At 35.9% G+C, this 144,179-nt stretch overlaps 1 protein-coding gene and 1 pseudogene across 3 annotated transcripts; one reads left to right on the top strand and one right to left on the bottom strand.

The window, feature by feature from the left end:
- Nucleotides 1-15,209: 15,209 nt before the first annotated feature.
- LOC309861720 (transcription factor BTF3 pseudogene) lies at nt 15,210-16,188 on the bottom strand (annotated as a pseudogene). The gene has a single exon. The product of its transcript is annotated as a transcription factor BTF3 pseudogene (transcript).
- Nucleotides 16,189-46,413: 30,225 nt separating this feature from the next.
- GABRA1 (gamma-aminobutyric acid type A receptor subunit alpha1) lies at nt 46,414-104,682 on the top strand. 2 transcript variants are annotated; one of them, XM_082724870.1, is made up of 10 exons: nt 46,414-46,863; nt 49,151-49,239; nt 52,626-52,738; nt 66,491-66,558; nt 73,675-73,895; nt 76,142-76,224; nt 82,542-82,685; nt 91,376-91,528; nt 95,867-96,069; nt 101,423-104,682. In XM_082724870.1, exons 2-10 carry the CDS (start codon nt 49,166-49,168, stop codon nt 101,732-101,734), a joined length of 1,371 nt encoding a protein of 456 aa, XP_082580996.1. In that variant the 5' UTR covers nt 46,414-46,863; nt 49,151-49,165; the 3' UTR covers nt 101,735-104,682. The 2 variants fall into 2 exon arrangements, with proteins under 2 accessions (XP_082580996.1, XP_082580997.1); XM_082724871.1 differs by lacking the exon at nt 46,414-46,863 and adding an exon at nt 46,878-46,985.
- The last annotated feature ends 39,497 nt before the right edge of the window (nt 104,683-144,179 follow it).

The following is a 144,179-nucleotide window of genomic DNA, read 5'->3' as shown; positions in this document are numbered from 1 at the left end:
GGGGAGCAAAAGGTATATTGGAGAGAATTATTGGGGAGAATTTCCTTAATATGGCAAAGGGAACAAGCATCAAAATCCAGGAGATGCAGAGAACCCCCCTCAAAATCAACAAGAATAGGTCCACACCCCATCACCTAATAGTAGAATTTACAAGCCTTAGTAACAAAGAGAAAATCCTGAAAGCAGCCCAGGAAAAGAAGTTTGTAACATACAATGGTAAAAATATTAGATTGGCAGCAGACTTATCCACAGAGACCTGGCAGGCCAGAAAGAGCTGGCATGATATATTCAGAGCACTAAACGAGAAAAACATGCAGCCAAGAATACTATATCCAGGTAGGCTCTCATTGAAAATAGAAGGAGAGGTAAAAAGCTTCCAGGACAAACAAAACCGAAAGAATTTGAAAACACCAAACCAGCTCTACAGGAAATATTGAAAGGGGTCCTCTAAGCAAAGAGAGGGCTTAAAAGTAGTAGATCAGAAAGGACCAGAGACAATATACAGTAACAGTCACCTTACAGGCAATACAATGGCACTAAATTCATATCTCTCAATAGTTACCCTGAATGTTAATTGGCTAAATGCCACAATCAAAAGACACAGGGTATCAGAATGGATAAAAAAACAAAACCCATCTATATGTTGCCTCCAAGAAACTCATTTTAGACCTGAAGATACCTCCAGATTTAAAATGCTTTAATTTACCATGCTAATGGACATCAGAAGAAATAGGGGTGGCAATCCTTATATCAGATCAAACAGATTTTAAGCCAAAGACTATAATAAGAGATGAGGAAGGACACTATAGCAAACTCAAAGGGTCTGTCCAACAAGAAGATCTAACAATTATAAATATTTATGCCCCTAACATGGGAGCAGCCAACTATATAAACCAATTAATATCAAAATCAAAGAAACACATCAACAATAATACAATAATAGTAGGGGACTTTAACACTCCCCTCACTGAAATGGACAGATCATCCAAGCAAAAGATCAACAAGGAAATAAAGGACTTAAACGACTCACTGGACCAGATGGACATCACAGATATATTCAGAACATTTCATCCGAAATCAACAGAATACACATTCTTCTCTAGTGCACTCGGAATATTCTCCAGAATAGATCACACCCTCGGTCCTAAATCAGGTCTCAACCAGTATCAAAAGATTGGGATCAATCCCTGCATATTTTCAGACCACAATGCTCTGAAGCTAGGAATCAATCATGAGAGGAAATTTGGAAAGAATCCAAATACATGGAGACTAAACAGCATTCTTCTAAAGAATGAATGGGTCAACCAGGAAATTAAAGAAGAATTGAAAAAATTCATGGAAACAAATGATAATGAAAACGTAACAGTTCAAAATCTGTGGGACACAACAAAGGCAGTCCTGAGAGGAAAATATATGTGGTACAAGCTTTCTCAAGAAACAAGAAAGGTCTCAGGCACACAACCTTACCCTGCACTTAAAGGAGCTGGAGAAAGAACAAGAAAGAAACCCTAAACCCAGCAGGAGAAGAGAAATCATAAAGATCAGAGCAGAAATCAATGAAATAGAAACTAAAAAAAAAAAAAAAAAAAAAAAACAATAGAACAAATCAACAAAACTAGGAGCTGGTTCTTTGAAAGAATTAATAACACTGATAAACCCCTGGCCAGACTTATCAAAAAGAAAAGAGAAAAGACCCAAATAAATAAAATCATGAATGAAAGAGGAGAGATCACAACTAACAGCAAAGAAATACAAACAATTACAAGAACATACTATGAGCAACTCTATGCCAACGAATTTGCCAATCTGGAAGAAATGGATGCATTCCTAGAGACATATAAACTACCCAAACTGAACAGGAAGAAAGAGAAAACCTGAACATCCCATAACCAGTAAGGAGTTTGAAGCAGTCATCAAAAATCTCCAAATAAACAAAAGCCCAGGGCCAGACGGCTTTCCAGGGGAATTCTACCAAACATTTAAAGAAGAACTAATTCCTATTCTCCTGAAACTCTTCCAAAAAATAGGAATGGAAGGAAAACTTCCAAACTCATTTATGAGGCCAGCATCACCTTGATCCCAAAACCAGACAAGGATCCCATCAAAAAAGAGAACTACAGACCAATATCCTTGATGAACACAGGTGCAAAAATTCTCACCAAAATACTAGCCAATAAGATTCAACAGTACATTAAAAGGATTATTTACCACGATCAAGTAGGATTTATTCCAGGTTTGCAAGGTTGGTTCAACATCCGCAAATCAATCAAAGTGATACAACACATTAATAAAAAAAAGAACAAGAACCATATGATACTCTCAAAGATGCTGAAAAAGCACTTGACAAAGTACAGCATCCCTTCTTGATCAAAATTCTTTAAAGTGTAGAGATAGAGGATACATACCTCAATATCATCAAAGCCATCTATGAAAAACCCACTGCAAATATCATTCTCAATGGTGAAAAACAGAAAGCTTTTCCGCTAGGGTCAGGAACACGGCAGGGATGTCCATTATCACCACTGCTATTCAACATAGTACTAGAAGTCCTAGCCTCAGCAATCAGACAACAAAAGGAAATTAAAGGCATCCAAATCGGCAAAGAAGTCGTCAAATTATCACTCTTCGCAGATGATATGATACTATATGTGGAAAACCCAAAAGACTCCACTCCAAAACTGCTAGAACTTGTACTGGAATTCAGTCAAGTGTCAGGATATAAAATCAATGCACAGAAATCAGTTGCATTTCTCTATACCATCAACAAGACAGAAGAAAGAGAAATTAAGGAGTCAATCCCATTTACAATTGCACCCAAAACTATAAGATACCTAGGAATAAACCTAACCAAAGAGGCTAAGAATCTACACTCAGAAAACTACAAAGTACTCATGAAAGAAATTGAGGAAGACACAAAGAAATGGGAAAACGTTCCATGCTCCTGGATTGGAAGAACAAATATTGTGAAAATGTCTATGCTACCTAAAGCAATCTACAATTCCTATCAAAGTACCATCCACTTTTTTCAAAGAAATGGAACAAATAATCCTAAAATTTATATGGAACCAGAAAATACCTCGAATAGCCAAAGGAATATTGAAAAAGACAGCCAAAGTTGGTGGCACCACAATTCCGGACTTCAAGCTCTATTACAAAGCTGTCATAATCAAAACAGCATGGTACTGGCACAAAACCAGACACATAGATCAATGGAACAAAATAGAGAGCACAGAAATAGACCCTCAACTCTATGGTCAACTAATCTTCGACAAAGCAGGAAAGAATGTCCAATGTAAAAAAGACAGCCTCTTCAACAAACGGTGTTGGGAAAATTGGAGCGCCACATGCAGAAAAATGAAATTGGACCATTTCCTTACACCACACACAAAAATAGACTCAAAATGGATGAAGGACCTCAATGTGAGAAAGGAATCCATCAAAATCCTTGATGAGAACACAGGCAGCAACCTCTTTGACCTCAGCCGCAGCAACTTCTTCCTAGGAACATCGCCAAAGGCAAAGGAAGCAAGGGCAAAAATGAACTATTGGGACTTCATCAAGATCAAAAGCTTTTGCACAGCAAAGGAAACAGTTAACAAAACCAAAAGACAACTGACAGAATGGGAGAAGATATTTGCAAATGACATATCAGATAAAGGGCTAGTGTCCAAAATCTATAAAATACTTAGCAAACTCAACACCCAAAGACCAAATAATCCAATCAAGAAATGGGCAGAGGACATGAACAGACATTTCTGCAAAGAAGACATTCAGATGGCCAACAGACACATGAAAAAGTGCTCCACATCACTCGGCATCAGGGAAATACAAATCAAAACCGCAATGCAATATCACCTCACACCAGTCAGAATGGCTAAAATTAACAAGTCAGAAAACGACAGATGCTGGCAAGGATGCGGAGAAAGGGGAACCCTCCTACACTGTTGGTGGGAATGCAAGCTGGTGCAGCCACTCTGGAAAACAGCATGGAGGTTCCTCGCAATGTTGAAAATAGAACTACCCTATGACCCAGCAATCACACTACTGGGTATTTACCCTAAAGATACAAACATAGTGATCCAAAGGGGCACTTGTACCCGAATGTGTATAGCGGCAATGTCCACAATAGCCAAACTATGGAAAGAACCTAGATGTCCATCAACAGATGAATGGATCAAGAAGATGTGGTATATATACACAATGGAATACTATGCAGCCATCAAAAGAAATGAAATCTTGCCATTTGCGACAACATGGATGGAACTAGAGCGTATCATGTTAGTGAAATAAGTCAACCAGAGAAAGACAACTATCATATGATCTCCTTGATATGAGGAAGTGGAGATGCAACATGGGAGGCTTACGGGGGTAGAAGTTAGGATTGGGAGAGAGACAAACCATAAGTGACTCTTAATCTCACAGAACAAACTGAGGGTTGCTGGGGGGAGGGAGTTTGGGAAAGGGGGGTGGGGTTATGGACTTTGGGGAGGGTATGTGCTATGGTGAGTGCTATGAAATGTGTAAACCTGGCGATTCACCTGTACCCCTAGGGATAAAAATACATAATATGTTTATTCTAAAAAATAAATTAATTAATTTTTTTTTTTTTAAAAAAAGAGTGAACTGAATCTACAAGTCACTTTGGGTAATATGGAAATTTTGAAAAATATATTAATTCTTCCAATCCATGAACATAGGATATCCTCCTATTTATTTGTTGTTGTTATTTTTATTTCTCTCATCAATATTTTGTAGTTTTCCATGCTCGAGTCTTTCACCTCCTTGGTTAATTTATTCCTAAGTATTTTACTCTTTTTGATGCTTATCAATGTAAATGAATTGTTTCCTTAGTTTTCTTTTCACATTGGTTTTTGTTAGTATACAGAAATACAACTGATTTTTGTATGTTAACTTTGTATCCTACAATTTTATCAATTCACTTACTAGTTCCAACAGGTTTTTCTTACTTGTTTAAATGTTTGTATTTTGTGTGAATCTCTAAGGAAAGAAAGAAATAAAACTAGCTCTACAGATGAATTATATACCTTTGGGAAATACAGAATAATGTAAAAATATCCCCAAAATTTACCTGTAATTTTACTACTAATGATAATGTTTTATTTCTTTTATGCACATATATTTGCCTCTATATCAGTACATTCCTATATATGTATTTGTATGTAGATGCATGAGTACGTATATTTATAAAGACATACCACATTATAGCATGCTTGTTTCTTGGTTCTTATTCTTATATCTTGGAAATTTTCTCTTGTAAATCTAAGTTTTTCCAAAGTTCAGTTTTAAATATTTTTTACGCCATTGTATCATACTTTCAGCCCAAATATCTACCTACAGATAAATATCTTCCCTATATCTTTCTTGACAGATAGCTGGCATCCTCTGCTCCTTTGTTTATCTGACTCTGATACAAAGCATAAGAAAGAAAAGTGGGTTGGGCTAATACTTTTTGTTCCTTTTATCCAGGAACCTGGCTTGTTTTAGAGAATGCCCAGGTGACAGAAAATAACAGGTCAGGTGAGAAAGTCAGCCATCTAAAGCTCTTCTTCATTCTGAAAATTCAGAATGAATTTTTAGGGAATAGATTTAGATGGTTGAGAGAGCTGACCTGAAAGAGACTAAAGCAAAAGCGAGGGGGGTACAGTGTTCAGGTAACATGAAAGTGAGGTTCAGTGAGAGCCTCTGAGGGGGCTGCAACTTTGGTCTTACCAGAGCAGGGTGATCTGGTAATTTCTTTGGGTATGTTTGACTATCTGGATTCCACATAAATGATTTATTGTGTATAGGATCGTTACAACAAGAAGAGGCAGAGAGAAAAAAAAAGACCTAACATCGCTTTGTTGTGCAATGGGCAGAGAAACAGTGAAAGCAGTGACCTGCCTAAGTTATCTCAGCAACTCAGACTAATGGGATTTTTGCCTGCTTATATTGTACGGATAGCATCATAATGGTTTGCTTTATTTTTCAAGCAGGGACACAATCTTTGGAACAATGTCAGGAAAAAAAAATACAGAATCACACATATTTTCTGTGGCTGGGTTCTATATAGGTTAATACAGAGACACATTATTTTATGCCGTATGGATAGAGGGAGAAGAAAGTTGAAGCAAAAAACTTCCTGATCCTTGATCTCAGTTATAAACCTTTGTCTTGAACATATATTCTGTGAGTATAATTCCAGCTTTTGTTCTTCCTTAGTGGTTATGATTAGACAGTACCTGTTCTCTGTTCCTGCAGTATTCTGATATAAAATTTGGGAGTAGACACATGACTTACTGCTTTTGTATTTGTGCCATGTGTGAGAATTTTAAGAGAAAGATTTTTTTTTCTTTATTTGTCAATAATCCGTAAAATTATTTTTTTAAAGTTTCTCATTTTTCATAAGCCACCTTAGCATCTTTAACACATGGGGCATTGTGTGTTACACCTTTGCCCCTGCTGTTCCTTCTGTCTGTAACACTTCCTCAGACCATCACAGGACTTTCTCCCTCACTCACTTCAAGATGTTGCTCAGGTATCATCTGCTCAGTGAGGTCTTCTGTGGTCATTCCACTTAAATGTCACCTACCTATCTATCCTTCCTATATATATTTATACCCCCTTTTTGCCTTCCCCCCCCTTTAATACCTTTCTCTTAAAACCTTCTAACCAAGTATAGAATTTTTATATTGTTTATGTGATGTCTTCCCACTAGGATGAAAGTGCTTTGTGGAGAGAAAATTTGGGCTGCTGTTTTAGTAATAATAACCAGCACCTAGAACACTGTCTTACACATAATGGGAATATATACAAATATGTTGAATGAATGCTATTACCACAAGAAATTTTTAATGGATAAATATAACTACATAATTAGATTTATTTTGGTAAGCTACAAATCAACAGAAGTCTAATAAAAGCAACAACCAAGGATATCTGTCTAAATACTTATAATATTATAATTCCATATTTAGACAATTATTTAAAAATTAAGCAGTCTGCATCAATTTTAAACTGAATAATTTATCATTGATTTGGGCATCAGTTTCTGAAATCTTCTAAAATTTCAGTTTTGCAAGTTATATTTTAGCTTAGAGAATATTCTTGCTATCAAAATATTTTCCCAATAACAAGAGGACAAGAGGATTTTTTTAGTTACATTTTTAAAAGACCCAAAAGAAATTATAAGAGTTTTACCTAGTTTCAGTCATTAGCTCAAAACACCTGAAACAGAAAAGAGAAAGAGCAAAAAAAAAAAAAAAAAAAAAAAAAAAAAAAAAAAATTACATCCTGAAAAAAATAAATAAGCATTGTAGTTTCAGATTTCATGGCTTCCCCCACCCCATGGCTTTTTTTTTTTTTTTTTTTCCTCCTCTTCTCTCCCACCTGTGTTTATCTGCCTGTGTTCACTGGCAGAGGATCTAGTTTCCTAAAATCTGTTTTCTCTCTCTTTTTTTTAAGATTTTATTTATTTTTATTTGACAGATAGAGATCACAAGTAGGCAGAGAAGCAGGCAGAGAGAGAGGGAGGAGGAAGCAAGCTCCCTGCCGAGCAGAGAGCCCAATGTGGGGCTCGATCCCAGGATCCTGGGATCATCACCTGAGCCGAAGGCAGAGGCTTTAACCCACTGAGCCACTCAGGAGTCCCCTAAAATCTGTTTTCAGAGAGACATTCTATGAATTTGTTTTCCACATTAAGCCTAACTAGGAACTAATTGCTCAATAAAGGATAATACATTTAGTTTATCCTTCATTTATTCATTCAGTATGTACAAAACATTGAACTAGGCTTTGTATTATCACAGGAGGAGTAAAACGGGATCTCAGTCCTCATGCAACTTACAGTCTATGGGAAATAACAACTCGACAGTCCAGGCATGTGTGGTGATACCCTGACCTTGGGGAGCTGGGTGGTGCCTCACAGTATTGCTCTCTATATATGATGATTCTTGTATCTGTGAAGTCCACACGTGTCTTAAGCATTGATAAGTATTGGCTGGCATGTAAACAATTTGTCAAATAAGACAGGAGGCCATACGTGCTATTACAGAGGTGTAATCAATGTGCTGCTCAAGTAGTTATTTCTGACCCAAAGACTGCAAAATGGGAAAAGCGGGAGGGGGGGGACAGAAACTGTAGGTGGTGTTATGGGATTTCCCTCCAAAAGTCAGGTAGATTATTTGGTTTAAGTAGACTGTTAGAGTAATTAAGCATGAAAGATAGAAGAGATTTTATAGATCACTTCTATTTCTATCTTTGCTTTATTGATCAGGAAACAGATTCAGAGAAAGGAAGTGATGTGCCCAAACTTATAGAGGTAGTTAAATGTATTGCAGAATTCTAACCTCATTTATTAACTGTTACTTACTGTCAAACATTATTTTCAATCTAGAATTTTTCTTTACTTTTTTAATGAGACACCTCTCTATCACTCTCTTGATTATTATAGCGGTCTTGGAATTGCCGTGTGATATAATATGGAAAACTTTTAGATAAGATTGTATGTTAAGAATCTGCTTCAAGGAAGAAGACTGTTAAAAAAAAATCTTCATGCAGCTTTCCTTAACTAAATGAATTTAAACTAATGATTTTTTATTTTTAGTTTCTTCTTATGCTTTAAAAAAAAAAAAAAAAAGTAACCATAGCAGAAATAGCATGTCATAGCAATACTGATGGGGATTAATTTATTTAGAGATTATGAAAAACTATTTCCAAAAAAACTAGGAATTTCTTTAAATCCTCTAAGTCTACTCTGATAAAAGGAATTAGAGCTGGGGAAGTTTGCTCAGGAGAGCATAAGTCAGAAAGTATACCTCCTTGATTGGGTTCCATGTCTGATTTTATCCCCACCTTCCTCCCTGCACAGTAGCTTCATGAGGAAAAAGCCATGTCATTTAAATACTATTTACCTAAAATTAAACATAATTTTGCATAAATTTACATAGAATTAAACATCATTTAAATCACCCCTCAGGTGCCTGGGTAGCTCAGTCTGTTAAGCATCTGCCATCAGCTCAAGTCATGATCCCAGTGTCCTGGGATCTAAACCTGCATTGGCCCTCTACCCCTACCCCCTGTTTGTGATCTCTCTCTCTCAGGCGCTCTCTCGCTCTCTCAAATAAATAAAATCTTTAACAATAAATAAGTAAATCACCTTTTTAATTGAAAAGTCAACATTCTACAGCCTGCAGATAAAAAACCTTTGAATCTTGAATTTATACTTACTCATGTTACTAGGAGTTGAAAATGCTCATATTCCATAGGCACATGTATTTTAGAGTAAAACTTCATCAGCTCAATGTAAATAATTCCCATTGATAATGCCGGCTTTTCTTCCTAGTCATCAAGAAAATTTTAAACCTGACTCACTAGCTCATTCAACAAATGCTGTTGACCACCTACACTGAAGAGTAGGCACAGAGTGTGTGATGCAGTACATCTAGAGGGCTCTCCTTCCTTCATTTTCATCCATTTGTCTCTAAATCTAGCTTCAGCTTCCTCCTTAAGTAACCAGTCTCTATATTGTAGAACTACGTTTTCTGTCCCTCATTCTGACCCACAGGGGTACAGTATGAAATACAGTGCCACAGGACTGGAAACCAGGTGAACAATGGCTCTTCTTTAGAAAGTATCCCTGACTCTACACAAGACAATTCCCATTTCTGATCTCAGAAACATGTGTATACTGCTGCAGATGAAGGGAACAATGAGGTTCCTGTTTTACTTATTTATTTTCACCAAATCTCAGCAATCTCATATTATTTCACTGCTTTGTGGGTGTTTGTGTGTCTGTGTGTTTATTTTGCCTTATTCTCAGTATAATGAGCATACAAGAAAGGACAATGTTCTATACTTAATAATATGCATCTTCCTTAGCAAGTAATGAGGACTCATCTGTTAAGCTGAATTGAAAATGCCATTTGGAAAATATTAAATGAGAGGGTTTACTAATCAAATCAATATTGCATACTTGAAAAAAGTTATGAATCTGGAATTAAATGATAGTAACTGAATTTTTGAAAGATTCTAGTTCTGGTAAGGTATGCTTAAAAATCCAGAAGCAGGGACACGTGGGTGGCTTAGTGGGTTAAAGCCTCTGGAGCCCCACATCGGGCTCTCTGCTCAGTGGGGAGCCTGCTTCCTCCTCTCTCTCTCTGCCTGCCTCTCTGCCAACTTGTGATCTGTCTGTCAAATAAATAAATAAAAATCTTTTTTTTTTTAAATCCAGAAGCATTATAATAAGATTAATTATATAAAATTTTTGTTAAATTCCTGCCAACCTCAAATGTAAATCCATCCAGTTTAGGAGATATTGAACTAACTGTAGTGCCATATTGGCATACTGTTTAGTACCTTGAATATGCATTTCCAAAGTGTTCATTATTTTATGACATTTATGAAGAGGAAAAAAGATTAATTTCTATGTGTAGGTATTTCTCTATTAATAAGAAAAGTTGAAGAGAACGAGAAATAAAATATTAATGGCAGGCATACTTGAACAGTGAGATTATCATTATATTTTTTCCATGTTTCAGTTACTACACTTTTCACTATGTTAGGTTTAGTATGTATTGCATCTATTTGGAAAAAGAACCATAACTGAAAAATAGGCAAAACAACACTGAAACTTAAAATGATTTCTGAGTCACTTGGTAGATTTTTCCCGATATGTAATTTACTTTTTAATTTTATATTTTCAGTGTTCCAAGATTCATTGTTTATGCACCATACCCACTGCTCCATGGAATATGTGCCCTCCTTAATACCCACCACCAGAGTCACCTAACCCCTCACCTCCTCCAAAGCCCTCAGTTTGTTTCTCAGAGTCCACAGTCTCTCATGGTTTTTCTCCCCTTCTGATTTACCCCAGTTCACTTTTCTTTCCTTCTCCTAATATCCTCTGTGTTATTCCTTATGCTCCACAAGTAAGTGAAACCATATGATAGTTAATTTTCTCTGCTTGACTTATTTCACTCAGCATAATCTCCTCCAGTCCCATCGATGTTGATATAAAAGTTGGGTATTCATCCTGTCTGATGGCTGCATAATATTGTATATATGGACCACATATTCTTTATCCATTTGTCTGTTGAAGGGCATCTTGGCTCTTTCCACAGTTTGATGATTGTGGCCATTGCCGCTATGAACATTGCAGTACAGATGGCCCTTCTTTTCACTACATCTGTGTCTTTGGGGTAAATATCCAGTAGTGCAATTGCAGGGTCATAGGGTAGCTCTATTTGTAAATTTCTTAAGTGTTTTCCAAAGTGGCTGCACCTACTTGCATTCCCACCAACAGTGTAAAAGGGTTCCCCTTTTTCCACATCCTCTCCAATGCTTGTTGTTTACTGTCTTGTTAATTTTGGCCATTCTAACTAGTGTAAGTTGGTATCTCAATGTGGTTTTGATTTGAATCTCCCTGATGGCTAATGATGATGAACTTGAGGCTGAAATCTATCAGAATCCTAGATGAGAAAGTAGGCAGTAACCTCTTTGACATCAGTGACAGCAACTTATTTCGAGACATGTCTCCAAAGGCAAAGGAAACAAAAGCAAAAATGAACTTTGGGGACTTCATCAAGATCAAAAGCTTCTGCACAGCGAAGGAAACAGTCAACAAAACAAAGAGGCAACCCATGGAATGGGAGAGGATACTCGCAAATGACACTACAGGCAAAGGGCTGACATCCAAGATCTATAAAGAACTCCTCAAACTCGGGTGCCTGGGTGGCTCAGTGGGTTAAGCTGCTGCCTTCGGCTCAGGTCATGATCTCAGGGTCCTGGGATCAAGTCCCTCATCGGGCTCTCTGCTCAGCAGGGAGCCTGCTTCCTTCTCTCTCTCTCTCTGCCTGCCTCTCAGTGAGTGTACTTGTAATTTCTGTCAAATAAATAAATAAAATCTTAAAAAAAAAAAAAAAAGAACTCCTCAAACTCAACACTCAAAAAACATATAATCGTGTTAGAAAATGGGCAGAAGACATGAACAGACACTTCTCCAAAGAAGACATATAAATTTTGGCTTACAGACACATGAAAAAATGTTCATTCCTTTATGTAATTTAGAGCCAGAAAGACGTGTTTGAGGATGCCTCATAAAATACCACAAAATAATTAAAAACTTAAACTTTAAGGAAACATTTATTAAAGATGACAAATTTAGTGGTTTAATTGTACACTAAAAAGTGCCAGTGTCGGACACCTGGGTGACTTGGTTGGTTAAGCATTTTCCTTCAGCTCAGGTCATGAGTCCCACATCAAGCTCCCTGCTCCATGGAGAGCCTGCTTCTCCCTCTGCCTCTGCCTCTCTTTCTCTGTCTCTCATGAATAAATAAATAAAATCTTTAATACATAATTAAAATGAAAAAAAAATATCAGCTCTCCATCATGCTTTGAGGTTTATGGGACCCTTAGGTATCACATGATCTTATTCCAGGTTTTGATGTCTTCACATTTTAATCTGGGCAAGATAGGAGAGGTGAACAATAATGCAGCAGATGGCACTCCTGTCCTTAGGTCTAGACTAAAACAAAATCTCAAGTTTGTTTCACACTTCAGTGTAGAAACAGCACTTAGAAATCTATAAAATTTGTTTATCATAATACTAGCATGGATCAATGCAATCCCAATGAAAATATCAGTAAGTTATTCATAGGTATTGACAAGCCGATTCTAAGAGGCAAAGACCTAGAATAGCCAACACAATATTAGAAGAGAAAGTTGGAAAACAGACACTCCCTGACCTCAAGACTTAACTATAAATACACAGTAATCAAGACAGCAGGATATTGGCAAAAGAATACCCAGATCAATAAAACAGAATAAAGAACCCAGAAGCAGATCCACATAAATACAGTTAACTGACCTTTGACAAGGGAACAAACAATATAGGGGAGAAAATTTAGTCTTTTCAAAAAATGGTGTCATGAGAACTTGGAATCTACATGCAAAAAAAAAAAAAAAAAACCACAAAACTATAAAATTCCTAGAAGATAACATAGGAGAAAATCTAGATGGCCTTGGGTATGGCTATGAATTTTTAGGTATCACACCAAATGCATGATCTATGAAGAAATAGTAAGTTATACCTTATTAAAATAAAAATTTTTAGCTCTGCAAAAGACACTGTCAGGAGTGGAAACATAAAATGACAAAACCATTTGGAAGACCGTTTAATGGTATGTTACAAAACTAAACCTTCTCTTATCATATGATCCAGCAATCATGCTCTTTGGTACTCACCCAAAAGAGGTGAAAACGTTCATGTAAAATTCTGTACATGAACGTTTATAGCCGCTTCATTCATAGCTACCAAAACTTGGAAGCAACCAAGATGTCTTATAGCAAGTGAATGGAGGAGTAAACTTGGTGCATCCAGACAATGAAACATTATTCAGTGCTAAAGAGAAATGAGCTTTATCAAACCATGAAAAGACTTGGAGGAACTTTAAATAGGCATACTACTAAGTGAAAGAAAACTATCTGAAAATGCTGCATACGAACTTTGATTGCAAATGTACCACTTTGGTAGGGAATGTTGAAAATAGGGGGGATTGTGGGGTGCAGGGGATATATGGAAAATCTCTGTATTTACTTCCAAATCTATTGTGAATCTAAAAAGAAAAAAGTTCTTTTTAAAAAACTATTTATCGTGCTCGCTTCGGCAGCACATATACTAAAATTGGAACGATACAGAGATTAGCATGGCCCCTGCGCAAGGATGACACGCAAATTCGTGAAGCGTTCCATATTTTTAAAAATAAACTGAACTAAAGCTTGTTAAAAAAAAAGAATAATAAAAATAAAAAATAAAAAAAATAAAAAAAATAAAAAACTATTTATCATAATACTAGCATGGACACCAAGTATATTTAGGGAGAGAGGGATGGAATTGGATAAACAAGCTCATGTGATCCTTAGTAAGTAAATGGTATGGTTGAACTATAAATAACCTTGAGTGTACCAATGTTTCTTACCACTTTCAAGAACAGCCCTCCACTGACCTTTCTGCAAACACAGCAATTACCATTATTGCAGAAATTTACAGTCCACTGTGGTTTAAAACTTTTAAAAAGATGTTGACATATTCAGAGTGACAGTCTTCTTTCTTCTGAGATACGCGGCAAATACTGATTTAAAAGGGTCATGTGAAGACCTATTGGAAGGTGCAACATGGAGGGTAAACATTTTTTTCTTTTTAAATGTTTTTGTGTGGTGACACAGGATGAAATACCGACAATACTTCTTTTCAAGCTATCCGTCCTGATACTAACTCAATGTCTCACCAAGTAGATGGAAGGTATAGAAGACCCTAAGGGAGAAAATCAGAATTCAGACTGTTTCTAAAATACATATTTTGTCTTCTTATGGCACAGTGAGATATGTATATACATATCTATATCTTTGCTTTAGACTTCATAGATTGCATAACTTTTACATTATTTGGTCAGCATCATGCAAAATTTGAAGTTTTCCCACTTATGTTGTACCATGCTCATACACATCATTTGCCAATAGATTATGTTTTTTTTTTTTTGCCTTGATGCAGATGACACATTTATTTTAATTATCATTTGTAAATGTTTAAGTTTTTCCAACATTATGATTGCTAATACAAATTTTTTTTAAGTAGTCTTATAGATGGGATGATGGAACTGTTCAGTATCCTGATTGGGGCACAGCACAAATATTGTATGCTAAATTTCTTTCAAATGTATACATGTAAACTTTACTGTTATTTCAAAGATTTTTTTCTAGAGAAAAAATCCCTATTAAATTGTTACTACTTAAATTTAAGATGAGGTGACATTCCTAATACAAACACTAGTTTTTTCAGGGGTCTAACAGAATATCCTACAAGAAGTTGAAGTAATGAAATAATGAAGTTGAAATAGAAAGTTGAAATAATGAAAAAAATCATTTTCATTAAGAGATTACTTCCACTTTTTTAAGGTACCCTTGTGTTACAACTAGAAAGTGGAGCTACTAACCCCTACTTCGTAGATTGAGAATTAAATGAGAGAAAATTAAGTGCAGTAATATGTTAAAGGCACTTGGTATATACTTACAATATAGACAATATTAAGAGAAACTCTTTCTCACCCACTAAGCAATATTCTATCTCTTATAATTATACCCATTACTTACACCACTGTAGCTCTGAGGGCAGCTAGAGACAAGTTTTAAAATATGAGAACTTTATACCACTGTTGTTATATTATACGGCCATTTAAAATCTTTAATCAAATTTCACCAAAGATTACCAGCCATATTACATGCCATGATTAGCTTTCTATAAACAACTTTGCTTTCCATGTACAAATCAGTGTTAATGAAATAAAAAGTAGAACCGTATCCTAGGCAAAGAACTTTATTAATCTTGTTTCAAACTTTATTCCCAGGCTTCTTCAGCTTAATAAGCTGCAAAGAATGAATTGTGTATAAGCAAAAACTGAAAAGAGCTGCAGTGTCCAAGGGGCTTGGGCTTAAAAATATTAGAGATCTAGATTTTATCAGATCCATGAACAAAATTTTAAAAAGCAGTCATAATATAAAATAGCAGCTCCCAGTAACTTACTTTAAGTTTTATCTTCTTCAGAAGTTGACTCAATTCAGTTTGCTTCATTCTTGGAAGCTTCATCAAAATTCTCCACAAGATCTGGAACTTCATCATCATCATCCTCTCCGGTAGCAAGTGGTGCTTTTCCATCCACAGATTGTTTGGGCAGAGCTTCAGCCAGTCTTCTTAAACTAGTCAGACTGTTTGCACCAAGTTGGTTTAAGATACTGGGTAGCATTTCTGTCAGCTGCTTTGTCTCAGCATGGCCTGTAATGGTGAAAGTGTTCGCTGCCAGCGATGCCTGAACTTTGGGGTTGTTAAAGTGGATCACTGTTCCTTGGTTTGTGAACATATTCACTTCTTCAATACCAGAGATATTGTTTACCCCTAACTTCTTTAAGGAGAACTGAAGTTTTTTTATCATCTGCTGTAGCTGTTCTATGAACCACCTTCTTCTTTCTGCGAGCAGTTCCTTTCCCACCAATGCGCACTTGTGCTTGCAGTTTGGCGAGTTTCTCCTGGTTCATGATCATTTCTTTCATCTTGTTGGAGCGGAAATGGGACCGCGCGGGGGACTAGGGTTGGCGCTCAGGGAGTCTCAGGCGGACCAGCTGAGATTAGGTGCACACACGCGGGGACGCCGCCAATAGATTATGTTTTTAAAGCAATCCAATTGCTTTAAAATTGGATTTTTTATCCAATTTTAACTTGGATTAACTCCGAACTTTTTAAAATAAGAAAGTTAAAGAAAATAATTTCATTTTCTGTACCATAATGCCACAAATTGACAAATGCTAGTGAAATCTTTCAGGAACAAGAGTTAAGAGCTGTATTTTAATTATGATAAAACATCAAGTAGCCTCATTTAAACTTTTAGTCATCCAAATCTTTTGAGTATACAACATCTAATAGGAAGATATAATAAAGATTATTCTTGAGAATAAGAAAGATATATAACATCTTTCTTCTTCAAGGGAAGAATTAATTCTCTAACAGAAACCTACATAAGCTCATGGTAGTCCTTCAGAGACTTACTTATCTGAGATCCTTCTGTACTCAAGATAACCACATTTCCGACATTCAGAAATTTGCTACATGAATTCTGCAAGGAAGAAGCACAAGCTTTGTGGAGCATGTTATCAATACATAGAAGTTTTAATAGCTTGGTGATCAGGAACACATACTCAAGTACCCTAGTTTAACGGCCTGGTTCTGCAACATCATAGCTATGTGAACTTGAGCAAGTTAATTGCTCTGTGACTCAGTACCCTCAGCTCTAAGGGAAATATACTGCATAATACCATTGTCCATACATACTATATAGCTTTAAGTGGTACTTTTCTCCTTGTGTTGATATGAAAATTAAACAAGTTAGTTATAAAGTTCTTAGAACACTGCCTATATGTAATAATTGTTATATTGAGTATGTTAAATATGTTTGAGAAATGCTTATACAGTAGCTGTCTCTTTAGAGTCATAATGCATGAGTGTATTAAAACTCCAACAACACAACAGCTGTGTTGTGATAATGAACAACCACAAGTTCTCAATAGTTTATAATGACAGATATTAATTTTTCACTCATACCATATGTAGACTAGTTTCAAGTGTTTGTTCTTTTTTTTCAAATATTTGTTCTTAAACTCACATGGTGTGACATTGGGCAAGTGACCTATCTGTAAATCAGATTCCTCCTTTGTACATCAGATTCCTCATCTGTACAGTGGGAATAAGAATCATATGAATATATCGGAAGGTGGCTGTGAGTAATATATCTTAGCACACGTAACATGCTTTTGTGGAATGAGACATTATAGGCACACTAAATGTTAGCTTTATGATTGAAATTCTTTTATAGATAAGAAAATTAAGCAAAAAGATGAGGTGGTTTTTTTTATAATTAAATGATGTTTTTATTACTGAGTTCACACATTGATTTTTTTTATTTTAAATTTTTTTTATAAACATATAATGTATTATTAGCCCCAGGGGTACAGGTCTGTGAATCTCCAGGTTTACACACTTCACAGCACTCACCATAGCACATAGATGAGGTACTTTAAACAAAGTTTACATAACTAGCAAATGATGGATCATAGACTCAAAATAAAATTGGTTTGAATTAAATCCCCTTTTTTAACGTTATATTACTAGGAAGTTCTTATTGCTAGAAATGGTTATCAATATACTATTAGAAATATGATCAAGAATTTGGAAAAAAATAACTTTTTCCCTACTGTATAATATATTTCAGTGATTCATATAAGTTGGCACATTTAGGTACACACAAACAAAATATGAAAGTATGAGTTTGCAAGTAATAACAGTGCTGGCCCAATATCAGTGTGATTTTATCTTTTTCTCAGTCTCCATTAGTCCCATAAAACAAGGAAGGAAACTAACATTGAATACTGATCAGGTTTCATGTACAATGCTGTATATCTTACACTTAACTTAATTCCTAAAATAGGAACCTTGTAAAATGGTCTCAGTATCTATAAATTTTATTCCCAAAGCACTCCAGTATCTCCATTATTGTTTCTGGATTTGTGCTTGTTGACATTCTGTCACTAATTTCACTATATAACATTTTTCACTTAGCCAAAATGCTTTCTAAGGAAGACTTTCTTTGTCAAACTGTAGAAAAGAGGCTGTATCCAAGTCATATCACTCATCATTCTGAAATTATAATTATCTGTCTATCTCCCCTGTCATCAGTGAAAGCTTCAGAAATGCAGAGGTATTATCTGTCTTGGTCCCTGCTTAATCCTCACTGTCTATAACAGTGCTTGGGTGAACAAATGAATGAACCTGTGAATGCAAAATTGAATGAATGAAGCTAAGAGATTGTTAAGGAATTTATCCAGTCACAGTTCATAAGTTGCACAATTGCAATCTTTACTATAGATTTGGGCCCAATCCCTATGGGCATCCCATTGTGCCAACTGTTTCTATCTTTTTTCCAACATTTAATGTCACCATGGCCATGAAAAGCAACATTATGTAATATTAATTTGAACCATATGGATTTGCCTTTCAGAGCTGAGTGACATTTAATCTCTAACATAAAGTATATAAAGTAGCCACTCTGCTAGTAGGAAAGACATCTTATGCAAAAAAGTCAATAAGGTCAAAGGCCTTATTTTAGGGGAGAGCCTGGGTTATGCTACAGGATGACAAAATGGTCAGAAATTAGTGGGTGACAAGGAGAGTGTTTGAGAATTAGGCAAGGTCTAGATACTGCATGATGCTGTAGGTTATATAAGGGAATTCACATTTTATTCCAGGTGCAGTAGAAGCCACTGGAAGTTTTATGCTAGAAGAGTAAGATGATCTGATTTGAGTTTTTGAGGTTTTGAACTAGTCACTCTAGCTGTTGTGTGGAGAATGAACTAGGAATGGGCAAAATATACATGTGCACACATATACCTGCAGACCCCATGTGCTGCCTTTGGGTTTTTAGGATGGGGAAAAAGAGGATTTTGCATAGAACTTGGCACATGGTGACACAAGTTAATGATTGCATCCCATGTCTCTAAACACCAAATGATATGTCTCCTTTTTTCTTGGTCCAACTGCCTGACCTCTGCAGCATGAGCAGCCTCACGTGGACTAGGACCCTGCTGTACAGGTGGCAACTCTAATATGAATGAAACACTGAACCTAGATATAATTTCATACATAAAATATTCAGTGTGTAATGATGACTTACATATTTTCCATTGTTAGGATGTACTTTATTCCAGTGTACTACCCAGTTGCTAAATATGGTTTTCTTTAATTTTTTTTCCTAGGACCATGTGATCCTTCCATCTAATGTTCTTTATTAGCTCTTCATTTTCTTTTACTTTGTAGGATAAAATGCAGGCATTCAACGTTCTTCATGATCTGGCCCCTACATCTCTCTCCGTTCTCACATTTATAAGCAGTCCTCCCCATCCATCTCACATGCACCCATACTTTGTGTTGAGGCAGTAATGAATATATTCCTCATATGCTATTATTGTCTTATTCTTCTGTATCTTTGGGTACTCCTAGTTTTTGGTTTGATGAACTTCTACTCGATTTTAAAACCTTGGCTATTTTTCTCTTCCACAGAAAGCCATTCCTGGTACTTCCTTAATTAGAGAGTCACACTTTTCTCTAAATTTTCTCTACCCCTTATTTATGAATATATTAATAGATTTCTTTACTGGATTCTTATTCATTTATTACCAAAATGAGTTTCTGGTTAAAGTATTACTTTTCATTTATGTTTCTAGGAAGATGTTGCTGCGGCTGAGGTCGAAGAGGCTGCTGCCTGTGTTCTCCTCAAGGATTTTGATGGATTCCTTTCGCACATTGAGGTCCTTCATCCATTTTGAGTCTATTTTTGTGTGTGGTGTAAGGAAATGGTCCAATTTCATTTTTCTGCATGTGTCATTTATGTTTCATGTGTATAGTAGCATTGGGCCTGAGATAGTTCAGCCATTAGACAAATATGTTCTAGGTTGAAATCGATTTTTCATCTATGCATATATTCCAAATAACTACTATTCACAGAGAAATCAAGTAAATTCACAATATGCAGTAATAGGGAATCTAGGATAATTCTTATTAGTCATTTGTCACACTACAGTGGCAAAAAGTATTGCAACTTAACAAAACAAAGGGAAATAAAATATAGACCCTTTGTGAGATTGCAAATATTTTTAAGAATTTTAATATATTTTGCGGTTTTGGAAATCTATACTTATGAAAGATACAGAACAGAATAAGAAAAAATTAAAGTCAATAAAAGTTTTATTGTTTAAAAAATGGAGTTGGAAGAAATGTGTTAAAAATATTGTAGAAACCACCTTTTTTATTGTTTTGATTTAAACACTTTAAAAATAATGTTTCCACTAAGGGCCTTCACCACAATTTATAAAGGTTTTTAGTCTCTAGTCTTTTATTCAGAATGCTGCTGACCTTTGAAATTTAAGGAACTGGGAGCTGGAAGGAAAGAAATACAGTATTTATTATTTGAAGAGGCAGTGCACTACTAGACTGCTTTCAGCCCTGACAAACGAGATCATACTTACAAAGGTCTTTGAAAAACTTAAAAAAAAAAAAAAAAAGCAACCTCTTCATAATTCTGGTAGCAATAATGGAAATGACATACCTTCAAGATTCAAGATCCCAGAAATTAAGAAATAGAGTACATTTGTTATAAAGTACAGGCTTCAGTGGATGTATTTATTATTTGGTTGAATGTTATAACTTTCTGCTCATATTTCCTCACTACCTTCCATGGGGTCTTTGGAATGTCTAAAAATAGCATAAATGAAAATAATGTCATAATGAATTAATTACCTCAGAAAAGGAATCACAGACCTCCATGGTTATATGAATTCTACCAGAATCTAAATTATTTTTCTTGTTCCCTCTGTAAGTCGTGCACCCAAAATATGGGACAAACAATACAGAATCCCAATATTTGTTGGACTAACAAATGATATGTTGAGTACCCATCTTAAATTTAAATGGAAATAATTGCATTTTTTCTAATAGTTATGTGAGCTTCAATATTAGTGTATAAATATCAGATCTTCCAGTTTTTTAATTTTGCCACTTTTGTTCCGTCTCCCAATCTCTCTCTCTCTCTTTGTATATAAACAGCCATTATCTTTTATCTTTTTCTGAAGTTTCAAGAGTAAGGTGTGAACAAAATGTCCCCTTACTCCAAACAGTACATTATTTCTGTTCCCCAAACAAGTATATTTTCTTGAATAATAATCACATAACCCTCAAAATAAGGAATTTAAAATTGGCACAATATTACCACTCAATCCCAAGTTCCCATTCGAATTTTGTCAATTGTCCCAACGGTGACAACTTTCCCATTCTGGTTCTGTTTCCTATCCAAGATACCATGTGACATCTAATTGTTAGGTCTTTTCTGATTCTTCCATCCTGGTTCAGTCCCTCAGAGTTTTTCTGTAAACTTTTGTGTCTTTGACAAGTTCAAAGAGAGGAGGCCTCTCAACCTGAGTCCATGTGGTAATTCTTCCTGTCCTGACTCAGTTCATGCACTTTTGGCAGGAATTCTGCAGAAATGTTGTTACACACTTCTTGGGGCATCACCTCACGAGACACTTATGAAACAATCCTTTCTCTGGGGACTTTAATGGATACCCTCAACATTCATTGAGCATTACCTTAATTTAAGGCACAATATGATAGTCAAAGCTCATCTCCTACTTTCCCTGTCCTAGTTGTAGGAAAAGTTGGTACTTCAAGAAGCCCTGGTTCCTTTTAGTGAGGTCAGCAGTTAGAAAACCAGTGTCTTAGCACTCACTGTACTGACTGTTACAAGAGTATTATTGCCCTGTCAATATGCAGAGCTTGGATGTATATGTATATGAATACATATACATACATACAACTAAAACTATTATACACATAGCTGTATATATATATTACAAAATCATGAGTCTTTAATTTTAGTCTAGCACCTCATTTTTCTTTCCATCATTTTACCTTTCTTTGTTAAGATCTTCTCTTGTTTCGAGGGGCTTCATATTATTCTCAGTACATTTACTTATTTGCTCAATATAGCAAATAAGTAAATATGCTTATTTATGTAATACATACATGTAGCCAAACTCTAGCCATGCCAGCCATCTTTTCTGTCATCTCTAACTTTCTTCTCATTACTCCCATTGTTGGTGATCACATCTTCTAGTCTGCCTAACATACCTGACCATCATCCCTGCCATTCCATACCTCCATGCAGTTTTTCAACTCCTTCCTCCCTCTCTACCTCACATGCCACTTGTCATATTGTTCTCCTCTAGAAAGGAAAGCCAAAGGAAAGAAAAACTGGTAAAGAATTTTTTTTTTAAGATTTTATTGTTTATTTGACAGACAGAAATCACAAGTAGGCAAAGAGGCAGGCGGAGAAAGAGAGGGAGAAGCAGGCTCCCCGACGAGCAGAGAGCCCGATGTGGGGCTTGATCCCAGGACCCTGGGATCATAATCTGAGCTGAAGGCAGAGGCTTTAACCCATTGAGCCACCCAGGCATCCCAAGATAAAGAATTTTTAACACCATTTCTGTCCACTAACAGGTACTTCACAAAATATTCATTAAATAAAGTCTATGCTATACCAACAGGAAAAAAGAAAGGAAAAGAAGGGAAAATAAAAAAAGCTCTTTCTGGTTGCCCTTTGGAGCACATATTTAAATTTGAGTTATCTAAAGAAATGATTCTAGAGGCACCTGGGTGGCTCATTCAATTGAGCATCTGACTCTTGATTTCAGCTCAGGTCATGATCTTAGGGTTGTTGGATCGAGCCCCACATTGGACTCCATGCTCAGCATAAAGTCTGCTTGACATCCTCTCCCTCTGCCTCTCCCCCAAGTCACATGTGTGTCCTCTCTCTCTCTCTCTTTTTCTCTAAAATAAGTAAATCTTTAAAAAAGTTCTATACTTGTGCCTAAGATATTTCTTTGCAGTTCTATCCCCCAAATTATGTTAAATTAAAGGTGTTTATTGTAGAATTTAAGACATTTGCCATTTGTGAACCCTGGTGTTATAATAAAAAATGTTGTATTGAGATACTAATTCTGTATACAGTTCTAAGTTTATTTCTAGAGAATAATCATGTAAAATTGTATGATTTTTTAATTCAGTGAAAACAACTATCTTGCCTGCAAAGCCTGGCCTTTATATAAGAGCATATATAGGTAGAGCATATTTACTGTCACCATTTAATGAGAAAGAATACTTAGGCCAAAGGAGCAAATAGTTTTCTAAGATCTCAGAGGTATCCAGTTCTTCCAGTTCTTTCATATACTGCCTCTGACTTTATGATAGCATGAAACATATACCTACAAAATATGTTACTCTCCTCCAAAAATGTACAGTTTTCTGACAATATCTCAGTGGTTGATTTTAGCCATGAACCGTAGAATATCCCATTAAAAAGAAATTAATTATTGGGGATAGATATTACTTCACACAATAGGAAATTTAATGTGAATAACTGCAAATGTCATCTCAGAGCCTGAGATTTCACTTTCCTGAGCCAAAATAGCCTGTAACAGTTTTCATGAGTGCATGTGAACACCAGACTCTAGGTCAGAAACAAAGGCTTTATTACTCAACAACACTAACAACAGCCAGAGTATCAGTTTTTGCTGGTTCCATGCATCCCATTTCCACATGGAAATTAAAAGGTCCAGGTAATATGTGCCCAAAAAGTTGGTTGCATTAAAAGAGAAGACCTCTAAACTTAGGAAACCTGAATCGTTTTTGATAGTCTTGCCTATGCTTTGTTATGGAGGTAAACATTAATTTCATCATACTGAAAAGTAAACACACTGGCTCTGTTACAGAAGGAGACAGTACCTCTATCTTCCAAGCCTCTTCATTATACAAACGTCCTTGAAAATGTCGTCAGAAACACAGGTAGTCAGTACTGCTTTTTGCAAGAGGTACAGAAATAAAGAGACCCATGGAAAATTGTTTCTCAGTGCTCAGCCAATGGATGATTCCAGAATTGATTTTGCAAGTCAACGATCTCATGGACCCAGATGCTCAGTATGTTAGTCCTCTCTTATCTTCAGCGAGTTGGAAATATTTTTATTTATGGTTGCAAGATGTTTATAGCAGTTTTGTGTTATCATCTTGACATATGGCCATATCTAGTAAAAAAGATATTTTTACTCTTGCATCATTAAAAGATTTTATTTATTTATTTGACAGACAGAGATCACAAGTAGGCAGAGAGGCAGGCAGAGAGAGAGGAAGGGAAGCAGGCTTCCCGCTGAGCAGAGAGCCTGATGCAGGGCTCAATCCCAGGACGCTGGGATCATGACCTGAGCTGAAAGAGGCTTTAACCCACTGAGCCACCCAGGTCCCCAACTCTCACATCATTTTGTTTGTTTGTTTGTGAAGCTACATTGATTTTCCTGTCTAGCTCTTTAGTCAGGATTGGGTCACACATTCATAACTAATCAATCACAACCAAAGGGTTTGAGACCTAACATAATTATCCTCTTTTTTTTTTTTTTTTTTCCCCTGAACCATGTGAGAGTGAATATCCAAAAAAATGGAGGTTCTGTTGCAAAGAAATAGGCAGATGGGGCAACCAACTGAGACTGCCAGGCTTCTGGATTCCAGGAACATTTCTATTTCTCTGCGCTATAAATTTTAAGCATTTCTTTTGCAGCACAGAGGTAGGAAATGGTCTTCTCTTTCACATACAATAATGGAGTATGAGCAATTACAAAGTCTTTATATTTGGGGAAAACCATAACTGTGAAACTAAGTGGGGCACCTTGCTTCATCCTATTATCTGAGAGTTTGTCTTCTTACTCAACTTGTAAGTTGTAATTCAGAGGTTTCCTCCTTTTTACTCTGAGATTTAGAGATGATGCATTATCACCATTACTCTCCCTTTCAGGAACCCTTCTCAAGCTTCCATTCTAAAGTATTTCTTCTTATTTGTAACTTGAAAAAAATATAATTGGGACTACTCTTAAAAATCAGATTTCCTTACATTCCCTTGAGAGCTCATCATTATTTTCTTCATCAAGAAGTCATCTCTTGATTTACCAGAGAGCCAATTAGCATGATTTTGAGAGCATTTTGTATTTGAATGGTCTTTAAATTTGTATTTTATGGAAGGAAAAGGAATATATCTACTTGATTAATTTAATTACTAAAGGTAAAACTCCAAAAAAGAGAATACTTTCCTCCACTGGATTGGCTCTTCTTTTTCCCTGGTCTAAACTTTTTTATATTGAAGAGCTCTCAAACATGCATCCTGCTGTGATGTGATGGGATCTTATGAAACTGGGTTACTAAATATTTCAGAAACCTAAGGAAGTTTTTTTAGTCTTTTAACCGGTGGAGCCTCAACTGAATATAATAAAGGCCTTTTTAGTTGAAATAAGGTGTTCTCATGTCTCCCTTCCTTAAGGGAAGTAATTACATAAAGTGTTCTACCTAGTTTTGAAATCTGATTTGAATTACATCACATTAGTTTCTAAACAGGAGACCTTCCAGTCTTTGATCTCTGACACTGGTTCAGATGCTGTTACTTTAGGTGTTTTTGTTAGATTTTCAAAAATCAAGGTTCGACCTTCTAACAAAATTCAGGAAATCAGTGTGTTCTAAATCATACACACACCTACCTACTTTGTGGAAGGGAGAAAACCTGCATCCTAGCCCATGGCTTTTCCCCTAGAATAAATTGCCTGGGAGCACACCACACAGTAATAATTTTGAAATATAGCCCCCTCCAAATAGCCACTATTAAATGTGACATTGGAAAAGTCACTTTAGTGCTCTGGAATGTTTGTTTCCTTACTGTGATGTTCAAGCATTGGATTAAATGCTCTCTAAAAATGATCATTCCATAAACTGATCTCAGGATCTTTGAGATTTCATGATTCTTACTAATTTTATAAGACGGTAGTCAAGATGTTTTCTAGACATTAGGACATGCCTATAATTCTTGAAAAAAATTGCCATGTAAACCCTTCAAACGTTCACTACCCTGATTTTTATCTCAATGTTTTTTTTCTCCATTTGTGAAAAACAAAGACTGAGCCACATGATTGTTTCTCTGCCTGATTCTCAAATTATTACTGCCTTTTCATCTCATCGAGTATATTATTCTTACAGAAATAAAAAAAAGCTGAATTTAATTTCAGTAAAGGAGAAAGTACTATGTGTAATAATGTCCTTTCCTTTGAATTTGTACTCTAGGACATCAGCAAAACTTTCAGTAGAACAGTTAATAAAGCAGAGGGAGTGTATATACCACTAGCCACTCCTAATTTTCTTTGGGAACTAAATGAAGTCCAAATAAAAATAAACAAAAATATACTTTTATTCTTTTCTACAAGTCATATGCTCTAATCATTACTTTTTATAAAATATATATTAAGCTTACTGGGTATTCAGCACAGTCACACAACTCCCCTCCCCCCAATCTGTATTCTCAGCCTCTGCCATTATCTGATAAGATAGTGATGCATTTTGCCAAAAATCGTTTCGAGCAGAGTATCTTAGATACATTCTCTTCATGAGGTGATCTATTTCATGTGTTTGAAAGAAAAAGGTTTCCTAATGGAATAAAATCAGAGGCAGGAATCTTTGTAAAAGAATATTGATGGTAGGCAAAAGCAGCATGGAGAGAACTTGAGTTTTAATTCTTCACACACTGACTGAGTCCTCCCTGAAATCTAATCGGCAGGGTGGAGTGGATGAGAGTGACAGGTGGGATAGAAATGACAGCAAAACCACAATAAAAAAGATAACCAACCTCCAACCATCTCAAGAGGAAGATACTGATGAAAAGAGGAATCTAAGAATCTCATTCAGAAATATTTTACAGCTCTTCCACAAAGGTTGCAGAGGTAGGACTGTTTAAAAGCTCAGAATCTCTTCAGAATCTGGTGTGGTAGAAGGTTGTTACAAGAACTCATGAACCTGGGGCACCTGGGTGGCTCAGTGGGTTAAGCTGCTGCCTTCGGCTCAGGTCATGATCTCAGGGTCCTGGGATCGAGTCCTGCATCGGGCTCTCTGCTCAGCAGGGAGCCTGCTTCCTCCTCTCTCTCTGCCTGCCTCTCTACCTACTTGTGATCTCTCTCTGTCAAATAAATAAATAAAATCTTAAAAAAAAAAAAAAAACTCATGAAGCTGGTTACACGCTGTTGTAGTTGTTTTGATTTTAGGGATACTAAGGAATCCTAACGGTGTTATTTCCTCCCAAAGAAATCACTCTGAAATCAGGACTGTGAAGGTTTTTATTGATGTTGCAGTCATTGGCTCTTAGTATCCATGGTACTACCTCAGTGAAAATGATACTAGCTTCAGTCACAATACTGCAAGCAAGTGTAATGGTAAATACCATAGTAGACAGTTTCTCAGCTCTTCTCAATGTCAGGAATGTTGGCCCCCCGGGAAAATGGAAACCTCCTTGACTACAGATATGAAGACATGAGCAGACTCTGTTCTCTTATTTCAAAATAGTGAGATATCTTCAAAATGGCAAAGAAATCAAAACTGTCTTCAGCATGGAGCTATAGATCAAAGATGTATCTGTATTTTTGTGCTCTTTATAAATAAAAGCTGTTCTTGGGGCACCTGCGTGGCTAGGTGTCCAACTCCTGATTTTGGATCAGGTCATAATCTCAGGGTAGTGAACTCAAGCCCTGTGTTGGGCTCTACACTGGGTGGGGAGCCTGCTTAAAAGTCTGTCTCTCCCCATCCCCCCGTGCATACATGCATGTACACACATGTGTGCTCTCTCTCTCTCTTTCAATAGAATAAATAAATAAATAAATAAAGTTCTTTAACAAAAAAAAAATTGGAAAATGGGAAGTTTTTCAAAAATTTATTAATTCATGGAATTGGTTTCCTCAAACGCTTTCTATTGGTGTGGGAGCCAGGATTTCTTTATCTCCTATGACTGTTGATAGTTTTATGTAAGTGGTATTGTTTTATTAATAAATCCTAGTAACCTTTTGCTTGTCAGTCAGAGGTTACTACTGCAGTGGCTAATGGCCTCTTGAGTGGAATCCAGTTTGATGTTCTCTTATCTGGTTTTATGCCCTACCTTGCCCACTTTTCACAGTGAAACTCCCTTATCCAGGCTGCACCTTAATGCCAGAGAGGTAATTCAAGAACACAAAACTGATTTTGTTCCTCGTTGTCTAAAATTGCTTAATAGTGCCACATTGCCTAGAGTATAATACCTACGTGCAGTAGAATGACATAAAAAGCCTTGCATAGTTTGGCCTTTGTCTACCTCTTCAAAAGTGTAATTCTGTCACAGGACCATGTATCCAACTGACTTCTGTTCCTCAGCTGTTATCAAAGTTGCTGAAGTTCTTGGGACATACTACTGTCTCTTTGCATTTATCACATTTCCTACTTGTCTTGTATTTCTATTTCTTCTCTATTTAGAAAACTCCTTTTCTCCCCTCAAGACCTAACTGAGTTTCTTTTAAGAAGACTTCCATGGCATATTCAGGGTCAATCATTCTGTCTTTTAGTTTCCCACATCCTCAGCATTTTGCACAGTGTCACATAGTAATTTCTTAATAGTTGTTTTATTTATGAATGTATTATTTATGACATTAATTTCCAGTCTTCAGTGACTAAATGTGCCTGTAAACCTTTAAGTGAAATGTACAGTGCACAGATGTACAACACACAAAGTGTGTATCAAGAATTGCATGCAATTGCTGGTATGTAACAGAGATATAGTCACAATTGTTTAAACACATTAAGATTTATATTTTCACTCCCCTCCCCAAAAAGAGTTAAGATGTAGGTACACCAGGGTGGGTAAGGCAGTGTCACAGAGTAAATTTCATCTGTAGGTTTTTGTAGTGTAAGCCTTGACAGTTAGCTTTTCTTTTTGTGATGCAAGTGTCTGACTTAAGCTTTTGACTGCTGAGACATCCATTTCAAAGGGGCATCCACTTCAAAGACAAAGATTGTTTATCTCCAATAAACACACTGCCAGCCACAGGACCAGAGAAAGAGCCAGGACACCTCTCCCCACATTCCTTTGTTTTAGAGGAGCTTGGTTGCTTTCAATAACTCACCATCGTGCTTCTTGTTTTTCTCTTTCTTTGCCTTAAATTCCCATTCTTATGTTTGAAATTCACCAGTGGAGAACCTACCAAACCATTGGCCTCCATCTTCAACCCCACATAAAACTAAATAAGAGTTCTTTATTTTATAAGAAAGAAGAAATTTGGATAAATTTTGCTAGAGATTTTCCAAACAATGAAGTCTTAACTTCATAAAATGTTGGCATTTCCAGAAATATGCATTTGTTGCAACAGTTTTGGAGAACACTCATCTAGACAATCTGCTTCAGACATATCTCCCCAATATAACATGTTCTTAGTTACTAATTACCTAAGAAGTATATTCCAGATCCCCTTGGATATGATATTCTATTTTTCTGTTAGATCAAAACCTGCCTTTTTAGTTTTCAGATATTTTTTTCTGTCCTCTTACCTTTGACGTTGTACATTTATGAATCATTCTCTTTAGGATGACAATAATCCTTTCTCTTTAGAGATATTTTCCAAAAACGCATTATTTTTCTTCCAGAGGACCAAAGTCCAGAAGCACCTGGAAAAAAAGCATGGGTCAGCTATATTCTCATGCTAGATGATCGATTTAGGCATTTTTGTCCATCTTATTGTATAGACATTGTACATCTGTTGTCTGCTATGGCATCCACTGGAAAAAAAAAAAAAATGTTGTGTGCTGTATTTCAGCCTCTATTTAGAGCCAGACTTTACAAACAATGCAGATAAAAACAACCAATCATTTTGTTCCATGGCTAAACCTAACAATCTCTGGGATACTACAATTCTCTATCAACTGATGACAAAGCTGCCTGCTTTATAAGGAAAGAACATCTTCAGCATGGAGTTGCTGCATTAGAATATGGGCTGCCTATTCTGCAAAGTTTCTGGTTCTGGAGCAAGATAGTTCCAAGGTTCAAATCCTGGCTCAGATATAAGCTAGCTGGAAAATCTCAGGCAAAAACCTCTTCTCTCTGAGTCTGAATTCCAAATAATGAAAGGAGCATCAAAGCCTTTTGCAACATAATTTTGATGTTTAAAATAGTATATAAAGCACTAAGCATAATTCCTGGTAATGACTCTATAATTTGCTATTTTTCTTCTTGTCTTCTTCCTCATCCTTTCCCTTATCTTTATATTGTCATTTTTAGTAGTAATATAAGTATTAGTGTTTAATATTAATAGTGTTTTGTTGCAAATATACTTAGCTCTGTTCTCTAGAAGCTTCTAGGCAAAAACTTTTTTCATTTTTTTCTGTAAATCCAAACACCTGCCTTACACAGTGCAAATATATTCCTTATTTTGTGAATACTCAGAGCATCAGTAAACTTTGTGTCTTTTTAAAAATAATGAAGAAAGTGAGCCCATTTAACTTCCTAAAGGAAAAGAGACAGCATCTATTTCATCTGATTGCCTACTGTAGTCTGTAATTTACAATATGATCTGGCTTCTGCACAAATTGCTAAAATCATCCAGTATTACTTTTCCTCTCATTCATCACTCATGTTCCAGCAACACTGCTTTTATGTCTCTTGTTCACGTTTCCTTGTCTCTACTCATGTTGTCTCTGTTTCTCTCTTTTTTCCCTTTTTCTCTCCTCACTTTCTTTCTTTCCCTTCCTTTTCCCTAACCTCCTGGAATGTTCTTTCCCCCAAATTCTACATGACAGACCTTATACCAAATGTTATCACTTCAGAACGGCCTTCCCTTGGATCAGGGGATGGAGTAGTTGAACAATGAGCATTAAAGAGGCTACTTGATTTAATGAGCATTGGATGTTATATGCAACTGCTGAATCACTAAATTCTACCTCTGAATCTAAAGAATACACTATATGTTAATTAAATTGAATTTAAATAAAAGGGAAGGCTTTCCCTGATTACTCTAATTAAAGAAGTTGTCCCTAATTACATTATACTTTTTATTTGGCTTTATAACATTTATGACCATCTGAAATTGTAAAATATATTTGTTCACCTATTTATATTTGTCTCTGGTTATTAGTAGGTATGTAACAAGAGAGAAGAGACATTATCAGTCATAGTCAGTACTGTATTCCTGCCCATTGGAAAGTGCTCAGTATATGAATAAATGAATTAATGCTAAGTGAACCTTTATTAAACATGAAGGAAGGGAATTGCAGGCTAGTGTTTGCTCCTTTATCTTTCTAGAGTTCTTTTCTATGCTGCATCCCTTTATTTCTCTATATTCTGTCAAGAGCTATGAGGTGTCTAATACTTTACTTGCAAACTAATGTTTAATTCTTCTGCAGTTCTTTATTTTTTTTTAAAGACTTTATTTATTTATTTGACAGACAGAGATCACAAGTAGACAGAGAGGCAGGCAGAGAGAGAGAGGAGGAACAGGCTCCCTGCCAAGCAGAGAGCCCGATGCAGGGCTCAATCCCAGAACCCTGGGATCATGACCTGAGCCGAAGGCAAAGGCTTTAACCCACTGAGCCACCCAGGCACCCCTTCTGCAGTTCTTTAGATGGACACAGAAGACATAAGACACTTTGGTCAAAGACAAAGGGCTTTATTATTCAAAGCACAACCAGCAGCATAACATTTACATCCCTGCTCCATACCCCAGTTTCCACAGGGCAACAGGAAGAGGGCCAGATGGCACTTGCCTGTAGAGCACAGTGCATCATAGGATAGGAATCTGGAACTTAAGGAACCCACATGTCTTTTTATTAAGATTTTATTTTATTTTACTTATTCTTAGTTGACTCCATACCCTACATGGAGCTTAAATTCGTGACTATGAGATCAAGAGTTGCATGCTGTACCGATTGAGCCAGTCAGGCACCCTAGGATTCCCTATCTCTTATTTATGAGAAGCACCCTGCCCTATGCTCTAGGGCAAGACTATCTTTACCTTTCAGACGGTTTACTACAGAAACATCCTTGAAAAAATAATCTGGAGCAAAGCATCATTTTCTCTGCTTATAATATGTGCAGAAATGCTAGAAAACAATAGAGAATTGCCTCCTAATAAGTCACTTTAACTCTTACTCACAATTCACCCCAATGTCTATTTTTCTGTTTTAGATTCTACCTTTTCTATGACTTAACCAATTTACTTGTTTACTCTGAACATTTCTGGCTCTCAGGGAACCTACAATCTAATGTTAGTGAATAAGGAAATCCAGATTTTCCAGCTCCAAAACCAGCATTCCCTACGCCATCTCACTCCTGCAAGCACAGCCTCTAGTGGTTGCCACTGCTTCTTGGAGTATAATAGGCAGGAGGTAGTCAACTCATATTTTCTGATGAGAATGGAGGATTGGGTGTCTTCTGAAGCACTTAGAAATATTAAACCCAGCAGGAAAAGTTCATGCACAATTGCACTGAGAACTCCTTCATGTGAATGACTAATACTAGAATTATTTTTAAAGATTTTATTTATTTATTTGACACAGAGAGATCACAAGTAGTCAGAAAGGCAGGCAGAGGGGGAGGGGGAAGCAGACTCCCTGCTAAGCAGAGAGCCTGATCCGGGGCTTGATCCCAGGACCCTGGAATCATGACCTGAGTGGAAGGCAGAGGCTTAAACCACTGAGCCACCCAGGCACCCCAATATTAGAATTTTTAATAACCAGAATATCCCTAATTAGCATGGTTCTAAAACTTTGAGTTGGAATGGGCCTGTCATAGCTTGGGATACAATCTATATTTGTACTTTGTATTATATTATATGTATTATATGTATAATACATATAATATAATATATTATATACATACACATATATGTATTATATATATTATATATGTATTATATTATATATGTACTTTGTATTATATATGTATTTTGTATTATATATGTATTATATACATTAAAAAGTATTATATATTATATTTTAAATATATATTATATATTGTATTTTAGTCCAGTAGAATCCTAGAATCAACTGTCAAATGTTTGTAAATATTTAGTTAGGCCTTCACTTATGCATGAGGGAATATATGGGCTGATATACTGGGAAACAATTTTCTTGCTTAATTATTACAATAAGACACATGGAATTTCATATTCAAAAAGAAACAGGGAAGAGGAGGGAGCATACACAATTTGAATACTGCAACATCAACCTGTTTTTACCTATGCATAGATTCGTAGAGCCAAGGAGAAGTAATTGTGCATTCTGACTGATTTAACATCAATATTTCTAAACCTGAATCTTTTTAAACCTCAGTGACTCTAGAGTGCAGTATTTAAGATAAGATTATCTGAAGACTATAATGACTGTTCATGCTAATATGCCTTGGCATCACTTCTTCTAGGAATCTTGAATTCATCCATTAAATCCTAAATTGTACAGTGCATTCAGAGAGACATGTGTTCCCTGATGTATGCCATTTACATGGCTATTTTGTAAATTCTCAAATGATGGTGACATAGTGGTATTCCCTAAATAAAAACATTATAATGTCAGTGTTTCCAGTAATAGTAGCTATAGTAAAAGTTCCTTTGGATTATTGATTTCTAACCTCACTGTGAAGAAGAGATACTAATCTCAATCCATAAAAATTTAGAAACTCAGTATCAGAAAGGTTTTACTATAGTGATGATATAATATTAATGAGTAGAATTAATATCAGTAACATTAAAAAGTATTCATTGAACATTTCTCATGTACCATGAACTGTCCTAAGCACTTTATTTAAGTTACCTAATTTAGGCTTCTTAAGAAAAAATTGGCTCTTACTCTTAATTTTCAGATGAAAAATTGGAAATATAAAAAACTTAAGTAACTTGTCTCAGCTCAGTAATTAGCTGAGTTCAGACATGACCTGTGTTTCCCTGAAACTGCTTTGCTGTTCTCCTCTTGGACATTTATTTCATTGAGTTTTGAATAGAACCTCTCTGCCATCTTTATGCCCATCCAAGACTGGACACTTAGGCCCTACTGCCACCATCTACTCTCATTTGATCTCAAGAGAAAAGGGGAAATCCTCTTTTTCAACAACCAATATGGAGACTGATGCATGCCCACACTACACAACTGTCAAATTTATCTTTGTTTACCTACTCTTCTGAAATGCAAACCTATTTTAGCTAAGTGAAAAATAAGAAATGCTAATTTCATCTACCAAAGCTTAATAGTAAATGTAATAATTACTTTTAGAAGTGTTTCAATAACTGATCTTTCCATCCTTTAAATAGAAAGCTAGATTTTCAGGGGTGCCTAGGTGGCTCAGTTTGTTGAACGTTCAACTCTTGGTTTCAGCTCAGGTCATGATCTCGGGGTCCTGGGATTGGGTCCCACATTTGTCTTTGTGCTCAGTATAGAGTCTGCTTGAGGATTCTCTCCCATCTCTCTCTCTGTCTCAAATAAGTAAATAAATCTCTAAAAAAGAATAAAGATAGAGAAAAATAGGTTTTGAACCCATAGAGAAGAGATGCCCAAAGTTGTGTGCTATTCATATATGGAAGAATTGTTTTTCTTTCTTCATACAAAGATACAAAGCAGAACTATACTTCTTTCTTGACCATGAGGCTCTTTCTTGAATGTTTCCATAAACACTAACTTATAATAGTACAGTTATTGGAGTGAAATAAAGAAATTTGAATCATTTAAATTTACTCTTTATTTAAAACTTGCTTTTCTTGCTAAGGCCATGTGTGTCAGGGGGCAGGGGCAGGGCCTCGGGAGAGAACCTTTCAAATGAGAGAAAAGAGCATGCTTAATAGGGATTTGGAGATGTTTACTTACATAACTGTTGTGCAAAACCACACAGCCAAACTTACACATGGCTTCAACAGAAGGAATAGGAGGTGATTCATTTAACAATAGGACTGTGAGAATTATGCGACTAGTGAAGAGTTCCAAGTGCTATAGGCAGAGAGCCAGGTGAAGAACTTTGGTTCCCATCAATGTGATGTGACATACTTAAACATATGCTCCCTAGAGTATCCAGCAGGCACAAAATGAATTCTGCCTGAAACAAAACAAGCAAACAAAAAAAGTGGGTGTAGGTCTCTAGACTCGTAATATTGTAAAATGATCTGGGACTTATAACACGCACCAGAGAGTCTTTTATACTTGCCAATGTCTGTTTAGTTGATTGACAGCCTTTTTTTTTTTTTTTTATCATTTATTGTTGAGGTTACAGTAAACTTAGAAACATTTTATTTGGAGTAGTGCCTAAGATAGTGAACTAAGTATCTATCTTATTTCTGAAGAGAAGTTTTACTCCTGGATAACTATATAATTAGAAAGATGAAGAAAGTGAGTATGAATTTCTAGCACTGTGCTGCCGTTTCCTCTTCAACTTCCAAGACAAGTGAATGAAATGTCAGTAATTTTGAGAATCCAACTCTTCCTGGGTGATAATTACAATAACAACTGCAATAACAGAATTCTGGGGTTAGTGTCACTGTTTCATTTCTTCTGTATCCAGGAAGCTAAGTCATATCACTTTTCTTTTTTTTCTTTCTGTTATTGTTTTACAAAAAAATTTTTACAAAAGGTGTACATATACAAAAAAATACTATATGGAAAAGATAAAATTAAAAGGTGTGATCTTTGTTGATGGCTTTATGTATCTGAAATGTGTACCATTTCAGGCCTATATTTTATTTTGTTATTATATGTATTTTGCAAAACAGTAATCATACTATTTATGTTTGCTTTTTGATGTAGCAATACATGGCAAGTATCATGTGAATGGGTCAAAATTTACTTCATTTTTTAAAGTACTACATATAATTTCATGATATGAATGTACTAAAATTTATTCAATTTCTCCCCTATTTTTGGACATTTAAGATGCCTCTAATTTTAGGGGCATTTACAGATAATCCTACATTAAGCTTCCATCTGCATCTGGGCCAGAACTGTTTAGTTTATTTACTATAGTTTCTTCATGTACATTTTTATATCTGGTAGAACAATCTCTATCCTTAGAATTTTCTCTTAAAAATTTTTTTGATGATTTTGTTCCTATTTACTCCTCAGAAGAACTTTAAATGGATTTAAACAGGTCTAAAAATAATCTGATTAGATTATTCAGTACATTTGTAAAGATTCTGTATGAAATAAATTCAGGAAACTCAAATGCAGTAATACTTATAGACATGAATTTTGCAAACAGGTATGAAAAAGTGAAAATAGTAGGCCTGAGCAGGTGAGTCCTTTCATATAGTGTGCTGTTAAATGAGGAAATCTCAGATTTGGTTTTGGATTTGGAAACTAGATAAAAATAAAGATCTATGCAAAGGATGGTTACTGAGGCTTCTTTCAATAAAAATGGCATGAACAAATAATTACTTAATATTGTCCAGGAGTCTTTCTGTTAAGACTTTTATATAAAATTTTAGTTTTGCATGGTATTTGACATGCTGAGCTCTGAAGACTATATTTCTCTTCACATCTTAATGTGCTTCAAAAGAGAAGGGAGTGTAACAACTTCAGAGTTAGCATGATTTTTCAAAGGGAAAGAATGATAAAATTGGGGATTACAATCGCAAATATTGGCAACACTTTTTCTCCTGTTCCCATATATTAGAGTAGAGGAACTGCTATACAGTTTAAACAAATTTAGTCCTAAAATATTTGGGTTTTCTCTTACATTTTTCTGGTGACTCACAAGCTCTTCTCAAGGAAAGTGTTAGCTCTTCTTCCATTTGTTATTTTTTCCCCTTTTGTTTTTATTTATTGCTCACACAAAATCACACACTTATTTTAAAAATAGGCAAATTATTTCTTGTGGATTCAGCTAATTCTGAAATTGAAAAGTAACTTTTTTTTTTTAATTTATTTGACACAGAGAGAGAGAACACTAGTAGAGAGACAGGGGGAAGATAGCCAAATTTTGTAATGGATTTTTTTTTTTTTAATTTATGGGGCCTTCCATGAGTGTATAAATGGGAGATAGATGCTGTTTTGTCTGGGGATAGGGCTTGTATTTGCGTCCTCTTTAAGCCTTTGACAAAGGCTTCTGAACCTTGACTGACCTTCCCCAACCATGTTCTTCCAAAGCCACAAGGCAGTTCTCCTGAATTCGCTTTCTTGGGAGCCTGACAAAAATTTCTCCAGGCACTGAAATCATGATTTAAACATATGGCTGTCAGACTAACTTAGGACAGTTCAATCCCTAAAATAGCTAGTTTTCCTAGAGGTATCAAGTCTCTCAAGGTCACCCAAAGAGTAACTATAATATTTTAACATGGTTCACAGAACTAATAATGAAGGAAAAGAACAGAACAGCAATCTAGTGAAGTTGCTTTTCAAACACTTTTTTAAAAATTCTGCCTTTATTCCACTTTGGCAGTTTAGAAAAGCATACTTCTAACTGAAATTAACTTATAGAAAGAATTGTAAAACAAACAAAATGTGGTGCATGATTTTTAATTCAGGAGTAGTTGATATTTGTGTTTAATTTGAATTCTAAAATATTGATATGATTCAAATGGTCTGTTATGGAGTGAACCTCCCTGATAAAATAAAATATTCCCACACAAATAAATAAAATCAAAAGCATGGTATAAAAAAAATTAATCTCTACAAGCTAAATGAAAATGAAATGAAAATGAAATGAAAAAATGAATCTCTACAAGACTTTTCCCTGACCCATTCTTTGTCTAGTATAAGTTACTTTTCGGGGCACCTGGGTGGCTCAGTGGGTTGGGCCTCTGCCTTCAGCTCGGGTCATGGTTTCAGAGTCCTGGGATCAAGCCCCGCATCAGGCTCTCTGCTTGGCGGGGAGCCTGCTTCCCCCTCTCTCTCTGCCTGCCTCTCTGCCTACTTGTGTTCTCTCTCTCTCTGTGTCAAATAAATTTTTTTAAAAAGTTACTTTTCAATTTCAGGATTTGCTGAATCCACAAGAAATAATTTGCCTTTCGGTGTTCTCTTCTAGAATTTCTGAACTGCTTAGTCCTTCAGGGGTATCTATCTCCTCTGATTGTCAGAAAAAGAGTAAAACATAGAACGAGTAGAGCTTTTTTCTTAACTTCTAATTTGTTCATTGATTTTCATCCCATCTATTTTGTATTCCATTTTATCTGATTTTAATACTAAGCCATGCTATATTTTGACTAAACCCACATCATCTTATTGGCAAAATAGTTGAGCAGAAGTTGGACAGAGAGAATTTTTCACCTCCTGTTGTGGGGTTATGCTTGAGTCTTGCAGTTGCTTCCGCCTTGAGCGTTTTATGTCTTATGTTCTACCACCTGCTGAGTCGAATTTCTCTGAAATAATGAATTCACTTTCCTTCTAAAAGCCAGAGCTTTGTTTGCTTCAGGCAATAACTATATGATGAAAAAAAAAAATCAAATGGTCAATCTGATATTTGATAAATTTTGGCTGAGTGAGTTGGTCCAACTGCAAAGCCATAACTTAATTGGTTGCTGTGTATAAAAACTTAATTTCAATATTTGAAAAGCTAAGAAATGTTCTAGGGAAAGTTACACATTATCGCAATTGTTAAGGATTGTGTTAATAATAACCATAGTTACCAACTGCTGAAAATATTTTAATGTATTACCTACTTTGTAACTATTATCTTGTGAATATTCCATGTAAAATGAAATTATTAATCCTCTGCTATTAAAAAAGAAATACAAATTCAGAGAAATTAAGTGGCTGAACTGTAAGTAATTGACAGAGAAAGAAAATATCCAACTCCAAATTCCACTTTCTTAAATATATTATTCTGCTTCCCCATACTAAATATTTTTAAAAAATTTTATTCATATAATTACATTTCTTCACAAATTGCAAATCTGTGATCGGAAATATTTTCATGAGTCTCTCATGACAGTTTCATTCCCAGCCAACAAGGAAGAGAGACTTACCTTCATTTACTTTATAATCACGAGTTTTTGGAAGCCACAAAATCAGTATCTTCCTCGGGTTCAAATCTGGGCTCTAAATTATGAACCAGGTGTGTCTAGGAAAGTCCACTATTCTTTTGAACCTAGGTTCTCTGTAAACAACATTACTGCAAGAATGCAATGGCAAAGATTATGTGGGGGAGAAAAATATATATAGTTTCTGGTATACTTTAGCTACTAAATAGGAGATAATCTCTTTTATGGGGAGAGGGAGAGGCATTTAAGAGTTCATTCTCTCACGTCCTTAAATGAAATTTAAGAATGGTCCACTTTATGTCGAGATTCTAACACTAAATGTGAGTAGCGATGAACTGTAAGCCTGCTCTGTTGTTTTCAGAAGCACTTCACCTCTTTCAAAGGCAATTATGTCCTGTCATCTTTATAAGCAGATGATGTGTGGAACAAGTAAATCTGTCTTCACTTGTCTTCTTGATCCTTTATGTTAAGTTGATATTGGTCTGCAGGATTTCTGATGTTTTATCTCTTTACCCATCCAATGCAATGCTTTCTGGGCTAACTCTCTGGTTCTCATGCGCAACAGTCCACATTCCTGAGATTTGCATGGGCTGATTGTTTCATAAATGAAATTACTCAAGAGTAATTATCACTCATCTTTAAAACTCTTTTGTTACCCCCTACCCCTGCCCAAGGTCATATATGTAATGAAAATGGAAGTCGTAGAATTTTCTCCAAGAGAAAGCATGGTGAATGTTATTATAAGCAAAATTGGAAGTGAGTTAGGTTGAGATTGTTTAGCTGTAAATTATGGTGAAAAAAATTAATTGGTTCTGTGTTCTCCATTTAACACAGGGACATTAGATAATTTGGGATATATTTATGATCAACAATAATAAAAAATTCATCCATATCTACAAACTCATTTTCATTTCACTCCACAGAACACAATTATTGTAAACATCAAGAATTGGGAGCTACCGAACAGATGGGGCATTAGTGTCTTAATTCTTGATCTTTGTTCTAGTAAATCCTTCCATTTCATATCCTTTCCACAAATCCTATGGCCATTCAGGGCATGATGAATGATTTTTTAAATGCTGCTTTAATGTTTGTGTCACTTTCTGTGTTTTATGATGGCGAACAGATATGTAAATGAAGCTGCCCAGCAGGGTAATGAGACCACATTAAAATCCTCAAATATTCTAAACTAGGTGTATCCTTATCATTTCAGAAGATACTGAATAAACTACATGCAATTTCTTGGTACCAACATGCCTATTTTTTTAATTTTTTTTTAACTGTTTCTGATAAGTGATCTTTCTAAATTGATTCCGCAACTCAGATCTTTATTTTTCCTTTCTGTATGCTAGACACTTAACAATTGATATTGACTGAAATATCTATTTATTATGTTCTTCTTAACAGAGAAAAATAAGGGGAAATATGCATTCTAATAGGTTAGAGGAGTTTACCCAGAGATTATGTGCACATATATACACTTGAAGTTTACCGAAGAAAACATATCCTGAATGGCTGAAAGTTACCATAAAAATAGCAAATGCATGTTTCCTCAAGTTATAAAGGATATACCATTTTAAAATACCCAATCTAGAGTTGGGACAACATTCTGCTCATTTTCTTACCTCCCTCCTGACTTGCATTGCAGTCTTCACATTGCTAATGGAATCTACAGTCTAAAATCTTCTCAAAGTTTTGAAAATTATTGATACTTGTTATTTGAAAATAAGTAATTCTTACAACTATCAGCTTATTATCATTCCTCTGAACTCTGAATAAATCTGCGTTTTCCTGCCTGGGTTGATGTGTTTGACATCTGTGAAAAGAAAAGACTTTGAAAGAAAATGGGTGAATCTGGGTTACACGTGAGCTGCTGATAAACTGAAAACTGCCACAAAAGAAAACTGGATACTGTCCTACTTATGTAACTATTAAAAAGAGTCTGGCTCTCATATACATGTTTTATTCCTAAAGGGTATTTGTTGCATTTTTCTTAAATCTTATGGGAAAATGTTGTATAATGTCTCTTGGAGGAGGGGTGTGTAGCTGACTGTAGAAGCTGTGGTTGGAGCATGTGATATGGTTGCTTCTATCTTGGAACTGTCTTCAAAACTCCTGGTTGAGAATACATGTAAAATACTCAGTGCCGGGGCGCCTGGGTGGCTCAGTGGGCTGGGCCTCTGCCTTCTGCTCACGTCATGATCTCGGGGTCCTGGAATCGAGCCCTTTGCCACGTTCTCTGCTTGGCAGGGAGCCTGCTTCCCCCTCTCTCTCCTGCCTGTCTGCCTACTTGTGATCTCTCTCTGTCAAATAAATAAATAAAATCTTAAAAAAAAAAATACTCAGTGCCTAAGGCAGGTGTAGTGAGAACCATTCTTCTCAGAGCACCTTAGAGATGAGTATGGGTCTAGGATTAAGCCTGGCATGTAAGCCAGCTTGTCGTGGTATCTTGTCTAATAACTGGGGGTTTTATGTTTCAGTTAAATCTAATGTGTAATAGGGATAATAGAATTGTTGTGCTATATGAATATGCTGTTAAGAGTGTACTATAGTGCTTGAAAAAATAGTGAATTTGTATTGAGATAGAAGAGAGAGAAGGAACGTGGCTTTCATTGGGTGCCTACTAGGTGTATACAGGAAGACTATGTGATTTGCATTTGTGTTCCCATATAATGCCACAATCAGAAAATGAGGCAGCATTACTTCATTTTATTTATTTTTTTAAAATATTTATTTATTTATTTTAGAGAGTGAGACCATGAATGAGAGGAGCAGAAGGAGAGAATCTGAAGCAGACTCTGCGCTGAGTATTAAGCCCCATGTGGGGCTTGATTTCACGACCCTGAGATCACGACCTGAGCTGAAACCAAGGTCAGTCACTTAACCTTCTGTGCCACCCAGGTGCCCCTAACATTACCTCATCTCAAAACTTCATAAAATAAGGTTCAGAAAAGTTCAGCAACATATCAGTGGTCATGAAGCTGTTAGATACCAGTAACTTCAGATATCTATCCATGCACGACAGTCACTGTGCCATGCTAACCCGAGCTCTACTTCTACAAAGATCACAGGAAAAATTACATCATCTTTGATCTGCTAAATTGGTTGGGGCAGACAATCTTTAAATCCCTCTAGAGTGCCAAATATTTATGACACAAATATGAGAAAATTTTGATTTTATTTCTATTATACATACTCTGTTTCTCATATGCTGAGATGTCAAACTAGCCTTCTAGCATGGGAAAAAAGAATTTGTCTAAGTAACCCAGATGACAAAGGTGTCTAGGTGAAAGTACAAAAAGTGCTCTTTTACTGAAATCACAATTCTTTTTCCCACTGAGCTATTATTTCAGTACCAACTAGAATAGAAGGTATAGCCCTCTGGATGTGCTCATATAGTTCATTAGCGAGATGGTCTGTATGATAAATAGGAGTATTAGAAAAGGAGGACTAATTTAGTGAGTGTAAAAACTTCATTTTAATATCCAACTGTATATATAAATAAATGTAGGTGGCATTATGTTTAACTGCAACCTGTACATTATTGTTGCAGATTGATAACCAGGCTTCCCACATGTTAAAATGTACTTGCAGCACCCATATCTAAGCTATGCAAAGACATTTAAAAAGACCACTTTATTCTAGATTTCAGTTGATGCTTATTTGTTATTTCATTATTTTTGCTTCTTCTTCTCCCTCACGCCAAATTATTTTATAAATGATAAAAAGCCACACTGAATTAATAAGAATACTCTTGCTATTTTTTTTTTTTCTCATTTGGTTCACATTTAGTTGGGGAAAGTAAAAACATTTCTGTTGAAAAGAATCAGTACCACTTCTTCAATTAGGTCAGGGCTTCCTGCCATTTAAAATTGACAGAAAAAGCAAAATGTACCAGACTGCAACACTGGAAATAGAGCTGTTAGGCCTTCCCAGGATCTGTGGCCCTAGGTTTGACATCAAATCCCTTCTGCCTACAACCAGTGAGGGTTTGGAGGTTCTTTGAGAGAGTGGCCTTGTAAGAAGGAAAATAGCAGAAACCTCCAAAACACTGAAGTAAACCTGACCCTGTGTTGCAGTTTGAAGCACTAGACCAGCAAAAGAAGAATCTTGTCCTGAACAAATTTTTTTTTTAAAGATTTTATTTATTTGAGAGGAAGAGAGAGAGAGAGCATGAGAGGGGAGAAGGTCCCAGGGAGAAGCAGATTCCCCACAGAGCTGGGAAACTGATGTGGGACTCGATCCTGGAACTCCAGGATCATGACCTGAGCCAGAGGCAGTGGTTTAACCAACTTGAGCCATGCAGGCATCCCCTGAACAAATATTTTTTTAAAAATGTTCAGAGGTAGGTTTTATGTAACTGATACGAAGATGGTAAGTATAGATGTAAGATGAATAAAACAGATTTTAACGTGAATTTACAACTTATAGTAATTAAGGAAATAAAGTAATGTAGAAGGATGGTCAAAAAAATAAGCTTTGAAGTCAGAAAATCTGGGTGTGCATAGCACGAACATTCACTACCTATGTGACCTTTGGCAAATCTCACTCTCTCTAACCCACAATTTATTGGATGATTAGTAAAACAGGTGTATTAAGACTATCTCTCACAGACATGTTTTATGAATTAAATTGAATTGGTTTATGCAAGTTTGTTAGCACATTATTTGGCACCAAGTAAACACTTTAAGAATACTAAATAACATGTTACTACTATTATAAAAACTTACTTTATCAGATATAAGTTGCACACACAGTTTGAAGGAATTTATTCCCCTAGGTAGAGGAATAAACAAGAGTGTCACCAATGATCTTAAAGATTCAATATAACAAGACAATATAAAGTAATTATTTCCTTGTCATTAATTTTTTATATTTTTTCTTATATTTATTCGTTGTGCATATGTTAATGTGCATATGTTAATGATACCTTGATGGGGGGCACCTGGGTGGCTCAGTGGGTTAAAGCCTCTGCCTTCAGCTCAGGTCATGATCCCAGGGTTCTGGGATTGAGCCCCACGTCGGGCTCTCTGCTCAGCGGGGAGCCTGCTTTCTCCCCTCTCTCTGCTTGCCTCTCTGCCTGCCTCTCTGCCTACTTGTGATTTCTCTTTCTCTGTCAAATAAAATCTTTAAAAAAAAATGATACCTTGATGGGAAATAATAAACACACTGATAATTTAAAGTTGCAATTGCTATTTTTGGAGTAGTCAAATTATCAATGTTTTAAATGGCCACTATTTATTAAATTCATTTATTTAAAACATATGTCTAAACAAATCATACATAGATCATCTAGTAAAAACTGCCTTGTTTTACTTAGAAAATCATAGTATGGACCTTTCCATTTCTGTAGTTTTAACTGTAGTTTTAAGATAAATCCAATCTTATTTATAAATATTTGTCTTAAAATGTATGGAAATGCTGTGCAGTTGCATCCTATTGGATAGTCACATAGTATTTAATCTGAAGAAAGATGTGATTGGCATTGTTTTCAGAGATTATGGTACAAATGATAACATTTCAGTAACTGATTGAAAAAAACATAATCAGTAGAGTGATTTGATTGTATGGCATTAGATATAGGATATAAAGTTATTTCCATTTGCGGAGGAGAGTAGAAGGAGCTGTGACAGTTTTACCAGGAGGAAAAAAGAAGATGAAAAGATTACATTCCTAGGACTATCTAGAAATAGTCTTTGTTGAATAGTCTTTGTTGAATCAAAGGAAAACAATGGAATTACATTTTAAATAGATAAGAAAACAATATTTTTAAATTGTTAACTCAGGGTTTCAGAATATTGCTGAAGTGAGTTTTAATTCTCAGAACTGCTCAAGAAGTAAGTGATTAATGGATAAGTACATAAGTAAATAAAAATTGAGGACTCTCATATAGGGAAGATATGATGATCCTCAGTGGATATCTTTAAGAATGCATTGATTTTTGTCCTATCTGAACAGAGTAGGCAACATAAGATGGTCTTCAAATCTCTCTTCCTTGAAGATTTATTTCTAAAATAATTTTCCAGTAACATTTCCCTTTCAAAACTCATGATAACCAAGCCCAAATCTGAATGTGGTTATCATTTTTATTTTCCTTCATTTTTTTCAATAAGATACGTTTATTTTTAATTACCTGTCCTATGTTTTAACCACCTAAGCTGATTGCATTGCAGTACAACGTCAAGGAAGGCTTCCAGCATCAAAAACCAGTGAGTGGTATAGACTTGCCATTTAGGGTTTTTTTTCTTCTCCTTGCCAAGCTCCGCCCCTATTAAAAAAAAAAAAAAAGTCTCCTCTGCTAGAAGTCTTCGTGGTCAAAATGACTAGGGAGCTCAAAGTTCGGACCTTACTGACCAGAAGAAATACCTGAAGGCACCCTTATCTTTTCAGCGCCTCCTATCTAGTCTGGCGCAAGTACAGAAGGGACAGTTTCCAGAGCTTCGGGTCATTTCAGAAACACCCATTTCTTCTGTGCTACAAACACCCATTCACAAAATCCGAAGAGAAAATTTAGTTAGATTGATGTTGAAATACACCCTCCTTCCCTAAGTGTATAGTTTATTCGTGGGTGGAGAGCCACCAGGGAGGGTAACAGAAGAGGGCAGGGAGGAGTGTGGGGGGGGGGGAGTAGAAGACGGTTTTGTCTTGACTTCTAAAAATCTTTTTGTTAATCTTCTCTCCTCCCCCTCTCCCATTTTCCTAATCCGGAGGATGATGGAGTTCGAGGCGAGGGAATGATTCCGGAAATGGAGCTATGACTCTCAAGCCTAGAAATGATCTGGGTGCTTTCTTTAAAGTTAAATACTCCTCGTCCTGGGGACCCAGCACAATTCTTACTTAAAGGAGCCCGTGTTTTCTCCTTCATAACGTAAACAGAGAAACAGTGGCCTCCAGAGATTAAAAACGCGGTTCCGGAGCGCGTTTATTGCTGCCCTCTAAGCTCCAGACCAAGGTGGGGTGAAAAGCGCTCACAACCTGTGAAAGTGCGAAAGCCTCGAAACCCGGTGGCCAGTGCCCTCCCGGCCAGAACTCTTCCCCGCCAATCTCTCATTATTCGTGACTCCGCAAGACACAGGGACTCAGACATGTGTGTGGGAGTGCGTGTGAGGGAGACAGGCGAGAGGACAGTGGCTTTCCACACGTGCAACCCTGCAGCTCCCTGCATTCATTCATATGCATGCACGGGTTGAATCTTTGATCAAAGGATTAGTTACGCTGATGAGTGTTTTTTGTTTTTTTGTTTGTTTGTTTTTTGTTGTTGTTTTTTTTTTTTTAATGGGCACACCTTAAAATAGTGTTCATAAATTGAAAGTATGAAAAGGTTCTGAGTGGAGTCCCTGGGTCTCTAATCTCTAATCCTGTCTACCCTTTGCTCCCCCATTCCTACTCCCCAACCAAAAAAAAAAAAAAAAAAAGGAAAGGAAAGCTTGCAGCAGATTGTAGAAGGATTTGAGTCTGCAGCCAGAGAGAAGGGGATTAGGGCCAGAGCGGTGCAAGTTAAATTGTGCTGCATATAAAAAATGGGCGGATTGGTCTCCAGATCCAGAGGCTGGTACCACCTTCCTTTCTAAAATAAAATCTCTCTGGCATGAAGTCACCGCCTATTTCACATCCGGTTTGCCCTGGGACGTATTACTACTGTCTTGGTAAAGAGAAATCTTTTGTTGTATAGCTGCAGATCGGATACTGGGTAGCGAATTTGGGTGTGAAATCTTCAGCAAAGGAGCACACAGAGTCCATGATGGCTCAGACCGAGTGAGTGAGAGGCAGAGCGAGGACGCCCCTCCGCTCCCGGCGCGCCAGGACTCGCGGACTCGCGCTGGTTCCAGGCTCTCCGCGATTTTCTCTTGCACACTTTTCCCGGGTCTTGAGCGATCCTGTGCCCAGAGGGGGCCGGAGGTAAGTGCGGCTTCAGACCGCTACACACTGAGCTTTGAACGTTGCTTTTCCTAGCTGGAGAGACAGGAATGCTGGAGAAAAAAGAGAAAGAGGAACAGGACAAGAGCCCGATCCCATAGCAGGTAGAAACAACGAATGTTTTTCTTTCAGGGTGAAAACCGCAGCGATAGAGAAGCATTATTTTTGCCCCTCTGTATCTCTTCTTTTCTTTCTCCCTTTCTTAGGCAGATATGAATTTATTCCGTGGGGTGGGTGGTGACATGTTGTTTTGATTTTTTTTTTTTTTCAAGAGGGTGCTGGGTTGAGCTGGGGAGGGGCTTTGGGGGGCATCATCTAAAGTTAAGACGCTGGGACAGAAAACCTGTCTTAATGCTCTGTCCTATGGAAGGCACTCTCACATTCTGTCTGCAAAAATGCCTCTTTTCTCCTTTCCAGTGGACGCTGCTAAAATGCCCTCTGGTGTAGGGGTCTCTCTGGTTCTGAACATGAAAAACTCAACTTATCATTTGATATGAGTGGCATGGGATATGGGTGTTTGGAGGGTGTGCGTTTGGTGGGGGAAGGTGGAAAAGGGTAAGGAGGCAGCTTAGCATTTCTTTTAAACTATTATGTTTGTATTTGCAAGAAACTTTCTTACTCAACAACTCGAGTACCATGATAGGTTTGTTTTTCTCTTTAAAATGCCAGAGGAGGACAAAAAGCTATGGTACCTTGTCTTGGGATTTTGTTTCATTTACCCCTTCAGGAATACCCCCCCCCTTTTTTTTTAATAAAGACCAATAATTATTAATAGGGCAAGAGAAGTTGCTTTTCTTTCATATTATGTTGAAGATTAATGCAAGGGTGAATTATAAATGTGCAATTTAGATGCAGTATTTTAACAGAATGATATTTATCCAATATTTCTTCTCATCCGTGCCAAAACCAGTGACTAAATTAAGTAAAAACTATGAAGCTCACTGCTCTTATCTGTAGATCTAGACCATTTTACTCCAAACACATTAATTATGTTTCATTGCTTACATGCCTGTTTGTAATGGTTTTTACTGATATAAATGATCCCCAAGAGTGTGGAAAGCATTTGTGTAGATGTACTTAAAGGCATACCACATTCAATCATAGAGTGGTTAATGAAAAACATGCTTTAAAAGACATGCAATCCATTAATCACTGTCTATACTAAGGAGTATAGATTCAGGGAAGTGCTAAAAAATACCTTTAACATTCTCATGTTATAACTGCCTTTAATTGTAGCACATGAAATAAAGTGTTACCATATCTGCTCCTTAACCAGGTAGTGCACTAATTTTTAAAAATTGACTCCACAAATAGATCATAATTTTTTGAAATATTTAAGCTTTCCATACTCCTCCTTTCCTCCAGCATCCCACTATCAAGTCTAAAATTCAACAATCAGATAGTGATTGATTGCACTTTACCTAAGAGGGAAAAAAGACTCCCGTATTCATGTAAAGCAAAGCACTCCAGCTTCCATCTGTTTGAGATGAAACATTTTCTAGCAGCAACCTGGCAGAATTCAAGAGGGCTTAAAAGATATGTGTGGGCATGTTTGTATGCATTTATGTGAGTGTGGTTTGTGTTTATGAGCGAGATCAGCACATGGTTTGACTGTAAAGTATGTCCTTTAGCCTCACAGAAGCATTAGTGAGCATATTTAATAAGGCAATCACAGGCAGAGAACATAAGCACGACTTCGGCATTCAACAGTGTGTTTCCTTTTTTTTTTTTTTTTAAGATTAATACAGTTGCTTCTGAAATCAAGGTGCATCCAGAATTCAAAGATGAATTCAGTCATTGAAGCATATTAACCTACCCCATCTCAGCTCCAAAACATTTCTCCCCGTTACAGACACCAGCTTAAAAATTTCAATTCACAGTTCAGGCGTGGAAACTCCAATCACAAAGGTCAATATTTTCAGATCATAAACAACAAGAAGAGAGTAATTCACACTATATTGGAAATATAAAACCTAAAGGGGAAAAAAAACCAGTTTTTATGTTGGGCAGTATTGTCACTTGAAAGCATTTCAACTTGTATTCTTTTACAGGAGAAATTAAGACACTGATATAATTCTGAATGGAGAAATGGAAGGGATAGTGGAGAATGGATGGTTCAGGTTTCCATTGCTTCCAATGAGGTGTCATATCCCAGTGAGGTCATTTCCTGACTTCAAAGCATTCATCTGAACTGCCTCAGTCAGCCCTAGTGGTTATAACCTGATGTTTCTTGCGAGAGACATTGATCTCTACTTGTTCTACTTTTCAGCTGCACAAGCCCGCAATGAAGAAAAGTCCGGGTCTCTCTGAGTATCTTTGGGCCTGGACCCTCCTTCTGAGCACATTGACTGGAAGAAGGTGGGGGCACTTTATTTTAAATCTGCATGATAATTTCTGTAACTTTTCATTTATTCTTTCAGGGGGAAGAAAATTGTCCTTGGATGAATTCATGACTAAGGGAATTCAAAAAACTTAACGGCAATAAAATCCCAACTAAGAATAAAGAAGAGCAGTATGAAAAAATAGCCATCCTATTTGCATGATGGTTAGAATACACTTAACACGCTTTTGTTAAAGGAATGTATTAATTCAACATTTAAGTCTTAAATCGAACTTTTCACTGTTCAGTTGTAACTGAATGAAATATGTAGTTTCCAAATTCATAGAGAAAGTTACCCCAATTAATGTCTGCATACTCTATGAGTTGATTTTCCAACAAGAAAATTTCTAGCCAACTGTAAAGATCATAGAGTAACTTGTGACTGCATGAAAGTGGAAAGTTTAAAATAATATTCGTAATTTGAAAGTCCTAAGTCTCTATAAATGTGTGTGCATATTATGTTTTGAAACCATTCTTTGTATAATCAATAGAGGTAGAATATACTAAACAAATAATTAAGAACATTACATAAAATTGAATTTCTCTATTTAAGCATGACTACTGTGGGAAAAGTTATGAGAAAAATTTAAACATATGTTTAACCATATTTGAAAATTTGCTGATGATCCAATCAAGCATATAAACATATTGTAGTAGCAGTGATGTAAGTGACCAAAAATTTCAGATTGTTCTTTATCTGCTTTTATACTTCTTGCGTGGTCTATTCCTGTCGCCCTTAAGACAGTCTTAGACATAAAAACCCAAGGTTCTTCGAGATGTAATGGAAGGTAAACTCTTAAAAAGTTAAGGTGGAGAGAAGGAATAATCTGGAAAGATGCGAATTTGGGAATTTTTTTTTAAATTAAGAAGTTGTCTGTTTTTATTTTTTGCTATTGTGTGTGGTAAGTGATGACTATCAGATGAAGAGGAGATCCACTATTGCCAGATACTCTTAATCCGAGGAGTTAAATGTTTTCCATTTCTTTTGAAAAATTATATGAAGTGTTACTATTGTAATGACCTGTAGATGGAGTTAGTGCACAGTGTTTTATTACAGAGTGGTTCATTCGGAATCAAAATCAGGTACTGTAACTGACATTTCTCTTCAAATTATATATTCTGTTTAGGAAACCTTACATTGGCATAAGTGTTTAAGAGCAATAAACAATCTTGATCTCTATTCTGGGGTTATTCTTTGACAGTTATAACTGGACATGGTAAATTAGACGTGGAGATGAGAAATGCCCTCATTAGAAAATCACAGGAAATAAAGATTACTATTCCAGCTGGGATAGCAGAACTAGTTTTCTGGGAGGGATGGAAAAGTCTCCTTTGACATTTGCATTCTGTGCATACAATTGGTGGAAAAGGCACTTATAAGATAAAACCAGGGATGAAAGTTTTTCCTGAATTTGGTATAAGCTTCAACACGCAGAAAATGCAGGAAAAGGTAATAGACAACTGCATATTCTAGGAATTGTATCCAGAATTGAATTGTGCTCTGTCACTTACCCCATCTCACCTTACCCTTCTTATTTTGCTGCTTTCCTCCTTAGACTACTTGATCAGGCCCTCCTCACAATTTAAAGTGGACTAGCATTTCTTTTCCAGCTTTATCAAGATGACCTTCCAGTATCCTTGAAAGATGCATGCATGTGTGACAGTTCGTTTTGTGAAGACTTTTTATAAGTAATTACATTTAGACAACTATTTTTGCTTTACTGGTATCATCTGCTAATGAGACATCCTGGAAAGCTCAGTGAAAATTTGATTTAAAAAACTAGTAAGATGTTTAATTTTGCCAAGGGAGAATAAACTGTCAAGCTGTATGATATTACTGTTGAATTTAGGAGAATGGGAAATTGTTCCATACAGTTGAATTTCATGTATTTAGCATCATGAAGAGCCTTTAGTTATAATAGTTTCAATTATTAAATTAAAATTCTATCAGAAAAATGGCCATTGAATTTTGACAATATAAAACTAATTACCTTTTTAAAAATAGTGTTTGTTTTTGAAATGATACTTTCCTTATATTTCTTATTCCTGTCAAATAAGTGAATCCTGGTTTCGGATGTTACTATTTTTTTCATTGATCAGTAATATAAACACACAAGAGTGAAGCCAAAAGCATATTAAACAGAGTATGAAAGTGATATTTTTGTGGCGTTTCTTAGTTTACACTCTCCATTTTTTTTTTTTTTACTCAAGGTCAGAGCTGTCATTGGAATGTATCAGTGAGTGTGATCCACTGAGATAAAAAAAAATTCTCTCAAAGGATTTTGGAGGTGTCATCCTAATCATTACATAAAGTATGATTCAACAACCATAAATGATAATGTGATTGTTATAAGAAATGCGCAGTATTTGAACTATGGTCACTATGTGGTTGAAACTCAAAGACTAGTAATGATAAGGGGTAGAAATGATTCCTGAAGCTAGAAAGATTTAAATAGGAACAATTAATCCATTATAGAAGAATAGAACTAAAGTTTTAGACTAAAAGTTGAAGAAAACAGGGTTCTAGTTCAAGCTCTGCTCACAGATTGCTATGTTTTCTTAAAACACTAATCCCACACTACAGTTCAATAAACCATAAATTAAGAATATTGGATCATATCTTTTCCGAGGTATCTTTTACTTTAAGACAGAAATGACAAAAATTCATTTAATTAGAGATTTGAATATGCACATTGTAGAAATCAGTTCATAAAACTTGAGGGGAATGGAAATTACACACTGATTTCAAACGTAAATTATCCTAAGAAACAAGTTTTAACTTTTTTTCTCATCTAAATATCCTAAAAGAACATCAAAAGAATAAATACAGATATATGTAGATATTTCTACCTCTATATCTATATACTTATATAAAGTGGATGAAAGAAGTAAATGTTGGTAGATGAAATCTTAGGCTAATGCTATACGTTACGTTAAATGAAAGCAAAGCTACTAATCTGATAGCTCATAAATAGGTTTGTTGTTGTTGTTTTTTTTTTTTTGGAAGAAGTTTGCCAGATTTTATTTCTCCTTAGCATGCATTAACCTTCTTGTCCAGGGAAACATGCATCATAGCATTGTATACATGCTGAGATTTATACAGGCAAAGAGTACTCATTTCCTATAATTTTTCTTCCATAGTTAGAAATATTAGAATAAAGAGTTTATCATGGGTGATAACAAATATGAGAAAATGGTAAAAATTAAAATGACTTTTTTTTTTTTTAACTTTGCCGGAAGGAATTTTCAAATTAAGATTCAATAGGAAAGAAGATAGGAAAATCTAGGGAAGGCTTTATTTGGAAAAAAGGTTTTAATAGAATTACGTAATTTAGATTGTTACCTGCCTTTATGTCTTTTTCAGCTATGGACAACCCTCATTACAAGATGAACTTAAAGACAACACTACTGTCTTCACCAGAATTTTGGACCGACTCCTAGATGGTTATGACAATCGTCTGAGACCAGGATTGGGAGGTGGGTTGCATTATTGTGTTTTTATTTTAGAGAACAGTATCAAATCTTTACTAATGAAGCCTTGCTTTCCTTCTAAATGTAAAGTAGTAAGAATAGTAGCATGTACTTTAAGGACCAATCCTATTTTTAATAGATTGCTCAATGTTAGTTCAATTTACTATGGTATTTCTGTGCACATACCTATATGTAGAAAAAGACAGATACAAACATCTCATAATTACATTAAGAAATGTTACATTTACTTGGAAATCATAATGTTTTCTGTGTAATGATTTTATTATCCGGGGAAAATACGAAGTTAATATTCTCCCTGCTAGTCCAAAGAGTACATCTACTTCATTTGGCATTGCTATATTTACATTGAATTCAAATAGATTATCTCTGAGCCTAATGCTCTAAACATTTATTTTGAATTTTACGTATTGATCCACTGTTTTGCATTAGATTAGTACCAACTCTGGGATAAAAGGTGAATGAGATAGATGGTAATTTTTTTAACCATGAATTTGAACTTAAACCTTAATTTTCTATTGTAAAAATTTACCAATTAATATACTAATGGATTTCTACTTAGGAAGAAAAAAGCGCTAAATAATACAATATTTATTACAATAAGAATAAATAGTGCTAGATATTACTCACATATTTGAATAACGTTTGAATAAGATAATCCACCAAGCTTATTTAGTTAAGCAGAGACTAATGAAGCCAAAACAAAATATTGATCTCAGACTAAAACAAGGGAAGCAAGGAAATAAATTATTGTTTAAGTCACACAGGAAACCAAGGTGAGAATCTCTGATTCCCAACTATAGCTAATGCTGCACTTTCTCTGAAGCATGTGTTAAAAACTATTTGATAGCAATATTTAAATTCCAAGTAGATGGCAATATTAAGAAAGTCATCTCTCCTTCACTGAGGTAGCAAATATATACAAAAAATAAGAAGCTTAGGAATCCAAATTTTTATTTTAAAATGGAACGATAGCATGAATTTAGTCTTTATATATATATAGAGAGAGTAGTGTAATCTCATGGAATGTGGATCATAGGTCTGTTTTGAGGCTAACAAACACCATTCGTGTCTGAGAGGTTTAAGAGGAACTGCTTTGTCAAAGACACAATTCAAATATACATCAGAGGCCTTACCAGATGTTCTTTCTTGTCAATTTCAAACGTCCATTCTTTGACATGCTATACAAATTCTTTCAGGTTTGAATTCCACTTAGTGTTCCTTTACTACATTCTGAGAAAAAAAAGTCTCCAGGAACAATGTTTTGATCATTAAATGGAATGCATAATTGGGTATGCGATGTATTGCAATGATATTTGTGTATATCTAAATGTTTAAACTGGCTTCAAGAAAATTGTTCTTAATTCATAAAATTTGAAATAAGTTGCAAAGATTTCAGGTAGGGAAGGAATGTATAAAAGGAAGAAACAGGATAGTGATACAACTTTTAAAAAGTAAGGCTTTCCAAAGTACTAATGGGCATGCATCTGATTCCTTTACTTCCTGCTCCATGATACCAGTCCTTACTAATCAACAGAATTTTATAATGCATCTATGAAACACTGTTTCCAGTCTAGTTTAGGAAATCCCTTTTAATACTTTAACATGTGAATATGAGTAACCTCTATAAGCTTTATACATAATTTTCAGTTTGTTGAAGAATTCTAAACACACACACACACACACACACACACAGGTACCTTTAATGATCAGCTGTCTTGTTTGGAGTGTAAATAACAAACCCAGAACTGCTCCTTGACATTTAATTATATATAATAATTCTTAAATAAATGTGTATGTTAACTCTTTAAACAAATAGAGTGTAAACAGGAAGCATTTTACTTACTTTTCATCTGCATACCTGGACCTTAGAGAGCCACAGAACTTGGGGATGTATAATGTAGGCTAAGAATGAATTGAAAAGCTAATTTTCAAGAAATGAGATAATGCTAGATATGTCAACAGAAACAACTGCATTGATTGAGCCTGCAACATTACTGTTTTGGTAGAATCTACTTTTAATATCTATTTAGTCCCTCCAAGTAAGAAAAAATAGACATGTGTTTAAAGAACAGAAATAGTAGTTGGCCAAATATAGTCGAAGTATATTCTTTTAAATTGAAATGGATATAATGCTATAATAATAGATAATTCAAGGACTCAAGAAAATTTAAAGGAATGGTTGTGCTTTAATCTTTGCTCAAGATGGCTTATTTGATATCTGTGACTCCTAAAAACATTGATTTTGAGGATTTGGTAGACAAAACAAATTAAAAAGTAGCTCAAATATTTACCTCTGTTTCTATTTTATGTATCATCCTGGAATGTACTACAATTAAATCTGATAAATTTGACAGTTATGAGGAAGCTTTAATACTAACTTAATTTTCATTACGTTTTTTTGGAGTACATTTATTACCTTAAGGGATATACTAACATGTTTATTACATGTATCTCCAGAGTCATCAGAACTTTTATGTACATTTTGAGAATGTCTCTCTATCTTTAGAACACTATACCTTAAAATATTAAATACAGTTTTTAGATATTTTCTGAAGCATCATCAGCTATAGAATTAGAAAAATATTACCACAATGCTTTCTGAGTGCTATAAACTGAAATTACTGAATAAATATTTCTCTGTAGTTATTTAATTTCATTTCTTTACCATAGATTTCTCTTAAGTATGATATACATTCCAGTAGATCTCCATTGCAGAAATGTACCTTTCTTATTTTTGTTGTTACAAGATCCATTTTCTTTTTTATCTATCTATTTTCATAGATGAAAAGCCCATGTAGAGCAAATACTTGAAATATTATTATTAGTTTATAAGAGGGTAAAAGTTTCCTTTCAATTGCTTCATCATCACCACTGAGTTAATCTTCTCTTATGAGAGAAATGGACCCACTCTCTTCTCTATTATGACAAAAGTCTGTTTTTGTTTTTGTTTTTTTAAGAATAATGTTATGCAGAAGGCAGGGATACTTTGTTCTGAAGAAGGTATAGAAATGTTCTCAGAAGGTATAGAAATATGATAAGCTGAGACTCGAAACTAATGGAAGAAACTCTTTATGTGCAAATTCATCATGACCTGTTTTTCAGAAAAACATACTGCCACCCGAAGGCATAGCAATACTCTTTGGAGATATACATCCTGGGTCCAATAACTAAGAAACAAAATATATTAACTTGGTTCATCTAGTTGATAGAAACCAGTTTGCAGATTGTCTACCTTTTCAGAGCCCAGAGAGCAATCCTGAGAAGGTGAAAATGCAAGGGTAACATAAAGAGAGCTATCTGGGAAGGGACTTTTTTTTCTTTTTTTCTTTTTTTCTTTTTCCTTTTTCTTTTTCATTTTCTTTTTTCTTTTCTTTCTTCCTCTCTTTCTTTCTAGATAGGAGAGGTGAAAAGGAATACAATGTGTGGAATTCTAATGATGTAATGTCCTCTATTCAAGAACAAAAGAGAACAATAATTTGGCCATGTTCATATTTTAAATACAAAGTTAGTGAAGGAACCTTGAAATAGACTTGAATTTAAATAATCAGTAGCCAGAAAATACAAATCAAAATTGTCAGAAGTTGTGGAATTCATTCTCATTTAAAAGTCTCTTTTTTTGAAGGCAGGGTGTCAAGGGCTACTTCTCCCTTGCAACCAGGAACTAAAGAATGTTTTTGAAAGGCTTTTGCCTAAAGCCTGGTCAGTACAGAGGAATAAAATGGTAGGAGGAGGGGAAAAGGCAAAAGCCAGAAAGAGGCAAGATGGGAAAGAGCAGGTTAGTGAAGAACAGAGAAGGAAAGGGGGCATTGAAGATAAGGAGAGGGAAGTGAGAGGGATAGAGAATGTGAATGGAGAGCAACACAAAGAAACTGGTAAAGGAGAGGATCTGTGTTCTAAAGATGAGTAGACTCAGGTGTTCCTTGATTAATCAAGATTCCTCTTCTCATTTTAAATCAGGACCAAACCAAGCACATTCTGAAACAATTCATCTTCTGAAGGCTTCTCCTCATTAACTGAATTTTCTTGAACTTCCTAAAAAGTTAAATGATACAGCCCCTGCACTGCAACCACCTAACTTACATTTTGGCCACCATCACATTGGTTCCCCCTGCGCTCTAGGTGGGGGCAAAAACAGCCTATAAACACAGATCCCAAATTTAATTCTGAAGGGAGGTTTCAGGTTTTTAAGGATAAGTAATGCCTTTCCAGTGACATCTTACCCTTTCCTTTTGCCCAGCTTTATGTACACGCTACATTTAATCAATGATATGACACAATCCCAGGGTGAATCGGGTTGATACGTACAGTTTATTGTCTGGAACATACCACCAAGCTGAGGGGTTACTGTCCCTCCCGTTCCTAGGCTTCTTCTAAAACATCTTTCTTCTATAAACAATTTTATTTCATTCCTTGGAAAACTGATTAGGGTAAAACCATTTTTAAATAGAAATCAACCAGAGTAGTGTCAAAGGAATGAGATCTTGGTTGAGCCACATTTTCAAGGGACTACAGAACTTTTCACTTGCTCTCTCCCTGCTAATGATAGTTTCTGGAAATATTTTTCTAAATTTCTAAATATTGCCTTAGGTTTAATCTCAGTTATTAATATATAGGATGATGGATGCCTCTCAAAGATTGTATCATCAAACCATAAAGATGAAGATGGTAAAGTTAAGAGAGTGAATGCATAATCATCATGTGACAAACCCAGGGGATGAGCGGAAAAGTAAATCAGTAAATGAGTAGATAGAAATGTAGGTAGATAATGGACTTTATTTATCCCTACCATACCCTTAACAGATATTTAGTTAAGATTTTCTTCTTTTTCCTGTAAGTCATACAGAGTTAGGATTTTTATTTATTTGTGTCATTTTTTACTCAAATGTATCAGTTAGATGAATAATTGTAAGGAGTATAATTGGGGTTTTCTCTCTAGTTATTTTAGCTCTAACTAATGTTCAAAAAACAATCATACTTCAAAGCAGACTTTCTCCTTATCTTCCTAATTTTCCCAATTTGGGATTTGTAGCTCAATGATTGCAAGAGATCTCAGCGTTAAGATGTAAACATCTCCAGCTAAGCAGGGTGACTGGGTTGGATATGCATACAGTTGGCAAAGTGGTGTTGACTCCTGGGGGATCTTTGGTTATGGGTTTTTGGTCTTTTGGTTTTTGGGGTTTTTTTTTTATATCAAAAGAAGTAAAGGTGGAAAATTAATCACTCTGGATAAAAGCAGATTAACTTTTGGGAAGTTTTTTGTGGCTTTGTAAAGTTTAGGGAACTAGGGGCTAGAGAAAGAAGCATAATTTAATTCTTTTTCAAAATTGAACTTTGTTCTATCTCAGGATTCCAACGCATCCAATATTCATGTAATTTTTAAAATTATTAATTTATAATTTATATAGTTATCCTATTATTATTATTATTATTATTATTCTTTGTATCCTATGTGATTCTGAGATCAGAGACAACCATTTTATTCATGTTCAACTGAATTTTACACATACATTTTATATTTCTATTAAACAGCCAGAATTTCAAAAATTAAGAGGATGAGATATTAAGAGGACAATGTGATGGCTTTTGACAGAATGAAAAGATTCTAAATTAATAACAACATCCAAAAATTTAAAAGCTTAGATTCATCTAATATTTTTTGTTGGTGGAAGTGGTGTTATATTTCCTTTACCAGATCATGGCTTTAGTATTACCTTTTGAAATGTGACTCTGGAATCCTTCATTCTGAATTTGCTGTAGCCTTATCTGGTGCATTTAATGTGAGCTGTGGAGCAGATACTCAGACTCTGGCATAATGTAATCCATTTTCACAGAAATATTATATCTAGACATTCCCAAATTCAGTTGAAGTTTTGAGAAAAAGCAGTTACTAAAAACCCAAGAGGAACTGTTAAAATGAACAGAGAGCACCTTTTAACCTTCACTGGCTGGGATCTCTAGTCAGCTCCTAAAGCCAGCTTGTCTAATGAATCCAAGCTAGATACCCAAAGGAATGTTGTAGCATGTTTAGAAACTTTCTACTCTCATCGTTTTCTGTTGTGTATAAATCATCGACAGATCAGTGCCAAGAATTTCCTGAATTAAAATGTAGCCACTGAGGCTATGCTCAAGTTATAAAGTCCAAATTATTAGTAACAGCCACAGTTTATTTTCTGTGCAATTACTTTTGAACTTTTTATAGTTGTCATTTCCCATCTTGATTCTAGAAACAATGTAGAATATTTTTTAAAAAGTTTTCTGTTGGTGATTTTTTTTTTTTTCCCGGGTGAAATCTCAATTCCTTACTTGAAAAATAATGTTGTAGTGTTTCTGAGATGGGACACTCTGCCATTTTGGAAAACTTAAGAGAAAACACAGTCCTAAATAGATCCCATATTCCTCCAAAGATTGCCATAGTGTTCGTCTTATGTAACTAAAATGCTGTGATGGGAACAGGAAGTATGATGCCTCAAAGCTTTTACAGGTTATACATTTTTTTAAAAGATTTTATTTATTTATTTGACAGAGAGCAAGATCACAAGTGGGCAGAGAGGCAGACAGAGAGAGATGGGGAAGCAGGCTCTCCGCTGAGCAGAGAGCTCAATGTGGGGCTTGACCCCAAGACCTGGAGATCATGACCCAAGCCAAAGGCAGATGCCTAACCAACTGAGCCATCCAGGTGCCCCAGTTATACAATTTTGATCAAGACTTACATAGACCAAAAGAAACCCATTCTTCCAACACAGCCAACTCTCTACAGGTTACCCCCTCTCAATAGAAATTGCCTATAACATAAGGAGGGAAGGAGGGAAATTCTCAATGGAAATGAGATTCATCTCTGCCATAGTAAACTTGCCCTTTTTTCCCCCCGGAAGATGTTTGTATCATTTGAGTACTTAGAATCTGAAAACACAAAAGGATCAGGGATTGGTTAGTTACCTCGAAATGTGGGTTTCTACCCCATATCCAGATTTAGTAGCTGAACACAGCCACAATTAAGTAGCTCTACATATCAGCTAGAGAAAGTTGCCAATTATTTTAAAGAATTTAGGGAACGGAAATGAAGGACAGGGAGCAAAAATGTTGCCCCAGGCAGATTGGCAGGGAGCTGAAACGTTGTCCAATCCAGGAGTACACACTGACGGTTATGTAGGGAGCCCAGAACATTTTCAATTTCCAAACAGGACCATTTCCAAGTGGGATTTTAAGATATACTTTATTATGATGACTAATGTTAGTCCATTTAGTCTCCATACAGTGACTGCTTCTGTGAATTAACAGATAGAAAATAACATAAAGGAGATAATAAACCCCCTTCATAAACTGTAAGTCTACAGAATAGGGCCTAGTGAATATTACTCTGAGTTCCTCAGTAGACAGCATTTCCAGTGAAAATATGGCCAATACCATATTAAATAAATTGTTGTGATAGGCATTCTTAATAAAAGCACCATCTTTAATTCTTCATTGTTGATTCCCTATTCCATTTTTTATGACACTCTTAGAACGCATTATTCACACAGCATCAGCTATCTTCTTAAACCGCAAGTAACATCATTTCACTTCATTACCCAAAGGCTCTTTATTGCATTAGAATAAAGGTCAGCTGCTTAGTGAAATGCAGAAAGCTCTTTAGGTGTGGTCCCACTCGCACCACAGTGTCCTCTTGTACCATGATCACTGGCATAACCAGGCTCCAGATGTATTATCAGACTTTCTGTTTCTTTTTTTAAGATTTTATTTATTTGAGAGAGAGGCAGAGCACAAATGAGTGAAGGGATAGAGGGAGAAACAGGCTTTCTACTGAACAGGGAGACCAATACAGGGCTCAATCCCAGGACCCTGGAATTATGACCTGAGCCAAAGGAAGATGCTTATCTGACTGAGCCACCCAGGTGCCCCCAGGCTTTTTGTGTCTTAAACATCACACATTTGCTCTCACCTCAGATCTTGTTCTTTCTTCTCCTCCTTTAATCATCTTTCTCTTTCTGCTCCTCCCTGAATTTTTTTCATAATTGAGGTCTCAGTTCAAAGTTATCTCTTCAAAAGACATCCTTTCAGAGTACTTACAGTGATCCGAAATGAATTTGTATAATTCGTGTATGTGTTTGGATATAATTATATATGTAATTATATCTGTCACCTTCCTGTCATCTACTACCAATTCGTGCATCTAATCTATCATCTATTTATCTTTCCTATTTCTGTTTCTAACCTATCTAAAATAGGTTTTCCCCAAGACTGTAAGATGTCCTACAGAATAGGAACATTTGCACTTTTGTTCACCAACCCAGTATTATTACTTAGAACAGTGCCTGTGTGGCGTATAGAAAATGCTCAGTAAACATTTGTTGGTTAAACTAATATACTCAACAAATGTATTTCACAGTGTTTTTAGCATCTAATCTTATTCCGCCCTTACTCTAGCGTGATGTACTCAACTGTGCAGGTGTTATTTCTTCACTGAAAAGGGGAAAAAACAGGCTCAGAAAGATTAAAGGCTTGTACCTAAAATCACACAGCTTGTTCTCCAGGAGAATCAGAGTTAAAATCTGAGTGTTTTGACTTTTAATCGAGTGTGCTTACTACTTACTATACTATACTGCTTTTCTCATTTCTGCCTCAAGCACTAATCATCTTTTTGAATTATCACTTCAGAACATCTGTTATTTCAATACTTATCAGCAGGATATCAACATTGTAAGAAATCTCTGTTAAAAACAGATTTACTACTGTCTAACAGCTATAGAGTATATAATACAGTATGTGTATGTGTTTGTATATATAGATATACATTTGTGTGTATATAAATAACATAAATATACACAAATCATATATATAAAGCTTTTATATATGTATATAAAGTATATGTTTGAAGGATATCTTCTTTAAAGACTGATTTTAATTGGTTTATTTATCATCAAAAATTTTGCTGACATTGATATACTATTTTAAGGTATCCCAAATTACTATAATAATAATCACCAACATTATAATTTCATTTTACAGAACTATTCCATGATTATCCCTATGACAGTCTAACATGTATATAAATTTATACAAATTTTAAAGACTGTTGATTTTTTTTATAATGGACAGGGAAAGATTACTGTGAAGAAAATACTTTAATAATTATTTGCTAATTAATCTGCTCTTTGAACATTTCCTCCAACTGGGTTATTTTAATTGATTTCCATTTTCAGACAATTTCCTAGTTTCATAAGGGGTTCATTGATGTTTACATTTGAATAACAGTAAAATCACTCTAGCTAAACTTCATTAGAAGTTCCTGACTCATGTTGTATGGTCTTAAATAGAATATTTTAGAACATTAAAGTATCTTCACTTTTCCTCATGTGATTTGTAGAAAGGCCTTGAGTACTTTCTAGGTATTTCTAATAACACTGGAGTCCAGTGCTGAATCAATAAAGTCTGGTATTAGAGCATACAATTTGGATTTTAATGTTCTAATGTTCCTTAAATAATAAATAATTCCTTAAATAATAAATAACATCCTAAAATTATATATCTATATATTTCTCCCCTTAATGGGGATTTGTGGGAATTTCAAGTTGGAAAGGAGGGGGAAAAGATGACTAAATCTTCCCAGAATTGGAAAAAAGAAGATTCCTCAACAATTCTCTGAGATATTAGCCCAGGCACATACATATGAGCATATCTTCCATTTAAGCCTGATCCTAGACCTAAATGGGTCTGGATTTCAAATCCTCATTTCTTTACTGAAAAGGCAAGTTAACTTTTTATAATTTGACTAAAGTACATTCATAACGGTCCTCTATCTTGAACCTTTGCACTCTGAATTATAAATCTTCTGTCTAAACAATGACTTCATGTATCACTAAGGAAATAGCCTGTGAGTAGTAAGGAAAAACATACTTTTGGTCAAAGGAACCTATTTCTTGTCACTGAAATTGTACTCAACTGAATTAGAATGTGGTTTAAGGATAATCATTTGAATAGGGGGAAAAAAAGGAGGAAAGGAATACATCAAGATATTAGCAGTAGATGTATGTGAATGAAGATAATCTAAGGGGGTTAATTTTCTTCATATTTTTCTTTTTGAAATTTCTGAACATACTTTCAAGTTAAAAAAAAAATTTAAATAAACAACATGATAAATAACATTAGCCTTATGTTTACCATAAGGCTTTTGTAACATTTTAGAGTAACATTCCCAGATAAGTTTGGGAAATACAGGGATAAAAAAGGTTGATGACATTTATTTAAAACATGATTACTTAAAGACATTGACATGCTAATTTTCATGATGAATCTTCCAGAGACATACATAATAAGCAGAGTTTTTCAGCAGTGGAAACTGGCCACTCACAAACAGCTGATGACAAATCAAAGAAAACCGTTTGGGTATGTGGCAAGGAAAATATGTTAGAGGGAAAAATACAGAAAGTGTTGTTTCCTTTCTTTAATTACCTTATCCCAAGTTCCAGATGGTTTCCCGGATGTCGTAGCACCATCGTGCTTTCTCTTCTGGTGCCATCACCCACCTCTTACATTTAGTAGTTGAGTGTCCCTGCACCCTCCCAACCCCCACCAGGCAGTCTTCAGTTTGGAAATTTTTCTACCTTCACCTTAGGGTTTGTCAATATGTTTGGAGGGAAAACGGGATGAACAGAGAGCACAAATCAGAAACTCTTTAAGGATATCTGTATGATTAGAGTGCATAGTGAGAAGGTCGTCTGAAGGACTCAGGTGAGGGCTCTCAGTCAGAGTGCATGCCTTGGAATATTACAGTGGTGATGTTTGGAAGGTATCAGAGGGAGAGAACTAGTAGAAAATAAGGTCAAGCACTTGAAGATGATGAACTGGTATGGTAAATATACTTAGGGGTAAGGATAGATAAAGGATTAAAGAAATAGATTTTTAAAGTGTGATTATAGCCATTTGTGTGAACTGCTTTGCATTTATTCCTAATCCTTCTATATGGCACACTAACAATTATGTTTGGCAATTAATGTGTATAAACTTAACCATGTTTTACATTCCATTTTATTGGTACAGTAATCTTTATAAATAGGCTTTTTGGTCTTTATAATTTGTTAGTTATATGGCAACATCATTTACTAACAATTTAAAAACAGCAGAGGGAAATAGCCCATATATTTGGCAAGTGGATATCTCATTTCTTTAGAGCGCTTTATCATGCTAGATAAAACAGATTGGTTGCTCCTAAAACATCTGCTGAGCCAATTTTTGTAAAGCTAGCTACCTTGGAGAGTTACCTTGAAGTGTAAAAATTATGCCCTCCCTACATGCAAGAAATAGATAATGGTGATAAAGGAGCTCAGGAAAGCTGTCCCAAACTGCAAAGCACTTGCAAGTATGCAGATAGGGATTCATACATATTTCCCAAATGAACACGCATTTAATAGTAGATCCCTACCCCAAAAATAAAAATGAAAGAATGGACATAATTTTAATTCTGTAGATGTTACCCAGATCTGTAAGATATTCACCATAAGTCTTACAGTTTATATAAACTCAACCTTAGAAACAAAATTAGGTTGAATCAACCACTCAGAAAAATAAATAAAATAACAAGAGGATCCAACTATTTGAAGATTTTTGTAAAAAGAAAATATAAATATTAATTCTCCTTGATCACATAATATAGGGTACTTTTAAAAGAAAGAAATTAATCTATATAAGTAACAATAAATAAAATCATTACCAATAAGGAGCATACCTGGGATACTAGTAATTAGGAAGAAAATGTGCCCAATTCTCTATTACCTGATATCTTTCTTTTTGTACTATTTTCATGGCAATAAGTGCATTTTTTTTTCATATCAAAGGCTCCTTTGCTTAAACTAGAAAGGAAAATGCTGAAAAAGAAAGGACAATAATGAGCTCAATTAATAAAATAAATTCCAGCATTTGGGAATAGATAACATGCATTTTCTTTTTATTATTGTTTTAATTGAAAGTCAGTCCTAGTATTCTAATAAAGTGTGAGCTCTAGATGGAGTCTTAAGAAATAACATGTTTAAACTAAGAAAAAGAGTTAATTGAGTAAAGAATACATATGGAAAGAGGGTGCAGGAGAGAAAAAGAGATGGAAGCACTGGGCAAATGCAGACAGAAAGAGGATGGAGACAGCCCGAACAGGCCAGTGGTTACTCCAGCTAAGACATTGCTGATGGCTGTCCTTTCAAGCTCTTTAGTTGCTGTAGAAGGTTAACACTGACTTTGGAAGGAAGTGAGTTCTAAAGTTTTTTTTTAAGTTTTCTTTATTTATTTGACAGAGATCACAAGTAGGCAGAGAGGCAGGCAGAGAGAGAGGGGAAAGCAGGCTCCCTGCTGAGCAGAGAGCCCATGTAGGGCTGGATCCCAGGACCCTGGGATCATGACATGAGGGAAGGCAGAGGCTTAAGCCATTGAGCCACCCAGGTGCCCTAGGAAGTGAGTTCTAAAAACACAGCTCTGTTTTTTTTTGTCTCAAACTATGTCCTCCATTTTCAAGTTTTTTAAAGAGTAAATCTCAGATAATTCTTACATCAGGGGGCCCATTTAAACATTTTGGAGCCAATGAAATTGTTAGGGAGAAAAAAGGAAGAAAAGAAAGAAAGGGGGGAAGGGAAAGGAGCCAAAAAATATTATATTGGTTATTGGAGGGATTATCTCTACCTCCCAAGTTATATTCTCATTTGTGGTACACATTATGTACAGTATACAACATGACCTTCTTGAGAGAAATTTATACTGAAAGTATTAACTGTTTACAAGTGAATTGCTGAGAGATAAAATTCTTGATTTTCAGAAGAATTCATTACTGCTTATATTGGATCACCTTTTTAATGTCCTACCTCAGAGATATAAATGTCCTGATAAATAAAATGAATTGCTTAAGATACTGGACTGTTATTTCTCAGAGCTACAGTTTAAAATTACAAAGCCATCTTTTTCACTCTCACCTCTAAACAAATTGTGTCCTTTTATGAAAGCAGCATTTTTCTATCATTTTTTTTTGGGGGGGGTGGCTGAATTTCCTTGAAAATGCCTGTGTTGAGTTGTCACCAGACTATAATGAATATGTTTTATTGGTTGATATATATGCCTCAGAGACTAATAAAATAAAATTGCATTGAACTTGAAATGGAATCTACTAAACGAACTTTTTCTGTGCCATAATATATTCTTCTTGTCCTCAAAATTGCAAGTATTGATATAGGTTGTCAGTTTTTCCTGGGGAGTAATTTGGATGATCCAGTTATGATTTAATGCCAGAAAGCATCATTTACAAAACATGCCCTTGAGCCCTTAAGGAGTTAATAAAGCTTGCTACAGTATACTGTATACTTCCCAGAAGTATCTGAAATAGCTAAAGGATCTGGTGAGCTCTGTAAGAGTATTTAAGCTTAAATGACACCCATATGCCAACATGTTTTTTTATTACAATGTGAAATGGCTTGGTATCATTAGGAAAATGTGCCCATTCTTGAGGAATTTGTTAAGCAGCAGCTGACTTTTCCATAAAGTCTGCCTCCCAAAGTGGCATATTTAGGCTTCATTCTCCATTGAAAAATATTAACTGTGAAATTTCGTGTGTAAGCAGTAAATTATCAGGACTACACAGTGGACCAATTTTAGAAATAGCTAATCAAAGCCAATAAATTTCCCATTTGGGTATGAGTATGTGGTAGTGAGATCTAATAAGGACTGTTGATAGACATTCACTGTCCCAATTTCCTGCTTCATCAGAGCGTGTAACTGAAGTGAAGACTGACATCTTCGTCACCAGTTTCGGACCTGTTTCAGACCATGATATGGTAAGTGACACTGCATTTTTGGTTTTCTTGGTGTATTTCCTAAGTTTAACTTTTGAAAGGAAAATATAAACCAAGTACTTAGAGAATAACTTGAAATAGCTTAGCTATATCTTTGTGTTTTTCTGTATGCTTATATAATATATATAACATATACTAATATATAATATTTATATCATAGAAAATACCCACTTACTTTCCAGACCAAACCCATTTATGATATCAACCATTGCAGTCTTCTTTTTTTCCATCCCTGAAATGATTGCTTTGATTTGGGTTATGTTCTGTAAGCCAACTAGTGTAATCTGCCTTACATTTTATTTAGGAGGGCATGTTGATTGAAAGATGCTATGTCTCTAGATAGCCAGCATTCTTATACAGTAGCCATGAACATCATGATTTCCGAATTATTCTTGGCTAGAAAGGGGATGTGAGTGTAAAAGCTGAGTGAATAGTTGACCAGAATTAGACAGAGAAATAGTTCAAATAAAACACATTGGTGGGAAATGTTTAGCTTCACTGCAAAAGAAATTCATTAATTATTACCAAGAATAAAAATAAAATTAATGCATACCTGTTCTTTCTTTTCCCAACCTAATAAGTTAATACGAATTTCTCTTCTATCTGATGGGAATTGGTTTAAGAGTAGAACTCTGATGTAATATTTGCATACTCATAATAGCCACACTCCTATGTAACAAAAAAAAATCATAAAGAGCCCATGAAGACACACTGTTATGAAATATTTCAAAGATAGACTTTTTGAATATTATTTTCAAAATGCCTTTCTATTGATACCATCTTTACATAAAAGTTCTTTGATTTCATAATAGTTCAAGTGATTGAGAATAAAAGTTACAAAAAATATCAGTTAAAACCAGCAATTTTCCAAAGTATGGAAATTCACAAGTGTACCCACTTTGGCAGCTCTGACAAGTCCTGAAGTAAGGAAACCTGTTTAACTACATTTAATCTAGTGTTTTCCAGTCATATTTGTTTAAACCTTTAATGTGGTAACTGTTGACATTCTGTAGAGCTAATACTCTGTGAGCCAAAAACTGGGAAATGCTGGCTCAGGATAATTAGATAGGTTAGATCTTAACACAGGTTATGAAATGTACCAACTATGCAAATCAGTCACTGAGCATAAGAGAGTGTTAGGTAAGAATATAGATTTCTGAACCAGAATGCTGTCTGGGTTTATATTCCCAACTTCTGTGCTTATAAGTGTGTGTTAAGTTCCTTAACATCTCTTTGCCTCAGTTTCTTCATGTGTAACATGGGAGTGATGATAATACCTCATGGGATTATCATAAATATTAAATGAATTCATACATGCAAGAAATAGAAATATAATAATTAGCACAAGTGTGTATTTATTTCTTTGTCAACTTTTTATAGTGGTTGATCTATAGACCACTTTCTTGAAATACTATTATACACTATTTTTTGCTGAACTCTTCACCCCGAGGACCTCTTGTGATTCCCCCATGTTGGAACTCTGTCTTAAAGCATTATTCTCTTGTGCTACTTTTCTAATTAAGAACATTTAATAGATCCTAGTCAGGTTTAAGGTCAAATTTACCCTCCTCTGCCTGTATTCTGTACAGTTCACAGATGATGTTACCATCCGTCCTCTCTTGTTCCTAATATTGACAATTTACTTTAGTCATTTGCTTAAATATTACTTTCTGTGAGGCCATAGCACTTGGGGGTGAGCTGAACTTGTCTAGGGTCCAGGCTGGCTGAATTTACATCTCACCACTGCCAATAGCATGACTTTGGGCAAATCACTAAAGTGCATAAGCCGCAAAGTCTCTACAATGGGTGTATTATTGTAATAGCCTCTCCTTGTAAAATAGTTAGGAATTTTAAATGAGCAATGTAAATAAAGTGTTTATAGATAGTGCTCAATAAACTCTCAGTAAACTAAATAGTTATTACTTTTGCCTCTGAACTCCTTATCATGCTGTGTATCCTTCATAGAAAATTCCCTCTGTTTCCCACCCATCTAAATTCTACATTTCCACAAAGGCCCAAATCAAGACCCAAAAGCTTAGTGAAAACCTTTTTTTTTTTTTTTATTAATCCGATAATGGATGAGGTTTACCTTTCTGTATTCTAGTCAGATTTGTTGACTATAAAATAATAGCTTAGCTTCTGATGTCATTTATAACACTGCTTTGTAAAGTTATTTCTCTTATATAAATGTCTTATTTTCCTAAAGTAATGCCGAAAAATGTAAATATACATTTGCCTCACATCCCTCAGAGTATCAGCGCATGGTTGCCTCATAGTAAGTGTTGAATTCCTACTTATTTAATGGTAGGTTTAGTTGTCTCTATTGTCTTTACAACAAAGTCTTGTGAGACGCAACAAATAATACCCTCTTTCCTGAGTTCTGAACCTTTTGAGAAATAAGATAATAAGGGATTTGGAAATTGAGAATCATCATCTTCATTACTAATTATTAAGGTCCTGTGGAAGGTGCTTTATATCTGTAGACAAGTGAGTTTCCAGAGAGTAAACATCAGAATCGATCTGATTAACCCACCCAGTCACCTGGTAAAACTTTGGCCTACTCCGTTTGTTAGGGCAGAGACTGTCCATACAAAACTTTTAGCATGGAGAAACATCAGAATTTGTGAGTCTTGTGGAGAGAGCAGCAAGAAGAGGCTGAAATAGGCAAGATTGATTTCTCCTTCCAGATTTACCCATCAAATGAAATTATTCTTCCCTCTCCCCCTCCCTAAATAAAGGAGTATGAGGGATTGGAGAGCATTCAGAAGTTTTGCACCGGTGAAGCTCTCTTCTCATAAATGGAAACATCAAGAGGGGATGAAGCATTACAAACATCACACACTGATAATGATATTATTCCTCCTCCTCATTATCATTATTATCATTACCATCATCATAATTAAAAATGAATATTCTCTATCGCTGGCATCTTTCATAATGCCTCACAAAGATTAGATGCTCAATACGAGTTGTTACAGGACGGTGCTCAAATAAAGGCATATTTTCTCTTCAAAATATTTGGCATACCTTTGAGTTATTTGCTTAGATTGTCATTTAAGGAAACACTGATTTTTTTTTTTTTTGTCTTGGACTAAAGGTGTATGTTGGGGTTTTCGATACACCATTAAGTCTATGACTTATGCATTACTCTTCATAAATGGCCTTTGGTCAAAAATCAGATAGGAAGAAGGAACAGAGTGTCTAAGCCGGTTATACTTCCTGTTGCCTAAAATTTCTGAACAAGATAATGTTTGAATTGTTCTGTCAGAGAACCAAATTACCCAGGTCTACAACTGATATGCTAAGAGGCTACCTGGCCAATTCATTGGAGATTACTCATTTAAACCACATTATGGGTGAATTACAAATAAAGAGCAGTATGACTTAGAGTCTATCAAAATTAGAAGGCCAATGACAAAGCTATTTTCAAGACAAGAAAAGCTTTGTAGTTTTTAAAGTGATAACTAATAAAATATCTAATAAGGATAACTGTAATAACAGAATTCAACAGTAATGAATGCTTATAATATGTCAAGCACCGGAGCGCCTGGGTGGCTCAGTGGGTTGAGCCGCTGCCTTCCGTTCAGGTCATGATCTCAGGGTCCTGGGATCAAGCCCCACATCGGGCTTTCTGCTCAGCAGGTAGCCTGCTTCTCTTCCTCTCTCTCTGCCCACCTCTCTGCCTACTTGTGATCTCTCACTGTCAAATAAATAAATAAAATATTTTAAATAAAAAAAAAAAAAATATGTCAAGCACCATGCTAATAGGTTTATAGATCATATTTCATCTAGTACTCATGATTTTACCTAGGCATTATTATTATCCACAGTTTCCAGAGGAGGAAAGTGACCTAGCTAAGTAGCAACTTGAACTCAGACTGTGTGCCCCTAGAGGTTCCATAGCTCCCAAGGCATCTGACTTCATCTGGAATAGAAAACAAAATTAGGGCAACTCCTTAACTTTATTTTAAAAACCATTAATTGGCAATCAAATGGCACAATCCCAGGGCACTAGGTTCTGACAGAAATATCCAGGCAGCACAGTTGCAGAGCCCTGTTTTCCATAGTGGTGAAAACGTATGAAGTCAAAGCACACACAGATGGTAGTAGATGATGCAAGTGGCAACACTTCAAAACAATATTTATGTAGGAACATAATGGATGTTCTGTCCAGTCTTCAGAGTAAGACTCACATTCTCCAGCGACCTACACTATTGAGCAGGGTAACGTGGAGAGAGACTTGTCACTTGAATGGTGGCAGCTAGAACACTGAACCTTGAGCAGCATCTTTGTCAGAACTTCCTACTTGTTCAGTCTTCTGTAGAGTCTTTTCCTTTGCCTTCATATTTTACTTTACTTGGTTATGACCTCCTCACTTTCCTGAGGTTTCCTATCCTGCTACCAGTCCAAACAAAGAGCACTTTTTTCATTATCAGCGACATTGAAATCTAATATAAATTTGTGTTGATGAGCAAAGAAATGGGGAGACAAATAACTAATGTTTACTGAGAACTTCCTCTGTTTCAGACATTCTTGTAAACTGTTCACTTGCATCATTAACTCACTTCTTACAATAGGCAAGTGAAATCGTTACGGTATGATCCCCACTTTATAGAGTGGAATCTGGAGTATAGAGAATGACCTACAGTCACACATCGGGCAGACAGACAATTTAGTTCTAGTTAACAAGTTTAGAACTTACATCCATAACCATTATGCTGTGGGTTCTGCCTCTCCTCCCTCATATTCCAGCTTCCTAAAGAAGGAGCTCCGGCCCACTAAAGAAGGAGCTCCGGCCCATCCTGGTCTAGTGACCCCAAGGGTGAGGTCATGCTGAGAACCTCCTGCTGCTACCATGGCAATGTTGCAAGGGCAGTTCTTAGAAAATGGGACACTAAATTTTTACACTCTTGCTTAGATAGGATCTCATTGTTACCAAGTGTTTTTATTTCTCTTTTCATTTCCACTTCCAGCTGAAGGGAACACTTAAATGAAAGCTTATCCAGTTAGTTTTGCAGTGTGTGTGTGTGCATGCTTGTGTGGCCAGTATAGTATTTGGAGGGAGAATATCATATGAATTTGGGAATTTCAGTGTCTGCCATTAGCCAGGTAAGTAAAGCTGGTTGTAAACATGACAAATATGTAAACATGAGGAATTTGGCAAGTTTTGACATAATTTTTGGAATCACTGACTTTGGGATGTATTTTATTAAAGATTTGATAATAAATCTATTTTAAAGTTTTTAAGATATTTAACATTTATTTCATTTCATTTTCAAAAATAACATTGGAGCAAATGAACAAATCAACTAAATAAAATTTTTGGATTCATAGGAATATGGTCAGTTGGACATCTTGATTTAACAAGTGACTGTTCTTCTACTATTTGACAGGCTAAAGTAGTTCAGTTGGATAGAAAATAGAGCTTATGTGGCTGATTCCTGAGCAATAGGAATGTCCTGACTATCATACCCATATCTCATAAGCCTATCGTGCAGAGAAGAGAACATACAGAGCTCAGGGTAAATCCATCCCTTTGCTTCCTGGCAGGCACTGCTCCTGTGTATCATTTCCCAGTGTTGTCCATAGGTTCCCACCCCATCTCTTTCCTCATGGAAAATACCATTGGCTGCCCAACCTACTCCATGAGTTTTCTTTACAGCATCCAAGTTTAAGCAATTTCTCCCTCTGCTAAATTTAAAGATGCTTAACAAATGTTTCCTGGTGAGAAAATTCCTATGTCATGTATCTCAGTGCCTTTTCATGTCACACTTCCAGACACAAGACACTTCCTAAGCAACAAACAAGGTAGTTTGTCTTCCCACAAACATAAAACTGACATCATGTTACACTTCCTTGTTGCTGTTTCAGTCAAGATATAGCACTATGCCCGGACCTCTGTAAACTATCCAATAATTATTAATTACTTGATCAGAAGGTCTTAGCTATACCATATGTGTGGCAGAAGGATAAACCTTTCTTCATTCTTTACCCAATCTTACTTAAAGCTTGAGGAAAAAAGCAGATAGTTAAATTCATGCAAAATATGCTTAGACACGGAAATTTTTTCTGCATGTTCTAAAGATGATATGTATAAGATTTGAAAAAAAAAAAACCAGCTTTCTCTAATGCATTAGAGTTTAGGGGATTAAGAAAATGTAGCATGATGTTTTCAAGTTAGTCTTCCTTCCAGTTTGGAGCATGCTAAGATTAATGGAGAATGTGGTAATCTTTATTTCAAACCATTAAGTTCCAAATTTAGTGTCAGTGTAGCAAGTGCTGCAAGGAAGATGGATATTACCCTTTTCAGTTTTAGGAGCTGGTAAGTCACATTGCTTGTTTTCAGATTAGCAGATGTTTGTCTCTGGGTATTGCCATAAGGAATGCTGTGTTTATTCAAATAAATAGATTCTCTGGCTGTGAATGATGATGAGCTTCACACATTTCTCATGTGTCTTCTACACACATATACTCAGATACACACTCACACACACCCTCATATTCTGCATTTTTTTTTTGCAAAGATCCCAATTAACAGTGAAACAGATTATTTTCATAATCTTCTTTGTTGTGGAAAATTGAAAGACTATAAACATTATCTGTAAAACAAATTTGTTTTTGCTTATCCATAAAAGAGATGGGGATTACCAGGCTAGTATTAGAACCACGGATGATTTGAAATTGACTGTGAGGTTTTCAGACTATGGAAGGACCCCCCAAAATACTGTATGTAAGTAGCTGTCATTATCTAATTTAAACAGTAAGCTCCAGCATGAGTTTTGTTTTTATGTGTACTGTATTCTATTTTTTTGAGTGCTGGTGTGGTAGAGGTATAGGGAGAAGGGCATGATTTTCTTTTCACATACTTGAGGAGATAATTGTGAATTTTTTCTGACCAAGCAATATTTCTGGCATTTTAGATATTTTAAAAAATGATTCACTGGAAACCACTATGTACAGACCACCACAAATTTACTTTTGAAAACGTCACCTAGCTCATATTTTGCCTTTAAAGTTGTAAAAATTATGCATTGTCTGAGTATTTGCATTGCAAAATACAGCTCCCTGAACTCTTTGCCATTTTCCAAAATTATCTAGGAATATACAATAGATGTATTTTTCCGTCAAAGCTGGAAGGATGAAAGATTAAAATTTAAAGGACCCATGACCGTTCTCCGGTTAAATAACCTAATGGCAAGTAAGATTTGGACTCCGGATACCTTTTTTCACAATGGAAAGAAGTCAGTGGCACACAACATGACCATGCCCAACAAACTCCTGAGGATCACAGAGGATGGCACCTTGTTATACACCATGAGGTAAGGCTGACTGTGTTTCTCTCTGTGATTCTTTCTGTACTTCTCTTCCATATATATGTGATCATGAAGCTGATGGGCCATGGTGGAGCCTCTGGTTTCCTCTTTGCCCTCTTTTTTCAACCTTAATAATTATTCCGCTATAAAAAAAATAAACAGACTGTTTAATGCAGGTATTAAAGCATTAAGTAAAATGATTAGGTAAAGTGGCGGAGGCTTATAATGTATATTAAGTAATATGTCGCAAGTATCTCTCCAACTTGCTCTAATTCAATATGAGGAACTTCTATTCCTACTAACCTCATATATTGCTGCCTCCCAATAAGTTCTAGATCATATTTCTAGAAGCAATCTCAAGGTATGTATCCGAAAATGTTTCTACTTAAAAAAGGAGGGGGAAAAAAAAAAAAGAACAGTTCAACTATCTTAAAAACTGTTGATTCATGTGGAAGTATGCACTTAGAAGTATCTGAATTTATAGTGTTATTATTAGACTGAGAATATAAATATTCTTAATTTTGCTTACATTGAAGAATATTTACATATATGAAGAACATACATGTGTGTATGTGTGTGTGTAAAATTCCTGCTTAATAAACATTTCTCCATTTTGAGATTATTGGAAAACCTGGCAGCTAGATATCTTTATTCATTTATGGTTCAATGAAGAAAATATAAAACAAAAAACATTGTGAATACTTTTAAAGAAAAAAATGTTTAAAATATTCCTAATTTGTAAGCAATTAAAAACTGTCCAGAACTCATTCTTAAGGGAAGTAGTTATTTCATACCCAAGTGACTTGTTAGAGTGTTGTTTTTATAGACCTGGACAGTACTTGGTAATTCAGACCGTCCCAAGTGTTCCTCTGGCACAAAAAGGTAATGGAGACAAAATCCTAGACTTAGTGGATTTTGTTTAATGTGGGAATAAAGTGATTCTTGCTTTTGAAGAAAGCTGCCAGAATTTCTACGTTTTTATACAAAATATCCAAATGAAAAAGAAAGGGAAAAAAAATGCTTCAAGAGACGCTTTAGATGTTAGACTCAACTAGTAAACATGTAATAGAATTAAAGAATGACAATTTTCTAAAAAAGAGAGAGAAAAAATGGAGGATCAGTGGACAGACGTGCTGAGACCTTTTCAGATCATCCAAGTAAGATCTATTTATAATTGAGACTTGAAATATTCTCCTCTTACAAAACACCCTACACTTGTTTTTGAGCCTAAGTTCCATATTTATTCCTCGCAGCTGACAATTTTCTGGGGCAAGATTTGTACCTACTGAAAAGTTGCCCAAATCATACTACCTAGTGTGTGCTGTGTTCTTCGTCAATAACTAGCCTGTTACTGCCCATCTCCTAAACTTTTAAACTCCTAAACCACCTTTGCTAATATGTCATAACTTTCCTTAATATTTTGATTTTAAGATGCAAGTTTGATCATTAATTTATACATTTCATATTTGCGTTAATCAACATTGCAACTTAATGAGTTTACTGACTATAAAGCCATCCCTACCACATTTCTTGAGCTACTTACTAATATGAGTGAATATATTTTATAAGAACCATTTGAGGAATTTGACATAAATTCCCTCATAATTCCACCAAACAAAATCAAGTATATTTCAGTGAAAAATATTTTTCAAATGTAAATAGAACTGAAGATAGGGACTAAAGAGAAGCCAAGCAGAGTCCTGGCTTCCATTAGACAGTAAATTTGTATAAAACGAAATGGTGGGAATATAGTGAGATCACCCACAAACTCTCCTTTGCCTATTTCCTTTGTTGGTTTATCCCATTTGTGCTGTTTTAAAGAAGGAGATAGGGAGAGCTGCCCTGAGCAGAGGAGACATCCTCTTCTCTTCCTAGATATCCATGTCTTCTTCTCCACCAAGTCTTTGTCCAAGTATTTATTTGCTTACATCTAGTTTTAGTCCTGAGAGATTTTCTGGGTCTGGGTGGATTAAGTAATGAAGCTGGTCCTCGGAAACATAACAAATGCTTGCCCATCATACAAAATCTGATGTCAATGTTTTTCTCAAAACAAAAACAAAATCCAATCGTTGTTGTAAATAATTCCTTTTAGATACTTTGGCTAAGAGCTCAGTATCATGCTGCTGTTGTGCCTGCCTCGCTTGCTTTTCTTAATATATTTGCTATAGTTAATAACATCGAGTCGTATTTATCAGTAAGTGCCCAAACTATAGGGCTCTTGTTTATATCCTCTGTTTTCCTCAACTGATAAGGCTGACGGTGAGAGCTGAGTGTCCAATGCATTTGGAGGACTTCCCGATGGATGCACATGCCTGCCCACTAAAATTTGGAAGCTGTGAGTAAATTTTTAATTTTAATTTTTTTTTATTCTTATGAGAAACCTAAGTATTTTTTTTAAGATTTTTTTTATTCATTTACTTATCTGAGACAGAGAGCAGGGGGAGGAATAGAGGGAGAGGGACAAACAGATTCCATACTAAGTGCAGAGCCTGATGCGGGGCTCAATCTCACAACCCTGATTTCATGACCTGAGCCAAAAGCAAGAGTAGGATGCTTAACTGACTGAGCCACCTAAGCACCCCTGAGAAACCTAAGTCTTTAAACAAGAAACCTCCAATTAGTAAAACCTGTTAGAAAACAGATAAAGATAAAAATGAAGAAAGTTCAGTGATTTGCTGCAAATACTTTCTAGGGGTGCCTGGATGACTTGGTACGTTAAGATTGTCTGCCCTCAGTTCAGGTCATGACCTCCAAGTCCTAGGATCAAGCCTTAATCAGGATTCCTGCTCAGTCTTTTTCTCCCCGCTCCCACCCCACATCCCCCTCCTCGTTCTCTCTCTCTCCTTCTCTTTCTCAAATAAATACATAAAAACTTTTAAAAAATACATTCTATAAGTAATAATCTTTAATTTCATTTTTAATGTTATTTCAGGAAGAGATTATTATAAGAAAGAGTGGATTTAATTAATTAGGGAAAAAAATCTACTTTTGTTAAAGCTGTATTCATGGAAAAACAAGTGGAGTATGGATGCTTTTACCACATAGATAATAACTCCCTGCCAATAGATGGAGATCACTGTGCTTATTTTGTATCATTGCTGACATTTGTTTGACTTTAAGAATATTGCAAGTTGTTTATCAGATGAAAATATTGGTAGGTGACAGCAGTGGATGATAATTGTTTCTTCATAATGAAGCCTACACCTAACAAATATTGCCTGATGAGAATTTACCCTAATCGTAACCTTTTGAAAAGTTCTAGATCTGTTTGGATATCCCGTGAAATTTATGTGTATATTAGTGCTTTTGAAGGTATCCTAGATACCTTTATGATAACTGTTGAGGCTTCTGCTATTTGAAACTATGCAGGCACACATTAGAGGAGCCAAGAGAACAGAACTCTGCCCAGCAGAGTCAGGTTCTCTTGTCTTCCTCTAGCCTTCTGCTTTTGACTAGTATGCATATGTAAAGGGAGTAAGAAGTAAGAACAATGTATTCCTGGTTTCCTGCAGGAGAGTTACTTTTAGACTGAGTCAGCTCCTGGACTACCTAACCATCTTTCTGTTCCCACTAGACAGACAGTCTAAGCAACTATTTTGGTGAAGATATGATTCATAGAAAAAAAAAAAATAGTGGTGGTGTAGGAAGACAGCAAGCAAAGAAAATAGCAAAGGGCCTTCAGGCTCCTAGCAGCTCTAGTCATGGAAAGACAAGTTTATTTATAAATCGAATTCTATACTGAAACCCAAGGACAAACTACTTCAAAAATTGTCAGCCAAACAGGCCTTTGGTGATAACTCCCTCCTCCTCACTCTTTTCCCAATTTAATGTATATTCTATGTTTCAGACTACTATATTTTCTCCTGATTACCACCTCCATTTTTAACAATATTATGTATTATGTGTTACTGGTATGCCAGGCAGTATTTTAAACATTTGTATATGTATCAGCTCATCTAATCCACAAAATCTTATACTTAGGAAGATCATGCGTTATAGGTTGCCTGGGGCAGTACTTACTTTTGCCTTATATCCTGGTTTAACTACTAGTAGTGCCCCCTTTTACCTTCAGAAATACCTTGTTTTGAACAACAAATTACTTGTTTAGTGTACTAGTCAGGAATGCTTTCAAGCCGTGAGTATAGCTAGCTGAAAAAGAAGAGAGGTTTATATTTTTATATAAGATGAATGGTGGTAAGTGATTGTTGGTTGATTGTTGTTTTGTCAGCATCTTAAAAATGATGATGTGTTAAGATGCCCTTAGATGTTCTTCCTGATCACAAAATGGTTGCTGCAACTCCAGCCATTGCATCTGCTTTCAAAATAAAGAATAGTGGACAAAGAAGAAATAACGAACACCTGTATTGAAGAGATAAAAGCTTTCCCTAAAATCCTAGCAGACATTTATGTGTATCTCATTAACCAAAGATGTGTCTCATTGCCAATGCTGACTACAAATGAGGCTGGGAAGAAATATTCTTAACTAAGCACATTGTTAGCCTGAAGAAAATAGGAGGTATTTTAGGAAGGAGGAAATGGATAGCAAGTAGAAAACACATAATGTCTCATGTAAGAAAACTGAAGTTAAATAAAAATCTGCTTTCTACCTCAGAGCCTTTATACATGCTCTTTTCTCTACTTGGGTTACTCTTCCCTTGGTTCTTTATGTAAGTGGCTTCTTTTATTTTTCACTTCTCAGCATAAATGTCATCTTCTGGGGCTTCCCTAATGACCTTATCTAAATTTACATACAGTCCCACCCATCTTCTTGATTATAATACATGTTTAATTTACATGTGTTATAGCAATAATTATTAGTTTTATTTATTGGTTGACATTTTTATTGTCTGGAGACTGTAAAACTCCCATGAAAGCACAACCTATTTTATTTAGCATTTCCTAGTACAGAGCCTAATATGATGTAGACACACAAAAAATATTTATTGAATAGATAAAAATTATAGTAATCGGGTTTTAAATGCCCCTTTAATGTTTAAGTCTCAGAGAAGATTGCTTCAGAAAAGTGTTTAAGACCTGTGGGTAATTAAACAGAGAAGATTTGAAATTGGAAAATAAGCATCTGAGCTCAGTGGGAGAGTGCCATGACTAATTACCATCACCTGCCATTGACTTGAGAAGGAGTGGTGGTTGATTTATTGTATAGTTAGTTCTCTGTCCTGGCCTAATTAGCATACTTCTGAAATGAAGAAACTGAGGCAAAAGTGGGCTAAAAATGCATTGACCCAGTTTTTGAAGCAAACATCTTGCCAGAATCACACAGAAGAAAATAATCAAGAGATAAGCTAGAAGATCTTGTAATAATTTAGTAAATACTATGTAATAAATGTTAATGAAGCAAAATCATCCATATGTTGATAGGAACTAACCTCTGAAAAGCAGATGTTTTCCACTTTCCATTACCACTTTCCATTCGACCCTGATTGTCAGTGCTATATCACTCTTTTTTGCTTATTGGGGATAAAGACATCTTCCTAAGGCCATATAACCAGAAGACAATGTGCTTGATTTAGTTGACATCTTTTAACAGCTTTTGAGGAAAATACAAAGAAGGCTTTGATTCTAAATGAAGAGATTCAGATGATATTCTGACAATAAGATCTAGGCAAGTGCTAGATCTAGTTATGGACTCAATAAATGATGGTTTCCTGGCTGATTATCAAGAATAGTGCCTTGTAAATAAGGAGAGAGGGATAAGTAGAAATTTAAACAAATTCTGAATAATAAAAAACTTTGGAAATTATTTAGTGCACCTGCTTCATACACATGAAAAGACAAAGGCCTGTAAAAGTGAAGAGATAGTGTCTATAGCAGATGCTCTTCTTCTTTTTTTTTTTAATTTTTTATTTATTATAAACATATATTTTTATACCCAGGGGTACAGGTCTATGAATCGCCAGGTTTACACACTTCACAGCACTCACTCTTCTGATACCAAGTCTATGCTCCCAGTGTTGTAGCACCGCAGAGTTCTTTCACAAGCCCAATCAAAGTTTTTTGTCTTCTTTTTAAAATTTTTCTGAGGTAATCTGCTAATTTTTTTAAAATCTGAGCTCAACATTTTGACTAAGTAGCTGAACTCTTTTTAACCTTATCTTCTTTATGCTGACTAGTCTCAAATGAAGGAAGCAGTCATAGGACCTCCTTTCTAAGTACTAAAATGAAGAAATAAGGTATATCACCTATTGTGATGCCTTATATCATGAAACACAAACTTTATTTTTTCTTTAAGTTTTTATTTAAATTTCATTTAGTTTGTTGGGGCACCTAGGTGGCTCAGTCTGTTGAGTGTCTGCCTTCAGCTCAAGTCATGATCCCGGGGTCTTGGGATCAAGCCCCACATTGGGTTCCCTGCTCAGTCAGAAGTCTGCTTCTCCCTCTGCCCCTCCCTCTGTTTATGCTCTCTCATGCTCTCTCTCTTTCTCCCCCCCCCTAAATATTTTTTTAAATCTTTAAAAAAATAAATTCCAGTTAGTTAGCATACAGTGTAATATTATTTTCAGGTGTACAATGTAGTCAGTCCACTCTTCCATAAAACACCTAGTACTCCTCACAAGTGCTCTCCTTTATCCCCATCCCCTGTTTAGCCTTGTGGGTCCACTCTGCATTTTGGGAGATTTCCATTGAGAGACATGGACAATATGTCATCTCCACTTTCACAACAACGCTGAGTTTATTGTAGGTTTCATACACAGTGGAGTTTCTAAGAGATTGCAAGTGTGAGACATTGAATTATATGAAGTTTAAAGGGGATGGTAACAAATTTTTTCATCTAAAACTATATTGGCAGCCTATCAGCAACACATGATGAAGTTCAAAAAAGTAGAGTTCAGGCACTACTGCTAATGATAGTGCAATACAGTAGCAAGAGTTTTTTTTATTTGTTACAAAAATGACACGAGGTTTAGAATTGGTTTCATCCCAAATTACTTGACCACTAAGTATCCCCTTGCTTGGATGTTGAGCATATAATATACAGTTTTTGCCTAGGAAATCCTTATTAATAACAGTAGGGTAGAAAGAATGTCATTCTATGCTCTTACCTCTGTATTTTTTTCCCACTAAATAGCTATTTAAATATTTAAGCCCCTAAATAAGCCAGTCAATGTTTCTGTGCTTTATTTAGTTTGTCATCTGTAAAATGAGACAAACTATATAACCTCTAAAGTCCTTCCATGTTAACAATCAATGATTCTGTGCTACCATAAACTTGAGATGTGTTCTTAGGTTAGACCTTTCCATTTAAAAAAGAAAAATTTACCATGATGGGAAAAATATTTTACTGAATATAAGTTCCTACAAACTGTGAGCAATATGGTTCTTCTCAACTAGTGCTCTGCACTTCTTTGAGGGATTTTTAAAAATAAACATGTTTTAGATGCTAACAAATGCAGTCCTCCTCCTTAAGAATTACAATGCTGAAATGATTCAAAATTTAAGTTAATGGGACATGTTGGATCAATGGTAGGAATTATTTCACAGTGTATATGTATATCAAATCTTTATGTTGTATACTTTAAATACCTTATCATTTTATTTTCAATTTTACCTTAATAAGCCGTGTGTGTGTGTGTGTGTGTAAAAATCTAACAGCATATACTGTCATATACTGTCATTCCACCCCATGTGTTGTACCCACAACTATCTGTTGTACCCAACTTTCTATCTGTGACTAGAAACCAGAAAAGCTATGGAATCCCTTCTTCTCCTTCTCACCCGTTCTGTACAGCTCTCCCCCCAACCTTCCTGAACTACGGATCAGGATTATGACCTCATCTCTCATGTAGAGGATGGCTAGGTTAAAAGTAACATGGAGAATGAAAATGATTGAGAAGTGCAATGAGCTAAATGGTGTAACTCATCAACATCATCATCGTGATAGTAAACATCCATAAAAAGGAGAATTAATTAAAAGAAAGTAAAGTTACACTTCTTTTAAAAATGGGTGCTTGGTAGAATTTCTGGTGTTATATTTCACATGTATCATGACCTTCCCTTGGCCTGACATAATCCAGACCCAGGCTTCTGCCTCTAACTGTATTCCATCTCTCATGTACACAGATTTAGTCACATTGGTATTCCTGCTCTAACTCAAACATATCAAGCTTTTTACCTGGACCAGAGGAAGAAACTTCTTTGTTGACCTATCCCCAAGACATACCCTACTCTCATTTCTGTCATGCATTTAACTGTCATTTCCTCAAGGATCCTCTCTGAGCCCTTCATCTAAAATAGGCCCACATCCTTCATTCTCTACTCCCTTAGCCTCTTGTGTATGGTTTTATGGCATTTAACACTACTTGAAATTATGTGGTTATTAGCTTGTCTGTTTTTGTCCCCATTACTCCTGTGCATATTCCACATCAGGGAAACTTGTTTGTTACGGATTTTTTCAGCAAGGTCCTTTGTCTTTTGTAGATGCTTAATAACCATTTGTTGTAAAAGTGAACAGATGACTGAACAAATCAGGAAAACGTGTTTTAATTTTCCTAAGCTAAGGGACATGGGCTCTTTATTTCCTGGCCTGCTCTCTGGAACCATGCAATTGAAAATAGGAAACTAATAGCACTTACTAGCTAGTGAGGAGTATCAAAGTAACATGACACATGGACATTTTCCTTCCTTTCCTTTCAGATGCCTATACCAGAGCAGAAGTTGTTTATGAGTGGACCAGAGAGCCAGCACGCTCAGTGGTTGTAGCAGAAGATGGGTCACGCCTAAACCAGTATGATCTTCTTGGGCAAACAGTAGACTCAGGAATTGTTCAGTCTAGTACAGGTAAGTGCCAGTTGATTATTCCAGATATGTCAGAAGAAATATAAACAGTTTTTGTGAGAATGTGACAAATCAGTAAGTTCTTCAATAACACAAGTAGAGACAGAGAGAAAATTTCACTAACCTGTGACCAGCTAAGCTAGGAACTAGTGTAAACTCTATGGATTTGTGCCCTTGTATTCCTCACTTAATGTCTTCTGGCCTCTGTTTCTTGGTTTGCAACATAAGATGCTAGTTCTATGTGATCAGGGTAGCAGAGTATTTAGAAATGTGAACTTTGAGAAGAATGTATGGATTAAATTCTTACTCTTCCACTCTGTCTGTTGATTGTGGTCACCTCACAAGGTTGTTAGAAGGTATAAATTAAATCCATAAAGAGTACCTTAATAGCTTCTGGCATATAAAAAAACTCTCAAAAAATGCTAGCTATTAATATTATCTAGGCCTGATCTATTATAAGGAGTCAGTGAATCTTGGTGAATTTGTAGCAGTGATCATTATACATGAGAACTAGAGCATATACTATTAAGCGGCTGGACCCAAATTTTAAATTTTGAAGTTCCTTCAAGAAATAAGAGTTTAGTTATGCAAATATCCATTTGTGACTAAATGTAATGTGATTGTTGGGCTGGAAAACTATAAAAATTTGGATTTTAACCCTCCCTCAATACCAATAATTTTAATTATGTTCAATCAATGAAAGCTTAACAAGAGCCAGAAGTTTTTATAGCTGTCTTTAAAATTTTAAATTAGTTCACCCACTTTGGTAATTTCTTTAAAAATATGCAGTTTGGTAATATATAAGGGCAGATGTGCTATTCTTGTCAGAAAAAATTTCTTCCTTAAATTTCAGGTTTTATAGTTTTATATTAGAACCCTGATAATTCTAACAAGTTCAAGTAATAGGTCAATATATCTTATTCTGGCTATTGGAAAATCCTTGTTTAATGGGATTTGCATTTTGCTTATTTTGTCACAACCATGGCTACTCTGGAAGCCCAAATATTTATGTTTCTTCTTTTGAAAAATGGAGAAGATTGTTGCTCAGTTTTGCCCATGTTAAAAATGCATGTGGCATAGTGGAAAGATTTTAGGCTTTGTAGTGAGAAAGATATGCCCTCAAGTCCTGGTCCTGCCACATAGAAGTCTTGTGACTTTGGCAAAGTTATTTATCCAACTAGAAACTCTGGTTTCCTCTAAAATGTGGGCCTTTTGTACTTTTGCAATAAAGATAAGATGATGTAAAACACTAAGCAGAACATATATATGGTAAGTGCCCAAAATGGTATGTAGTCTGAGATCCCAGAACATGGAAAAATACTGAAAATTTCTCTCACTCATAAGTTATGTGGGAAAACATTCTAAAATGAGCAGTGTTCACCTTTAAAAATCAAATGCTATTATAAACTGGATATTGTGGTAGATACCGGAGAGTCAATCATAGGCAAGGCAGAGAGCTTGCTGTCATGGAATCTAAAGTCTAAGGGAAGACAAACACATAAACTATAATTATCAAAATGGGTGGTAAATGCTGTGATTAACATTTTTGTGAGGGCAGGAACCATATCTATCTTCTGTATCCCTATCATTTACTATAGTAGCTAAAACAGAAGAGGCACTAAATAAATATTGTGAACTAATGAATAAAACAATAAATGTACCCAGCCTAGAATAATCAAGGAGGAATTGCTGCAGGGGTTGACTTTCATGTTGTTAATCTGTATTTGTTGGAAACCAAATAATCACTGTTTTAGGTCCAGAACATTGAAAATAATAAACATAGAACTTTCCCTCAAGAAATTCTCCATTATCATTAGAATAAAGGCTGAGGGATGTGAAAGCAACAATAACTCAACCCCAGTGGCATGCATTCAATAGCAGAAGTAGACACAAGCCAGGAGGGTTACCCAAAGAAAGGAGTGCCTCCACTCTAGTTGTAGTGCTAGTGACCTTGACATGTCATTTCATCCCTCTTTATGACCAATTTCCATGTCAGCAAAGTGAGTGGCTCATTCTGATAAACTTGGAGATGTTTCTGGCTTCATCAGGATTTAGCCTACATACACCGTAGTTATTCAGAAATGATATACAGGCATACGTGGAGCTAGGAGATGAGAGGCAGTGGCCCAACCCCCCATCACCAAACTGACTGTACCTCATACTCTGGGTCTGTTGAAAGTACGTATTCTTTGCTAAAGCAGCAAGTTTATCTGTACAAGTAAGAGCTGTTTCTTGTCATTCCCATAATTGATATTGGTGGGGAGGAAGGGAAGGGAGGTGAGGAAAATAGTGAGCAAATTCTCAGATGCAGGGGTTCAGTTTGGTATACCCTTTCAACCTCACAATAAAACACTGAACTAAACACTTCCTCTGGGTCCACTTTACCTCATCAAAAGTCCACCCTGATAGATTTCTGTGGGAAGAAACAAAGATCTTTTTAAGGTCTTCAATTCCATATTTCACATATCCTTGTGGAGTCCTAAAAATATTAAGATAAATGGCATTGAGTGCTTTCCCTCCCTGTTTTTGCCAGAAGACTAGGAATGATAGCAAGAAAGAGCACCACACGGAGAATGATTAGGTAAAAAACCATCTTCCTCTATCTTAAAATTCTCTGCAGGGAGAGAAGCAATTCAAATCACCTCTTAGAAGGGGTTTCCCTCCTTGCCTGAACCAACTTACATGTGAACACACATTCATAGGTACTACCAGTAATCTCTTTCAAGTCAAATACCTCTAGATCACTTCAGTGACATAGGAGTGGGGTGGAATATGAGGCTCCATCCAATGCTTGGATTTTTTTAATTCAGTACAAAACCATTAAAGTCCCAGTATCTTTCCTGAGGTCTGCCACCAGATTTGGGAGAAGACAGTAAGTTGGAGAGTTAGTTTGAAGTACACCTACTCACCTGGCAGAGAAAAACCTTTAAAGTCACGTGGAAGGATGAGTCCAGTGAGCTCGCAAATCCAATACAATTCTATGTTATCCAATACAATTTATTCACTAATTCCTTCAGCCATTTACTCACTTTCTGTTGTTTGACATTGTAATTGGGCCTGGGAAAGATAGATGAAGGACATTTAGTTCCTGCCCTCAGCAAATTCATAATTGATTGCTGTAAGTAGCTAACATGCTCATGGCATTGTTCTAATATGACAATCCCAGGATATAGGTATTAACGTTATTATATCCATATTGCAGATGGGACATAATTGAAGCCAGAGAGATTTAACTGCTTTTCCTAGATCACACAGCGAGAAAATGGCAGAGCTGAGATTTGAACCTGGGGGTAGTCTAGCTGCAGAGTGTTCAACCACATGACTAGTAACAGGCAACATAGACATGTGTGAAATGCAAGGCTGTGGTACAGCATGGATTTAAGAGTGTGGACTCTGGAATTATACTGTGAAGGTTTAAATGCTGGTTATACTACTTATTAACTGTCTGACCTTTGGCAAGACATTTCTCTGTTCATCTTTTTCTTGCACAATTTGTAGATGATAAAAGGATCTACTTCATGAGCTGCTCTGAGATTGGAATAAGAAAAATGCATGTAACCTGCTTAGCAGAGTGTCTGACATATACAAATTATGTAATAAATATTAGATATTACTATTAATAATGATGATAGAGTTAGTGCAAGGGAGTGACATAACATAAAGAAGTCATTTCTGCTTGAAGTATCAGAGAAGGCAGTTTGGAACTGGACCCCAGACATTGCCCCTTATCTCATCTATCTTACCTTATCTATACTGCATTATGTTTCCTAAGTAATTTTTTAAGGAGAGCCTATACAAAAATTATAACAATGACTAAAGAGCATGAAAATATGACTTATACAAAGAAATATAATAATTAAATCAGTGACCAGGCATAATGATAATATCATGGCCAGAAAATAATAAGAATATAATAATGCGCAATGCCTTTTTAAAATACATAATGGTGCCTTAAAACCTTCATATTTACCAAAGTCAAAGACAGATTTGATCAAAGGAATTTTAGGTTAGCCTTGCTGAATAAGAATGTTTCTTCTTTATGAGTGGCTGTCATTTATCCTTAGAACAAATGACCAAGAGAAATTGTGAGATCCCCTTTCTTAAAGATAGTCTCTCCTGGATGAGTTGATTTAAGGATGACACTGCAGGCTCAAAATGAATGTGGAAAACAAGCATTTTCCCTGACCAGGGGCAATAAGAGTGATCAGCATTCATCCAAGGATCCTTAGAGCACCCATTTACAAAGCCTAGTACATGATCTCCAGAGAAATAACTATAGCCATAAAATGTAAAAAGTAGGGATTGGGGGTAGGGCAAAGAGACTTCTGCAGTTATCTGGTCAATTCATATTTCAGATGAAGAGACAGGTCTAGATTCAGTAGCCTAGAACTCTAGCCATTTTTTTTTTCTTATTTCTATTCCAGAACTCTTTGACACAGATATTAAAATACCAGTTCCTCCCTCAATGATATTTTTGATTTCTCATTCTTATTAAAAAAGCAGCATAAAAACTTGGGAAATACATAGCTTAGAAAACACAAAGTTAAGAATACTTGGAAGGAAAGTGATCTATTAAGGATCTATTATCTATTAGGGACCGATTTATAGGGACCTAATGTTCATTACAACTTTGTTGACATGAATGGTTGCTTTCTAGAGCTGGAGAGAATATATTTCTATCGTTTCTATCTTGCACTCTCAATTTTCACATGACTCAATTTTTTTTTAATGACTTTTGTATCTATCATTTTATTGTATCCTCCCAGCATCCTAGGAAATAGTTACGTAAAGCACTATTATTTTAATCGAACAAATTAGGAAACTGAAGTCAAATAAAGTTAAGCAAAGTATTTACTCTTCAAGTAAATGAAAGCCATTTACTAAACAAACCCTCCAAGCTCCTTTATAGAATTCTATCCCTGCTTCTTTTCTTTCTTCTCCTTAATTTTGTATGGTAATGTATCAGAAATATTGTCACATCTAATTTACAAGTTTCCCTGAGGGTTACATGATATGCAAGGATATTTGAATTACAATTCTTCTAGACTGTTGAATTAGAGGAAAAGAATTTGCCATGCTTAGTGTATAAGCACTTGATGTCTAGAGATTTCTTTCAATTCAATTTAGGAGATTGATTTCTTTGTTGTTGTGCTCTTCTTTTATTTTTAAACTATTACAACATGATTCTGATTTTGCTGCCTTTTTTCTCCTTACTTACATGTTCTGTGCCAAAACTTCTCAGATTTTTTTTTTAATTTAGGAAAATGATTTCAATAGATTTGAAATCCTCCTATTCTTTCTCTAACTTGTTAGTGAGGAAGTGGTTTATAGAACAAATATAATGTGGAATAATAGCTCCTCCAAAATAATATTCTCTGTAGAATCTTCCTAAAATGTCACATTGCAAACAACAAAAGATGATAATGGAATATGTATAGACACTCATCTTTCTGACATTATATGAAAGATGGAATTTTTTCTTTGAGCTGATGACATTTTGTAAACCAGAGTTGAATGAATGGTTAGGAATAATAATGCATACTCCTGAGAGGGTGAAATGTAACATGGCCATGTCCACACAAGACTACATTTTAGTAATCCTGGAAAAATTGGTTTTCTGCCTTTTTCTGAAATTTGAATCACTCATTTCTTTCAGATGACCTTGGAGTCATCACCCAGGGTATCTACAGAAACCGAGAAGAAATTAGTAAACATTGTATTTACCCTCCCAAAGAGAGAGTCTCATGGATGTTAATTTAAGTGAGTGCCCTTACACCTCAATGCGTCCCTTTTCACCATGCACAGATGTTGAATACTTAAAGTATGTAAAACCACGCTATATTCAAAGAACTGTCCTCTTCCAAATTAACTGTCAGTTTGATGAAGGGGATAGAAGGATATAAGTTAGCTAAAATAAAAAGTGTGAGATTTTTATCATAAATGTAAACAGAAGCTATGAATAAATTTGAAGTTACTTACTAGTGATCAGTCAATGGCAATGGTTATTAACAATTAGCAGTGAAAGCATACTTGTGTGTGTGAATGATTTTCTCCTATAAAGAGTAAATGCATTTATTTTACCAATATTTTTACCAATTCTTATTGGAGGGAAAAGAGAAGAAAATGGAGAAGGGAGCCAAAATTTATTTTGAAACTCTTACATAGCATTATCTTAATTAGAGCCCTTATTCTTTATTCTCCCCACAATATACTTCTCACCGTTTTTTTTTTTAAGATTTTATTTATTTATTTGACAGAGAGAGATCACAAGTAGATAGAGAGGCAGGCAGAGTGAGAGGGAAGCAGGCTCCCTGCCGAGCAGAGAGCCTGATGTGGGACTTGATTCCAGGACCCTGAGATCATGACCCGAGCTGAAGGCAGCAGCTTAACCCACTGAGCCACTCAGGCGCCCATACTTCTCACTTTTTTATAGAATAGGAAACTGAGGATTAGAGACTGTAAGCAAGTTACCCATGGCTATCCAGAAAGAAAATAGCATATCTAAGTTTTGAACCCAAATCCATTTGCTTCCAAAGCTAATAAACTTTCCTTTACAGCACATTTCTTCCTATTCCGCTATGGACTGAACCCAACCCAAAGATGAACAAAATATTCAGCAATAATAGATGTGAAGTAGAGAATTTTGTTGGTCATGATACTGAGATGTGAAATGCATGGTAAGGCAAGAAACATGGCACTGAAATGCTTATTAGAGTATGATATGGAGAGTGTTAAATGCAGGTAAGAGTTTGCTTGTCAGTAGGAACACTGGAGACTGTTGATTGTCACACTGGAGAAGGGTGGGACATTTGCTAGTATCATCTAGTGAGTAGAGGTCAAATAATCCCAAAACATATGGGACATCCCCCACAACAAACAATTACCTGGTCTGAAATGTCAATAGTGCTGAGGCTGAGAAATCTTAATGTAGATAATGGAATCCATTAAGGTATTTTAAGACTTTATGTATGCTTTAAAAAGATTACTCTGACATCAAAATTTAGGGAAAACTCGAATGAGGAAGTGATTGGAGATAAACAAGGTAGTTAATAGATCTACAAAAGAGATAAGAGCAGTGACCATGAGATAAGAGATAGACTCAAAGATACTGCACAGGAGAAATTAAAATTGTAATGATCAACTGATTCCTTCCTCTCTCTCTCAGAAGCCGTACTTAACATCCAAGGTTTGATCCCAGGATTTTAGTCTGAGTGAACAGACAGATGAGAGAGTATCATGAATTTAGAGATAGATTTTAAATGGGAAAGCAGCACAGGTATATGCTGGTCATTATTTTTTTTATGGGAAAGGTTAACTAAAGTCAGTTTTTGAACATATTTAGTTGGTGATGTCAATGAAAAATCAGTATTTCTGAAATGTCCAGTAGATATTTGGGAATACAGGTTGATTTTGAAAGCAGTGTCACTTAGGGCTGTGGATTTGGCAGCCCTTTAGATACAAATGAGTCTAGGGGCAGGAAGAGAAGGGAAATTCCTGGTTAGAGCCCCCCCCCCAAAAAAAAAGTGGAAGAAACCTAAAAGCAGAACTACACCAGGAACCTCTATGATTACTTTGCAGAAAGATGAAGAGTGGGATATTAAAAGGTCGTGAACAGTTTTAGCTACATTTGTAGGAGCTGAAGCTAGATGTTCATGGGCTGAGACATAAATCACAGGTTGCATAGGGCAAAATTTGGAGTTGAAAGGAAGGAGAAAGGTGAGATAATTTGAATGCCAAAGAAAGCTATGTTTTCTTAGTAAGAATACACCTATTTCTCTCCTCCCCCCCCCCCAATAGCTAAGTATATACTCAGAGTGGATAAAACTAAAATTTTCTAAGATTTGTAATGGAAAAAATATAACATCAGTTTAGAAAAAAAAAATCCTATAATTTGGGTTGCATGTCAATTGCTTTGGTAAATGAAACTGCTTTTCTGAATGAAATCAGACTTTGATATATACAAAGACATTAAGTGTGCCCAGCTAGTCCATTGTTTCCTAGCCCAGGCTATGATTGGAACAGTTCAAAAGCTAGATTGAAGTGGATTTTCCTGGCCTCCTTTAAAGAATGGTTTGTGTATCTAGGTGGGACCGGAAGAACTGAATGTTTCAAAACCTTCCCAGGTGATTCTGGTGGAGGTATTCCTCAAAATAAATTTTGAGAAATCATGGATTATATCCCACTTTCCTCATTCCAAAGATCAGACTAAGCTAAATGAGTTACCCAGGGCCACAGAGCAGCTGAAAGGAAGTGCTGGCATTAGAACGGGAATTCCCCCAAAGTTGGACACCAAAGCTCCTCATGAGACAGTCTGAATGTCCTCCACAGTGGTAAACTGGGAATTTGATATGTTCTAACCCATTACTCTGTGTCATCAGGATCTTGCACTTTGCCTTCATGGTCATTAAAGCCATTCTGTAAATAGATACTCTATGTCTCTTACATGTTTGATACACCAGAATAAGGGTGTAGCAATATCCATAAGATCTCTGGCACCTCAGTCTTATCCTCAACCCCATTTTGGTGTTTTAATAATGTCTCTGTTCTTTCCTGGATAAACGTTTTCTTTTCTGGAACCAGATGTCACATGGGACATGTTTTAAGTCTAAGATTTTGCTGTTGATGGAAAAAATCCAGAGATAATTTCTTTTCAGGGTCAAATTGCTCACTTTACTGTATGTTTCACCCTCTAGGAGAATATGTTGTTATGACCACTCATTTCCACCTGAAGAGAAAAATTGGCTATTTTGTTATTCAAACGTACCTGCCATGCATAATGACAGTTATTCTCTCCCAAGTTTCATTCTGGCTCAACAGAGAGTCTGTACCAGCGAGGACTGTCTTTGGTAAGTGCCAATCAAGACATACAGGCAAGGGTCTGGAGGGCAAGTTATATTATTCTGGTGACGTTGCAAGTAGAATAAAAAAATAATTATACATTAAAATCTGAAGTTAGCACAATAGAAAGGTTCAAAGAATTACCGTTCTCATTGTGGTGTGATTTAAAAAACAAACAAACAAAAAAAAAAAACCAAAAACCTCTTTCTATAAATAGAAAGCTGGTTTAATGTATGTAGATAAATGCATGTGAATATCAACTAGGCATGTACTATGTTTAAGACTCTTTACTATGGAATAGAAAGCCTTAAGATGTTTATAATCTAATCTGAAGATTATTCATGTGTAGAGATCCCTATGGTATCATTCTTCAAGAATAGGCAAGAATGGAAAATCAGTTATCTCAGGAAAAAAGCAAGACTTTGCTACAAGTGCCCCGAAGAGAGTCTTTTCTTCTGAATTTATCAAAGTGCTGCCAGGTTGAAACTGCCAAATCTTTGCTCTGACAGTAGCCTAGGACCCAGAATGCTTCCAGCTGCAGAGCACAAAAGTAGTTCATTTCAAACTTTTTAAAAAATTATCATCTGTTAATATTAGCTAGTGTTGAAGCCATTTACTAGCACTAAATACTGAACTCTTGTCAAGATGTTTATTTCTATATGTATATTCAGTTTGAGCCCTTTATTCACTGAAAATTAAGAAAAATAGAGAGCATATGTTTTAATTTTATTTTTTAAGAATGAACAATAACACTATAGTGAAAAAGATTTTTTTAAATGTTCACACTTCCTCCTTCTTACCCTAATAAATCTTACTCTTCCTTTTTGAAAATTCTCTAAAGCATTTGAAATGTTTAATAAGTCAAAAACCTTGCTCTTAACATTTTCAACAATCTGATGTCTCAGCCAACTCATGCCCTTTCAGTGAGCATAACTACATATCTGTAAACTCAAATATGGCAAGTATTTCTGTGTATCAAGTTATATATTTCTAAGGTTTTAAGTTCAGTACAATCACAAATACAATTTCCCAAGACCTTTAGCCTTTTAACATTTACTTAGAACACATGTTTCTATTGTTTTTAGTCTCAACTCAGCACTTTCCTCTGTGCTGAATGAGAAGTCTGAGAGGGTCACAGATATTTAAAGAAACAATACACAAAGGGAAAAGAAAAAGGTACAAAAGTTGTACTTTGTAACAGTTTAGTATAAGGCATCCAGAATGCAGCAAAGCTGAAGCCTGTTTTATGTCTTCAAAAGTCATCTTCTTGCTGCTCCATGCTCTCTGTCATTTAGAGGCAATGTGGTCATGTAATTTAGCTGCCAGATAGATCCAAGTTTTAGGTTCCATCTTCATTTGTGTAAGATTCAGTTGCCTAAAAGTAAGGAGTTTGGGGGGTAGGGAAGGAAAGATGGGATCGGGAGGGAGACAAATCATAAGAGACTCTTAATTTCACAAAACAAACTGAGGGTTGCCAAGGGGAGGGAGGTAGGGAGGGGGTGGTTGGACATTAGGAAGGATATGTGCTATGGTGAGTGCTGTGAAGTGTGTAAGCCTGACGATTCACAGACCTGTACCCCTGGGGCTAATAATACATTATATGTTAATTAAAAAATTTTTAAAAAAAGATTCAGTTGACTATAAAATGATAGTACAGTTAAAGTAAAATAGTGCTGTTTAAAAGATTGAGAAGAATAAAATAAAATATGTAAATTATCAGGTTGAATTCTTGGAACTCAGTAGATGCTCAACACTTTTTTGTCACGCACACGCACATGTACGTGTACACACACCCCCTCTCTTTATGTCCTTAATTTATGGATACATTTAGTTTAAGAGCATACATTTCCAAATTAGCTTCTGACAGTTGCCTACATGAACCAAATTTTGAAAAAAAAAAATGGAATTCACTCTAGCAGAGATTTATTAACAAGGACTGAAGTTGTCAATTAACATTGTTCAACATTGTATCAAAAAGTTGATAGCCATTAACTTTGTTCGTGGTATCAGGTTCAATGCTAAACACTATTACAGTAGTTTATTTAATACCCATAATAGCCCTCTGAGTTAGACTTATTAATTTATAAAGAAATAATTTTTTAAAAGATTTTATTTATTTATTTGACAGATCACTAGCAGGCAGAGAGGCAGGCAGAGGGAGGAAGGGAAGCAGGCTCCCTGTTGAGCAGAGAGCCTGATGCTGGGCTCAATTCCAGGACCCTGGGATCATGACCTGAGCCGAAGGCAGAGGCTTTAACCCACTGAGCCACCCAGGTGCCCCAAGAAATAATTTTTTTAAAAAAAACAACAGAAGTTCAGAATTGTGAGGCAATTTTCCCAAGGTCATTCAGCAATTAAAGAACTGGGATTTGAAAACTGGGTTGTTCTGTTCCTCAAATACTGACATTTAATTACCTTGCTCTTTGCTCATGTTAACATTGATAGGTAAATTTAAGGGCTGTTTACCAGTCACTATTTCTTAAACCATTTGTTGGTTATATAATATAGGTAATGCTCCAGAACTTTCTGTAACATCTCCAGTTTAAAGTAAGTCCATTCCTACATCTGTGGTCATGTATCAAAAATGTGATTTAATAGAAGTCTCTGTTTCTTCTTTATTTTTTTAATTTTTAAAAAAATTTTTTTTATAGACATATAATATATTTTTATCCCCAGGGGTACAGGTCTGTGAATCGCCAGGTTTACACACTTCACAGCACTCACCATAGGACATACCCTCCCCAGTGTCCATAACCCCACCCCTTCTCCCAACCTCTGTGTTTCTTCTTAATCTTCTAACTTCCTAACGTAGGAAGTGTTGCAAAGATCATCTACCTTAAAATTCACGGAAAACTAGGGAATTTTGGATGGTTTAAAAAAGGGGTACGTGGGTGGCTCAGTGGGTTAAAGCTTCGGCTCAGGTGATGATCCCAGGGTCCTGGGATCAAGCCTTGCATCAGGTTCTCTGCTCAGCAGGGAGCCTGCTTCCCCCTCTCTCTCTGCCTGTCTTTCTGCCTACTTGTGATCTCTGTCTGTCAAATAAATAAATAAAAGCTTAAAAAAAAAAAACTGCTATGAAAAATGAACTACCTACCAGCTTTGTTATACTACTGATTCTCTAAAAATTAATCAAAAAGTGTAATTATAGACAAGTTTTATACAAATCTGATGACAAAATCTTCCATAGCAATAATTTATCATCTTTAAAATGTTTTATATATTTTTACATTTAATCCTCAAATAATCTTGTGAATAACTGTGCAGAAATTTTTCTTAGAATTTCAGCAACGATAGGTAGTTGAGAGAATGGAATCTAAATGACCCCTCTTACAGATATGGAGACTGGGGTCCCTAGACCTGAATTTTCCTATGTGGCCATTGAGTTAGTAAGTGGTAAGTTTGGGACTAGTCAAGGGAAGAGGTGAGAAGTTTTTCCATACCATATAGCTTACTGGGTTACTGTGAATTTTTTTAATACTGTGAATTTTTTAATACCCTTTCAAATAGCTTGCAAGGTATCTTATAATATTCTATTCCTACTGCAAATAATTATCCAAATAAGCTAAAAGCAACTGACTTGAAAACTGCTTTGAATATTGGCAACTTTAATCACTAAGGATGGATGTGCAGACTGAGGGCAGATGAGGCAATATTAACAGAGAAAAAGAGTGCTCCAAGGTTTATTTTGTCACTTCTGTGCTGTGTGCCCTCAAGGAAGTGACACGCAACATATTTCAGGAGTTTCTTCAAAAGAGGAGCTATATCAGAATTAGGAGGGAAAGAGAGTGTAAAGCAGAAGAGTTTGTAACAAAATACTATCCTCAAATTATTAATTTAAAATAATGTAACAAGATATTATCCTAAAACAATTCAATTATCTATCAATGATTAACAAAAAGCTATTGGCTTCTTGGTTTATACATTTAGGATATGCAGATAGAATATTAAATAGAGCTGAGGATCCAGCAATTTCTTGTGGGTCAGAGACAATGATGATCAGTGCTTTCAGTTTCATGGAGTTGGGTGAGACAGTATTACTTCCTTTTCTGCTGAGGATACCTTATTCAAGGCACCCATTTAAAGGAATTCATGATCTTATTAACTGCTTCTCAATAGCAGAACAGTTTATCCCTCCAACAGTTTATCCCTCAATAAAGCTGTACAGTGAACAGCCCACTACACTGGGGTTAAGTTAAAACTCATCCATCCCAAATCAAAATGGGATGAACTAAAAAACACACTGTATCTATGGTCCTGCTGGTTTCCCTTTGCACAAGTAGACTGACCTTCAGTGATCAAATTTTGTGATGTGAACCCACAGATTCACTTAATTTCTTTCTTTACAGGAGTAACAACTGTACTCACCATGACAACTTTGAGTATCAGTGCCAGAAATTCCCTCCCTAAGGTGGCTTACGCCACTGCTATGGACTGGTTCATTGCAGTGTGCTATGCCTTTGTGTTCTCAGCTCTGATCGAGTTTGCCACAGTCAATTATTTCACCAAGAGAGGTTATGCATGGGATGGCAAAAGTGTGGTTCCAGAAAAGGTGAGTACTTTAATATCCCCTATGATCTGTCACTGGTATGTTTTATTCAACCTGTGAGATGGCATGCTTGGACTTTGGGAAATGGATGAAGAGTGCAGACACAGAGTAATGAGAATTCTCTGTTTCCTAAATCATAAGTGACTGTCTGCTGTGGCAATTTTGATACTGCCAAAGAGAGAGGTTATTTTAAGGGGGCCGATGTGCAGAGTAGAGTGAAGGAGATAAAAGAGAGACGAACGTAAACATTTATTCTCAAATATGTTTTCCTGGGGTCTCTATTGATTTAAGAACAGTTTTAATCAACTTGACATTAGGTGCAAATAAATTTATACCATTGTAATTTGAACTTGAAAATAATAGTCTTTTTGTTGTTTTCAGAGCTTAATCACTTTGGTCATAAAAATTATTAACTCTAATGCCTCTGTTGAACTTAGTTTACAAAATGTATTATCTCCAATTTCAGTGAAGTAAAGGACAGGAAATATATTTCCTTTCCAAATTAAAGGTTTGCTGTGAGGATCATACACAAATCACAGAAAAATTCTTCATTATAGAAAATTATCAAGTCAAGCTCATTACTGTTTCTCTAAATTACAACCTAATTTGGAGTGTATTTTAAAGCACATGTGGTGAGGATATTTCTACCTCTATTGCTTGAAGGAAAAATATGTCAAAATGCAAGTGAGTCTTGGGATGGTAGAAAGAAGGTCAAAGTCAGAGACACAGAGATTCTAAGATGTCTAGAAATAATCTAGGAGGAATCACTCTATAGCAGCTTTTTCCCAAAATTCTATTCCTCAGATTACTAGTATCATGAGTTAGTCTCTAAGAATAAAGTCTGGTTGAATACTCCCAAATAATGCTGCGTTCTATATCATAGAGTCTCAGGATATCCAAGAATCTAAAAGGGTTTATAGTAAAGAGATTAACTGTGGTATTTTTCTCAGGGCTTCACAGATGTACTAGAAAAGAGAATCCTTTGTGGTGGAAACATCTACCATATTTAAACTAATTTAAAGTGTTAGCTATTATAGGATGGGCCATTAATATATGCATAAGTAGGAAAGAAAAGATGCTGCCAAGTAAAAGCTCCTTTAGATTTACCCCTCAGGCACAGATGAATCAGCTGAACACCCCAGTGGTCTCCTACACAAGTAAAAGCAAAAAGAAAGTCTGTGTAGAATGCATTATGGCAGCCAACAGAACCTGAACCAGGCCCTCGAAATTCACTTGTCTTAAAACATGCTTGCTAAGTATGAAAAAAAAAATTTTTTTTCTCTTAATTTGCAAACCAAGGACCTTGGCTCAGGTTCAGTAGAGAGAAAGGACAAGACGAAGGGATTTGCATTTACCAGTTGGAGGGAGGAGAGAAAGAGTGAGGACAGAGTGACAGTCAGATCCGTACTTTAGCCATTGATGGTCTCCATTTGTTCTAGAACAGAAGGGCAGCCCAAAGGAGAGTGAGCCAAACATGGAAAATAGTTAATCATAAGATACTACCAAGTGTAAGACATAGCCCAGAGTCTCAGATGTGAACCTTTTTAAATGCACATCTCAGAATCGGGGAAATAGTCTGCTAAAGTGCTTCAGAATTAATGGTACGCAAACTTGGGTGATAGACAGCTGAAAAGTGATATGCCAACTGTGGGAAAAATTGCTTTTCTAGCTGAATACTTTCTTTGCTGCAAGAGGCCAGTGTCTTTCTGATTCTGTCTCATCAGTGTCAGTATCAGTATCATGAATTTCGTCTGAAAAACATACAATTTGGATTGAGGCATTGGTTGAGCTCAGAGTCCACTTTATATTTATCTCTGTCTGACCCTGTATTTTTTTTTTCAAGTGCTATGTCTCATCGAAAATACTCTAATCTCCATCAATCTACAGCCCATGTTATTCAGCATATAAATATAGATGTAGGTAGTGTCATTATCCTATCTATATATATGCATATATATTTATCAGTAATTCATCTAAGCTCATCCCAATGAGAAAGATAACACTTTCTGTAAATTATCTATGCCTCTAAAATCATCTTCCCCCGGGCTTAGCCAGTTTCATTTGCTTATATCAGGGAGTGTGAGCACAGTGTGAACCAGGTCTCATTTTGACATTCAGAGAAGATGAATAAAATATGTTTTCTATGACCAGGTGAGTGTTTTCAGGAGAGTTAAATTTTCGGTCTTTAACATGGTATAACTTGAAATTAAAAAGCAAATTTCTGTAAGTCATCGCATTATCAACAGAGGATTCAGGAGCCTGCTTAAAATCCATGTTCATATGGTAAATTGCTAAAAGAAATACCAATTTCTTAAAGAATATGGGGGAACTCAACATTCTCAAAAGTTTAGAAAGATAATCAAGTATTCTTTCCTGATAAGCCAACCACGTATTTCTCAATATTGTATTCAATATGATGTTGCAAAAAAAAAAAAAGTTCTTAACTTGAGAAGCGTTAGTATTGGAGTATTATAATAATTTGAGACTAGGAAAAATAAAATATATCAATAATATAAACTCTTCTCCAAGAATCATTCCTGCTACAGATTATTTGTTTCAATTTATCTAACAGAATGTCTGTCACTCAACAAGTTTTGATTATATTGGAACCCATTGCCTCTCTTCCACAATAGAGTACATAAATATTTTATCTAAAGGACATGCATGGTTTTTAATATAGTCTGCAATGTTAGAACTTTTATTTTTAAGAAATGGACTAACACAAGTTCAGTTTGGCTGTTTAACTGTGTTGAAATAAACCATATCTATTCTTTCATTCCAGTAAAGATGATACAAAGTGTTACATTAATTTCAGGTGTACAACCTAGTGATTCCCCAACTGCATACACTAATGCTGTGCTCACCACAAGTGTAGCTACCAGTGGTCACCATACAATGCTGTTACAATACCATTGACTATATTCCCAATGCTGTGCCTTTTAATCCTATGATGTATTCATTCTGTAACTAGAAGCCTATATTTCTCACTTCCCTTCACCCATTTTGCCTATCCACCCCTGTGCCCTCCCCTCTGGGAACCAATAATTTGTTCTCTGTATTTATGGGTTTCTTGTGTTTATTTATTCATTTGTTTTGTTTATTAGATTCCACATATAAGTGAAATCATATGGTATTAGTCTTTCCCTGTGTGACATACTAAACCATATTTATTTTTGACCTGTAGTCACTTTGACATTGAAAGAAAGAATCACTTTTACTTGCATTATTATTGTACAAATAATTATGGAAATTTCTGTCACTCTTTATAAAGCTTAACCAAATCTGTCTTCACTATAAAATAGGAGTACATCTGAAGTAAGTGGCCTTACTTTTTTTTTTAAAGATTTATTTATTTCCTTGAGAGAGAAAGAGAGAGAGCGCGAGCGCATGAGTGGGGGGAGGGGCATAGAAAGGGAGAAAGAGAATCTCAAGCAGACTCCACACTGAGCAGGGAGCCTGATGCGGGGCTTGATCTCAGGACTCTTAGACTATGACCTGAGCCAAAACTGAGAGTTGGACTCTTAACTAACTGAGCCACCCAGTGCCCCTAAGTGGCCTTACTTTTAATGACGTTATACTAGAAAGAAAAAATTCTGGGCTTTTTGTCATGCCCTAATATAATTCTTAAGGATTTGGGGGGGGGGGGAGGGAATAGCAGGTCACAGGGCTGGATAATTAAAAAAAAAAAAAAAATTAAACTGTTAAAATTCCTGACTAGTGTGCCTTGTGAAAAGCAACAGGTCTTCTGGTAGTGATATTTTATTCTGATTCAATAATAAAAATACAAATTTTCCAGAGAGCATTGAGTCTGGTTGGTCAAGTTTAGCGGCTCATCAGTATTCTCTGTATACCCTTTTGCAGTTTCTGTAACCAGACTCTGCTCTTGAGGAATTCTGATTGAAAATATGAGATTGTGCACAAGAGATTTGCCCTTTAAAAATTTTTAACTAGTGGTTTAGTGTGCACAAAAGAAAGAGAACTACTCTGTTATGCCAGTGCTGTCCAGCAGAAATATGTGAGTCACAAATGTGAACCATATATATAATTTAAAATTTTCTAATTAGCCTTAATTAAAAAGTACAAACCAGTGCAACTAAATTTTCTTTTTTTTTTCTTTCTCAAGTTTTTATTTGACTTCTAGTTAATGTACAGTATGATACTAATTTCAGGTGTAGAATTAGTGACTTATTAATATGATTTAACCAATATACCAAAAATATTTTATTTATAATAGGCCTTCAGAATCCTATACATATTTTATACTTACACACTAGTCACATTTCAAGTTCTCAATAGTCGCAAGTGACTAGTGGCAACTGTATCAGACCACATAGCTGTAAACAATGATCTGCTTCAGTTTTTAGAAATTTCTTTATGACAGAAACCCCAAGAAATGCTGCAGTTGTGATTCATTGTACAGGTAACATGGACAAGCAGCTGACATGGAACAAGAACTGACTTCGGGATACCCTGAATAACTCAGCTTGATCACTTGCCCACTGGCAACATGGCGAGAAGGAGCTAACTAATAGTTAGTTCAGCACCTTACTATTGTAAAACAAACCACTCCAAAACTTAGTGCCTTAAACCACCACACTTTGGGGCTGGGAACAACTTGGTGGTAGTTCCATTAGTAGACTATGGGCTCAGCAACATGGTTGCAGTACACAAGAGGCTCCACCAGGGGGAGATCATCTGCAGTAGCCACTCATTCTTCTGGGGCCTGGTACTGGCTGGGCCTCTCCCTGCATGTGATGTCTGGTCACCCAGTTTTCCAGTCCAGACTTCTTCATGAGGCAGTAGTATGTCTCCAGAGGGTAAAGGCTGAGGCTACAAAGCTTCTTGAAAATAGGTTTCTACACTGGCGTCATCTCACTCTACCTCCTGATGGGAAAGCCAGGAAAGTACTGGGTACTTTTTTCCAGCTTTATTGAGATACGTGACATTGTGTAAGTTTGAGGTATACAGTGTGGTTCATATGATACACTTATGTATTGTGAAGCCATCACTACCATAGCATCAGTTACCATCTCCTTCCTGTCACATAGTTACCATTTCTTTTTTGTGGTGAGAACATTTAAGACCTATTCTTATCAACATTCAAGTCTAGAATATGTATTATATTAGCTGTAAACACTGTGCTGTATGGTAGATGCCCAAACTTGTCCATTTTATAACTGGGCATTTGTGTCTGCTTTTTTAAATCATCTCCATAATACAGTCATATATCACATTTCTCACATTTTAAACAAATAATAGGTTTGGGTTCCAAAGTAAAGGTCACTTTGCTCAGCAACTTATAAACTTCCTTCCCACAGCTGACTGAACAAGATGCTTTTACTCTTTCCTTCTACAGCCAAAGAAAGTGAAGGATCCTCTCATTAAGAAAAACAACACTTATGCTCCAACAGCAACCAGCTACACCCCTAATTTGGCCAGGGGTGACCCTGGCTTAGCCACCATTGCTAAAAGTGCAACCATAGAACCAAAAGAAGTCAAGCCGGAAACAAAACCACCAGAACCCAAGAAAACCTTTAACAGCGTCAGCAAAATTGACCGACTGTCAAGAATAGCTTTCCCGCTGCTATTTGGAATCTTTAACTTGGTCTATTGGGCTACATATTTAAACAGAGAGCCTCAGCTAAAAGCCCCCACCCCACATCAATAGGTCCTTTCATTCACATTCTGTTGTTCAGTCCTCTGCACTGGGAATTGCTTTCTGTTCTCAACGCAGTGATTCCCACCTGCTTTATTGCCTCTGTCTTAAAGAATTTGAAGGTTTCCTTATTTCCATAATTCATACAAGAACAACAGACCCCTGTCCAGCAGTCCTGAGCAAAGCAGAGCATACAGCTGAGAGACAGGATTCTGAGAGAGGAAGCAAGAGAGAAAAGTCATGACAGAAGGAGACAGAATGGAAGAGAGAGGAAAGGTGGGGGACTAGGTCCAAGCTAAGAGGAAAAGTAGAAGGAAAATAAAACTTTAACTCTATTAACTCCAGGTCATTTGTAGATATATATTTCCAAGTATTCTTAAAAAAAAAAAAAAAAAGAGAGAGAGAGAGAGAGAGATACTGTATATGTCAAAAAATATTTTTATGTGGAGGTGTTTCAAGGAATAAATTATAAATGTTTAATGAAATTTTAAAAATCTATGTCTTTATTGCACAAACTGCTGTGTGGTTTACATTTTGTTTTGTTTTTTAAGATGATGTATAGCTTTAACACTTTGTTTCCAAAGCTAAAGATCCCTGTTTAAAAATGGCTAATGCATTATTCTGTTGTTAAAGGCATTTTAAAATTCATGAAAATTGCATAGGCAAACAAGTAGTTCCTTACCGTTAACCACATTTAATCCAAAAGAGAGAAATGGTTTAATAAATAAGTTACTTCACCATCATCTGAGCTTTTATCACTAGATTCAATGAGGAATCATTTTAACAGAGACATACACTCATTAAAACCAAAAACTAAAATAAATAAATAAATAAATAAAACAGTTAAAAAATACTCCCTTTGCCACCCTGTCTATATGCAGATAGCACATGGGTCCAATGATCACTTGATTCTCATTACGAAAAGATGTTTTCAGAGGGGCAAACATATTTTGCAAGCTCTAGAATTGTTGAATGTATTATTTTATATAACAATACATTAAAAGCTTTAGATTGAAATTTATGATTAGTAAATATAGATTATTATATAAATTATGTATGTAAATATACAGCATGAGATTGTACATTTTTTACTTTTTTAAAGTTGTGTTCTTACAATATTGTGTAGGACTCACCGCTCTTAGCTGTTAGAATGTTGTGAAGTGCTACGGAAATACCTTAGAGCCTGCATTATAAACAGAACAGCCTGTGGGAATCAGATGGAATTTAAAATAGAAGGGTATAAAGCCCACTTATATAGAGAAAGCCTATAATTGTAAACTATCATCCAGTGTGCAGTAGTAAATCAGTTGCTCTCTGCTCAAGTCATGCCACATTTCCCTATTTGAGGCTCTTATAAAATAGAGAGAAAATGGAAAAGCATTAGTTGGAGCTAGAAAATCAGCTGTATAATATTGCTATAATTACTGATACCAACTATCTCAATAAGTGTTGTACCATATGTAGCATTAAATATAAAAACACATGAAAGAATGTACAGGAAATAGCTTTTATTGAGTAACATTATTACATTTCATTTATACTGTAGCAATATATTTGTAGGTTTACTATGTAAGGGCTTTAACTACAAGAGGTTCATTAATACTCCCTATAAAAATTCTGGTCTGTTTCATTACTTCCCAGATGTTTTAGAGATGAATATTTATGCAGAAGGTATTTTTGAAGTCTCCTTTTGTCTGATAGAATTTCAGAGATGTTTAAAATTAGCATCCAGAATCCGCAGGTCATAGTCTAACCACATTTAGAATAAATACTACAACATAAACCTATCAGCATAATTGCCAAATAAGTCTGTTGGGATCTGTACCCAAGTTTTGAGCAATGTTTCTTTCAAAAAGCTGCTATCCAATGATATAGGAAAAAACAGTTTGTGTTTTCCTAAACAAACTCTGGTTTTCTTTTTTAAATGTGCTTTATTGTTTGATTTGGTCCTGCCTAAATTCAATGAGCTAGGCCAATAAAGACTGAACCAAGGACGTTTCATCCTCTGGTATCATGTGTAGATATCATGTATAGAAAATAAAATGAAATATGGCTCTAACCTCTGTGTTGCTGTTTATATGTTATTTTTCGGCGTTAACTCAGTGTGTTTATTAAGAGCATTTTACCTTCCAGACTCCTCACGGCTAACATTTTGTCTGTATTTTGCTCATTAGATGTGAATATTTCTTATTAGTCTGCTTTCTGCTATGCAATGATTGCATTTCTATCATTTCTTAGTTTGTTAGTATGTGTGGATAGTATTCTATTGTATAAATTGATTGCACAATTTATCAAAGACAAATTATTCTATGTAGCTTTTCTACAGTGCTTTGCTAAACCATGTAATACTAGTTAAGTCTTCCTTGAAAATAAAGATACACTCTTATAGAGGACAGTTCCTGTTTACTCCCAGGAACATTTTTTAAAAGATGACACTGAATGTTTATTGCACCTTAGTGCAGTGAAGTGGCAATAAAACCTAACATGAATCGAGGTTGTTTATGGCAGATGCATGTATTGCTTTACAGAGTTTAGCAAAAGCTCTTAATTTTATGTCATACTGTATTCTATTCTAATAATAAAGCTAACATTATTCAATAACCAAATGGAATGCTTGACTCTCCTTTCATATTATCCTAGGACCTACCACTGACCTGCTTTAAACATTTTCACATGGGAGCACCTTAAAGTGCCAAGTGCTAACAAGAATCTAGGGTACAGAGAAGAGTTTTGAAGCTGTGTCAATATTCTGACCCTAAACTATGAATGAATCACTTTGTAAAGAGGAATTAGGACGTCCGTGTGGCTCAGTTGGTTAAGCCACTGCCTTTCGCTCAGGTCTTAATCCTGGGATCCTGGTATTGAGTCCCACATCGGGCTCCCCACTCAGCAGGAAGTCTGCTTCTCCCTCTGACCTTCTCCCCTGTCATGCTCTCTCTCACTCTCTCTCTCTCTCTCTCTCAAACAAATAAATAAAATCTTTAAAAAAAAAAAAAGAGGAATTATTGTGCAACCAGTAGCACTTCAGCTCAAAATTTATAAAACATAAATAGAAGAGAATCAAAATGCTGAAATGATAGTAGAATATCTATTGTCAATACTGCAAATCTATTTTCTGATCTACTTTGCAGAGACTGCGGTTTAATTGTTTTGAGTGGGGCGTCTGAGCATTGTCATTTGAAAAGCTCCCTTGGGGCTATTCCATTCCTCAGTGTTTCTGTGATCATGAAATCAGATTAAAGTACAAAACACTTACAATCACTTGAAAGACAATAGAAAAATGATTTCAATGACAGGCATAAACCTGTACCAGGTTTCTACAGACAAGACTGTGCAAGGCAAAATCTTTATGTGTCAGACGGTGGCCAGGCAAAAACAAAATAAATTCTATCTCTACAAATAATCGCTAAAAAAAAAATGATTGAGGATTTAGCAAAATTAATAATTTTTAAATCCTCCAACCAAATTGTTTATTCAATCCAAATAAAACTGCTCATGTAAACCAACTGAATCCGTATATACTTATTTCTTGGCTCTTACAAAAATGAATGTAGTGAACTATGGTAATTTTGGCTATCAAAATAGATCCATGTCGGGACTCACCGTGATAATTAGCCAAGGAATCAAAACCAGAATGGACTTGGCATAATTGCTGACCATCTGTTTGAATTTCATTATACCTGTTTGTTAAGATCTTCTGTTGGAGTTTTCTAAAATCTCTCCAACTCTGGTAACCCAACAAGAATAAGCATCTGACTTGGTTACGTTATAGCCACATTTTGGCCAAATAAACTCCAAATGTTAATTTAATTAAGTTAAATTCTGCTAACATTTGCTGAGTCTCTATCCTGTATTAAGTATTGTGCTCTATGATAGGCAGGAAGCCATAAATAACTCATGACTTTTTTTTTTTTCCTTAAGGAAATTGCTGTTACGATAGAAAAGGAAGAAAGAGTATCAAGGAAAGATAATATAAATACTATGAGAAGAGTAGAGGATGCTAAGAGACAAATAGCAGGGATAACAGCACTCTTCATAAGTTACATAGTTGTAACTGTAGGAACTAATCATGCCCAAGCTAAAATTTAAACTGTAAGAAGAATCAAAGTTGTCCCAGAACATTTGTCAATGGCCTGGGGTTATGAGGTCCTATGCTTTGTGAGCCATTTAACCACCAGCTAACACAGGAGACCTCTTTGAATCCTCCAGCTACTGTGGTAGGTCCTGAGAGGACAGAAGTGAAGATGATGGGATGATCTTGGAAAGTTCGCAATTCATAGAGAATCCAAGTGAAGCTAATGTTACAACACTTTAAAGAAAATGTACAACTACTAATAAATGTACACGGTATAGGGTATTTATTACTTGGGCAGTTTTGTGAGTTTTTAAAAGCTGACTCAATATTTATCAGGTGGTTTGTTGTTGGGGATGGTTGATGATGAGGAGGGACAGGGCTTTCTTTGAATGATGAGAATAACATGGTAACACTTCACTCAGCGAGTCACAAAGGCTATTGCCAGGAAACTAATGCATGGGTGTGAAGTAGACCATATACTACACTAGAGCAAGCACTCAGGTCTGTGAGAAACAGGCCACATGCCCAGTCTCCTTAGTTAGCCTCAGCCCAGCTATGTTGTACCATGTGGAGAAGGGGGCTGTATATTCCTACAGATATCCCAATGATACAAAACAAAACAAAAACAAAACAAAAAAAAAATGTCTTTTTAACTCCAATTTTGAAGCTTACTGTATTTGCCAAATATATGATCCAGTTGAATCGGACTAATTCAGCTGACTAATGATCTCTGTTTTTCAGAAAATCAAGACAGATTCATACATTAATTTGAAAATCATTAATTGAGCAGATATACTATGTTTGGTGCAAGAATTACTTCACAGAGAAAGGAAAGGTGTTCCTCCTTATTAATAGCAAACTTGAAAATTGTATTTGAAACAATGTTGATTACCTACATTTTCTAAAGTCACATTATTTTTTAATAAAACATATGTGGCCTAAAAAGAAGTCGTTTTCTGCATGGGGCTGTGAAATACTAAGGGATTATTTTTTTGTTTGTTTCCTTTGGTAATGTACCTGTATTTCTCTAACTGAAACATGGAACACGTTTTATTATGGAAAGTATGATTTCTTCATTAATAGCCCATCAAGGTATAATTACAGATATTATTTTCTTTGATTCTTCCCACAAGCAGTGTAGTTATAAAAGAAGAAATTTACGTAGGTCTGTTGATTTGCCTAAAACACTGTGTAAGTAATATTGCCTTCACAATAAAGCAGATACTTTCAGAATTCATCTTTTTTTTAAAAAAATTACACTGAATTTCCATGACTGATGGTCTATGTTTGTTTGAAAAATTAATAATCTTATAAAATATTACAAACAACACAAACACAAGTCATTTCAAATCAAAAAGAAAGGTCATCTGAAACAAGCTAGAGATGAATAGGGTGGCTCATAATGGACACTTTCGTATTCATCCCCATCGTAGCATAAAACAGGCACTGAAATCAGAGATCTCACTTTAAATATTGACATGGCCCGCTGATCAGTTCCTGCTGAGCCTTATTTATGCAGGAAACAGGAATAGTAATAATAACTAATGTGAACATTGCTAGAATGGCAAATAAAGACCTGAACAAATCTACTTTCCTAAGACAAAATGAAGCTTGATAGGTTTCCTAAAACAATAATTCAGAACTCTAGAAATCAACCAAAGCCACACAATAAAGGAATATTTATTCAACACAAAAACAAAATAGGGCTGAAACTTTTGGAAGAATATTTATATGCCATGTTTGAATCTGGAATTACACTCATGATCTCTTTATTTACATTTTTGCAATAATGCTACCAGTGGAGGACAGGGACAGGCTGTGTTAACAAACACCTTCCCACCTGAAGAGGTCCTTAATTTAGGGCAAAGCAGGCAGAAGTTCCATACCCATGGATACTGTTAAAAACAGTAGCAATCTTACAAGCAAATGAATAAGAAGACTAATATTGAAGGTAACTAGAAGTAACAATCCCAGGTGAAGCAATCAGAAGACCCAAAGAACCAAAAGTAGAAATTTAACAGGAAGATGAGGAAAAGAAGGCATCCAGAGTGGGCTGACTTCAAAGCAGTATAATCAGTGTGTCTGAAGAATCACAAAGCTATGTTCAAAAAAAATAAATAAATAAATAAATAATAAATAAAAAAAAAAAAGCTATGTTCAAGTAATAGAAGTATTAGGACAATGATACATTAAATAGAGAATACCAACAAAGAGATAGAAATCATTAAAAAAGTAAATCTAAAGGGAAAAAAATCTAGACTTAGAATAGCTGAAGAAAGGAGTGCCTAGTTGGCTCACTCAGTTAAACCCCTACTTTCAACTCAGGTCATGATCCTGGGGTCCTGGTGTCAAGCCCCATGTTGGGCTTTCCGTGCTCCCCATGCTTGGTGGGGCATCTGCTTCTCCTTCTCCCTCTGACCCTGCTCCCTGCTCATGTACTCCCTTTTGTCTCTCTCTCCCAAATGAATAAAACCTTTAAAAAAAAAAAAAAGTAGCAGAGACAATATAGTCACTAGAGGAGCTCAAAAGTAAATGTGGACTCTTATTTTATTATTTGCATATATCCACATTACCCACAGCCTATGTGTATGGGTTCATTAGTTTTATTTCGGAAGCTAAAGTAACAATACCCTGGGGTGAGCAAGGAGGGAAGACTGAAGATTTAAACAACAAAGCATAACTTTAATACGGAAGGTATGTACATTTTACTATAAATGACAAGGAATTCAAAATTTTATTGAAAGAAATCTTAGAGATTTCATCTCATTCAGTATAAAACTGGAAACTGTAATAAATTGTACCCACAAATGAAAAAGTGAGTACGAATAAAGTGGAGAAATAAAATTCAATGAACCTGTTAAAACGGAGAGGTTTTTTCCTGACATAATAAAATTCGAATATTTTTGAAAATTAAATTGCTTTGTCCCTTTTAGAGAAAATTCAATTTCAGACATTACAAATGAGACTATTCTGCTCTCTACATTCTAGTACAGCGGTTTGTAGGACACTCAGTAACATTTGCTCCTGCTGTTTGCAGTCCATTTGCTCATGAGCTACAGTTTTCAACTGATGTAAGAGCAGGAAAATGTCTGTGGATATTATAATTATTATAAATGCATATGATCTTCAAAGAGGAAATGCAACCTATGCTTAGAATCCTCTAGTTTTAGGGGCGCTTGGGTGGTTCAGTGGGTTAAGCCTCTGCTTTCGGCTCAGATCATGATCATGATACCAGGGTCCTGGGATTGAGCCCCACATCGGGCTCTCTGCCCAGCGGGGAGCCTGCTTTCCCCCTCTCTCTCTCTGCCTCTCTGCCTACTTGTGATCTCTGTCTCTGTCAAATAAATAAATATAATCTTTTTAAAAAAATTCTCTAGTTTTAGAGGGTGCCAAATGGACACTCAATAATGAAACACTGCCTAGATCTTCCCCACATTGAAGGTTATACAAAAGATTGTTGAATAGAATTAGAATTTCCGGCATAACAATTAGCTCAGGGTGAGGGGTTCAATAGAGTCTCTTCAAAATATTGTTGAGCATTTCTCTTTAACAAGGTTATTCAGGTACTAAAAGGTTAAACGTTTAAATTTAGTTTTACAATAATATTGGTGATTCTCTGTTCTTCTGCACTGATTACCATTGGGAACTGATGAGTTGACATGTGGAAACTGAATCCACATATTTGGAGGTCAGCTGTCCACAGTAAGTTCTGCTTCTTCCCTCATGGCCACTATAAAAATAGAAGACATAGGAAGAATATAATAAAACTGCTTTTTAAATTCAAGCCTTAGGTAGTACCCAGTAGAGAAATACTCTCAGGAACATTTTTCATTCAAAAGAAGTTTTCTTGAGTAAGGAATTATTCAAAGGTAAGAGTAAAGTGCTATGTGGCCCAAAGAAAAGGGATTTTTTTCTCTTCAACCAGTTTTGGCCAGTGCTCCAGGATAAAGTTAAATCTTGATATTCCATCATATTTGTGTATTCTGTGGATCCTAAACAAAACTCCCATAGGAAAACAAGCCATTGTATGATGTAACAAGAATGATAATCACTGATTAATTGTTCTCAATGACGTATTGCTTTCTTAGTGGCAGGGATTACACTGTATTATTTCATATGCTCTTTCATTTAATTCTTATATCACTGTGATGCACTGGTGACAATTCTCATTTTACAGATGAGAAAACAAAGGCTTAGAAAGATTACAGAATCCACCAACTGTTTTGTAGCTATAAAATGCCAAACCAGGATTAGGAACAGGATCATATGCAAATAGTGGTCCAAATTATATTTAGCAATCACTGATATCTGGAAATTATTTTGATGGTTTAAAAACAATATGACGTCTCAATAAGAAGTATTTGCTAATGGATGGCATTAGGATATGACTAAATTCTCTTATTGACCCATTGAAAGCAGGTAGAGATCTTAGTAAAGCAGGTAAAGATCTTACTTCCTAAAGCCTGCCAGGCTATTATGGGATTATTTATTTGAACTACACTTCCTTATCAAGTCATATAGAGGTTTATGATTCTTTTATACTTTCTGTCAAAAGTGAGGGTTACAATGATAGCAATACCCTTAGCAAGAAAATAATTACTCAAACTGTACTTGTAAGGATATAAATACTATATTTATACATCATCAGTACAAACCACTATGCAATTTTCCTATTGAAAAGTCAGTTTTCCAGAGCAGAGGGCAGGATAGCCAAGAAAAAAAATGATGAATTTTTTTTTCTTTTAGAAAAGGGAATGATTTGGGTAAGCATTTGAAACAACCTTGCAAATAGTTAAGTTTTACGTAACTAACACCAACCTTTCTCTCCCTTACAATAAAAACCCTAACTGGACATTTACACACAGAATAGTGAAATTGCTTATGATGCTGAGTGTGATGATGATTTATATACTTACCCCCAAACTCACCAAGTTGAATATATTAAATATGTACAGCTTTTTGTATATCAATCAAACCTCAATAAAGTAGCTTTTAAAAGCTAAATCTGGGGCACCTGGGTGTCTCAGTGGGTTAAAGCCTCTGCTTTCAGCTCGGGTCATGATCCCAGGATCCAGGGATCGGGCCTCGCATCCGGCTCTCTGCTCAGTGGGGAGCCTGCTTCCCCCTCTTTCTCTCTGCCTGCCTCTCTGCTTACTTGTAATCTCTATCAAATAAATAAATAAAATCTTTTAAAAAAAAAAAAAACAATCTTTGAGGCAACTGGCTGGCACTGGTTGTGTCTGCCTTTGGCTCAGGTTATGATACCAGCGTCCTGGGATGGAACCCCACATCAGGCTTCTTACTCAGCAGAGTCTTCTTCTCCATCTCCCTCTCCCTCTGTTCCTTCCCCTGCACTCATGCTCTCTCTTGCTGTCTTCGCTCTCTCTCTTTCTCAAATAAATAACATTAAAAAAATTTTTAAATGAAATCATTAAGATAATAAGTACAATGAAGAACATAAACCAGTATAGATAACACCTATGGTTTATCTTTGTGGGAAGTCAACACATTCTGGGACATAAATGTCAAGGAAAAGCCAGAAATTGATAATATACCCCAACCAGACAGAAGGCTGTATGGCTGGGATACGCTGGTAAAAACTCTAGCAAATAAATCAAATACACATACTGAAGTATTGTGGGTAGGAGTTGGAGGAGATGGTGGCCAGGTAGCAGGGATCTTAGATCTTAGCAGCTGTTGTAAACTATAAATAAGAGGCTGGAATTAATTTTAAGTTTTTGAGGAGCTGTTGCAGTTAATCAAACGCTAAGGGTCAGGCTTCTTTGTCTGAATTAAAAATGCAGGTCCTTTCAATGCTACCCAGTATCATATCTCATACTTGTTTTCATAAGAGAGCCGGGGAGTGTTGGGGGAACATGTAGAGTTAATTTGAAAATAGGTAAGAATTGCTTCAGGAAAAAAAAAAAATCATGATCACATACCACATAGATTTTAGGGAAAGAAAAAAAAGACAAAAAGGACAGAAAGAAAGAAAGAAAGAAAGAAAGAAAGAAAGAAAGAAAGAAAGAAAGAAAGAAAGAAAGAAAGAAAGAAAGAAAAGCATATTGCTTCCAGAGGGAAGAACAATCCGAGAGATTATTCGGTCTATACATTAGTTACAGATTTAAACAGTATGCCTTCTGCTTGGGTATCTACTGATATTTGAGTTTTATTCAACTTTTATTGATCAGGTAATAGATGGAAATAAGAAGAATAGTAGGTGTGGATTGGAATGTGTTGTAAACTTGGACATATAAAGAAAGACCGCCAGGAGTAAATGAGAAAGGACCAACTGAATAATGAGTAGTAGTAGATGAGCAGCAGATGAGGATGAGGTTGAGATGGGAGAATTAGACATCAAATTATTTTTAAGAATTTAAAAAATTTTACATATACATTTTTTCCAGTTTTATTGAGATATGAAAACCTGCCAACAATAAAGCCATATCCTCCAAGGCCACAGTAAACTAAAGTAAACTGGTCTGCTGCCCCTTCCAGACCAGGCATGGAACTTCCGGTTCTTCACAATCCCACTGCCCTCCTGTGCCCTCACCACCACCCAGCACACCTGCCTGGCTTCATTCACTGATATTATCATTCTCAACTTTGCTGGCATTTGGAGGCCCTTAGTCCATAACACTGCGCACATCTCAATGGAAACTGAGCCGTCAGACTCTCTAATGCAGTAACTTCTTCATAAATCTAGGTTTTAACTCTTTCTCTCTTTCCTATATTTGGGAAAATAATAACTATGTATGTATGTAAATGTTATGTAATGTGTGTATCTCTTTGCATCTCTCTCTCATACATATATAAAGAGAAAAAGAAAAAGATAGAAACAGATACACACATACCCAAATATATATGCATAGTTATTATCTCCTCCCATATTTCCTCCTATTTGCAGAACCTAATAAAGAGAGGGTAAACAGCATAACAAAGATGGTGGCCACATGGTTTTTTGGTCTAGAATTATAACAAGCCCATAGGTGATCTTGATTCTAAATGAACTTTCTCAACAGCTAATGGCTTCTCGCAGTGCCAGTGACACCTGCATTTTTTAAAGTAAAGAAAGGGCAAATTCACTCTTTCGGCATCCCTGGCTTTCAGGTACCTGTTTCCTTTTGTTGTTGCCAAAGGTTATTGGGACAAAACAGAAATGACAGATTGTCTGGAGACTGTAAGCTGGTAGCAGCCCACGGCAGTCCAGACAGCACCAGGGAGCAAAACTTACACAGACTGCCAGGCCCTGTACTCTTTCATCGGGACTGCTAAAGGGTGCAGGTGGCCTGGAGATCAGGACACCCTCGTAGAACACAGGAGAAATACTGACTATTTCCTCCCCACCTGTTCCGTTTGGCACTTCTTCATTTGATACAAATATCCTCAGGAGCAAAGAGGACCTGCTTTTAAGGAGAGGTCAAATATCCTCTTTTTTAATTCCCAAGAATAAAAATAAATGCAAACCTAAAGGGGAAAAAAGCAAAACAAAACTATAACAGCAAATAAAGCTGTTTATCAGAAGCAGGAAAGGGCAGAGATAACCACAAGGTCAAAGATTTCTATAGCTATGACAGATAGCATGGATGATTTTAACCTTTCCCTGCACGTGTTTCGTCAATTCCCTGGACCAAAACGTAACCTCCCTGGGAATATTTGTCTTACAGGGGGTATCTTGACCACTCCAAAGTCCTCTGCAACCTCTGTGGTACAACTTTTGGTTTGGATAGATTTCTAAGTTTTATTTCCTCCCATTGAATGGCAGGTTTTCCCTTCCTTATTCTCCTTATCCTCTTCTCTTGCAGCCCACACTCCATGGGACTTGCCCAGTGTTCACAGCCTCAGACTCTGTCTGTTCCTGGGTCCTCAGGCCAAGTGAGCCCCAGTGGAGGGTCAGCATTATGCCGAAGGCAAAGCTACCATACTATTGAACTACCTGCAACCTAAGCTCTGATCGACTCCAAACACTGTGCTCCCAACCTCAGCAGAATTTCACTAAAACCACAAGAAAAACAATGAAGGGACAAAATGCACTGTGAGTTCAGAGGCAAGTGTATCAGCTGAGGTTCAGAAAATTAAGGAAGCATGTGACTTCACCCACCCCAAATGGATAGTGTCTGCATAAACAGACCAAAAGTAGGCCGCATCACGAGAGCTAGAACGCAAGACAGAGGTGCCAATTCAAGAACATCTGAGTTGTGTTTGTGAGAATGATGAGAAAACAGGCTGTTTGAGATATTTTATTTTTAAATAGGGGAGCAATGATGGAAGCTTGCATTGTAAGACCATGTTCTAAAATCACGTGTCTTGATGTTGGATTTATTTCCATTCCCTTACTAGAACGGGTCTAGTAAAGTGTAGTGCTTATGAGTAGAGATTCTGTTTTACAAAGATCAAATTCAGATTTCCTCTGGTGCTGTCTGTGTGAACAAGGATAAATTCCATATCCTCTCTAGGTCTTGTTTTCCTGATTTAGAGTGAGAATAATATGATTTAGCTGCCAAATTGACTAGAAAAATCAAGTGAAATAATGCAAGGCAAAACTAAGTACAATGCCTAGGACATAGAATTTTTCAGGAATTATAATATATTTTTATGTATTATATTAACAATTAGTATGTATTATATTATTTATTCAATAATCCAAGACTCTTTTTGGAGCATCTATTCGATTCCATTTGCTGCGTTGGACGCTAAGCATGGAATGATGAGTGAAACTGATTTCCTGTTCTCATCTCATTATCTGTTTGAAGAAAAGTGGAAATTTAACCAAAAGCTTCAATACCATATCATGCACAACGTGATTACGGTAAGTACAGAAGCCTTGGGTCTGCTGCTATGGAGTGAGGAGCCACTGGGGCTGAGGGGTTGAGGAGCTTACTAGATTCATGCTTGAGAGGTCTGGTAAGGTTTCCAAGATTTAGAGGTGATGAGCTAACAAGATCCAGGAAGGTCTTCCAAGCTGAGGCAATGGTAGCAGGTGCAGAGGCCTCACAGAGTTCAGAGTGAGCCCTGCCAAACAGTTCACTGGGAGGCCACCCATCCAGGACAGATGGGGCTCCATAACTATAACAAACACTGCAATGTTCTTTATGACTTTTTTTTTTTTTAAGAGAGAATGGGCACACACATTGGATAGGGAGGCTTGGGGAGGGGGGAGAGGGAGAGGGTTGCCCAGCAAAGAGCCCAACACATGGCTAGATCTCACAACCCTGAGATCATGGCCTGAATAGAAATCAAGAGTTGGATGCTTAACTGTCTGAGCCACCCAGGCACCTCTACCCATTTCTGAGAGAACAGAAATTATTGACTCTGCACATGGAATTTAACAGCAATTAATTGGAAGATACAGATGTTAATGTTTTGTTATAATCTGATATTTATTAATTAAATAATTTTACTTGTCAGGTTAGTAGAATGGCAGCCCAAATTGCAGAAAATTTTATGTTTCTGGAGCACAGAGAGATGAACAAGATGAAAAGAAAATCACCAAAGGGGCGCCTGGGTGGCTCAGTCGTTAAGTGTCTGCCTTTGGCTCAGGTCATGATCCCTGGGTCCTGGAATCGAGCTCTCTGCTCAGCAGAAAATCTGCTCCCCACTGCCCCCCCCACCCTGCCTGCCTCTCTGTCTACTTGTGATCTCTGTCTGTCAAATAAATAAATAATCTTAAAAAAAAAAAAGAAAAAGAAAGAAAATCACCAAAGTCCCAAAACAAAAGGAAAACATTCTAGAAATTTGCTGTAGCATACGGACTCCAGTAGGGATTTAGGAGTTACTGATGAAAATCTATAGTCATCGCCCTATGCACCACTGTCACGAAAAGAGGAAAATGAGAAAGCAGAGCCAGGGCTCAAGAGAGTCAGAATTGAAATATAAATTAAATGTAATCGTGCCATGTATTACCACCTCTGCTCCCGTGCAACTCAGAAACCCATTTCAGTATAAACACAGTGCCATGCTGTTCCATCTGTAAGAGGTTGACCTCAAAGGGGAAAAAATAATTTATTCTCACAACCAAAGCTTACTCTTGATTAAGGGAATGTGATTGCAAGGGCAGTTTCCGCAAACCCTTGCAATTCAAATGAACTCTGCAAATTTAAAAGAATCTCATTGATCAACCTGGCACTAAACCTCTCCTTTTCTTTCCTTCTTAGTCTCTCCTCTATTTTTTTTTATTATTGAGCTATATGTTATCATATATATAATGAAAAGCTACCATGCCACTCTCTGCTTTCAGTCTACCGATTATTGAGGCTAACAAAATGATTAAAACCCAAGAAAAAGATAAGACAGATAAGGTACCAGAAGAAATAAATACAAGAAGACAGAGTACCACTATCACCTTCAAAATGCTAGAGAAAAAAAACACCAACAAACTAGAATTTAGTGTGCATCCAAATGATCATTTTAAAGTGAGAGAAAAAAATAAAGACATATTTAGAATTATAGAGAATGTGGGAGTTTAGCACCAAATCAACTTTACTAAAGTATTTATTAATCAGTGTAATCCAGAATCCAGAAGGAAAGTAAGCAATTTCAATAATGAAAAAAAGAAACTCCTAACTCTATATAGTTTAATTAAATTTACATTCATTAGCAAAACTAAGTTCAATTAACTCCTAATTGTTTAAAAATAATATTTTTTAAAATTTATTTTGTAGAAGAACAATAGCTTCTGGGTATAATGGAGTAACTAAGATCAAATGTACCTTCTCATTGCAAACAATTAGAAAACTGTATTCCTGTCTCACATTGAGGTCTTCCATCCATTTTTAGTCTATCTTTGTGTGTGGTGTAAGGAAATGGTTTAGTTTCATTCTTCTGCAGTTGTCCAATTTTCCCAACACCATTTGTAGAAGAGACTGTCTTTTTTCCATTGGACATTCTTTCCTGCTTTGTTGAAGATCAAAGTCCTTGAGAAGAACACAGCAGCAACCTCTTCAACCTCAGCTGCAGCAACTTCTTCCTTGAAACATTGCCAAAGACAAGGGAAGCAAGGACAAAAATGAACTGTTGAGACTTCATCAAGATCAAAAGCATTTGCACAGCAAAAGAAACAGTCAACAAACCCAAAAGACAACTAACAGAATGGGAGAAGATATTTGCAAATGACAGATCAGATAAAAGTATCCAAAATCTATAAATAACTTATCAAACTCATCACCCAAAGAACAAAGAATCCAATCAAGAAATGGGCAGAAGACATGAACAGACAATTCTGCAAAGAAGACATCCAAATGGTCAACAGACACATGAAAAAGTGCTCCACATCACTGGCATCAGGGAAATACAAATTAAAACCACAGTGAATTACCACCTCACACCAGTCAGAATGGCTAAAATTAACAAGTCAGGAAATGACAAATGTTGGCAAGGATGCGAGAAAGGGGAACCCTCCTGCACTGTTGGTGGGAATGCAAGCTGGTGCAGCCATTCTGGAAAAACAGTATGGAGTTTCCTCAAAGAGTTAAAAATAGAGCTACCCTATGACCCAGCAATCGCACTACTGGGTATTTACCTTTTGGGTAAATAATAATACCCTTTGGGTAGTTATCCAAAGGAACACATGCACCCAAATGTTTATAGCAGCAATGTCCACAATAGCCAAACTATGGAAAGAACCTAGATGTCCATCAACAGATGAATGGATAAAGAAGAGGTGGTATATATACACAATGGAATACTATGCAGCCATCAAAAGAAATGAAATCTTACCATTTGCAACAATGTAGATGGAACTAGAGGGTATCAAGCTAAGCCAAATAAGCCCATCAGAAAAAGACAATTATCATATGATCTCTCTGATATGAGGAATTTGAGAGGCATGGCAGTGGGGGGTCATGGGGGTTAAGGAGGGAAAAAATGAAACGAGATGAGATCAGGAGGGAGACAAACCAAAAGAAACTCTTAATCTCATGAAACAAACTGAGAATTGCTGGGGGGTGGGGGGGGTAGGGATAGGGTGGCTGGGTTATAGACATTGGGGAGGCAGGGTATGTGCTATGGTAAGGGCTGTGAACTGTATAAGCCTGATGATTGACAGACCTGTACCCCTGGGGCAAATAATACATTATATGTTAATTAAAAAAAGAAAACTGGAATAACACAAATATCCACAGTATTCAGACATATAGACAGACAAGAAAGACTGTGATCACAGAGAAGAGGGAAACAACTGAGCTGAGCCCGGTGATCATCCCAGCTTTCAGTCTTAGTACAAATACTCTAATGTGTCAGCAGACTCAAATATTCTAATGTTTCAATATTCTAATGTTTCATGGACTCAAAATGATGCTCAACATCATTACTCACCAGGGAAATGCATATTAAAACCACAACAGGGGCAGCTGTGTGGCTCAGTCAGTTAAATGTGCCACTCTTAATTTCCACACAGGTCATGATCTCAGGGTTGAGAAATCCAGCCCGACGTGTCAGCTTACACACTCAGCAGAGAGTCTACTTAAGTATCTCTCCCCCTGCCACTCCCCCTACTAGTGTGTGCTATAGACAAACAAGTAAACAAACAAAATCTTTAAAAAAAAAAATCAAATCACAACAAATACCAACCCCTATGCACCCACCAAGGCAGCTAAAATAAAATATTGAAGATTATGAACTCGCCATGTGATCTAGCAATTGCTCTCCCAGGTATTTGCCCAAGAGAAAGGAAAACATGTCCATGTGCAGATCTGTACATGATATTTATAGAAACTTATTTGTAATAATCAAAAGAGAGAAACAACCCAAATGCCCACCAACAAGGGAGTGGATAGTTTGTAATATATTCATTCAATAGAACATTATTTACAAATAAGTGGAACCAAGAACTAACATACATAACATCATGAATAAAAGTCAAAAATATACTGAGTGAAGGAAGACGGACAGAAGAGACTGGGCCCTGCGTGATTTCATTTATGTGAAATTCTAGAAAAGAAAAATCTAATTGAGAGAGACAGAAAACTGGTTAGTATTTGCCTGGGTCCAGGAAACTGAGAGATTGGTAGAAAGTGAGCTTCATTGAGATTAAACAGGCAAATTATTTCATAATTTGTTGAAACCACACACTTCCATTATTTTTAAGCTCCTATCTTAATATAGTTTACTAAAATTTGATAATGAAAAATTTAGGGAAACATTATACAGCTGATACATATATGAAAAGATGTTCAACTTTACTAGGATTTAAGGAAATGCAATAATACACTATAATCAAATTTGCGAAAATTAAAATGTCTGAAAATACCAGCTGTGGACAAGGATGTGGGGAGTCATGAAATCTCACCCTGGAGATATGGGAGTGTCAACTGATATAATGTCTGATAGATTTGGGGTATGCTGACCCCATCATGCACAATGACATAGAAACCTGTAGTCAGATTGCCTGGGTTCAAATCCTTCTCATCTAATTATCATAAACTTTTGATTCCTTATTTGTAAAGTGAGGATAATGGGTAAAACTACTTCATAAAAAAATGCTAGCATCAGATCAATTAATATATGTAATATATGTAAAGTCTTAGAACAATGCCTGGTTTGATCTAGGAAGGTTACACAGGGAATTTTAATTCTTTCAACATTTATATTTGCTTTTTACTTTGAAAAACATTTGAAGCAAATTGGGTAATGTCACATTTTGTAAACCATGTGTTGAGTCACAGATGTTTATGTTGCTCTATGTGAATGGTTCAAGCTACTGGAGGTTTATGTTAAAATCATAATTCTTCATGTCCTTATAAAAAGTAAGAAAACAAAGGATAGGCATATAAATGTTACAATTTTTATTCCAATTCATTTACTCATCATATCTGTAAGTCCCAGCAGCAATTATGTTTATAGTCCCACCTCTAAGCTAACAAGACTTATTATCAGCATAGGTTTCGAGTATATTTCACATTTACAGACTTACTTTTCATTCATGTATACATACACTTGTAGTTTTACCAGATATGGATACTAAAACTGAATTTACATTACTAAATACTAATATAAAATATTTAGTTCTTTCATTGTATTTAATATAATTTATTTTACTAAGATTTTGCCTTCATTATTTTTTGAAAATTTTCTTATTATGCTTAATTCCTCTACACTCTAGTCAGGTTTAAATGTAGAGAGCCTGGATTCAAGCAGTTGCTTTTTTTATGACTTTAACTGTTGATTTAATGCATTGCTCAGAGAACCATTAAGTTCTTATCCTAGTGCTCCAGATTCCATTATTGGTTACAATGCTTTTTTGAAAGAGCATTTTATAATTATATCATAAATTATTTCTGAACATTTTCCAGAAATCAGTGGATAAAAGTATGTAATTTCAACATTTTCTTTAGAGGAAAATTGAGTTATCAAACTGAATGATCTGAGAATTAATAAAATTAAATTAAATATTGTTCTTTGCAAAAGAGAGAGAAAAAGTGAGAGACAGAGACACAGAGACAGAGAGAGACAGAGGGAGAGAGAAGGAGGGAAAGAGAAAGAATGCAATGAAACTAATAAAATATTAGTTTGTAACTAAAGGTTTTCCTCATAGAGACTCTCAAGAAGCTGAGATTAGAACATTTAGTTCCATCACTAAAATAAACAATGGATGCAGCGAGAAACAAGAACAAATATTTGATAAATAGATTTTTTTTTGCTAAATAGATATAAAATTTTAAGTTTATTGATATTTCCTTAAATATGAAGAGATTAAATGCTTTTTAGCTACTAGGATTTCACTTTCTTTATTTTTTTAACACACAATTAATTACAATGGGGTTTTTTATCCCAAGTGGTAGCATTAGAGGTGATATTTATCATTTTTGAGATTTATGTTCTAATATAACATATTTTACTTTTGAAAAATTTACCTGGGAATCTCAAAAAAGCAGAAAGCTTGGGGTAAGAATTAAATTTGATTGTCATGCATGCTCAACATCTAGGAAAACTCCAGTCCCTGAAATTAGCCAGTTGTTAAAGAGAATAAAACAGTATATTATAGCAACACTAATGTGAAAGATACAAATTTAGCTTATTTTTCTGAGTAGCTACAACATGTAATCAATCACACCATACAGCACAGTGTGGTTAAGAATGTGAGTTTTGTAATTTGCATTTCTGAGTAGACATTTTCATGGCTGGGTGACCTAAGGTGAATTACTACATGTTTCTGTATCTCGATTTCCTCATCTTCTAAAAGGAAGTTATTAAAAGTTTTTAGTCTCATTGGTTTGGTATGAGAATTAATAAATCAATAAATCTACAACGTGGAGTGTAATGGACCAAATGTTTGCATCTTCCCAAAATTTATATGTCAAAGCCCTAACCCCCAATATGACGGTATTTTAGGTAAGGCCTTTCAGAGATAATTAGCTTTAGATGACATCATGAAAGCAGGGCCATTGTTTCACTTGCTTGCTCTCTCTCTTTCTCCACCACATGAGGACACAGGGAAAAGGCTACCATCTACAAGCCAAGAATAGGGTCTTCATCCAGGACCCCCCCACACACCATGTTGATACCCTGACCCTAGACTTCTCAGCCTCCAGAACTGTGAGAAATAAATACCTGTGGGTTAAACCATCCTATCTATGTCACTTTGTTACACTTCCCCACACAGACTGAGACATACAAGTACATAACAAGTAGTTAATACATAAATGTTAGTTTATATTATTTCATCTTTCGTTTATTGCTGAGTATGTAATTTGCACTCCAGTTTTTTATTTCCGCACATATACTTAAATGTGAAGAAGGAAGGAGACATAGGAAATTCAAAACTGAAAGTCAATCTGGAACCTCTTACCCTCCTCCATTTTCAGGACTTACAACACAACCCTGGTCCAACATTTCACAGCCACACAAGTCGTCAGTGAATACGACCAGGATGGAACTCACGGTTTCTTGCCCCAGAGTCAGCACCTTTTCCACAATACTTCTCTTACCAATCCTGAGGTACCTTTTAAAATGAATCATAGATCAGAACACCCTTCTAAGGGTGTACTTTAGAGTGATAAATATGAAATTAAAATTCAATTCCCACCTCCCGTTCACCTCTGGTAGCATATTGGAAACCTTTTCTCCAGAGAAATTTGATTGTTCCAATACAAAGTCAAGTATCTAGAGACCCTAAGAATTTTTTCTTACGGAATTTCTGACACATGACCATTTATTTCTTTTGTTTGTTTGTTTGTTTTTATTTGTTTATTTTTGACATTTGAGAGACAGCTGTAGCTTCAGGCGGAAGCACAGGCCATTTGGACATTTCCTGTTTCTTATTTCTGCTGGGGTAAGTCTTTCTACTGCTCTAGCTGTCCATTAGTCTGCTAACTTTTCATCATCCCCATGCCTGTTCAGTTCAAGAAGGCATCATTCCTCACCTGCAGTATCCTGATAGCCTCCTTAACTGGGCTTGCAGCCCCCAGAATGGTCTCCGTTTGGGGACTTTGTGTGCTGTAGCTACTGTCTCCTTCAAAATATGAGTCTGCCTCTGCAATTGTGATATATTGACTGCCATTTCTACAACAGCCGGAAAGCTTTTCTAAGCCCATGTATCATTTGTCTCTGCTTGATTGTTTGCTCTTTGCTTTCTTTCTTTTCCTCATTTGAAAAAGTAAAGCATGTCTATTACAGAAATACAGACAGCAGATTATGAAAAGAAAAGAAAGATTACATATACCTGCACCATTCAGACCAAGGTGAGTCACTTTGAACACTTTGGCATGCATTTTTCCAGTAAAACCAGGTTTTTGACTTTGCCTTTCTACCTACACTAATTTGGTCACAAGAACATTGTTTACTATGAAGTCGTTTTGATCTCATTGTCCATTTGTTTTTCATTTTGAAAATAGCAATGAGGGGGCACCTGGGTGGTTCAGTGGGCTAAGGGTCTGCCTTCTGCTTAGGTCATGATCCCAGTATCCCAGTGTCCTGGGATGGAGCCTTGCATCAGGCTCTCTGCTCAGCAGGGAGCTTTCTTCTCCCTCTTCCTCTGTCTTCTACCGTGCCTACTTGTGCGCTCAATCTCTCTCTCTCTCTCTCTCTTTGTCAAATAAATAAATAAATCTTAAAAAAAGAAAAGAAAAGAAAACAGTATGGACATGTCAAGTACAGAATTCAATGTGGTCAGCAACATCAAAAACTATTACTGTGATAATATCTATCCATCTTGAATCACAGTTCGGCACTGAAATAGATAATTTGCTCATAATTTTGTAAATTAGCTAAGAAATAAAATACAAATTATAAATCTTTTATTCAGTTCATAAGCCATATAACTACGTAAGAACATCAATCTACAATAAAATAAAGAATAGGTGCCCTGCAGGCAGTTAAAATTTTACATAGATGAGAAAATTTCAATACCACTTAGAAGTTATACTAACTGACAGTAAAAACTTTGTAGAAACAATCAACAGGGACTAACTCTTACAGTTTCTAAAATTATTTGGTAAAAATTTTATTGCTTAAATTTGGTGTAAGAGTCCATTCTTACTGACAAAGCATGACTTCAACTTGACTTCTCTGTGGTTTGTTTTCTTATCAGACTATTGTCCTATCAGTTTCATTTTGGGAATATGGGATACAAAGAACTTAAAAGAAACAAAACCACAAGAACTACAGTTAGCAAGATTCAAAATAAATAAAAATTCATTAACTTAAGTAAATCTTCATTGTAAAATGTATCAGAAAAAAACTGTTCCTTTGACAATTATGCTTAAATGGCCCTATTCATAATATTGATCATAGAATTACATTTGTTTAATTGCAAGAATATCAGAAAACATCTTTTGGTAAAAATCCACGAGTGTTGGTATAATTTGGTTAAAATATTCCCTAACGAACTGAGAATTAATAAGGTTCTGGGTTGGGTACCTGAGTGGCTCAGTCAGTTAAATGGCCGCCTTCAACTCAGGTTCATCTCAGGGTCCTGGGATTGAGCCCTATATCAGGCTACCTGCTCAGCGGGGCATCTGCTTCTCCCTCTCCCTCTGCTGCTCCCCCTACTTGTGCTCTCTCACTCGCTCTTTCTCAAATAAACGAATAAAATCTTAAAAAAAAAAAAAAAAGGTTTCTGGGTCAACAGAATGGGAACAAAATGGTGGGATCACATTTCATACACCTCTTATCCCCCACACATGCTAGATGGAAAGCATCATGCGATGCATTTTACTGATCTCTAATTTTCTATAACGAAGAATTTGAAATAGTTAAAAATCATTAAATATAATTACAAATCTAATTTATTTTGTGTCCAAACTTACTTATTCTCAACTGAGGAATTTTTATTCAAAATACTGTCATATTTTTCATCTTAAAAAACAAGAACCCCTTGCAGCTTGAGAATGAAACAATGACTAATGCTGGTGAAACGCTCTGTGTCCTTGTGGGCTCACATTCTCATAATTTGTTATAAACAAAAGCTCTATCATACTCCTGATACATTTCTTCTATTTATAACCATTCAAGTCTCTAGACAGACCTGAGCTTAAGCCTAGCTCTGCCAATTATTAATGGCAGGATCTTTTTTAAGTTACTTAGTCCTGATAGTTCAAAGTCCCTCAGTGCAAAATTGGGAAAATAATCTTACCATATCTTTTGTGTTGTTGTGTTGGACCAACGGTCATTCATAAAACCACTTAGCATTGTTCTTGGTGCATGGTGCATATGTAATAAATATCGAGTTATTATTATGGCCACTGTCTTTAATAAAATTAAGATTAATTCCTAAAGCCACATGATGTGCTCTTTTTGCGGTGGCTTTCAACTAGAAGCTTAAGAACCAAGTGGTTGAAAGGTTAGGAATAAATACAAAACTTAAAGTAAAAGTCAAGCATCACAAAAGACACATAAAATTGCCATGCAAATATCAAATTATTTGTGTAATAGTATAATAATATTTGTAGTGTATTTCATATTTTTTTCAAAATGTGTAGGTAAATAATTAACTGCATTTAAGGCAGTACAGAAAAGTGTCTTCCAAAAGACAATGGCGAAAATAAAATACAACCTTCAACATCGACATGGTCTCTATATCACTTTAAGACAGCTGATGGAGATTCTTTCTGCATGTTACTATAACCTGTGTGCATGAAGAAGAGGTGACATACTATCAGCATTTGCAGGATATCCATTTCATATTTGAAGTGTTAGGTATATTTCTGTTCATTTATTTGTTTGTTTTTACACATTCTCCTTGGTAGCTAAATCTAATTAACTTAACCATGCCTGTGTTTACTCAGATTCACACTAAAGAATAACCTTAATCAAAAAAGGATCATTCACACTTTTGAGCCTTGATTAGGAACATTGAAAAATAACATTTTAAAGATTCCCAAATGCAGAATATGTAAACCATTCAGTAATTGTTATCACATAATCTAAAATAAACTATGCTCAGTGTCAAGTGAAAAAAAAAGGCACATGGGAGAATACTGTGTTTAATCAATATGGCAGGAAACATATTATTTTCTGCAGTAATTGCACTTCCCATGCAAAGACATAATATTAAAACATATTCTATCAACAAATTATGTTAAACCACATGTATTTTTTATAAAAATTTAATGAAGTAGAAATTGCTGTTTAACTTCCAATTGGCTTGTCTTTTGAATTGTTCAAAGGAAAAAATAGCAGAGAATAATTTAAGTATCATCAGTGTTCAGGGTTATCTTCCATTCAACCACTAAAATTGGGTACCTGTAAAAGATATCAATGATATGTATATATCTCATCAAATATATCTTTTAAGGTATAAATGTAATCAATGCTATTATTCAATGCTTATCTCTTACTTGGTGAAAGATCAAAGACATGGAAAAATAAACCAGAAGTAGAATACTTTTTCTTTTTTCCCAGCTGTCTTACAAATAGCTAATGGACATAGTACACTTAGGCCCAAATATATGTAATTTTGCAACATTTTTATTTTTTTATTCTTAACTTGAATTTCATGGAATAACAACACATATATTAGCCAAAATAAATGTTTACAGTATAACATTCTCAACCTCTTCATTTTGCAAGGGTATTGATTATAAGAGTTTCAGTTTAAAAATCACTCAATGTTTTAAAATGTTATTTATATATATAATATATCTTTGCAGCATAGTTTTCTTTTTTGAAATTTTTTTTATTAACATATAATGTATTATTAGCCCCAGAGGTACAGGTCTGTACATTGTCTGGTTTACACACTTCACAGCACTCACCAAGCAGCATAGTTTCTAATCACAAAATATTTTAAAACTCTGAAAGTCCACCACTATGGACTTGAGGAAATAAATTATGATATATTATTACAAGTGAAGAATATATCATCATTAAGAAAATAAAGTATATCTACATGATCTAAATGTGAGACAATCTCAGATATATATATATATATATATTTAAGGATTTTATTTATTTATTTGAAAGAGAGAGAGAGTGAGAAAGCATGAGAGGGGAGGCCAGAGGGAGAAGCAGACTCCCCATGGAGCTGGGAGCCTGATGTGGGACTTGATCCCAGGACTCCAGGATCATGACTCGAGCCAAAGGCAGTCACTCAACCAACGGAGCCACTCAGGAGCCCTCAGATATATTTTTAAATGATAGTAAGTTGTGTAAAAACAGGTGGAGTTGAATAGCAATGTGATTAATAAAGAAATGTACACACACACACTTATAGAGATACTGTAGATTAATTGATGGCAAAAACTTCTCTAGAAGAATTAATGGCAGTGGGGTGGGAAACAGTTTACTCTATACACTTTTATACATTTAAAATTTTTTATCTACACAAAAAATAAATAGCCTCTTCTTTTTAAGAAAAGAATATCTAGAAGAATAAATGAAACAAGATGGGATTGGGAGGGAGACAAACCATAAGTGACTCTTAATCTCACAAAACAAACTGAGGGTTGCTGGGGGGAGGGGGTTTGGGAGAAGGGGGTGAGATTATGGACATTGGGGAGGGTATGTGCTTTGGTGAGTGCTGTGAAGTGTGTAAACCTGGTGATTCACAGACCTGTATCCCTGGGGATAAAAATATATGTTTATAAAAAATAAAAAATTAATAAAAAAAGAAAAGAAAAGAAAAGAATATCTAGCTAAAATATTGGTGCTTAAGTATTTTGAGCAACTATAATATCTGAAAAACAAGTTACTGGTGCAATCATGTTCAGAACTAAATTCCAAACTGATCATCCCAAATAACCTCTACCAAAGAGAATAAAAGATATATAGCTTACATAACATATATTGTGTAATTGGAATTTACTAAGAGAGTAGAACTAAATGTTTTCACTAAAAAAAATGCAAAGTGTAAATATGTGAAAAGATGGATGTATTAATTATAACTCAGTAGGGGAACCCCTCCCAAAGAGTGTGTGTGTGTGTGTGTGTGTGTGTATACACATATATATATATATCAGATCATCACACTGTATTCTACAATCCTACAATATTATTTATCATTTATACCCAAATACAGAAAAACGACATTAAAAAAATTTTTTTACATTTTAAAAATATTTAAATGAAGGTATATAACATTACAGATAGAAGTATTCCTATAATCTTGATAAAGAAGCTAGCTATTATGATGAGGTTAGGAAACTAGCAATGCTAGTTATAAAATAGTAAGATATTATTACTATGTTAGTGATAATCGATTATTCATATTGAAAGGCTACCATATGCAATAGATTCATTATATATGAGGCGGACAAGGATGCAGCCAAAAAGCTCTAATATGCTGACATGACCCAATTTATTCAAGGTCACTCAACCAATCTGTGTTAAAATCAGAAGTGAAATACAGCTCATAATGGAGCCCTCATTTCACTAGACAGCACTGTCTGATAGAAGCGGGTGGCATTCATCATGGTGACACATTACCTGTAGGCTGCACCAATGAAGTGAGACATCCATAATAAAAGAAAAGTAGTAAAAAAAATAGAGACAGAAAGTCCATTTATTCAAGTTAAAGAGTATTCCCCTTCTGCAGTAGTTCCGATTAACCAGTATACTCATTCTGTCCCATGGACCTATTATAATAAGTAGGAACAAGATAGAAAAGCAGTATTTGGGATTAAAAAAAAAAAAAAGCATCTGGAGTGACATATGAGTTTCAGACTCCATCCCTTTCCCTTTAGTCCTCTGACTGAATTTGTGGTCAACACTAACCAAATGCAAACATACTTTATAAAGTCACTTTCTCAGCTCTCTATTGTTTGTCCTCCTTAGTTATTATGATTAAAATGCATTTTCAGAAACAGAAATGTATAAAAGGTATTCAAACCTGACTTATGGTCCTCTAAATATGGCTCAAACCATCCCTTAAAACATTATTTATCTGCAAAAATCAAATGCGATTTTATTAAATGGATGTATATTTTGCAGCTCACAATTTTAAGTAAGTTTGAACAGTAATTGCATTTCCCAACAGTCTCCTGGGAAGAAATAAAATGTGATTTTTTTCCCTGACCTCCAACTGCAGGAAAATTACTTCATTATTACTTTACTCTATAATAGACTGTCTCTATAATAATTTACTTTGATGTTACATAATCTGAAATATTTTTACAAATAAATGAAAAACTTTTCTTCGAAGATAACTTTCTATATACACACACACACACGCACTCCCCAAAATGAAAAAATTATATCAAGTAAGTATTTAAAAAAATTATATCAAGTAAGTATTTAAAGATGTAGACAAAATTCCTCTGAATTGTCTCTTTTTTCAGGTTAATTCTCTTCAACATTTGGTAGCTCATCTATAGATACACTGCCTTTACCAAACCATCTTGGAATATAATATCCAGTACCCAGAGCAAAGAATTGTCTTCTCCATCGTGCTGCCCTATTTATTTATTATTTACATTTATTATTGCAAAGGAGGTCACACTCTCTTTTTTAGGTACTTTCTACTATTAGATAGTATTGAATTAAAATTCCTACATTTTTTGTACCCTTATTTCAATGAGCAACTAACTTGTTCTTGTGAATTTCCTTTTGGCAAGCAAGCATACATTTGTATTGTCACTTAATATTTTTCTTCTCAAAATTATTTCAACCTCTCAAGGACTTCTTTGTATTTGATACTGTAATTGATCATTTTTGTTTCTTTATAATATCTGTCACCTCAGAATTAGATAGGCAAGCTATCGGTGTCCTCATCCAACTCATTAATAAAATTTTGAATGTGCAAGAGCAAAAGAAAATGCCATAACATTCCAACTTGACATTGACATATATCATCATTTTTAGACTGTGATTCCACCCCTCTCCATTATTAGCCATGATATATTTCTATACCTGGTCCAGTAACATCTCTTAGAACCCTGTCAAATGCCTCACTGAAATGCTGAAGCACTATGACTTCCAGTCTATGAACACTCGGTTCAGGGACAGGTACAACAAATAGAATATTCACTTAGGTCACAATAAATACCTTAACATGCATGGCTGTCTCACACACACACACACACACATACTCTTACTTATTCTAAGCAATATTATTAAAAAATGATACCACATATAATAATCCTTTTTAAGAGACTCCTCACTCTTACTTTTCTGCATCATCTACTTATGTCCTTATTTCTACACCTCATTTCCTTTCCACCAGAATTCTGGATCTCACACATTAGTTAAACTAAAAAAAAAAAAAATAGATATCACAGTAATAGAAGTTGCCAGCTTTTTAGTTTTCTAAGTAAAGAGAATATAAATAAAATAACTCATTTATTATTGTTCTCAAATAAATCATTTTTTTAAAATATGAGTTTATTTTTTAGAGAGAGTACACGAGTAAGAGGGGCAGAGGGAGAGGGAGAAAGTCTCAGGAAGACTCCATGCTGAGTGCAGAGCCTTATGCAGGGCTCGATGTCATGACCCTGAGATGATGACCTGACCCAAAACCAAGAGTCAGTTGCTTAACTGATGGCACCACCAACGTGCCCAAAAGAAATAATTTTTATCATTAGAATAAGAAGGACATTACTCAGAAATTTAAAAAACAATTTAATTACATTTACCTTTATGAAAACTGACCACATTTTCTTATTTACTTTTTTCACTGGCCGAGAAAATATTTCCACAGGCTATCTTCTAAAGGCCACTGATGTACTGATGTACTGTTCTCAGTAAACTAAAAAAGGAAATCCTCCATTTACTCAATATACATACAGAAAAAAGTGCTATGTGTCAGAAATTGTGATAGGTGTGCCAGGGGTGGAACATTTCTTTAAGATATGCTTAACTGAGGAGAAATGACAGGCCAACAGAAGGATAATCAATTCTGGTACAGACTGTTGGTAAGTGTTCTAAACAGGATCAGGATAGGGTGCTGAGAAAACATGGAGTGAGGGCTACCATGTTGATCTAGAATGAGCTAAAAGTCTTCCCAGAGAAAGTGAGGGTTAAGTTAAAGGCTAGGCAATTGACAATGATAATGACTACAATTAGCATGATATTAAAGAGCAGTAAGGAAAGAGGGTAAGAGGAAGCGGCAGGCTGTTCAGATAATAGAAGCAAGTAATGAGGCCAGGCATTGAGAACAAAATTGAAATTCTACAGTCACTAAAAGTAGTTTAGCATAAAGCGCAAAATCCAAGTAACTGACCCAACATGAGAGATATTATTAGATTATTAACGATAACAGTGCTTACTTTCTAATTAGTTTCTACATGATGCTTTATAGCCATTTATTTAAATTAATATCATTCTTCCTTTTTCTTATATTTAACAAGCACTTTTAAAGCACTTACATTTACCAGACTTTCTTCTCAGTAAGAGAAAGGAGAGAGAGACTAATTTAATCCTCACAATATCTATGTATATTATTTTCCCCATAATATTTATGGGAAAACCAATCCATATAGACACTATATAACTTGCTCAAGTGATAGAGCTGGTAAGTAGCAGAATTTGGCGTCAACCCCAATCTAGCTCCCGAATCTATGCTCTCAAATACGACATTATGCATAAGAAATGTATAGTATCTCCATTTTATTTTTTTTAAGATTTTATTTATTTATTTGACAGAGAGAGACAACAAGAGAAGAAACACAATGGGGGGAGTGGGAGAGGGAGAAGTCGACTTCCCACTGAGCAGGGAGCCCCATGCAGGGCTCAATTGGGGGCTGCATCCCAGTAACCTGGGATCATGACCTGAGCCACCCAGGCGCCCCAACCAGGAGCTCTTTTTTGTTGTTGTTGTCGTTGTTTAATTTTTATTTCATGTTATTTTATTTTATTTTCAGTGTTCCGAGATTCATTGTTTATGTGCCACACCCAGTGCTCCATGCAACACTGGCCCAAGATTACACTGTGTCTCTCTGTCAAATAAATAAATAAAATCTAAAAAATTAAAAAAAAAAAAAACCACTGGACCAAGATTACAAGGACAAGAATTCATGTCTATCCTACCTCCTGTTCTACAGCTGAAAGAGCGTGACTGTGAACATTCTGAAGCCAGACTGCCAGTGTTCCTATCTCAACTCTACTACTTATTAACTACTGCTTATTAACTGCATTACTCTGGAAAACTTCTCTTGCTTTCTTATGCATCAGTTTCTCCATCTATAAGGTATGCAATTGTAAAATACATGCCATATAAGGTCACAGATAAGAATTAAAGGACGACTACTTCTAAAATACTTCAGAAGAGAGCATAATTGATAACGCCCAATAGGAATCATCTGTTACTATATTGTTTTACATGGCTTCCTGGCAACAGCGGGCTCCAAAAGCATTTGTCATGATCAAACAGGATTTCACAGATACGTGTTCAAAGAAAATACTTTCTGTTTGTTTTACAAAACCCCACCTAACCAGATCAAATGAGCGAACTAATCCTGTAACTTTCTAGGGCACAATTGGACCACTGATAGTTTTAATATTAAGTTAATCATTCGTTTTAAATGTTTTGTTTTCCTTGTTATGGAAAGTTTAGATTTAGGACGTACAGGCACTGGTTTTAGCTAATGGGAAAATTAAAGGGATTCATTGGCTTTGTTGCTGAGTGATCCTTTTTGAGAACTGGCTTTCTGTTGAAAAAGAAGCCAGTAAGCCCATTTAGAATGGTATGACCTGTCAGCTGAATGTACCATTTGTTGACTTCAACAATGAGATGTCTACCATTGGCTTTTTTTCTTTATTTTAAGGCTCCTTAAAGAAGCTAAGTACAACAGAATTTTGGCTGAAATTTAGTGGGGAAAAATAAGATGAATTCCTTACAATGAAAATGAAATTTTCAGGTATAATTAATTCTCTAACCCAACCTATAACCTCATAAACTTGTCTTTTGCACATTTTGCAGTTCAGTAAAAGAAAATTCATGAGTGTCTACTGTATGTGAGGCCTTTTCAAAAATCTGCTGAATTAAGACTACCATATTGTGTCACACCATGTATCACACTGTGCTTCTGGTACAATTGTGTATCAGGCACCAACCATACACAGAACAACAAGAAATGGTTCCTGCCCTGAAGGAATAGTTATGTTTGGTTATCTAATAATTCCAAAATTTAAATGACCACTAAACCTGATATTTACCATTGATATTTATTCTATCAACAACAGTCAAAATATTTACTGGTTGCTTTCCTGTTAGTACCTAATGAATATTTATCTTCCCCTAAAAGGAAAAGGAAGCATAGTAAGATACGTCCATTGACATTTTGTTTATGGAGATCTCTCTTTCAAATTAACAAGTAGATATTTTAAAACTTGGTATCAGGCATTTGGCCTTTCTTGATCCAGAATCAAGAATTATTACTCATAATTGATACAATTCTTAGTGGAAGAGAAAATTGATTACCTCCACTTTTGTATGAGTAAATGTTTTGTATTTACAAAACAAAACTTATTCTCAATTAGAACAATCAGGTAAGTCCTTTCCAAGGTGAAGTATAGCTAAATGTAAGAATTAGCATTGTACAATGTTCAATAGAATATCCCAGATAAAGTCCTTGTTCTTAAACAATAGTGGTGCTTTTGATTTCTGCACTAACATTTTTTTCCTGTACATAAAAAAGAAAATAGTCATTAGCATATTCTGAATAAAATGCTTATTTGTCCATCCAGTATAAAGTAAATGTCCTCATTTTTTTATGTCTTTTTGCTCTCATTGACAGGAACTGCCATTAAAGAATATTTCATAGTTATTGGAACTAACCCTTCTTTTTATTTCCCCAAAGCAATTTGTTTACAAAGTGTAACAAGAGGAATTTCTTTTTTAAAAGGAGAAACACAAAAACATCTCAATGAATTAGGAAGATAAATAATCATTATCCATAAAGATGGAAGTCAAGATATGCCATTTTACTAATTGTACATAACATCCCTGATGCTAGTCTAGAAGAGAAATAGTTCATCAGCTTAAATTAAGACTGTGCTTGTCCCGCTACAGAGTGGAAACAGGCACAATGCATTTGACCTATAGTAAGTCAGGAGATCCTGAAATTTTATTATGAGCTCCACATCAAATTTAACAGGACAGTCATTTAGGTTTCAATCAAAAGTATGTGCTCTCTGAATACTGATTTTTTTTTAACTTGGAAAAGGAATATTTTATGCATGAATTGCTATGGTATGACTTAGTTGAGAAAATACCATGATTATCCTTTTTTTTTTTTTTTTTTACTGTGATCATCTTAAGATAACATTTAATCAACTCCCTTTCTATTAAAAGCAATTGTGTTTCTATATCCAGAGAAATAACTGGACAGTTTTCTTCACGTTTAGAACTGGAAGTTTTTTCTCTAATATTACAAAAGAAATGTTGGTATTGCTCTGAACCATTCCACTTACTACAAATAGGAAGAGTCATGAGTTTTTACTAGTTACTCACTTTGACCTTCAATCAGTCACCTCCATTAGGAGGAGCTCTAGCAATATTCAGCCCAGCTGGGTTTAACTTGACAAGCCCAGAGACTAGTTATTTTCTAGTGCTACAAAACACAGTGAACTTCAAAAATCGGAACACATGCATTTTCTGTGCTTTCCTTCTCCATGTAACAGCAAAGTGCTTTGTGGGTTTTTTGTTTTTGTTTTTGTTTGTTTGTTTGTTTTTTAATATATACATCTAGGGTCCACATGCTACTTTTGTTCTGTTGATACATACAAAAAGCCTCTTCAAGAATATTGGCTCAATAACTGAGTCTATTTTTTTTAAGCACTTAGAGATGGTGCTGGAAGAATCAGAAGAAATATTAGGGACCTTAGAAGCCATTAAGTAAGCAGGGAAGAACTTACTCAAATTCTTAACCAAGTGTAATTTAATAATTAATTTCTTTTTTTTTCCTAAGATTTTATTTATTTATATGACAGACAGAGATCACAAGTAGGCAGAGAGGCAGGCAGAGGGCGGGGATGTGTGTGGAAGCAGGCTCCCTGCTGAGCAGAGAGCCCAAAGCAGGGCTTGATCCCAGGACCCTGAGATCATGACCTGAGCCAAAGTCAGAGGCTCTAACCCACTGAGCCACCCAGGCTTCCCATAATTAATTTCTGATGTACATATTATACAATAATAACTACAGTATTTTGAATCCTTACCATGTACTGGGACTGTTCTAAGAATTTGCTATAGCTTATCTAATTTTTTTTTAACATTTTATGTATCTATTTGACAGAGAGATAGCACAAGTAGGCAGAACGCAGACAGAGGGAGAGGGAGAAGCAGACATCCTGATCAGCAGGGAGCCCGATGCGGGACTAGATCCCAGAACTCTGGGATCATGACCTGAGCCAAAGGCAGACAATAACCGACTGGGTCACCCAGGTGCCCCTTACCTAATTTATTTTTAAATAAATTGTGGTGTAACTAAAATAGAAAGTTTAGTAACTTGCACAGATGACACAGCTAAAAACAGGAGAAATTTGGCTTTCATCAAGTGGCATTATTTATTGTTCAAAAATGTTCACAAAGGATTTTTTTTTTTTTGCCCACACCTTTCCTATCATGTCATTTTTTTCCCACTCTAATAATCAAATGAGGAAACATAAAAAGAAATTGGAAAAGTTAGTTTGTTGCTATTGCTTTCATTTTTGATGCTAAGAGGTATCTGATTTGTCATCCTTTTTTCCAATAAAATGTTTCATTCTTTAATATCCAAGGTTGATTATGAGCAAATCTTTAGGTTCATTAAGTTTCAAAACTCCTAAGAGTGGGTTTTCCAGTTCATAGGATAATGGCAGCTAATTAAATTAAAATCTGTTTTTCAGGTACAGACAGATCCATAAGAAGAGATTCTAACCAAAAACAGAAAACAGAAACCCATTCATACTGTATAATCACAGCATATAGGGTAGCACTGCTCTCAATTTCCACGTAAGTGGGAAGACGAATTCCTAAGCTTGGCACAGCCTGCTGGGGAGCCGGTGCTGAGTGGGGCCCAGTGATGATGGAAGACAGGTGAAGGCATGGTGGGGTTCTTGTAGAGCATGGAATCATCCAGAATACCAGAGGCCGCTTAGGGCATACCATAGGCCTTTGGAATGCTGAGGCCTGCGTGACCACTCGGCCATAGGAATGTCTAGGGGAGTTGCCTTCCCCAGAGCTTTCTTAGCCAGAATGGCAGCCCTGGGATCTAAGCAGTGTAGGCATTGTCCCTTAGGTTGTGTTTAGCAGAACTTGTAGAACACGCAGATTAGCATATTGTATCTTTCCTACTAGCTTCAGTAAGACCCCTTGTCACACATCACGTGCTTGAGAAACAGTGATAAGGATTTGTGATTATCCGGAAGGACCAGTAAAAGCAGCAGCAAGGAAGAGCAAGGGTCTTCGACTCTGAGCATTGACCCTCTTGCCTTCCCCTCTTTCTTACAGCAGAGTTTGGAGTAATCTTTCATCCGTTGGTACAGGGATCGCTGGTCATTCCCGGCAAAGGTACTCCCTACAAGAGAAAGACACACCTGAGTGAGGAAGTTATAATACACCAAGAAAGCATGAGATCTGAACATGGTCTCCAGGGAAATCAACAGAAGGGGCCTCAAAATTGGCCAGAACAATAAATGACCATTTTAAAAGAGTACTGCTTCTGATATATCTTAGAAACTTCGGGTAAAGGGAATGAATAGAACAAAACAGGTGGCAGAAATTAACGTTCCTGCAGAACAAGGTGAATTACAAGCCTCAGCAAGGAGTTCAGCTGTTGTGAGTATAAAGTTCCTTTTAGGCCCCTAGAACATAGAACTCACACAGTTCTGCTAATCCCATAATGGGCATACCTGCTGTTACAATCTTTAAAATGGAAAGAAAAACTAAGAAGCAAATGCCTCATCTCCTCTTAGGGGATAGAAATACTTTTTTATTAGACATTTGCTCTAATTAAATTATACATTGGTAAGTGTTTTAATTAACTTATGGGGGAGTCTTAAGTCTACCGGGCTTTTTACCTTCTGCTCTTTACCGTGAGTCCCACAACTCTGCCCTTTATCCATCAGTTTATGAACAAACACATGGAGGCTCTCAAAAAATATATGTTGTGTTAAAAATTGAGAGTTAAAAAAAGCTCCTATAGAACAAAATTGAATCACAAAATCAAACAGCCTACCAAATATTCTCTTCTGAAAGAAACATCACCTATTAAAGATACTGTACTTCTGCTACACAGCAGATCAGGGCACTTCTAAAATAAGAAATCCAGTAAATTACCCTAACTTTGGCTTCCTATCTGCATGTGTTTGTTTGTTTTTCTCATCCAAGAAAATCTGTTGTTTTAAAATTGACAGGAAATATCAAGCAACATTTACACAAAGTTACAGTAAGAGGGAAACAACCTAATGGGAGGATTTAGTTGCAAGCAATTTACTTGAGATTTGATCCAAAGACAGATGACAAAAACAGGGGAAAATGAGGCTCTGAAAGCCTGTGCAGAGCATACATTAGAACTATCCCACTGAAGAATGTAGGAGCAGATTGATTGGTCCACCACCTCTGTCCTTCACTGGTTTAGGGTAACTCCTGGGGCAGTAACAATTCCAGCCTGTTCTGTGTCCAGAATGCATATGCCTATAGACAGTGAACATTCTCAAATGGAAAATTCAGGCTTATTGCCAGTTTTGATTGAGGAGATGAGTGCATTTAGAAAGAATATGGAAATTAGAACAAAGCTGTTCTGTAGACCTTCCCACAGCCCTTACATATGAGCTTCATGTTTTACAACTATATGCTATCAAGTCAACAACAAAATTCTCTTTCTCCGTGTGTAAGAGTGTGTACTCTCATACACACAATTATTAACTTGTTTCCAAATATGATTTTTTAAATTTTATTTCTTTATTTATTTGTTAAAGATATTATTTATTTGAAAGACAGAGATCACAAGTAGGCAGAGAAACAGGCAGAGAGAACCAGTAGGCATAAGAGATGCCATGACACATCATCTTTGAAGATCCTGGACATCTTTGAAACCTTGTAAGCCTCTTCAATCATATATAAACATTGAGAATGTCTTTGATTCTTGTCTAACTTTTCACAAAATCAAGTAATTCTTTCCATCCTTACTACTATAGTTCTATAGGATGGATTACTAAACAGCCTTTTGACTCTACTCCATAATGCTGAATTTATCTTTTCCAGGTGAAGCTCCATAGTTATTATTTGTTCTAAACTCCAAACCAGAGACGCCTGGGTGGCTCAGTCCCTTAAGAGTCTACCTTCGGCTCAGGTCATGATCCCAGCATTCTGGGATCAAGCCCCACATCAGGTTCCTTGTTCAGTGGAGAGCCTGCTTCTCCCTTTCCTTCTCCCTCTACCTGCTGTTCCCCCTGTTCGTGTGCTCATGCTCTCTCTCTCTCTCTCTCTATCTCTGTGTGTGTGTCAAAAGAATAAATAAAATCTTTTTTTAATTAAATTAAATTAAATTGTAAAACTCCAAACCAACCAGATATCTTTCCTCTTTCTATAACACTCCAATTCCCACGGACAGGGTTTTATCCCCCTCTCTGGGCCATTATGCATGTTCTTCTCTTAGCCTGAAACATTTTCTCCAGTTTCTCCATGTGGAAAACTTTATCTTTCTGGGGCGCCTAGGTGGCTCAGTTGATTAAGCCACTGCCTTCGGTTCAGGTCATGATCCCAGGCTCCTGGGATCGAGTCCCGCATCGGGATCCTTGCTTGGCAGGGAACCAGCTTCTCTTGCTGCCTCTGCCTGACTCTTTGCCTGCTTGTGTGTACTCCCTTGTTTTCTCTCTTTCTCTCTCTCTCTCTCTGGCAAATAAATAAAGTCTTAAAAAAAAAAAAAACTTTATCTTTCGACATCAGCCCATTTGTCTCTTCCTTTCCTGTCCTACTGCCAACCTCTGTCAAATGACCATCTATGTGCTTCTGTGGTGCCTGTATTTCCCCATCACTGTCATAGCCCTTTTATCTCTCTTCCCCCACTAGACCATGAGCCCCTTGATGGGAGAGACTAGTCTTTCTTATTTACAGTTTTATTCCCTATGCTTTGTAGGAACTTTAAATTTTGTTTGGAGTCTACGAGGCTACCAGTGTGTAATGGTGTCCTAAATGAGTAAATGACTATACATTTAAAGATTGAGTGCTTATTGAATATCAGGTACTGGGAAACCCAAGTCTCAAATGTCCAGTGGATATTTGGTTAGAAGTGTATAATAAATGTAAGGGCAGATGAAAGAGTTACTGAACTGGAAAAATGGTGTATTAAAAGATTTGCTCCATATCACTGGAAATTTACTTGAAGCTAAAAAACACAGTAGATAAGTTAATATTAATTAAACTACTTTCTGGTACACTAGATTTTAATTACATTTTTTTCTTGTCTGTTAATTTGTCCTCGTCTATCATCTTTTGCTCACCCCAATTTTTTTGCTACCCAGTAACCATTACAGTCCTCAATAACTTACAATGTGTCTTGTGATACTAACTTTGAATTTAACAAGGCTGTGTTACTGAACATCTTTAATTAAATATTAATCCCTTTAATGGTTGGACATATATAGAAAATCAAACATCTGGGAGAAAAATATGGGCCTTTTAAATTTATTAAAATGAAGTGCACATGAAGAGATAACTTTACTCAAATCCCAAAACCTCCAACCCTACATGCATATATACCACCACAACCCACAGTTTTGGAAAAAGCAATCCTTTGTTGGTTTTGCTAGAAAGTTTTTGCTGAAAACCCTCAAAGGATATCTCAGTTGTAAGGATTACGTAAGTCACAGTAGCATGCCCTATACCCCTAACTGTTGTCAATTTACATTGTAAATATTTCAGCATTTTTTATCTAATATCTATACCTTGATTATTTTTTTTTTAAAGATTTATTTATTTATTTTGGAGTTAGAGCGTGCTTGCGTAAATAGGGGGGAGGGGAAGAGAGAAAGGGAGAGAGAGAATCTCAAGCAGACTCCCTGCTGAGCATGGAGCCCAATAGGGCTCCATCTCATGACCTTGAGATCATGACCTGAGCCAAAATCAAGAGTCAGACACTCAACCGACTGAGCCACCCAGATGCTCCCTTTAATTCTTTATTTAACTTTTTATTTTGAAGTAAGTACAGATTCATGGAAAGTTGAGAAACAGCATAGGGAGGTCCTATGTGCCTATTACCCATTATCCCTAATACTACAATATTAAAACTAAGAATGTGACATAATTACAATGTGTGTATATAGTTCTTTGTCATATTATCACATAATTTATGTAACCACCACCACACACAGTCAAGACACAGAAGTATTTCAGTGCCACAAAGATCTCCCTATTATTAACCTTTCCCAGTTACACCAACCCTTCCACTCCACTATTCTCAAACTATGGCCTTGACTCTGTTTTCTTCTATATAATTTTGGAAATTTCAAGAATATTATATAAATGAGATCATAGAGTATTTGACCTGTTGAGATTGTCTTTTTTTCCCACTCAGCACAAGTGAAATAATTTGTTATTTTTTTCTTGCTGAGTTGTATTCCGAGTAATGGATGTACCACAGGTTGTATCCAGGTTGTTTAAATATTCACCTATTGAAGGCATTTGTGTTATTTCCAGGTTTTTACTATTATCTGAAACTGCTAAGACAATCTTGCACAAGTTTTTGAGTAGACAACAGTTTTCATTTTTCTGGGATAAATGTCCAGGAATGCTATTGTGTTGGAGGGGTGATCCAGAGAATGTGACTTTCTTTTGACCTCGGCGCTGGACCCAGGCAATTCGAGGCTCCTCCTCCCGCTCTGTCCTGGGAGGGTACTTCCACACACCATCCCCACACCTGAAGCCATCTAAGACCTCTATATAAATGTTAAGATCCTGGCAGGCAAGTGTGGAGGTTTGTATGCATTGTGGTTGCCCAAGAAAAACCTCATATGTAAGTTTCCTTGCTTATTAAAACTACTATCTACCAATTCAGAGTGGCCTCCCACTTTCTCTGGTCTCTCTCTATCCTCTGTGCAGTAATTTTAAATTTCAACCAGGAAATTGCCGAGGTTGCTGACCAACCACTGTAGAGTCAGCTAGGAAACCATAGAAATGGGGCTTGGGAAAAAGCTATCTGAGAGAGAAAGCTCAAGTTGGCTGCTGAGCTCTAGGTGGTGGGGGAGGCGGGGCTATGGATAGGAGAGGTGGGAGTGAGGGGTGACATCTATGTTAGTTGCATGCATACCTGCCGACTGGTAAGGACGGGGATGCCTCCCAAATGCCGTCTGGTTTAATGTGTTTCTTTTGAGGAACTGTGCACAGAGTTTGAATCAGGAAAACCATAAAAGCATCTTTGAAGAGCTAGTATCTAAGTTTAGATCTGAAAGATGAGAAAGAGAGAGTCACTTGTGGACTTGAATATGACTGTGAGTTGGAGGAGTAGGTCAACTTGAACGTGATCTTATTTTAGGCTGAGAGAACAGCAGTAAATTAGAGGATGGGGTCAAGGCAGGAATCTTGCAATTTTTGAGGCAAAGAGGAGGCCTACAATATTGTGTGAGTGTTTTGTGGCATAGGATGGTGCTGGAAAAGGAAACAAAGTCAGACTTTCCACAAGGAGCAGTGGAAAGTCCTGGACCATGTTGAAGTGAGGGTGATAAAATAGTTTACATTTTCAAAGACCCCTTCTTGCTGCTGTGCAGAGATAATAGACCACCTGAGACAAAGACTGAATATCAGAGAGATATTGCAAGAGATGGTCAAGGTGAGAAAGGATGTTCTGGTCACAAAGGATTACAGATTTAAATGGTAACCATCTGGAGGTCCTGGAGATGCACTGGGTGGATGGATGCGGTAGAAGGAAGAATCAGTATTACAATATATACTTTTTCATGTTTTGATTTATCTTCTATGTTAGAATATCTATACATATATATTTTTATAACATACAGTCGAGTAGATAGCACATACGATATGGACAGGAGCGTCAGTTCCGGACTCAGTCCATCTGGTCTAAAATCCTATCTATAGTACTTATTGCTCATTGGAAATGAGATATGCTTCATTTCCTGCTTGGGGAAATGAGAGTGCTAAAACCACAATACTACCGTGTGGGTTGTAGGGAGGTTTAAATGCGAATACAACCAAAGCATCTGTAACAGAGTCTGGGATTTTGTATCCAGGGAACTGTGATATAACAGAGTGAAAGTGTTTTCTGAACATACGAGAAATAACCATCAATTGTACCTGCGCAAAGTCAGGAATGGGTTTATTAAAAAAAAAAAAAAAAGTGATACTTTGAGGCTTGGAATATCAAAAAACCTGGGCCAGGTGAACAAAGCAGATAAGCGAGAAGTGCAATCTCTTGATTTAATTGGAGGGGGGAAAAAAACTAATCCTGCAAATAAACATTCATCTCCATGAGAAATGTCTTGAGCATATAGGACACTCTTGTTCTTTTCCAGGGATACAAATCAAACCGAAGGTGAAGTTTCTTCTCCAAAAACATTTTGAATCCACTTACTAGATTTAGTGTTGATGCCTTTTGTGACGATTTTAGGTTGATAGTGATGCTGTGCTCTTGTCATAAATCAGTCTACGAGGCCACTGATATGTAATGCTTATCCTGCATTGTTGTGGGTCCAAACCATGAAGCTGGAAAGTATCTGTCAAAGATCTCTGCAAGGCGCACCTTTTTGGCTGGAACTGAGGAGTGTGACCCCTTTCTGCCAGGACATTTGTGAGTCAGGCGGCCACTTGTTTGATTCAGGCTCTTGGAATTTCTAGTATCTCCTGGATCTTTGAAATGCTCATGTTAATGCCAGTCCTTTTAAATTTTTTTTATTCTTTCTCTAAATGAGGACCTGAGGTGGCCGGAGTTCACTTAATAATGGAAGACCTGGAAGGAAAATCTATAGTTCCTCACTGACCGCGGTTCAATACTGGGATCTTAGTACTATCTGGTGCAAAATAAACAACTGCCAATGCCCTTCGTGATGCCTTCACATGACCATAGATTACTTACAAGTGTGTTGTTTGATTTCCCTGTATATGGAGACCTTGAGAGATAATTAGTTATTAATGATTTCTGACAATACCATTTTGGCAAGAAAATATGGTCTGCTTTATTTTTACCCTTGAAATTCATTGAGACTTGTTTCACTGCCCCCCGCCCCATAGGGTCTATACTGGTGAATACAGTCTATGTATTTGAAAGGCATGTGTATCCTACAGTTGTTTGGTGTGTCTTAAATGTCAATTAGAAGTTGGTCGATGCTGTTTTTCAAACCTTCAGTGTTTCTTGTGGATATTTGATGGGTATATATTTTACCAGAAACTGAGAAATGCTATTAAAATCTCCATGATCCTCTATTTCTCTGTTTTCTCCTTTAGTTTTATCAATTTTTTATCCTTTTATAATTGCTTAATATCCCATTAAGCGCATGCATATTCAACATTGTCTTTCGCATGAATGGATCCTGTTTATCACTCTGAAATGCCATTTTTATCTCGGGTAATATTCTTTATCACAAAATCTACTTTATTTCATTAAAACTACATAATCAAGGTCACTCATGCCTTCCAATATTTCTTTTTAATGTTGCTATTTGTATTAATTAGATTAGCGGCTCAGAGATTAATTTGAGATCTTGTTCTATGAGTGGGTGAAAAAAATGAAAAAACCGTGGGGCTCCTTTACCTCCACTTCAATTCATGAATTCATTTGTTCAACTCCGACAATAAAGAGCACATACTCTGGGCCAGGCACTCTCCTGGGTGCTGCGAACACAGCAGTGAAAAGAAAAACCACTATCCCTGCCTGTCCTCCCCACCCCCCAGTGAATATTAATCAGAGAAGCTCACCTTTTATCCATTAGAATTATGCTGCATTCTTAGCATATCATTCATCCCTAGAATTTAAGGAAAATATATTGTGTTAATAATAAAGTCATTGCAAACCTATTTATGTTCAGAGTTTAAGCGACTAGATCTTGAGAACTGACAGCATAAAATTAAACATTTTTACTTTCCATTTTATGAAAATGAGTGGCTTTTGAAGCCCATGCTGCTGAATATCTAAGTGTACCTTTCTACAAGAGTCAGAAGGAAATACTAGAAGAAAAGAATAATTATAATGAACTTAAAATATAATGAATGACTTTAGTAGTTATTTACACATGCTCGAGAAAGAATAAATTGTCTAGAAGATAGGCTTATAGAAAATGCCAAAGTTGAAGTCCAGGAAGAAATAAAAGAATGGAAACTACAAGAAAGTACATCTGTTTTGGGACATAGAGAAAATGTCTCATGTGCTTTTTTAATGTTGAAATAAACCTAGGTTCTGCAAACTTTCAAACTGGAAGTCCAGGAAGTGAAAGGAAAATGGATGGCACTAGATAATATTTGAAGACTTACCACATTCTGGTAAGTCTGGTAAAACTTGCATAGTTCAGAATTTCTAGATACTCCAAGTAAAATAAGCCCAAAGAAAACAACACTTGAGCGTATTTACGTTAAACTTCTTGCAGTCTGAAGACAGAGACCATCTTAAAGAAATAGAGGAGGGGGGAAAGGGGCATAAATTATTAGGAGCAGCTCACAGCAGCCTTTTGGAAGGGTAGAAGGCAGAAGAAAATCAAAGGTCCTCTTTAAAGCACTGAAAGCTGGAGAGTTGCTTAATTATTAAATCATGTGAAATAGAAATTAAGAAATTTTGCAAGTATGAAGTACTTACCATACTGGGAGCAGGGGGGCATGTGAATTCCACAGGCAAATACACCCATGCTAGATTTGTATGCACGTAATCCTGTCGTCTTAAGACACATACAGTAAACTTCATGAATGCTGCGGTGAACATTGAAGTGCTAAATCCCCTGGAGATCCTCACTGCAGTTTTGTTTTGGATGAATTCCCACAAGTGGGATTGCTGGATCATATCTTGGTTCTATTTTTTGTTGAGGAAATGCCATAATTCCATGCTGTTTTCCAACCATTTTAAATCTGCACCAATAGTGTACAAAAGTTCCAATTTA

Source organism: Mustela nivalis (assembly GCF_964662115.1).
Source record: "Mustela nivalis genome assembly, chromosome: 3".
Classification (NCBI taxonomy): Eukaryota; Metazoa; Chordata; class Mammalia; order Carnivora; family Mustelidae; genus Mustela; species Mustela nivalis.
Note: the sequence above shows the minus strand (reverse complement) of the source record. Positions and strands in the feature narration are given on the sequence as shown.

What these genes read in the sequence shown, in the direction of transcription:
- GABRA1 (XM_082724870.1), top strand. Translation starts at nt 49,166, where the DNA reads ATGAAGAAAAGTCCGGGTCTCTCTGAGTATCTTTGGGCCTGGACCCTC. An exon ending in AATTGTTCAGTCTAGTACAG is followed by an intron (nt 82,686 to 91,375) that starts GTAAGTGCCAGT and finishes TTCACCCTCTAG; the next exon opens with GAGAATATGTTGTTATGACC. An exon ending in AAAGTGTGGTTCCAGAAAAG is followed by an intron (nt 96,070 to 101,422) that starts GTGAGTACTTTA and finishes TTCCTTCTACAG; the next exon opens with CCAAAGAAAGTGAAGGATCC.